This window comes from Pan troglodytes, chromosome 18, assembly GCF_028858775.2.
Source record: "Pan troglodytes isolate AG18354 chromosome 18, NHGRI_mPanTro3-v2.0_pri, whole genome shotgun sequence".
Classification (NCBI taxonomy): Eukaryota; Metazoa; Chordata; class Mammalia; order Primates; family Hominidae; genus Pan; species Pan troglodytes.
In genome coordinates this window covers 45,941,959-46,060,710 of record NC_072416.2, presented here as the reverse complement: position 1 = coordinate 46,060,710, position 118,752 = coordinate 45,941,959, and the positions used below count along the sequence as shown (strand labels likewise).

Below are 118,752 nucleotides of genomic sequence, written 5' to 3'. Positions count from 1 at the left end.
CTCACTATCTTGCTTAGGCTGGTCTCAAACTTTTGGCCTCAAGCAATCCTCCTGCCTTGGCCTCCCAAAACACTTGGATTACAAACATGAGTCACCATGCCCTGCCAATGTCAGCCATTCTGAACACACTCCCATTTTCTCTCTCATCTATTTCGTTCTCGTACCACTGTGGCTCTGAACTTATTTTTTCCCCCAACTACCTTGAAAAACTTCATTTTCCAAGCCATACTCCCCAGGCCTTTTGCACTTTCCTCCCTCCTCCTTTCTCCAGATTCTGAGTATAAGCAACTGGTCTGCCAAGCAGTGCCCTTCTCAGGGGGTAGAGGGCAGTCCCAGTCAGTTTGTTTATTCATGGGTAGATCAGGAAGGTCTTGGAACATTTATCTCTTAAACACTTTATCCCATCATGTATAGGACAGAATACCAAATGCCTAACATGTAGCCAATGCCCAGAGGAAACCCACACACCTGTGTGTGCAGGTGCAGACAGCATTCCCTGAGTCCTCTACGAACCCTCACAGAGATGTCCTGAGCCAGTGCTGGGGGGTGTTCCAGAAAGAACATTCCATGTCCTTCTAGAGGCAAGATAAAGTCTCCTGGTCCATGCGGAAATTTAGAAGACATCTCCCTGTGTCTCTGTGATGTTCCGGACTCCTAATGCAGGGTTGACCCGATGTTCCATGGTTGGTTTCCCTCCTTGCTGCTTCAACATCCTTAATCAACTTTATTAAATGCCGATGCTTTGATGATAGGGCACACCTTAGATTTTCCAGCTACCAAATGATCCTATTTTATATCACTGCAGGCACTGAGTCACTTGAATACTTCTCAGTCCTGGAATCAATCCTGTTCGAGCCAAGTTGTTGAGAAAAAGTCCCCAGCCATTTTCCATTCATTTCGAATGTTGAATTTCCTAACATAATCGCCCAATCCTGGGGTGTCTCTGTCTCTCAGTCTTGCAGCTTGAGGAAATTGGTACCATTTCCTTACAGGTAGAAGCGGAGCAGGTGGGTTAATTCTCGCACGGGCAGCTACAGTATTATTTTTTTGTGAAGCATGAATCCACTCAGAATTAGTCTAATCCACACACTGCACTTGAAGTGTGAGAACAAGAATTCAAATCCGTAGCAGCAGATGAATGTATTCAATGCCCACATCAGCCACTTCCTCTCAGACTGTCTCTGAGAGGACTCCGCCCCTGGGGAGTCTCAACTCCAGGTGTTTCTGGGTGGCTGGATATTCCCACTCAATATCTTTCTTGCTTCACACCCTGATCATCCATGCTACCATGCTGTCCTTGACTTCTTCCCTCAGGAACTCCATGACAGGTCTGCATCCTGCCCAGGGCCAGAATGGAGCTTCCCTAAGCGTGTCCTCCAGAACCCTAGTCCCTCCAGGTGAACTGTGAGAAAAGAGTTTCTCAGTCAAATAAGTTTTGGAAAGGGCTTGGACTATAGCCCTTGCTGGGAAATTTACAAGTTGACTGTGTCTTAGTTTGGGTTCCCCGTGAGCATTTACTGAGACAAAGATTCCTGTTTCCTGGAAGGCGTGGGAATGAGATCAGGAAGGAAAGCAGGGGATAAAGGATGTTTTGTGGAGCCAGTTCCCATGGTGAATAGAAGCTTCATGCTGCAGGGGAACTTTGGCAGCCCTCAGAACAAGGGCCTCAGTGTCATCCCACCCAAAGGGTGGTGTGGGAGAGCCGGGGTATTTACACAGTGTTATCAGTCTGTTTTCATGATGCTGATAAAGACATACCTGAGACTGGGTAATTTATAAAGAAAAAGAGGTTTAATGGACTTACAGTTCCATCTGGCTGGGGAGGCCTCACAATCTTGGCATAGGGGTGGCAAAAGGCGAAAGCCACATCTTACATGGCAGCAGGCAAGACAGAGAAGTTGTGCAGGGGAACTTACCTTTATAAAACCATCAGATCTCATGAGACTTATGCACAATCATGAGAACAGCATGGGAAAGACCCCCCCAATGATTGAATTACCTCCCACTGGGTCCCTCCCACAACACATGGGAATTATGGGAGCTACAATTCAAGATGAGATTTGGGTGGGGACACAGCCAAACCATATCACACACCAACTCCAGTCCGTCTCTGGTTGAGGGCTGCTCCTGGAGAGTTTTGATTCCTTCACACTTCTTGTTGCCTGGGCAGAAAAAGTGGTCTCCAAGGACCAGACAGGGCCCTCAGGTAAAGCAGTGCAGGTGATGACAGTGGCAGTGGGGCTGGTGGGTGCCAAAGTGGGAAGAGCCAGGGATGTAGGTGAACACTTAGTGTGACCACCAAAGCTTATTAACCGAGCATTTTCAAAGCTTATTTGACCATAAAACTTTCTTTGTTCTTTTTCAAAGAACATCAATTCATATACTGTGACAAATTTTGGATAAACCCGGTTCAGATACTTAGCAGGCCGACATATAAAACCCAAAACTGAATGTGGTGCTTATGTTATAAGCAGGATAGAAGATAAAGAAGACACTTGAAAGATTGAGGAAAGTCTACAGGGCTTTGCTAGGCAGGGGCGCAGACCAGGTCTCCTCTTCCTGGAAGCCAGTGGACAGATTTGGCTCAGTGAAAGGAAGAAAATCTGTAATGACTGGGGCAGCCACCGACGGGATGGAGGGTCCTGAGCTTTCCAGTGGTGGAAGTGTTCTAGCAGCATCCGGGATTCTCTGTGTGTGCTTGGGGAAGGATTGGGGAGGGGACGTTTGATAGAAACCTACACATTCTGGCTCTGAGATTGTGTGGCTTTAAGGTCTTTGTTTTGATTCTTCCTCCAGAGTTGAAGGGCAGGAGAGGGGGAAATCCAGGGTTATTTCTCTTGCAATCGCCAGGCTTACTTGGCGTTTCCAGAATTCGCTGTCTCTCAGTTCCCCCTGGAGAGCTTCTGCTGTAATTTAGTTTCTGCTTGAAGGCCCCAGCTTCTGAACTTCGGACAAAAGATAAAAGATTCCCTTCAGCTCACAGACTAAATATTTCATTTACCCACCAGCAGAACTGGGCCCCCCACTATGCATTTGCCCACTGGCTGAAGGGAAACCTCTTTTTTTCAGAACTGAGGTGCGAAGAGGGCAAGGGAGAGGAGAGGCCCTTGGTCCTGAAGTCTTTGCCTGATGTGGCAAAGGCCATCCTCTTCTTTCCTTCCTCTAACACAATATGAAAAGTCCCACAAGAAACACAGCCTGTTCTGAGATTCCCTGACTGTCTCAAGGCTCCAAATTGCCAAGGAGGCTTGCAATTCTTCTGGCTTTTAACTCAGAAAGTTGTGCTTTTCTGTTGATAAGAAATAATAGTTGTTCTTTGTTCAAAGAGTCAGAAAAATGAATTAGCCTCTGTGGTAGTGAAGATTTGGCTTAAATTAATCTTCCAAAGATGTGCAGAGAACATTAAAAAACTCCAGATTAATAATGAAAAGAACTGAAGCAGTTGTTAGGGAATAAAAATGAAAGAAAACAAGCCACTGCAATCCCCACAATCTCAGCATCATTCCCTTCCTGCTTTCTCTGTTATTCCAGACCCCGAAAGAACAGTCCTGCGTCTGCACCGTGGTTCCAGCACCCTTCTGCCTTTTGACACTTCCCAGGTAAGAAGTGCCTTTTTGAATTTTAGTTCAGCCAAAGAGACACAATTCTGTGCTGGCTTCAGGGGAGATTAGGAAGTGGGAAAAGAGCTGTGCTTGTCAGCTACCTGTCTTCCCTCAGATCTATTTCCTTCATTCAGTCTCTCTTTTTTAGAGTCAGGGTCTTGCTCTGTCACCCAGGCTGGAGTGCAGTGGCACAGACATAGCTTACTGTAGCCTCAAACTCCTGGGCTCAAGCAATCCTCACCCCAGCTTCCTGACTAGCTGGGACTACAGGTGCATGCTATCATGCATGGCTATTTTTTTTTTTTTTTTTTTGTAAAGACAGGACCTCACTGTGTTGCCCAATTTGTTTCAAACTCCTGACCTCAAGCAATCCTTCTGACTCAGCCTCCTAAAGTGCTGGGATTACAGGCATGAGCCACCTATCTGGCCTCATTCCCTGTATTCTCTATCTCACTTGGTGTCATAGGAAACCATATCTCCCAGACTTCCTTGCTCCTTGGGACCAAGTGGTGTCATGGAAAATCATACCTTCTTGGTGCTGACTGTTGTCTCTGGCAGTGACTGTGTCCCCTCCACAGCCTCTGCTTCCAAACAGCGGCAGTTTAATATGGGGAACTGGTGACACCGGTAGTGCAAGAGCCAAGAAGTCAAGCAGAGGATACTGAGGACAGCCAGTCCCTCCCTCCATTGCCCCAGGTTCTTTCCAGCAGCCCCTGACATGGTTTTAGCTCCCCACCGGAGGCCTGGCTCCTGGACTGTAATCCACTCCTTCCATTGTCCTTGCAGCTCATGGGTGATAGTGACTTCCTGCTCTTGCTAATTTCTGGCTCTCCTCACTATCCTCTTCTTGATGTCTTGGCTCTTGCATTACCAGTGTCACCAGTTCCCCATATTAAACTGCTGCTGTTTGGAAGTCCTGAAATGGTTTCTGCTTTTCTGACTAAAACCCAAGGAGTATAGCATTAGGATGTGGACAAAAAATCCCTATTACCCTCCATTGGCCAATGAAATGAAAAGCTGGTTCCCTTAAGTAAGTGTGCTAAACAGAAGCCAGGCTGTGGGGAACAAGGATGCGGGTCCACACTGTGACCTGCAATAGCCACAGGGATCTTTAATGCCATGGCTCCCACAAACCCAATCTCTCTCGTGCCTGATGAGATTGTTACTATTACTTGCTATTATTATCCAATTTTACAAGTATGGAAACTGAAGCCTCAAGAGGCAAGAGATCTTTTATTTCCAAAGATCAATGTGGGGTTTGGGAACAGGCAGTTCAACTCCAGAGCTTTGCTCCTGAATACTGCACTACTCTGCCTCCTTGATATATTCTGAATGTTGCCCAAAAAACAAGCACCACCCAAGGCCCTCTGTTTTTGATCTGCTTAGGCCTATCCTAGTTTTTTCAGGCTTTAAATAAAAGTTAAGCTAAAGACGAAGAAAAAACAGACTTAATTTTTCCATCCTAAATATCATTTGACTTCTGTATTAGTCCATTCTCACATTGCTATAAAGAACTACCTGAGACTGGGTAATTTATAAAGAAAGGAGGTTTAATTGACTCACAGTTCCACAGGCTGTACAGGAAGCATGGCTGGGGAGGTCTCAGGAAACTTACAATCATGGTGGAAGGGGAAGCAAGCACGTCTTCACATGGCAGCAGGAGAGAGAGAGAGAGAGTGAAGACGGAGGTGCTACACACTTTCAAACAACCAGATCTCGTGAGAACTCACTCACTCTCATGAGAACAGTAAAGGGGAAGTCTGTCCCTGTGATTCAATTACCTCCCAGCAGGCTCCTCCTCCAACATGTGGGGATTACAATTTGACATGAAATCTCAGTGGAGACACATAGCCAAACCGTATTACCTTCTAGCCAAGATAATTCTAAATCAGACCTGCTATAAAATGAAACAGTCCCAGTCCTAAATGCTTGGGCTATACCTATGGTGACCTTTTATGGATAAAGATGCTCTCTCCAATCCTCCCCCTCTTTCACCATCTATATGAATACTCCAGTGGCATTTGCAAGACTGAGTGAGGTTAGGGGTGAACACCACTCACAGAATGAAGCAAAACTCCATGCTAAATGAGGGGATGGAGCCATGACTCTTGCCTCATTAGCAAATGAGTAAATGTCTCTAAATGTCTCTAAACAACTGGCAACAACTATTGAAGGAAATTCTGTCCTTCCCAAAACCTTTTAGTCCATAGACTAAAAGGCTGTGTCCCTACTCATTCCCTGGGAGCAATGCCTCATTAAGAAAGGAACTTAGTTGTGTCCAAAAGTTTCTCACAATGACAAATTAACTAAGCTTTTTATAAACTGTGGCCTTGGGAATGAGGAGGAACTAGGTTATTCCCAGTGAGTCTGCTCCACTGATCCAGGAAGCCTGTTGTCTTGCAGAGTCCTATCTAGAGTGACTGGAAAGGCACAAGGCACCTCTTAGGGAAGAAAAGAATTTGCAAAAATCGAACCTGGGCCGATCTGATTTCTTTTTGGGGAACTGTTGTCCTGTGCTGAGACTAGAAATGCCAGAATTTGTTTCAGATTTTTATCATCATCACCATAATCACTGTCAACATCAAGATTACCATCTTCAGCCCCAAACAATATTTATTAAGTCTACCGGGTTAGCCACCTTTTTCTGGTAGCCAAATACATTTGGGTAGTTAATTAGGAAATTTGGGCCCACATCTGGACTCAGGTCAATCAATCAAACATCCATCAAGCATTTTCTGGGTATCTGTGATATGATAAATCACTGGCTCTAAGGCTGGCTGCACGTTAGAATCATCTGGAAAGATTTAAAATATACCAATGCCTGGCTTCATTTCAGAATGATTAAATCTAAATCTCTGGTTTTGGGACCAGGCATTTGTATTTTTTATAAAGCTCCACTGGAGACTCTAATGTGCAGCCAGTGTTAGGAAGAGCTATAATAAGAAGTGTGCTAGAAACTATGGCCGGATTAAGAAAAGAGTCCCATCACCTGACTTCTAGGCATTTACTGCCTAGCTAGGGAAATAAGATGCGGTTAAATAGCAATGCATTGTATGTGTTAAATAACGAAATATGACAACAATTCAAGACACCCACAGTTGAAATAAGACAACAATCTTTCAAAGTAGCAGATAACTGACAGAGAGAGAGAGAGAGAGAGAGATCACTGCATGAGTGGGAGAAACAAAAAAGTTCAGAAAGTGGGGAGATGAGAGTAGGTGAGAGTATTCAGGAGTGCTTTATGAAAGAATTGGAAATTGAGAATGGACCCAAAAGACAGTCAGAGAGTTGTTGGATCACTTCAAACAGAAACAGTTTCAATCGTTCTAAAAGAGCAAATTAAACTTGCTATTTTCTGGAAGCAGCAGATAGATCAAGAATGTATTAAATGGACCATTAGGAAGTGAGAAGATAAAAAAGATGGGTTGTGGATATGCTTATTTTCCTGACTGTAGTCAGCATTAAACTATGTATTTGTATATTAAAACACTACGTTGTATACCTTAAATATGGATAACTATGTTTAAAAAGGTAGGTTGTGGGCTGGGTTGAAAATGTCCCTCACTGCCAGCTAAGATGCTTGGCTTCTATCTTGCAGGAGGAGGTGTTGGTTTCTGAGCAGAGGAGGAAGAAGAGGCAGAAATTTTATTCCTTCACTGGGGGTTTATATTTACAGTCAGCCCTTGGTATATGTGAGGGAAGGGTTCCAGAATCCCCACATATTCCAAAATCCATACTTACTCAAGTCCCTGCAGTTGGCCCTATAAAACCTGAGTTTACAAAAAGTACCCCCGCCTCCACAGTGGGTTTTGCATCCTGTGAATACTGTGTTTTGGTTGAAAAAAAATCTGCTTATAAATGAACTGTGCAGTTCAATCCCATGTTGTTCAAGGGTCAACCATATAACATAATGAAATACAGAATGGACTGGAGTGGAAGGGAAGGGCCTGGGAAAATAGAAGTCATCTAGAAGACTATCTGTTACCTTAGGAATGAGAACCTTGAATAAACCAGTGGCTGTGTAGAAAGGGGAAGATACAAGAGATGTTCTAGAAGAAGAGCTCCTGGCCTTCTTCTTCAGACTGAGTGGCTGATGCTGCTATTAACTGAATAAGGAAGGGCAGCCAGCCTGGTATAGGGGAGGATCGAGGCTGGTGACAGCTGGCCTGAAGTTAAACCACGGCTTAGTCACCTGCTGATCCAATTAGCTTAGGCTCTCAGATTCAGTTTACTCATCTGTACAATGGGACTTATAATATCTGCCTTGCATGCTAATTAGGACATTTGAAATAATATGGTGCCTACCACAAGACCTTGCCCATAGTAATAATAGCTCAGTTGATATTATTATTAATTAATTTATTTATTCATTTATTTTTTAGACAGGTTTTCACTCTGTCACCCAGGCTGGAGGGCAGTGGTGTGATTTCAGCTCACTGCAGCCTCCATCTCTCTGACCCAGGTATTCCTCCCACCTCAGCCTACTGAGTAGCTAGGAATACAGGTGTGTACCACCACATCTGGCTAACTTTTGTATTTTTTTTTTTTTTTTGGTAGGGTAGGTTCTTGCTATGTTGCCCAGGCTGGTCTCGAACCGCTGGGCTCAAGAAATCCACCCGTTTCAGGCTCCCAAATTGCTGGGATTACAGGCATGAGTCACAGTGCCTCTTGGGTATTATTTTTAGTATTATTATGAAACACAGGAAAAGACATTTGAAGGGAAAGAGGTTAGGTAATAAGTTGAGTTTTAAAAGGTGAAAGATTTATACCATCTGAAGAGAAACCAGAGTATTGAGTTGAGTTTTAGACATGTTATACTTCCTGGATATCTTAGGCAAAATGTCTAGTAGGCCAGAGGAAATAGGGGCTCAGGATTAAAGTTAGAGCCTGAAATAAAGATGTCAGGACTGGGCACAGTGGCTCACATCTATAAAAGCCCAGCTACTCCGAAGGCTAAGGTGGGAGGATTGCTTGAGCCCAGGATTTTGAGACCAGCTTGGGCAACATAGTGAGACTCCAACTCTAAATTTAAAATAAAATAGAAGGCCGGGCATAGTGGCTCATGCCTGTAATCCCAGCATATTGGGAGGCTGAGGCAGGTGGATTGCTTGCACTCAGGAGTTGGAGACCAGCATTGGCAACATGGCGAAACCTCATTTCTACTAAAAATACAAAAAAAAAAAAAAAAAAATTAGCCGGGCATGGTTGCACAGGCCTGTGGTCCCAGCTACTCGGGAGGCTGAGGTGGGAGGATTACTTGAGCCTAAGAGGCAGAGGTTGCAGTGAGCCAAGATTGTACCACGGCACTCCAGCCTGGGTGACAGAGTGAGATTCTGTCTAAAAAAAAAAAAAAAAGGATTATAAAAATTCTACTCTAGGTGCAGCCTGGGTCGCCGATGGGGGAGGTGGAGCCGGGGCCCGCGGGCCCGCTGAAGCCCCCAGAGCCGCCCGAAGCGCCCGCAAGCCGCCGGCCGGGAAAGATCCGGGTCCTGAAAAGACGCGGTTTCACTATGTTGCCCAGGCTGGTCTTGAACCCCTGACCTCAAGTGATCCTCCCTCCTTGGCCTCCTGAAGTGCTGGGATTACAGGAGACTGGAACCTACTGAACGACCTCTTCAGATCATTTATGATTACTTATCCAGGCTGGGATTTGATGATCCTGTGCGCATACAGGAGGAGGCTACAAATCCTGACCTCGGCTGTATGATTCGATTTTATGGTGAAAAACCATGCCGCATGGATCATTTGGATCGAATCCTATTGTTTGGCATCTATAATGTACGCAAGGGAAAGACCCAGCTGCATAAGTGGGCTGAGCGCCTAGTTGTCCTCTGTGGTACCTGCCTTATCGTTTCCTCAGTGAAGGATTGTCAAACTGGAAAGATGCACATTTTGCCTCTGGTTGGTGGAAAGCCGCCTGCCTTGGCCTCCCAAAGTGCTAAGATTACAGCCTCTGTCTGGCCGCCACCCCACCTGGCAAGAGGGGAGCGTCTCTGCCTGGCCGCCCATCGTCTGGGATGTGAGGAGCACCTCTGCCCGGCCGCCCCGTCTGGGATGTGAGGAGCGCCTCTGCCCAGCCACCCTGTCTGGGAAGTGAGGGGCACCTCTGGCCGGCCGCCCCACCTAGGAAGTGAGGAAGCTTCTGCCTGGCCGCCCATCGTCTGGGATGTGAGGAGCGCCTCTGCCCGGCCGCCCCATCTGGGAAGTGAGTGCCTCTGCCTGGCCGCCCCGTCTGGGAGGTGAGGGGTGCCTCTGCCCGGCCGCCACCCCATCTGGGAGGTGAGGAGCGCCTCTGCCTGGCCGCCACCCCGTCTGGGAGGTGGGGAGCGCCTCTGCCTGTCTGCCCACTGTCTGGGAGGTGAGGAGCGCCTCTGCCCGGTCGCCCCGTCTGGGAGGTGAGGAGTGCCTCTGCCCAGCGGCCCATTGTCTGGGAGGTGAGGAGCCCCTCTGCCCGGCCGCCACCCCGTCTGGGAGGTGAGGAGCCCCTCTGCCTGGCCGCCACTCCATCTGGGAAGTGAGGAGCGCCTCTGCCAGGCTGCCCCGTCTGGGAAGTGTACACAACAGCTCCGAAGAGACAGTGACCATGGAGAACGGGCCATGATGACGATGGCGGTTTTGTCGAATAGAAAAGGGGGAAATGTGGGGAAAAGAAAGAGAGATCAGATTGTTACTGTGTCTGTGTAGAAAGAAGTAGACATAGGAGACTCCATTTTGTTCTGTACTAAGAAAAATTCTTCTGCCTTGGGATGCTGTTAATCTATAACTTTACCCCCAACCCCGTGCTCTCTGAAACATGTGCTGTGTCCACTCAGGGTTAAATGGATTAAGGGCAGTGCAAGATGTGCTTTGTTAAATAGATGCTTGAAGGCAGCATGCTCCTTAAGAGTCATCACCACTCCCTAATCTCAAGTACCCAGGGACACAAACACTGCGGAAGGCCGCAGGGACCTCTGCCTAGGAAAACCAGAGACCTTTGTTCATGTGTTTATCTGCTGACCTTCCCTCCACTATTATCCTATGACCCTGCCACATCCTCCTCTCTGAGAAACACCCAAGAATGATCAATAAATACAAAAAAAAAAAAAAAAAATTCTACTCTAAAGATCCTGTTTTATTATTTCAAAAATAAAACAAAAAATATGTCAGGGTTATCTACACAGAGGTGACAGCAGAAACTCAGGGAGGTGGATGATATTGCCCAGGGAAAACACATAGAGAAAGGAGAAAAGGAGTTCAAGAATGGGTTTGGGTTTGGTATCAGTCAGGACTCTGGTTATAAGTGACAGAACCCCAAATCAACCGGCTTAAGCCAAAAAAAAGGGGGGGGGGTGGGGAGGGAGAAATGTTTATTGATTCAAAATAATCAAAGGTACAGACGAAAGTATACATCGTTTCATATATGATTACCTGGTTGAATCTAGGGGGTCAAAAGATGTCATGAGGCCGGGCGCGGTGGATCACACCTGTAATCCCAGCACTTTGGGAGGTCGAGGCGGGCGGATCACGAGGTCAGGAGATCGAGACCACCCTGGCTAACACGGTGAAACGCTGTCTCCAGTGAAAATACAAAAAACTAGCCGGGAGGCTGAGGCAGGAGAATAGCCTGAACCCAGGAGGCGGAGCTTGTCGTGAGCCGAGATTGCGCCACTGCACTCTAGCCTGGGTGACAGAGCGAGACTCCGTCTCAAAAAAAAAAAAAAAAAAAAAAAAAAAGTCATGAATGCCATGAGGATTCTCCACTCTGCCTTCCCAGGATGGCTTAATTCTCAGGCACCTTCTCCCTGTGTCGCAGCAAAGATGGCCCCTGAGCTTCATTCTGTCAGTTTAGAAATCTCAGCAGAGGCCAAGCACGGGTGGCTTACGCCTATAATCCCAGCACTGTGGGAGTCCGAGGCAGGTGGATCAGTTGAGACCAGGAGTTTGAGACCAGCCCGGCCAAACATGGTGAAACCCCGTCTCTACTAAAAATACAAAAATTAGCTGGGCGTGGTGGCACACACCTGTAATCCCAGCTACTCAGGAGGCTGAGGCGGAAGAATCCCTTGAACCCGGGAGGCGGAGGCTGCAGTGAGCCAAGATCGTGCCACCGTACTGGAGTCTGGGCGACAGAGCAAGACTCAGTCTCAAAAAAAAAAAAAAAAAAAAAAAAAGAAGAAGAAGAAGAAGAAAAAGAAAAGAAACCTCAGCAGAAAGAGAACATGTCTTTCCCAGCATGCCAAAGCCCTCCGCCTTCCTACAACTTGTTGTTTTTTTTTTTAAATAAAGTTTTATTGGAACACAGCCATGCCCATTTGTTTATGTTTTGTCTATGGCTGCTTTACAGCTGCAGCCACAGAGCTGTAGTTACCATGGAGACCATATGGCCTGTAAGTCCGAAATATTTACTAGTTGGTCCTTCACAGAAAAGTGTTGCCAACCCTGGCACTAGAATCTAAGGCCATAAGAAAAGAGACTTTTGTCTGTTAAATTCACGGTTGTATCCCCAGTGCTGGAAGAATGCCTGGTAGATGGTAGGCACTCAGTAGATACTCGTAGGATGAATGAAGGGGAAGTGAACACTGGTTTGGTATAAGGAGTGGTCCTAAACCAGAAAGAGCATCAACACTTTCAGGGGATTGGCTGGAAGGGCTCGAGGAAGAGCCGAGGAGGAGAGGAGACTTGAGCAGAAGCCACGTCTCAGGAGCTCAGCAAGGACCGCAGCTCAGACAGGGTCCTGATCCCCACAGGACACCGGGAAAGAGGCTAGGGAATCTGGATGTGGAGAGGACTCCAGTGAGCTCCCCAAAAGCCGTTTCAGTGGACGCAGGCTGCTGAAAGGTGAGGGGGTGGAAACAGCTAACGTGTGCCTCATTTTGGGACTTGGGTGAAGAAAACATTCAGCCACCCGCATCAGATGGAAGGGGGACAGTCTTTTTTCACATTCAAGGTTTTAGAAGTAAGGGCAGGCCATGACTGGAGGAGGCTCTGCTCTTAAAATGCCTGGGTCCCTTGGGATCAGGGCTTGAGTTAACCCGTGAGTGCCTGGACTACTCCTCCTGACATCTGTCCCTCAAACAGCTGAGAGGCACACAGCACAGAGCCCAATATCACACATAAAAACACACACAATAACCAATAAATCATCTACGGTGTCTGCATTGACTAACTCACATTTCCCTTTAGGAGCCAGAGCTTTGGGCTTTTCCCAGTGGATTTAACATCTTCTGAGTCTTTGTAATAAGCCCTGGGGGAATTGCCCTGTATGCTCTATCATAATTTAAAACAGAAAGTATAAGGGCCGTATTTCCCACCCCCCTCCCTTTTTTCCTTGCACTTAACTCAAAGTCCCCTCTGCTAACTTCATCGGAGTATATTAATTGATGTCAAAATCACCCAACTCCGTTTCAGTTGTATTTGAATCCATTTAAACATTTGCAGAGTCAATTAAAGGCAGGATCAAGAGTTAAACAGTTCTATCCTTAAGAGTCAATTCCCTCCCAGAGGAATTCTTAACGTGATGTTTTTTTCTGTGTGAGTCTGAAGTGAGTTCAGGTTGGTGAAGGAAGCACCCAGCAGTCTCAGCACTCACTAGACATCTACAAATCCATTTTCCCCTCCCTTCCCAGCCCTTCCAAAATAGGCCTGGTGCTCCACTAGCCTTTGGTTCTGGGAAGTGAGATCGTGGAGGGACTAGATTCCCTGCGGGGGAAAGCAGTCTGGGCGTAAATCCATTACCCGGGCTTAGGTGTACAAGGACTCCCTCTGGATGTTGTTTCAAATAAGCTTTTTTTTTTGCATTTAGGTTTTTTTGAGAAAAGTTGTTTCAGCTGACATCCAAGCGTGGCATTTGAGGTTTTGTTAAGTCATTCCCTGGAAAGAGAGGATATTTAGCTGCTTCATAAAGGGCTCTCTCTCAAGGGTGCCATTATGATTTTCTCACCTTGGCTAGTGGCAGCTGCTTCTGGGGGTGTGATAGGAGCAGAGAGGTGAACCCCTGAGTGAGGCATCCCACCTCTCACTCTTTGATGGCTGATTCTTCTCGACAAAAATCGAGTCAGAGCTGGGCCCTGGTTTCACGGGCACCCTGGACCAGAGGACTTGGGGGTGTGCAGAGAGCTCCTCCAGCTCCTACCAGCCCTCCTGCATTCTCCCCACCCCAGGGGCCCGTTGACCGGCTTGTCTTGCCTCACCCCACACAGTGTCAGTATATGCATACGCTTGTGTGCATTCGTGTGTGCTGAAAAACCAAGAGGCTAACCTCAGCCCCTAAGAAATAAAAATCAGATCCATGAAGGTGAGCGGGGAGGGCGGAGGTGGGGGTTGCTTTAGGCTCCGGTGAAGGGCTGGAGACATTTTCGGAACAGTCTTGCGTGTTCCAGCTTGTTGCCACTAGGGGCTGCTGTGGTTAGGCAGGAGTACCAAGAGCAGAGCTGTTTACAAAGAGGGAAAACGGAAAGATACAAAGCAGTGATTATTTCAGTTCATGAATAATTTTGTTATTTCAGAGGATTTGGGGAGTGCGCTTGGCCACTACCCTCATTTTGCAAGTATGTGACTTCTTTCTTACACAGTGGCCCTGCCAGGATGGCTCCATCAGAAAGTCCCCTCCGTTTGATCCGTAGACCTTGCGTTGACAGGTGCAGGCTGCTAGGACGGGCACAGGCTGGGCTAGGCTCCCTGCTGCATCTCCTACACAGTTCCCAGGGAGAACGAGCGCTTGTCTCTGGAGAAGGCTTCCGAGGATGGATGGGTGTTGCATTCTCAGTTCCAAGTCTCCGGTAACAAAAGTGGAAGAGAACAAACTAGATTGAGGAGGCAAGGTATGATAGCACATTTCTCAGATTCTGTAATTCTCCATGAGACTAAGACCCAGATAAAGAACTGTCAGTGCTTCAATTTAATTCCTTTCAGCACTTATTGAGCACCTACTATATGCAGGATATCTTACTCTGCTTCCACAGTACCTATATATACTCTCTTTGGAAGAGCTGGGTTAGAAATGTGGAGGGAGTGGTAGGGATAGGGCAGAGAGGCTTTTAGAATCAGGGTCCACAGGAGCTGGGAACATAAGAAAGGCCTATAAATTGCATCTACTTAATTTACCAGGAAATAGAAAATGAATGGGGGAAACAGTGAATTAAAGGGTAGGATGCACGCTTTATTTCCTGTGGCTAAAAAAACAAGAAAACTAGAAAAATGAATCCCTGCTGAAGAGTGATTTCCTCCATCTTGCTAAAAGGTCATGGTGGCATTGTTACTCTCCTTATGATTTTTGTCATTCTTATCTTGAACGTTTTTTGCTAGTGTGAGCAATTGACCATGAAGGCCATGCATCATTGCTTATCAGTTTAGCGCTTTTCAATCTGAAAAAAAAAAAATACAAAACAAAAGCCCATTCCTCCTTGATTGGAAATAGGCCTGAAATCAGCAGCATTAATAATAGGGTCTTCATGCCACACCATTTTGGCCTGGACTCTGGTACCCATAGTTTGGCGCTTCAGGCTCCAGGAGAGGATGTGCACTTTTTGTGAGGGCAGAATCCAGGCAGGACTTCTGCATTGACTGTCTGCAGCCTTCCCCCGGGAGTAGGCAACGCTGGAAGAAAAACAAACAACTTGGAACTATCACCACTAGATTCTCCTCATGTGGCCAGGCAGCCCTGATCTGGGCAAGCTTTTGTGTCTTGCTCCCCAAAGATGGTAGAGGATTTCAGAACACAGAGTCAAAGTCAGGACCTGTCTGTCAAGCAATAGGAGAGTAGTCTGGGACATGCTTACTTGTCTCTGAAGTCCATGAATATGAGGAGACTTCTTTTTCTCTCTTTAACCTCCATAGTTCTCTAGTGATGGTGCAATAAGCATTAGAGGAAATGGGTGGAATGAGTCTGGTTTATTATCTGGCACACAATAGGTGCTCAACATATATGATTCCCTACTCCTCGCTTCCCTGTGGACTTGCATTTCCCTAACCAGAAGCTGTCGGTTCAGTGAGCTCAAGACTGTTGCCCCGTGGCTCTGGCTCTCTGGCAAGGCCAGTGTAGTCAGCTCAAGGGGCTGGAGGGTAAATTCCTTTGGCTCTCCAGGGCCAGATGGGGGAGCAGCCTCATGAGGAATGTGAAAATCTGGAAGAAAAGCTGATAACCAGAGAAATAAACTGAATGGAGAGGCTGTGGGAGTATGAAAGACTTCATTTTGCTGAGAGTAACAGCACGGGGCTTTAAGTGTCTTATGGATTCTGCATGAGTTATGTATTTTCTGCCTGTAAAGCATTTGACAGGTTTTAAATGCATCAAACTGAGCAGATTTGTTGTGAAATGCAGTAAACATATGCTGAGTATTTTAGTAGAATCATAGCCACCAGGAATGCTTTTTCTTCTTGTGTGAAAATACAAAGAGAAATACCTCCCCTTCTTTTGATCAGTTCCCAGCACAGAGATCTCTGGATTTGCATAAATATAAAGATGAATTTGTATGTCTGTGAAGGAGTTCAGGAAATGCCACCTCCAAATCTGATGCCTTGGTATTTCTGATTACTTTGAACTGTGAAGGCACTTGGGGAACAGAAGATCTGGGCTTTCTCTGAGCTCCCTTGATGCGCCTAAAGACTGATCCTCCAAAAGGAACTCAACTGTCATGAATCTTCTCCCTGGGAATCTTAGCAACCAGTGAAGATTATCTTGGACCACAGGAGATAAGATTGGAGTTTGGTGCCACACCCAGACTCTCACCTGCTCTTCTGAGGGCTACTCTGAGACAACTTTTACCATCTGAGAGATCGCTTAGCTGCACGAAAACACAAGCTTTATTCAACACACATTTCTTCCCTTCACCCTCCCATGGCTTTTCTCCACCAACCCTTAGAAACCCCAAACCCCTATTCCTTTCTATAGCTCAGGATATTATATAAGCTTCAATCATCTGGTCCTTCTTCAAGTCACATATGTCTGTGGGACTCTGTGCATCATATGTAATTGAATATAGTTTTTGTCTTGTTAATCTGTCTTATGTCAATTTAATTCGCAGCCCAGCCAAGGAACATAGAAGGGTGAAGGGAGCCATTTTCACTCTCCTAGATCTGGAAATCACACCCTACCAGATTTCTCAACCTTTTCTTTTTTATGGAAGGCTCAGCACTTAGGGACTCTTAGAAATGGAAGCAATCTGAAATGATTATTGACGTGACAGGGTGGTCCATGAACAGCAGCATCCACACTGCCTGCAAGCCCATTGGTAATGCAGAATCTCAGCTTCACTGCAGACCTACTGAATCAGAATCTGCCTTTCAACCAGATCTCCAGATAATTCAAGAGCATAATCAAGAATGAGAAGTGCTCTTGTCCTTCAGCTCTGACCGATCCCTTTCACTTCCCCTGAAAGACAGCCAACTCTCCGAAACTTTCCTTCTCATCAGCTGTCACAGAGCTTTCTGAAGCAGTGTGTATTGTCAGCCCTCTCTTCTCCAAGCAAAGCAATTAACACACTCAACAAATGTGTGTGGGGTGCTCACTGTGTGTTATGTGTCCATGGGGAGGAGAGATACATGTGTGAGGACCCCTGCACTGTGGCCCATTCTCTCCGTTCTCCTGACTTCAGGTGTCTCAGCCAGTTCTTGGAATGACATGGCTTCCAGACCCCTTTGTCATTGTCCTTCAGCTCATCCATGTTGTCAACAATAATTCTTTAATATTATTTCATTCAAAAACATATTTAACTGAATAATTTTGAATGGATATTTGAATAAGTCCCCCTTAAAGTCTGGCACTCAAACAGGACCCTATATTTCCAAAGTTGCCTGAAAAAATGAGTAATTGAGGGAACTTTTACTTTTGTGGTCTGGATAGAATCACCTGGGTGTCTCAAGTGTGAACGCCATCTCTATCTCCAACTATCTATGGTGAGTGGGGTGGGCATCTTCATCATGAAATGAGGCCCTTGGAGTGCATCACTAAGGTCCCTTGTGTTCCACATTTTATTCCTGATGCTGAAAGGAAGGAATAAGAAATGCTGCCACATTGCACTCCTCGGCCCCTCTGTCCTTCCTTTCCACCAGTTACCAAGCCCCCCATGTCAGGGACATCCCTCGGCCCTGGAGATTCAGCAGTGACATGAGCAAGGATGCAGATTCCATTCTAAAAAGAAAAGACTGAAAACAGAGGAACCCATAAGCGAGCATCTTGACCTGCAGCATTCTGGCCCACTCAGATGGAAACCACCTTTGCAAGAATTATAACAGTAAGAAAATTATGGCAGTAAAAGAGATATGATCTAACTCACCCTCCATCTTGCCTTTCCCTTAATTATTGCTGGGCTTTTGGGCTAGCTAACTTTGGAAGACATTTAGGTTATAGTTTAAATGATAATAGCCCTTCCCCCAAACTTGACTCCCTCTATAAAGCTAATGAAAGGCCATGGGGCTATGGGGGTGGAAAGGAGCCTGATTCTGCTAAGGTGCAGACATAGATTGCCAGCCATTCCTGCAGATAACACCACTATTGTAGATTGGCCTTTTGAGATAGCTTGTCAGATTTTTTGAATGTCTGACACCTATGGCTCCAAGCCGACCCACCGATCCCACTCCTGTGACCCCACCCAGAAGCAATTCAGCATGCAGGAGGACAGCTTCTATCCCCCCAATCCCATATGATTTCATCTCTGACCCAGCCAATCAGCAGCAAGCACTCATTTCCTGGCCGCCCTCACCTCTTCTCCCAAACTGCCTTTGAAAAACCCCTAACTATGGGCCTTCAGGGAGATTGATTTGAGTAATAACTCCATCTCCCACGTGGTATAACCGGCCTCCTGTCAATTAAACTCTTTCTTTACTGCAATGCCATGGTCTTTAATTGTGCAGTGAGCAGGAAGAAACTGTTGGGTGGTTACAAGATGGAGTGTTATTGGAAAGGGAATGAACCGGAGGAAAGTGACACCACCTTTGCAAAATTATGACTGAGACAGTGAAAGAGATCTAATTTAACTGAATCCATCTTGCTTCTAACTGTCCTTGTTCATTCCTGGGTGTAGGCTGAACTAGCTTTGGGAGAAACTTAGCTTAGTTTATAGTTTAAACAAAGATGGTAACAGCCCTTTCCCAAAGCAGACCTCCTTCTTGCCTGGGGACTAGAGTGCCTTTGTAGGACTAACATTAGCCACAAGATTAGAAATTATGGTTTAGAAGTCATGCTACTGGAGGCTACAAGATTCTGACCCTCCCTAAACTGCTCCTAAGATCAGTGCTTGAGATATTTTACAGACCCTGCGCTTGATGGATCAGCTGGCCCCACCCAGATCAATAAACGGGCTCATCTGATCTTGTGGCCTCCACCCAGGAACTGACTCAGCGTTAGAAGACAGCTTCAACTCCCTGTGATTTCATCTCTGACCAATCAGCCCTCCCGGTTCACTGGCTTTTACCCACCCACCAAGTTATCCTTAAAAACTCTGCTCCCCGAAAGGCTGGAGAGACTTATTTGAGTAATAATAAAACTCCGGTCTCCCACACAGCCGGCTCTGTGTGAATTACTCTCTCTGTATTGCACTTCCCCTGTCTTGATGAATTGGCTCTGTCTAGGCAGTGAGCAAAGTGAACCCCTTGGGCGGTTACAAAAGGGCAGGAGGTGAGACGGAAAAATAGGGTCTGGAGGCAGGGAGCATAAGGCCAACTCACACTTCAGCTATAACAGGAAATATCCTCTCCATAGAGCATACAGCAAGTGAATGACTTTGTAACTTTACTTCATCCTCTTCATTTACATAGGGCATACCCCAAGTCGAGGGTATCTAAACTCTCAAACATTCTGTAACAGAGCCTTTGAGCCCCTATGCTCAGACCCGCTCCCACACTGTGGAGTGTACTTTCATTGTCAATAAATCCCTTCATTCCTTCTTTGCTTTGTTTGTACGTTTTGTCCAATTCAGTATGCCAAGAACCTGGACACCCTCCACCAGTAACAGTGGGAAGGGTTTGCTTCTTCTCTTGCTGTGGCCCTACCCATTGTGCTTTCTCATCTCTGTTTTGCAAGCAGCCTTCTTAAGAAGGAGCGAATGAATAAAGTAAAATAAAAACTTTTTGGTTTCTACTAGACTCTTTCACTTACCACCAACTTCCACAATGAGCAACCATGTTCCGTTTCTTCTGCTGTAAGAGTATTAGCAGTAGTGAATACAGGTCTGCAGCAACTCGGTTCTTGTCTCCTCAGAGGAAAGAATTTGTCTGAGGGGCATAAGGCAGAGTGAGGGACTGAGGCAAGTTTTAGAGCAGACATGAAAGTTTATTTAAAAAGATTTAGAGCAGGAATTAAAGGAAGTAAAGTACACTTGGAAGAGGGCCAAGCGGGTGACTTGAGAGATCAAGTGTGTGGTTTGACCTTTGACTTGGGGTTTCATACACTGGCATGCTTTGGGGGCTTGCAGCTCTTGTCCTCTGATTCTTCCCTTGGAGCGGGCTGTCCACATGCACAGTGGCCTGCCAGCACTTGGGAGGGGCCACATGCACAGTATGTTTACTGAAGTGTACATGCTCACTTGAGGCATCCTTCCCTTACCAGATGAGTGTTCCTAGAGGAAGGTCATATACTGGGTAATCTCCACCATCTGCTTCTTAATGCGCATGCTTGAGTCCACTCGCCCAACTCCTAAGATCTTATCAGGAAGCTGCTGATCATCAGTTTCAGGTGATTTCTATCTATTGGGAGACTGCCTTTCCCTGATGCTGGCTGCGACTAATGATTATTTTAGAGAGACCATTTAATAAGTACCCAACCATCACCTGATGGTCAGCTGACATTCCTGGTGGAGGGGCTCCCTTCTGCCCTGCTTATGCCTTCCTAACTACCTATTCTAATAAAAAGAGTAAAAGGTGGAGAGAAGCAGCATCAGGGAGGCAGCCACCCTCCACCTCCAGAGGGAAAGTTTGAGTCAGCAGCAGGAAAGAGCCCCTTGGAAGTGGGCTCCAAGGTGGGGTTTACAGAGGCTTGCCTGCCGGGCTGCTCTGGTGAGCACTCTGGAAGCAAAGCTCTGCCATCAAGTGGAAGATGCACGCTGATGGGCAGCCCCAGGAGTGGACATTCTGCCCCCATACAGAGTCCAAGGGTGAAAGCTTCACACTTAACTCTCAGACATTTCCCAGGCAGGTGCTTCCAAGCATCTCTTTGCCGCAATAGCAGTGAGAATTGGAGGGTAGCCTTTCTACAGGGAGCCTGCCACTCTGCTGGTGCAGGGAAGTTTTTGCAGGAGGAAATGACATCTTCAATGAGCTTTGTGGTAGAGATGCATCTCCAGAATGTTCCTATACAAAGCCTGTGTCCCGAGGCAACCCCAGCTTAATGCAGCCTTTAGACCCAGGATCCTCCAGGCTTGGCCTTAGTCTGTTCCTGCTGCCATAGGAAAATACCACAGATGGAGTAATTCATAAATGATAAAAGTTTATTTCTTCATCCATCTCCAAAAGCTAGGAAGTCTGAAGCCAAGGTGCCGGCAGATTCAGTGCTCTCTCTGCTTCCTTGTTGCTGTGTTCTCCAGAGAGGATGAATGCTGTGTCCTCACTTGGCGGAAGGGACAGGATGACCAGCCAGCTCTCTGAAGCCTCTTTATAAAGGCATTAATCCCATTCACAAGGATGGAGCCCTCATGCCTAATCATCTCCCACCATCACTTTGGGATTTAAGTTCCAACGTGAATTTTGGATGGATGCATACATTAAAATCTTAGCAGCCACCAATCCACCATCCTGGAGGCTCCAAGAGCTTCTCATGTGATTCACTGATGACTGCTGTGCACCTGCCAAATTCAGGATCTGCTCATCTGTAGCTGCACAGCCCAGGGAGGAAGGGATGATCTATTCCTCTCTGCCCCCTTCCTAATTCCTTGGCTGTCCATTAGGGCCTTAATGACTAAGTATGGGGCTGGAGCTTTGGAAAGATTGAGTCTGCCAAACCCCTTTGCATCAGTTAGGCTTCTGGACTATGCGTGACAGAAAGCAACTTTAGTCTCTTTATATAAATGAAGATATAACAGGCAGGAGCTGTTCTACCACAAAACAGGATGCCATGGCCCCTACAACCTGCACCATTGCTATGATGAATGACCATTTGCATTTTTGCTTTTAGCATTTCCTCAGCATTCAAAGTCTGTGGGGAAGACACCTCTCCCAACTGTCCTGGGATGGGTTTGGCTCCCTTCATCTCTGCAGTAAAAGTGAACATCGAAAATTATTTTGCACTAAGATTACCCACAGTGGGGAGGGAAAGGAGGTAATTCCTCAGTGGGAAAGTGGCAGGCTATTAGGGAAAGGGATGGATGCCAGGTAACCAGAGATGATGGGGGGCCACTACCTAGCTGGCCCCAGCCTCCACCTTGCAAAAGGCAACCAAAAGAAGCACACAGTGAAAGGTGTCTAAACTCTCCAGTTTCATCTTGTTTGCCTTTTTTTCTTTTATTGTCTTTTGACTGTAATAGAGGCAGCATCACATCGAAAAATCCCCCTGGATTAGTAGGTACCACCAGCCCTGCATCTCCCAGCCTGGTGCCTTCTTCTGTGAAATGGGGTGAGTCCTGACAACTCCACAGAGTTGCTGAGAGGCTGAATGAGGAAACAGGTGTGGACATTCTTGAAGAGCAAAGCACGTCCTGCAATTGAGAGATATGAAGCTTGCTCTGAATGGGCCAGCTGTGCCTGTTCACCAGCTTTTCATTTCCTCCCACCCTCACCGCCTTTTCATTTGCTTTGACTCTGATTTATTTGTTAGTTTCACCCTGCTTTATTCCACAGAGGGTTTGGCTTTCAGGTGGCAGGATTTCCTCGTTAGTTCCCTGGCAGGACTGTTTGTGCTCACTTCCTGGCCTCTGGGATTTCATGGGGGCTTTTGTCCTTCTCCTTTGCATTCTATGTGCAGCTGCTCCAAGAGCTGGGACGAATGTGGGGGTGAACTTCTGGTGGGCAGCCTTTTTCTGGCACCCACAAAGGACCAGTCCAGGGGATCCTTTTCTCCTGCGGAGTCAGTGCCCACCCTAACACATGGTCCCACTCTCCCTCCTCTTTTCTCTCCTTCCCTTCGTCCTCCTTCCCCTTCCCTTCCTCCTGTTCCTTTCCCTTCTCCTCTTCTTCCTCCTCTTTCTCCCCTTCCTCTCCCTCCTCCTGCTTCTCCTCCTTCTTTCCCTCTCCCTCCTCCCTTTTCTCTCTTCCCCCTACTCCTCCTCCATTCCCTCTCTCTCCACTCCCTCCTCCTGCTTCCCCTCCTCTTCCCTCTCTCTCCCCCTCCTCCACCTCCTTCTCCTCCTCCTAAATGCAGCTACATTTGGACCCCTGCAACCCAGCAGGCTAAGATGCTGGCAGCACCTCTGTCCTCTGTGGTCACAGGGGCTGGATGTTACGCACCTTCCCAATCTATTGCCTTCCAATACCATGTCCTTCTGATGTCACAGTAGCAGAGATTCTCCACAGGAGAGAACCATGGAAAAGCAACACTCCTGAGTCCTTTTGAAAAAATCACCCAACAACAAAATTCAGCCACTTAAAAGAGGAGTCCAGATAAAGAACTAATGGTGGAGAAACCACAGGAAAGGGGCAGGTTCTGAGCATTGGAGCCGCACAAATATCAACCAGGACTAAGTAAGTTGGAAATTATAATCACAGACTAACCTGTGAATGTCGTAAATCTTGAAAACTTAAAAAAACTAACAAAAATACAGAGAGGTAGTGCTAATTTCCATATCTTCCATAGAATAAAGTGTATAAATATTATTTTAAATTGATATACATAGCTAAAAATGTGACTTCAACCTTTTCCAGTTTTCATTGTCATTATCGTATTATTTATTTTTATTTTTATTATTTTTTGAGAGGAGATTTTGCTCTGTTGCCCAGGCTGGAGTACAGTGGTGCCATCATGGCTCACTGCAGCCTTGACCTCCCAAGCTCAAGGGATCCTCCCATCTCAGCCTCCCGACTAGCTGGGACTACAGGCATGCACCACCCTGTCTGGCTAATTTTATTGTATTTTGTAGAGTCAGAGTTTCTCCATGTTGCTCAGGCTAGTCTCAAACTCCTGGGCTCAAGCAATCAATCCAAATCAGCCTCCCAAAGTGCTGGGATTACAGGTATGATCCACCATGCCCAGCTCATTAGCATTTTAAGCTAAGAGCAATCTTTTAGCAATTAATACCTCTGGTGGTTTAGAAAATTTTACTTGAAATTCATAAATATTTTCAGTTTAATAACTATTTTTTTCTAAATTCAAGTAAAATTAAATTAAATTTATTTTTTAAAATAGTATGCATCACCTACTTCAGAGAAATGTATTTTAGTTGATTCATCTGCCCTCCTATCTGTATATATGCAAGAGAGAAAGAGGTGTTTGGAGTGATATTCTTGCAACTTTTAAAGTGTCACATTATTTAATGATAACTATTTCTGGGGGCTAGATTCAGGGTAACTCTTTTACTTTCTTCCTCATAGATTTGGCATTGCTTAAAATCTTTATAATAAACACAAACTATGAAAAATATAATCATTACTCTCAAAAAAAGCATTCATCCAATAGAAGAGAACTCTGGGTTAATTGGAAAATCTGCTATATGAATGAATAATTTAACATGGATTCTTAGGTAACATGCATAATTATTCATGTTTACGTAGACTATTTGAATATATCTAGAAATCCTGCTGACTTAGAACTCAGACATATTTTTTAAGTTTAAAGATTTCCAATTTGGGAGTTCCTCCGTCTACTAATGGATGGTGGTGTCATTGTTACAGTATGACATTTGGGGTTCACTGATCTATGCTGGGGAGCAGAGCTGGGGATAAAGTTGGGGCAGAAGGGGTAAGAATGAAATCTCTGTGTTAAAAGCAAATGAATGTATTATGATCGGTGCTGCCAGAGTGCAGCATAAAGGAAATAGGCAATGAATTAATGATGCGGTGGAGCAGCTGCACAGAAAGTTTCCTGTTAGAGTGACAGCAAGCCTAACATTGTGACTTAAGGCCCTGTTTTTATGCCACGACCACCTCCAGTTTGGGCTTGATATAGTGACAGCCCCATGCTTTAAGACTCTTGCTTGTTCAAGATATTTTTCCCCAGGTGGCAATTTCTCTACTCTTAATTCAGTGAGAGTGAACAAAGAGCAAGTGGGTTTTGGGAAAAGGCTAGGTCTGTGAAAGTCAGAGTGGTAATACACTGCTTTTCCTAATTCCCAGCCCTTACTAAGAAAAAACACTGGAGAAAATTGATAATGTGGTACCCTCTATAAAAGCGGGCGGTTTTAAATTTTAATTGATCTGGAAAAAATACATTTCTAAAAATTTATGCCATCATTCTGCCCCAAGCCCAGACATTGCTGCCACCAAAGCACTGATGTTTAACCAGGGACTTTAGATTTAAGCTGTAAATCAGGGAACAAATGATCCACATTCTCTGTCCATTCCTACTAAAACCATGGGAAACTTCTGAAATTGCTTGCCAGAAAAATATCAGGGAATGCATGTATATATAATTACCCATGGAGAAATATGGGGCATTATTTTGTGTGTATTTTAATATAAATTACACTGTAAATAAGCATATAAATGCATATAAAAAGGTCTTTATATCCTGCCTCATAACAATGGTGGCCTTAGGCAAAAGGACGGGAACATGGTTAGGCCTAGGGAGAAAAAGGATCTTAGCAAAGAGACATTTGTGATGTTCTCACCTCTATCCTCTATCTCTCTCTCTTTTCCTTCCTTTTGTTCTTCTTTTTAAAAGACACATAGTCATACTTTACCTCCACAAGTAAAAATTACTTTTAAAGATTTCAGCATAATACTCTGCAGAAAAATCTAATTAAGCCCAGTTATACACTTAATGATTGCCTAGTCAAATTGCTTCTTTGGTTGTTTTAAAAACTGATTTCGGCAGAGTAGCTATGTTTTGTGATGCAGCTGATCCCATATTGTCACTGGGATGAATGTAAATGTCAAAGAGACGGTGTTTTGATCTGATATTTTTACCTGAATAAATATTACTTGCAGTTGAAAAAAGCAAAGATTCTGTTCATGAGTGGCACACAGCAGTCACTCAAAAAAATGCCGAATGCATGAAATGTATGGATGGATGGATGGATGATGTTTGGTTGTTGGATGGATGGATGGATGGATGGTAAATGGATGATAAATGATTGAATGGTGAATGAATGGATGGTGGATAAATGGATGTATGGTGGATCAATGGATGTTGGATGGATGGATGGTAAATGGATGATGAATGATTGAATGGTGAATGAATGGATGGTGGATAAATGGGTGTATGGTGGATCAATGGATGGATGATGGATGGTGAATGGATGGACATATATCAATGAATGGATGATGGGTGGGTGATGAATAGATGGATGGATGGTGAATGGATGGATGGATGGATGGATGATGAATGGATGGATGGATGATGAATGGATGGATGGATGATGGATGGTGAATGGATGGCTGGATGGATGGATGGTGAATGGGTGGATGGATGGATGGTGAATGGGTGGTTGGATGGATGGTGGATGGATGGATGGATGGGGGATCAATGGAAAGATGGTGGAATCAATGGATAGATGGATGGATGGGTGGTGAATGGATGGCTGGATGGTGGATCAATGGATGAATGGTGGATCAATGGATGGATGGTGGAATCAGTGGATAGAAGGATGGATGAATCGATGGATGGATGGTGAATGGATTGATGGTGAATAGGTGGATGGATGATGGATCAATGGATGAATGGATGGATGATGAATAGATAGATGGATGGTGGAATTAATGGATAGATGGATGGATGGATGGATGGATGGTGGGTCAATGGATGGATAGTGGATGAATGGATGAATTAATCTGGTGTGAGAGACAATTGCTGTTAGATTAAGGATTACCTTGAGCACAAGTTATATAAATTTTTTAAAAAAAAGAAAGTTGAAACTCATTCTCACTTACCTTTGGCCAATAGCTGGATTTGATATAGGCAATACTTTTTGCCTTTAGAAAATCAGCACAATGAGGAGTGGAGCAAGATGATCTTAGTCTAATACAAGCTGAAGCTAAGATTTTGTAGGGGTGCAACAAGGGAGCAACAAACTGTTTTCTTCTTTCTCAACAAAATGAGGGGAAAACATACAAATAAACACTGAAATCATTTAGAATTGTAGTGGGATGATTACACAAGGCATAGGGAGAACAATGATGCCCAGAAGGGCAGCAAAAATGGTCAGGAAAACTGAATTCACTGCATAAATATGGGTTGTTATTCTGAAAGGGACAGCTGAAGGAAACAGACAGTCACTGGCAGCCAAGTCTGCTCTCCACCTCAAATACGATAATGGAACCAATAATCCCATAAAAAGAGGCAAGAGACTCATCTTCTCATGGGCACTCAGTGAAATGGGAATGGAGAGAGCCATTTTTGCTTGACTGGCATGATGTCTTTTCCTCAGTGACCACCTCCTGCTTCCTCGCCTTCCACTTCCCAGCTCAGGGTCACTGCCCTCTCCTCTTTACAGTGGCTGTTTATATTTTGGCAGCTTCAGATGTGGAGAAAAATAAAGACTGACTGTGTAATTTAAAACTTTCATCCTGTGTTTGCACCACCAACCCTCCTGTCCCAACAGATGGTCCCCATCCCACCTACAGGGAGACCCAGTCCTCACCTAGCTGACTGTTCACCTGCAGGTCTGGTGTCACCAAATCTGTGCACCTATTCATTTGCCTCAGGAACAATCATTATCTTGCCCTTTATTTTTCTGAGTTTTCTATTTCTTCAGGGTTGCTATTCAGCTTGCAGTAATTACTCCAGTGGCAAAGCTGTGCCATCCCCTATCTTTTAGGAAATTGTTGGGTTTTTCTTATTTCATGACTTCATGATTTTCCAGAGGCTACTTTACAAACACAATCTTTTCTTTGAGTTCTAGAAAGCTTTCAGCAGGCCTCTTGCCAAAAATCATCTCCTGCCTTATGCAGGAAAGAATCTCTCAGGCCACAGTGGGAAAAGCTTGGAGTTTGTGGAGCCTGAGGCTTTCCAGGAGCCGCTGGGCACTAGCACAAAGGGAACGTCTGGAAATTAATGGGCACAGGAGAGAAATGGGTTTGCCTATTTCATACAACCATCTACAGAGGGCAGACTGAGGCTCTGGGTGGAAAGAAGGAAGGAAGAAGAAATGAAGCCCCTCTCGCTCCCTTCCCGATCTCTCCCCACATAAAGGCTGGCAGTGATTGACTTTTTACGTGTCATATACGCATCTCTGCTTAAAACACATGCTGTCAAATGTGTTTTTCTGCGCCTTGAAAAATTCTGTCAAATGCCATAAGCCATTCTGTCAAGAAAACTCTGTTTTTAATGACTGGATCCTTTGTCTTGGCTATTTTGTCTTCGAAGCATTCACTGGCTGTTGGCCAAATGTGAAGGAGGAAACGGATGCTCTAGTTGGTCTTCCCAATGATTGACTGTGCTATTTGGCAACACACTAAGCCATAGGTCTCAAACTCAGATGCCTGTGGGGGCCAGGCAGGTGACATAAATGAGCAAAGCAGGCCGGATGGGAACTTTGGCAAAGTGGACTGTCGCTGTCCCACCTGCAGGGGGATCCCAGTCCTCAGCACTGGCTGACAGTTGACCTGAAGGTCTGGTGTCGCCGAATCTGTGCACCTGTTCATTTGCTTCAGTAACAGTCATTATCTTGCCCTTTGTTTTTCTCTGAGTTTTCTATTTCTTCAGGGTGGCTGTTCAGCTTGCAGTAATTACTCCAGTGGCAAAGCTGTGCCATCCTCCATCTTTTAGGGAATTATTATTATTATTATTTAAATTTCATGACTTTAAAATGTGATTTGCTGGAGGCTACTTTATCTCCTCCACAATAACTTATTTAAGGACAGGCACTTAACCCAGGCTGAACCAATCCTAATACTTCATCCTCCTGGCCATAGTGGTTGATCCAGCCCCTGGGCATGCAACCTGTTCTTTCCTGTTTTTCTCTTTCTTTTTCTATTTCTTTGTTAATTGGAGCTTGGGAGCAAGAGCCTCATTTTCAATGTAAGGCTGGGAGGGTCAGCTAAAGAGTAATTGGTGACCCTGACTTCAGCCTTCAGGAAGAAGCCAGCCTCAGGGTTCTGGGGGACACAAAGAGATCACAGATAAAGTCCCGAGGTCACTCAAGTTTCCAGCTTCAATAGTTTCAGAGAGACTTCCCGTTCTTTTCAAGGTTTGGAAACAAATCCTCCTTTCTGCCTATTTTGAGTTGAGCTTCTGTTACTTGTGACTCAAAAAAGCTTGACAGATGTGGACTTTGGAGCCAAACTACAACTTGGGTTCAATCTGCATCTGACACTGGCTCACTGTGCAATCTTCAGAAGGTTCATTAGCCTCTCTGTCTCAGTGTCCTCATCTATAAAGTGGGAACAATAATAGAACCTATCTGATATAGTTCGGATATTTGTCTCCACCCAAATCGCATGTTGAAATGTAATCCTCAATATTGGAGGTGGAGCCTTGTGGGAGGTGTTTGGATTATGGGGCCAGAGTCCTCATGAAAGGCTTGGGCCATCCCTCAGTAGTAAGTGAGCTTTAGCTCTGAATTCACACGTGATCTGGTGGTTTGAAAGTGTGTGGCATGGCTGGATGTGGTGGCGCACACCTACAATCCCAGCTACTCGGGAGGCTGAGACAGTAGAATTGTTTGAATCCAGGAGGTGGAGTTTGCAGTGAGCAGAGATCACACCATTGGACTCCAGCCTGGGTGACAGTGTGAGACTCTGTCTAAAAAAAAAAAAAGGCCGGGCACGGTAGCTCACACCTGTAATCCCAGTACTTTGGGAGGCCGAGGCAGGTGGATCACCTGAGATCAGGAGTTTGAAGCCAGCCTGGCCAACATGGTGAAACCCCGTCTCTACTAAAAATATAAAAATTAGCTGGGCATGGTCGTGGGCGCCTGTAATCTCAGCTACGCGGGAGGCTGAGGCAGGAGGGAGGAGAATCATTTGAACCCAGGATGCAGAGGTTGCAGTGAGCCGGGATGGTGCCATCGCACTCTAGCCTGGGCAACAGACTGAGACTCCATCTAAAAAAAAAAAAGAAAAGAAAGTGTGTGGCACCTCTCCCCACTCTCTCTCTTGCTCCTGCTTGGCCATGTGACATGCCTGCTCCCCCTTCACCTTCTGCCATGATTGTAACTTTCCTGAAGCACCCCCAGAAGCTGAGCAGATGCCAGCACCATGCTTCTTGTAAAGCCGCGGAATCACGAGCCAATTAAACCTCTTTTCTTTACAAATTACTCAGGCTCAGGTATATCTTTATAGCAATGCAAGAACTGCCTAATACACTACCTTGTAAGGATGCTATGAGGATTAAAAGAATCAATACATATAAAGCACACAAAACTTGTATTTTCATCAAAGTGTGAGTGAGTGGCAAAAAATGATTACACACCCCAGAACAAGGGACCCAATCTGTCTGCGACTGAAGAGTCACTTCTGCTCAAAGACAATTTGAAACCTAAAAGGTAATTCCTCTTCTATCAGTTTTTCACCCTCAGAGAGGAATAGTAACTCCACATCAGAAAGATGTTTCCCTTTTCCTTTCCCAAAGAGAAAGAAAAAAGAACTTTATAAAATCAAATTCATGTTTCATCAAGAAATTAAAAGACAAAATTAGACAGGCAGTCCAGAATGAGGTAGAATTCATCAATATTCTGAGAGGGATAGAAAGTTGAAGAGATAGTAGAGTCATTATAATAGATTTAAACACCCACCACGAAGAGAAATTACTAATGGGTGAATGTAGGTATAATTTAATGCTTGCGTTTTTTAGAAAAATCCAAAAATGACAGGTCTGTAATTTTGACTTCAGTAGAGGAGGTAATGGAAATACCGTTCAGGCTTGGAGAAGCAGAGTGCTATGAAAGTTATTACTTAATTAGAGATTGTAAGCACAGATTCAAACGAGGGAAGAATTTTCATTGTGTTTGCAGTAGGTTTGTTGGCATTGCAAAGAAATGAAGAGGCAGCCGGGAAGTGAGCTAACAACTTCTCCGAGTGGGACTACCTGAAATCCAATTCAGGGTGAGAATCTAGGGCCCTGTGCCCAAGGAAACCTTCCCTGCAAGCTGCCTTTATCATCTAGCACCCTTGGTGCTGGTCTCAGCAGAAACAATGACATTTTCAAAAATAGGAAGGAAAAGGACAAAACTGAGCAGTGATTTTCATGTTTTAGGAAACGAACTCAAAAGGAAGAGATTAAATGAATGTCGAAGGGATTGTAGTTTTGATAGGACAATCAGGATCTATTATTAAAGCATCAGGTTGAGGCTTCGGAGCCAGGAAGTGATGTTGCCCTTCCTGGGGGTCTGTAGGAAGAGATGTCATGACAGTCCAGCAGACAATGCCAGAAATGTTGGGGAGATGGTACACTTAGGATGGAATTTATGGCTATTTTGCCCACTGTCTCCACAACACAACACATCACTGTGAGTTATATTGACATTAACAATATAACTCAAACATGGGTTTTGGTTGTCACAGAAGGTTTTGGCACTAAATCTCTTTAAAGAGAAATGAGGATTTCATGCAAAATTCATGATGTCTGGGAAGCCCTCTTCATTAAAATGGTGGGAAAAAGCATAGAAGGCTAGGAAGCGGCTGGTTGACATCACTATTTTTCCAAGAGTGGGCTTTTAAAAAGGGCTTTAAAAATGGTTATTTCCAGGCCAGACGTTTTCTCACATTTTCTCTCAGAGGATTAGAAAAAGGGTGGCTCACCAGCCCCAAATTTTATTTCATTCACTCTTAGTTGAAAAGGGAAAGTAAATCACACACTGTGTATTCCATGGATGTCTAATTGGCACCAGGACAACCTGGTCTGTCCACAAACCATGGGGTCCCATGCCCAGAAGTATTTTTAGGTTGAAGGACAGCAATCTTTTCCCTCTTTTATTATTATTTTTTAACTGATACATAATAATTGTATATATTTATGGGGTAGAGTATGACATTTCAATACATGTATACAATATGTAATGATCAAATCAAGGTAATTAGTATCTCTGTCACTTCAAACATTAATCTTTTTTGTGTTTGGAACATTCAGAATCTGCTCTTGTAGTTATTTGAAAGAAAACAATAAACTGTTGTTAACTATAGTCACACGAAAACGCTATAGAACACTAGAACTTTTTCTCCTATCTAGCTGTAATTTTGTATCTGTTAACCAATGTTTAGCTACACCTCTGCCACTTCCCAACCTCTGGTAACCAGTATTCTACTCTCTACTTTTACGAGATCAACTTTTTTGGCTTCCGCATAGGAGTGAGAATATGCAGCATTTGTCTTTCCTGGTTTGTTTCACTTAACATCGTGAATAAAGGTTCACCTGTCTTGCCATGAATGACAGGATTTCATTATTTTTATGGCTGAATAGTATTCCATTGTGTATATATACCACATTATTCATTCACCTGTTGATGGGCACTTAGGTCGATTCTATATCTTGGCCACTGTCAACAGTGCTGTAACAAACATGGGAGTGCAGAGAACTCTTTGACGTACTGATTTCCTTTCCTTTGGATATACACCTAGAAATAGGACTGCTGGATCATATAATAGTTCTATTTTTAGTGTGTGAGGACCCTGCATACCATTTTCCATAATAGCTGTGCTAACTAATTTACATTCCCACCAACACTGTGTAAGAGTTCCTTTTTGTCTGTATCCTCAGCAGCATTTGTTATTTGTTTGTGTTTTTGAGAATGGCCATTCTAATTGGGGTGAGATGATGTCTCATAGTGGTTTTGGTTTGCATTTACCTGACGATTAGTGATGTTGAGCATTTTTTAACACATTTGTTGGCCATTTGTATGTGTTCTATTGATAGAAGTCTATTCAGCTCATTTGCCCATTTTAAAATCAGATTATTTGTTTCTTCTATTGAGTTGTTTGAGTTCTGGATTTTAATCTCTTGTCAGATGAATCACTTGTGAATATCATCTCCCATTCTACTGTTGTCCCTTCACACTGTTGATTGTTTCCTTTGCTGTGAAGAAGCTTTTTTAGTTTAATGTAATCCCACTCATCTATTTTTTCTTTTGTTGCCTGTGCTTTTGAGGTCTTTTTCATAAGACCTTTGCCCAGACCAATGTCCTAGAACATTTTCTCTGTGTTTTCTTCTAGTTAGTTCATAGTTTCAAGTCTTACATTTAAGTTTAGTCCATTTTGATTTGCTTTTTGTATATAGTGAGAGAAAGGAGTCTAGTTTCATTATTCTGCATCTAGATGTCCAGTTTTCCTGGTATCATTTATTGAAAAGACTGCCCTTTCCCCAGTGGATGTTCTTAGCACCTTTGTTGAAAATCAATTGGCTGTAAATACATGGATTTATTTCTGGGTTCTCCATTGGTCTATGTGTCTGTTTTTATACCAATATCATACTGTTTTGGTTACCATAGCTTTGGGGTGAATTTTGAAGTCAGGTAATGTGATGCCTCCAGCTTTGTTCTTTTTGCTCAGGATTGCTTTGGCTATTTGGGGTCTTTTGTGTTTCCGTATGAATTTTAGAATAGTGTTTTCTATTTCTGTAAAGAATATAGTTAGTATTTTGATAGGGATTGCATTGAATCTGTAGATTGCGTTTGGTAGTATAATTATTTTCATAATATTTATTCTTGGAATTTATAAACATGGGATGTAATTTTTTTTTTCTTTTTGCCAAGGACACCAATCTTAATTCAGAGAATAGTTGTGTCTCTTTTTAGTGTCTGAATGGTCATACCTTTGCATAGTTGTCCATTTAACTTTCAGGTTATGCCCACAGGATGTGGCCTGGTGCAGAGAAGCAGAATTGTTTGAATCAGATGACACGGATTCTTGTTTCAACTCTGGCTCTGATTCTGGTGACCTTAGGCAAGTCATTTTACCTCTCTAAGCCAATTTCCTTTCCTGTAAACTTAAGGGAAATAAAGAGTGGTTGGCCTGTAATGTCTTTTTCAGCATTACAGTTCTATAAAGTAATTCCTTTCTATGGTAGAAAGAGAAGTTATATTGTGAATCATATGGAAGTGTGTTTGGGAGAAAGCACATTTAATAATGAATGAAAAGTGGACTAAGAAGGCCAGAGAGAGCCACACCAGCACCAGGACTGCTGAAGACCAGGCAGCAGGGGTAGAATGTGATTCTGGGGATCTTGGAGGCAGGGAAAGGAGTCTTGAAAAGAAAAGTGGCCAGAAAAAAAATCAAGAGAAAGAAGATTAGAGTCAATGCAGACAGTATGTGAGTTCTACACCAAGCTCAGCCCTGAGTTTTGTTTGTCAAAGCCAAGTTTTAGATTTACCTCCTTGAAGTTTTTCCAGACAAGTCCCATCTAACAATATTCTAGACAGGTCGGGCTTCTCTCAGAAACTATCAGTGGCTCCTCATGGCCTGGAGAAGACTCTAATATCCACATCTAGTTTCCAAAATTTGTTTACTACCTATCTTTCCAGACCCCTCTCTGACCTGCCTTTGTCAAGAGCTGAAGGCTTCATCCTTTCCAGACTGCTCCTGAACCTTCTCTCCTGTTTATTCTTTCTGTAAAGCCTTCAGCTTCCCCTCTGCTGGGGGAAACATTGTCATTTATCAAGACAATTAGGCCTCATAGGATTTTCAGGAGCCTGTGCCAATGTTTGGGACCTGCAGTGAAGGAGGTAGGAATAATCAACTCCAAAATATGAAAATTGCAGAATCCTTTTGCTGTGCAGAAGCTCTTTAGTTTAATTAGATCCCATTTGTCAATTTTGGCTTTTGTTGCCATTGCTTTTGGTGTTTTGGACATGAAGTCCTTGCCCACGCCTATGTCCTGAATGGTAATGCCTAGGTTTTCTTCTAGGGTTTTTATGGTTTTAGGTCTAACGTTTAAATCTTTAATCCATCTTGAATTGATTTTTGTATAAGGTGTAAGGAAGGGATCCAGTTTCAGCTTTCTACATATGGCTAGCCAGTTTTCCCAGCACCATTTATTAAATAGGGAATCCTTTCCCCATTGCTTGTTTTTCTCAGGTTTGTCAAAGATCAGATAGTTGTAGGTAAGTGGCGTTATTTCTGAGGGCTCTGTTCTGTTCCATTGATCTATATTTCTGTTTTGGTACCAGTACCATGCTGTTTTTGTTACTGTAGCCTTGTAGTATAGTTTGAAGTCAGGTAGTGTGATGCCTCCAGCTTTGTTCTTTTGGCTTAGGATTGACTTGGCGATGCGGGCTCTCTTTTGGTTCCATATGAACTTTGAAGTAGTTTTTTCCAATTCTGTGAAGAAAGTCATTGGTAGCTTGATGGGGATGGCATTGAATCTGTAAATTACCTTGGGCAGTATGGCCATTTTCACGATATTGATTCTTCCTACCCATGAGCAAGGAATGTTCTTCCATTTGTTTCTATCCTCTTTTATTTCCTTGAGCAGTGGTTTGTAGTTCTCCTTGAAGAGGTGCTTCACATCCCTTGTAAGTTGGATTCCTAGGTATTTTATTCTCTTTGAAGCAATTGTGAATGGGAGTTCACTCAAAAGAAACTACCATCAGAGTGAATAGGCAACCTACAACATGGGAGAAAATTTTTGCAACCTACTCATCTGACAAAGGGCTAATATCCAGAATCTACAGTGAACTCAAACAAATTTACAAGAAAAAAACAAACAACCCCATCAAAAAGTGGGCGAAGGACATGAACAGGCACTTCTCAAAAGAAGACATTTATGCAGCCAAAAAACACATGAAAAAATGCTCATCATCACTGGCCATCAGAGAAATGCAAATCAAAACCACTATGAGATATCATCTCACGCCAGTTAGAATGGCAATCATTAAAAAGTCAGGAAACAACAGGTGCCGGAGAAGATGTGGAGAAATAGGAACACTTTTACACTGTTGGTGGGACTGTAAACTAGTTCAACCATTGTGGATGTCAGTGTGGCGATTCCTCAGGGATCTAGAACTAGAAATACCATTTGACCCAGCCATCCCATTACTGGGTATATACCCAAATGACTATAAATCATGCTGCTATAAAGACACATGCACACGTATGTTTATTGCGGCATTATTCACAATAGCAAAGACTTGGAACCAACCCAAATGTCCAACAATGATAGACTGGATTAAGAAAATGTGGCACATATACACCATGGAATACTATGCAGCCATAAAAAATGATGAGTTCATATCCTTTTTAGGGACATGGATGAAATTGGAAACCATCATTCTCAGTAAACTATCGCAAGAACAAAAAACCAAACACCGCATATTCTCACTCATAGGTGGGAATTGAACAATGAGATCACATGGACACAGGAAGGGGAATATCATACTCTGGGGACTGGGGTGGGGAGGGGGGAGGGGGGAGGGATAGCATTGGGAGATATACCTAATGCTAGATGACGAGTTAGTGGGTGCAGCGCACCAGCATGGCACATGTATACATATGTAACTAACCTGCACAATGTGCACATGTACCCTAAAACTTAAAGTATAATAAAAAAAAAAAAAAAAGAAAATTGCAGAATCCAAATAACAATATTTAAAAAACAAAATCATAAAAATGTTTTTGAGAACAAAACATTTAGTTAATTTGGGCACTGGCTGTATTTTAATATGATTACTATGTCTTGGGGTGGGGTCTTCGAAGGAAATAGTGCACGGGGCCTAGAGGTGTCTCATGTGAGAAGGCCCTTGCTGAGACTTAGCATTGAAGTCTCTCTTTCCATATTGCTTCTTTGTTTTGGGGCTGTGTCTATCACAGCACTAATCTTACTCTGCCTTGTGTCAAAATGGCCAGTGTCCACTGTTGCCTTCTCTGCTAAACCAGAAGTGTCTTGAAGGCCAGGATCCTACTGTGTAGAGGTCTAAATTAGCAGCCCATAGGCCAATAGACAGGTGTTTCAAATAATAAGATTTCACCAAATGCCCAGGTTTCTGACTTCTTGTAAAAGTTCAGATGATCTGGCTTCATCAGTCATTCATGCTTTTGCACCAGGTAACAGGTGACTGGACTAGAGTAGGTGGGGCACGCAGCCTCCCATTTGCCCAGCTTTCCTGTACTCACCTTAGTCATTTGTGTCAACATGAGTCTGGATCCAAAAGTCTTACACTTTTGGTGTAGATCCTCCTCCTCTTCATACCTAGCACAGTGTCTTGCAGAGTGCTCGTGCTTAACATGTATTTGTTGAGTAAATAGGGTTTGGAGCTTGATGTCCCTGGAATACATTGTCAGAATCAGACTTCAAGTTGCACAAAGCAAACTTTTAGCTATTTACTGATAACATGACTCTATTTTCCCTTTTCAGCTGGCTGAGGGAGAGAACCTAATGACAGGCTATGTGGCATCTAATTGGATCATTTTACTGAAAATGATCACAAGAGTAGCAAATTATATCTGTATGATGGATCTTCAGCATTACCAAATTTTTTGTCAAATTTGCAGGCAAATTATTGTCTTAACTCCAAAATGATGTATCCGAAGATTTGTTAATGTGAGAGCGTCAGATGCGATGGAAATCCGTCATGAAACATAAACTGAAAGCAAGATGAATATGTATCATCGAGTGCCTCCATTTTTCTTTTATCAAACAAAATTAGCCTTCCCCCATAAACTGATTAAAAAATATCCTTTACGAGATGAGAAATTCAGCTGAAAGGAGTGCTAGAGCAGCCTACATATTGTTGATCAGAGATCTGAGAGCTATCATTTCAGAAAACTGACATTTCAAATTTGCCCCTGAGAACCAAGCTACAGAGGTCAGGTTTGAGAAACATGCTCAAAAACATGCTATGCCATAGTCTCAGCTGTGAAATTTAAGGTGATATTTTCAGTGAAATGGCTAGTCTATGTCAATGTGAGTGAGTATCTCAACTTTCCAACCAGACTGTAAGCAGCATTTGAATATAAGCTGTCTCTCACCCTTCAGTCTGTTTTCACTTTCCTGCCATAGTGCCTTGCGCATAACTGGTGCCTAAATACTTATAATTACTTTGTTGATAAACACACCCAACTAAATTGCCCTTAAATGCAACAAACCTTCTTGCAACCCTCTTAGGAAAGAGGGTTTGCTGCATTTAAGGGCAAATTAGAAAAGTAGCAAGCTCTGAAATTTGGGAAGGCCACAGAAAAGTGAGTTTTCTAGGAGACCCTTTGTCATTAATAATTCATGCAGGGAGAAAACTACAATTGGAAAAAACCTGCTCTCACTGCTATAGGTACATTTCTGTAGTCATGCAATGGAAATACTGCCAGCTTGGTAATGAGAAATGGGATTTATACATGGGCTGATTGCATCAGATCAAATGTAGTTATTCCATTTAGAGATAGAGTTTGACTTTTGGAATACTCAAATCAAGGAAATAATGAACTAGGATGTAATAGATATCTGCTATATCCTTACTTCAAAAATCAAGAACATACCCAGTATTGTCTTTTAAGCATGGTATGTGTTTCTACTCCTTGACCAAATAGTCATTGAAACCAACAGTCATTGAGGCCCAGATCAGTGAATGAACATGGCACATTAGATTATTCTTGAAAAATGTTTCCTCTCACCTACATTATTCAATCAATCTTTACGGGAGGAATAAACTTCCCCACTCCTTGACTTTGGGCTGGGCCATGTAACTTGCTTTGGCCAATGATAGTGGATTCTTGAGGTATGTTTGAGTGGTGGGTAATACCCACTTGCACTCTGGCCATAACATGAGAAGAATATGCCCTGGGTGGCCAATGACCCTTCAGTCTGGGGCCTGGGCTGAGACCAGTGAAGTGGGAGCACTCTAGCAATGTACACATACGTGAGTGGGCATATATTTAGGGGCAATTTGTTACACAGCTATAACTGACTGATACAGTGCCCTGCCCAAGGTCAAACAGCTAGTGGTGGAGTTGTTCTATGTGTACTGGGTGACATGAAGGTTCCCAGCATCTCAATTCTCCATCTTACAGAGGGAGGAGGCACACATGGAACTGGGAAATACTGTCCTCGGGGACTCAGCCAGTGATTGGATAGAGACAGAGGCAGCTATGGGTGTTGATTTTAGAATTCTATAACTGGACTTCCATCACACAACTATGCTCAGAAAGAGAGTCCACCTACACTGCTTTGAAAAATTCTATCATCAAAGATCTACACGAACAAACTAATTACAGACCCCAAAGCTCTCTTCCTTTCTCTCTCTGCCTAACCCTCCCTCTCCACCCATCTCCACCCTCTCCCTCTCTGCCTCCCTTTCCCCATCCTTCATTTTAGATATGCAGGCAGTGTGATACAATTAACTGAGCACTGGATAAAGTGTCAAGAACGTGGTTCTGGTGCTGACTCTGCTACCATCCCTCTGAAACTTCAGCAAAGTTACTTCACCTCTCTGAGCTTCCTTTTTCTCATCAGTAAAACAGAGTTGATGATAACCTACCCCACAGAGGCATAAAGCGATTTATGAAAGAACAGTCTTCAAGTGCTCATGACAGTGTCTGGCTCAAGCATTGTCTCTGGGGAGAGGCAGATATCTCTTCCTTTCACAGCCTCTTGTAGCAGAAAAGGTTACATATTCTCCCCCATGGCCAGGTAAAAATGTGCAGAGCCAGCAGATCCTAGCATCTTCCTGTCAAGAAAACTGGCATGTAGCAACCTTCTTAGCTGAGCAAAACAGGTTGCCAGGGTCCTGTGTTTCTTCTCTAAGAGTCCTGTCTTCTTCTAAAGACTCTTGAGCAGGTTATTTGTATTAGAAAAGTAGCACCATTTATTTTCCAATCTGGCACTTTGACTTCCCTACCTGTATCCCACATCAGGCCCTGCTAGGTTTTATTTCTGGAGCCTCAGTGAGGCTTCAACCTCCCAAATCACCTTCATTCAGCAAAAGTGTACCCTACACAACTTTCACTCTATGCTTAGCCTGTGGAAGAGACAGAAGGGTCTCTGTCTTGTTCTCCAAGAACTCACGATCTTCCTGGGGAAAAGACTCTCAGTAGGAAATGTTCCTTTATTCAACAGGTATTTATTGAGCATCTACTACATGCCAGGCTCAGTGCCAGTTCTGGGGCTTTTATAGCAAATGAAATGGATGGTTGTGGAGACATTCTGTCTGCAGCAGAGCTGTCCAATAGAAATATAATGTGAGTCACATATGTGATTTTAAGTTTTCGAGTAGCTATCTTTAAAAAGTAAAAACAAACAGGTGAAATTAATTTTAATGATATATTTTGTTTAACCCAATACATCCCAAATATTATCATTTTAATACTAAAATGATAATCAAGTGATCAAGATTTTTATATTCCTTTTTCCTACTAACTCTTTGAAATCAGGTGTGTACTTTGCACTCACAGCACATCTCAATTCGACTGGCCACAGTGCAAGTGCTTAGCAGCCACATTTAGCCAGTGGCTACTACGTTGGACAGTATAAGTCTAGAGAAATAGGTGAGCCCTTGGAGTCAAGGTGCACCTGCCTGCAGAGAGGAATGACAAGGGTAGGAAGGGTGGCTGACACCAGAGAGGCACCAGGGGCAGCAGGCGGGGCCAGATATTGAAGATGGGAGCTTGAGAAAGATGGCAGAAGCACCAACAGGTGAATCCCACTGCAGTTCCAGGAGTCAGCTCAGCCAGGCTGATGGGGAGTATGAGGAGGAGCGGTGCCAGGTGAACCAGAGGTGCTGGCAGGAGGCTGACATGAGAAATTCTCACTCTAGAATGGCACAAATTATCCCAGCCACAGAAGCATTCTGAAGGGAGAAAAAAACTGCTGTGGGTTTTGCGAACTCAACATGGGGTTTGGCCTCTAAATATTGATTGATTCATTTATTTATTCATGTATAAATATTTATTGAATAGCTACTATGTGTACTATGTGAACAGGGACTATGAATACAGTAGTGGATGGGATGGTCCAGGTCCCTTTGCCATGGAAATCCCATTATACTGGGGGAAGGTAAACAATAAACAAGCAATAAATAAACAAGACCGTATCTGATTATGGTAAATGTATGATGTGGCGGAGGAGAAATGGCAAAATGACAGGCTTGGGAGGGTAGTGCACACAGTTTAGGTTGGGCGGTAAGCCAGGCTATATCCATTTACCCCTGCGGACTGACTCGTTTTTTTTTTTCTGCCTTGCCCTGTGTCCTAAAAGGTTGGCCTATGTGAAGTGCACTTTAGAGATTAAGGAGCCACGAGGACTGCGTGCTACATGGTATCCTACACTGGATCCTGGAAGAGGAAAAGAAAATCCAAAAAAAAGTCTGTAATTTAGTTACTAATATTGCATCAATGTTGATTTCTTAGTTTTGATCTTTGTACTGTGGTTATGCAAGACGTTAATGTTAGGGGAGTTTGGATGAAGGGTAGGTAGAAACTCTGCTATCTTTGTAACTCATTAAGTCTGAAATTATTTCAAAATAAAAAGTTTTTAAAAGTGCATAAAATACATGTAAATTCATGTAACAGCAAGAAATTTGCATTTAAGCATATTCATAGGACAATATTACTAAATCACAGGAAAATTTTAATAGCATCGTTATTACACTACAGGATATGGTGTTTAGAATCCACCTGTCCCAGCAAGATTACTTTGGTGCAGAAATCAAACTAAGTACTTGCTCAGAGCTTCTCTTTCTACCAACACACCTTTCAACACAGAGGCAGAGGGATGAATCCACCCACATACACCTTCCCCACTATATTCGCAGTGAGTTTCAGGAGCTCAAGTTTGGCCTCCCTGGGCCTCAGTGGTTGCATCTGTAAAGTGGGAGATTGGACTGTGGGATCTTCAAGGCCCTCTGGATCTGAGATGCCCAATGCAGAGGGCAGATTTACTGGATGAGAATGATATCCCAAAGCCACTGGGGCCCAGTGGAAACAGCTAGAAACCTTGTTCTGTTTATGGCGTTGGAGGATAGTTCTGGTGGGAGGCAATACTAACAACAGCTCTGAGGATGCCAAACACTTCTTGAACTCTTGCTGTGTGCTGGGCACTCCTCTAAGGACTTGCCATGTTTTAACTCACTGAATCCTCACCACAGCTATCATCATCAGCCTCTTCATTTTATAGATGAGAATGCTGAGGCCCAGAGAGGTGAAGGGAGTTGCCTGGGGTTCCATGGCCCATGAGCTGTATTGCTAGCCCTTGACCTCTGTGTTTTGCAAGGGGCACAGGTTGTCCTGTGCCTGGAAGAAGCAGGGATGGGGCCAGGACAAGATGCTGGAGTCCAGGTGAGGGTTTCCCTCTCAGATTTGGGCAGAACCTACCTCCTATTGCAAAATGGGCACAGGGCATGAGAGCTGGTTTCTGCCTCCTCTGTATGCAGGGCCCCAGGGGCCTGAGTCCCAGCACTCAGAGGAAGGAGCACTTTAGCAACTTGCTCCCTCCAGGAGCAATTCCCTTCCAGCTGCTGGTCACAGGGAATCAGTCTCTCATGCGGATTCTCTCCTGCCCTCTCCTGGTCTTCTCCCAGCCTGGCTGTTTATGGATGGTGTGTGCTCACATGTGCACACAGTTCATTTATTTTGTTTCCTCTATTGGTTTTACAAAAATTACAAACTGATAAATGCACGTTGTAAAAATAATTCAAACAACATAGAAATGTATAATGGACGAAGTGAAAACGCCACCCTCCTCTTTCCCCCGTGCCTCTATGCCCTTCCTTGAATCTCATTCTGGGGTAGTCACTGCAAGCAGGCATTTTCTGAGAATGTGGCACCAGGAGTTTTTTACACCAAATATAGGCCCCTTGAGAACAAGGGCTGTGTCTGTGTCGTTCGCTGTTGCATTCTTGGGAGAGGGCCTGGCATTAGTAGATGGCCAATCATGTTTATTGATGTTGAATGAATAAATGAATGATTTCTTATGAAACCTACTTTTTCCATGAAACAAAATAAACATTGTATGGCCCTGCTCCATATCAGAGCTTAGACCTAAGCTTCATTCTTTTTTGGGGACTGCCAAGCATTTCATAATTCAGACGTACCTTAATATATTTAACACTCTCCTTCTTAATAAATGCTTAATGTATTTAACACTCTCCTTCATTATAAATGCTTAATAAATGCATTGTGTGGTGTTTTTATTACAAATGTGATACAATGAGCCCTCTTTTACATGTGTCTCAGAATGCATAAATGAATACTTTAGTAAGGGAGATTTTCTGAGTCAGAGGGTACATACAGTTTAAATTTTGTCCTGGATATGTTAAAGGACCTTGTAGGAGCTGGACAGAGGGCATGGGGAGTGGCAGGGTTTTCAAGGCCACAACCCACCCCCCACCCCGGCCCCAACAGAGTTAAATGAGCATCTTTCTGCTCAGTCTTGGGTTGGGGCTTATAAGGACAGCAAGTTTCTCCTTCAGCAAGTTTCTCCTTCAGGGCCATAGCCAACAAAACCCACCTTGGCAGCCTGCAGGGGGCTAAGGGTCAAGATGAGGGTCTTTCTGTCTGTACATTTGAAATTCCTTCTTGTAACTCTTACTCCAAGGACTTGTGATTTTCAAAATATCTTCACTTGCATTAGCTTCTCTGGATCTTATGATCCCATGAGGCATGCTGGAAAGATAAAGTCTTCCCCTTTTTAGAGAAGTTAATGACATCCCAAGGTCACACACTTGTCACACTCATCAGGAGGAGTAAAAACAACTATACTCAGTGAGTAGGGGGAAGACAATCAGTATTGAACCTAGAGAGACATTTTAAGTGTGAAAATATCCTTAGGGTATGTAATATGTGTCTTGTCTTAGAAGGAAAAGAGAGTAAAACTTACCTGGTGTCAAAACTGCAATGTTATTTTGGCCCCCAAATGAGGGTCTCCAAACACCTGAAGGTAGTGCATGACTGGAGAAGAGATATCAGGACAGAGAAACGAGGCAGCAGAGACACCAATAAGAAACAAATGTCCTTTGATTCTTAGCTTGGAGCTTAGGACAGTTCAAGTATTGTCTCACCTAAAAAGACCACTGATGGTTTGAAATTTATTCAATTTTGCTTGGGTTGGTTCTCAATTCAATTCAGTCTATTCATTTACTTGTACTGGTTGGAGGGTTTGATAACAAGATCAGCAGTCACAACAATAAAAATGCCTCCTGAAACGACACCATTTTTGACTGATGGCTCTTTGGAAAACCCTTCTCTCATTCCCCATCCAATAAGACTCATCAATCAACCCTAGGGTTTTACAGAAGTGGCCCACAAAGAGGCCCCCGCTCTTGTGCTGACCTGCTGGTTGGTAAGTCCAGAGCCACAACAGCCCTCTGGCCACCACGCACAGGAAAGCTCCCCGAGGATGAGGACGATGTGATGGAAAGTAGGTTGGGAGACGAAGAGAGCCTCTGAATCCAGCTGTTCCTGAAGCCAAACTATCCCTGGACTTTCCAGCTAAGAAAGTCAATGCATCCCTCTTTATGTTTAATCTAGCTTGGTGTCCACCACTGAAGGATTCCTCATTAAGAAATTGGATTTTCTTTAATAACAAAACAGATAAGAGGAGGATTTTTGAAACTAATTGAGGTTGCCTTTAAAAAGGAAAGACTGAGACAGGAGGATCAGTTGAAGCCAGGAGTTTGGGACCAGCCTGGACAGCATAGTGAGACCCTGTCTCTAAAAAAAAAAAATTTTTTTTTAATTAGCCAGGTGTGGTGGCATGCTCCTCTAGTCCTAGTTACTTGTGAGCAAAGAATGAATGAGCTCATTTATTCATGTATTAGATATGAGCCTTGGACTGATTTCTGCCTCAGTGAAATGTGGGGTTAGGAGATGCTCTCCAATTTTCTATCAGAAATAAAATATACACCTACTCTGGGGGAATTTAAGTGGAATTTGTATACATGTGTAGAGTAGGTTCCCACTAAATGCTAGACACTATTGGTCTTGTTGGAATCAGGCAGGTCTGTGCATAGACCCAGACTTGGTCTGTAACATACCTCTAGGTCACCTTACTCTTTGGATGTGTCTCTTATCTGTGCTTCCCTGTGCATGTGTGCGTGACATGCATTCACTTATCTCTTCACTTGTTCATGCTCATTCAACAACACATTTGTGAGTATGGGGCATGCTTCAGGTCTCCCTTTTAGGATCTGGAAGTCCAGTGTAGGAAGTCTGAGAATTCAAGTTGCACTCTGTTCTGGTTATGTGAGTGTGAGTTTGATTAGATAGGTGCCAGGGATGTGCCCAGGTGATCAGAAGAGGGCTGTGTTAGCCGCATGGGAAGCAAGGAAAACACTCTGTCCAGGCCATCACCATCTTTTCCCTGGACTGTTACATACCCCAGTCTTTCCCTTTCCAATCAATCCTCTGTGCTCCTACATTACTTTTCTGAGATGCAACTCTGAGCATTATTTATCCACATACCTTGTAAAGTGCCACATTGCCTCCAGGACAACACAGGCCTGCTAGCCTCTCCCTTCATGTTCCCTACTCTCTGAGCACACTGTGTACTATGGTTTGAATATGTCCCCTCCAAAATTCAGGTGTTGAAACTTAATTGCCAATGTAAAGATATTAAGAAGTAGAGCCCTTAAGAGGTGATTAGGTCATGATGATCTCCTCATGAATGAAATTAAGCCCCCTCTAAAAGAGGCTTCATGCAGGCCTGGCTCTCTTGCCTTCTGCCTTCTGCCATGTAAGGACATAGCACTCCTTCCCTCTGGAGTACACAGCAAGAAGGCCCTCACCAGATGCCAAATGCTGGTACCTTGATCTTGGACTTCTCAGCCTCTAGAACTGTGAGAAATAAATTTTTTTTTCCTGTTGTTTATTTAAAACAAAAAAAGGATGTTATACTGGGACACAAAATGTTAAGCATAAATAGAATAATAATTCTGTTTTTCTCTGATAATTTTTTATGGGAGTATAATTTATATATAGTAACATTTACAGATCTTAAGCATGCAGTTCAATGCATGCACATCTCTATCGAGACAGAACAGTACCATCACCCAAGGGAGATCCTTTGCACCCCTTCCTAGTCAACGCCTCCCCATCTCCCACCTCAGTGGTAACCACTGTTGTGATTTCTTTTACCATAGTCTAGTTTTGTCTCTTCTGTAATTTGAAACCAATGCCCTGCTTTGTGTCTGGCTTCTTTCACTCAGCATGATGTTCTGAATCTCATCCACATGCATGCAAATAACACCTAACATTTTTGAATACTCCTGGTGCACCAGGCACAATGTTCAAGTTACATATCTTTGTAATAATCCCATGGTGTGTTTTTAACATCTTCATTTTGTAGCTGAGGAAATGGAGACCTAGAGAAGCTAAGTCACTTGCTCAGAGTAGCATGGCTAGTAAGTTAATCATCATGATTTTAGCTCAAGTGTCTGTCTCCAGAGCCTGAGGCCTGAAGGAAACTTTTGCTTCTGTCTCCTGCACTGGGCAGGTCAAACACTGAGGCAGGTGAGACATCATTAAACACCTCTCCCAGGTCTGTCCTCAGCCTCCTTCTCATTCTGTTTTTGCTCTCCTTGTACCTGGGCTAAAATCTCATTTTCTATTCTCCTCTTGAAGGTGTCACCTTCACCCACCCTCCACTCCATGAGCTCTGGGGAGAAAAAATAGAGCCCACAAGGGTGCCATCCCTGCCCAGAGAGTTACTGCTCTGTCTCCACTCTCTGAATGATGACTGTGTGCAAAGCCTGACCCATAAATGTGGTTACATTTCTCGGCCTGTCTACAGAAAGAAAGATTATCTACAGCTATAAAAAAGGGTAGAGTGAAGTTAAAAAAAAAAATACAACTGCCACCCAGATAACCCAAATTAAACAAAAGCCTTTTCCATCTCAGGTGACACCTGATTCAAAATGGAATGCTTTGGAGGGTGTGAAGCTGTTAGTCACGTCTTACAGATGAGTCCCAGAGCTACGCCCAGCTACACATGTAGCTGAGCCTATCAGATCCGGTCGACATTGGCTTTGAGGTCACTGGGTGGCCGGCCATACACAGCGTGATGAGGAATGGGGACAACTGCATCTGTTTAGAGTCTTCTGGGCTTCCTTCTACACCCAGTCCAGACCAAACTCCTTGAGATCAAGGCCAGGAGAGAACCATGTGGTTTCTTCAGGAAGCAGGTAGGGGTAGGGAGAGAACAGGCAGTTGTGGACAAATGAGATGGGAGGGTAACAGGATAGGACAATAGCTCCTATTTTGGCTATGAAGGACATAGCGCATTTCCTGGCTGTGCCATCTCGAGAAAGTTGCTTAACCTCTCTGTGCCATCTTTTCCCCCTCTGTAAAATAGGGATCATAATAGGACATAACAGATTGTTGTGAGAAATAACTGAGCTAATACCACATACTTAGCACAGTTTCTTGTGGATGATACATACTTAATCCATGTTTATTATGTTGCTGGGAACATTCTAGACTGGGAGTCTGTCAACGTAGATTCTCATCTCGGCTTAGCCACTTACTTGCTGTGTGCCCCTGAGCAAGTGACTTTCCCTTCCTGGGTCTCAATTTCGTCCCTATCTGAGAAGCCAAAGAGCCATTCCAGCTCAGATATTGCCCTCTTTGTGCTTATTGGAAGGACAGCATTCAAGCAAGCTCTGCTAGCTCTCCTCCTTGCCTGCCCCACCACTGGAACCTGCCTGAAGGTGTCAGCAACATTTTTGCATCTCAGGATGGAACCTGGAACAGTTCTGAGCCCAGTTCAGAAAAACCACCTTCTCCCAGATGGAAAACGCATCTGTCGGCTGCCTCCCTGAAGACGATGCTTTCAGTCAAATTGTCCAAATCCTTGCTCGGCCACTGACCAGGCGCTTGACCTTGGGCTGGCTGCTTAACTTCTCTAAGCCCCAGATTCCTCTTCTGTAAAGTGGGTGTGATAGTAACAGCTGTCTCATACAGTTGTCGGGAAGAGTAAATGTGTTTTTTCAATTAAAGAGTTTAGCACAGTGCCTGGCACTCAACAAATGCTGGTCCTTTTTATATTACTATGATGACGATGATCATCGGGATTTTTGGTTCTTCCTTTCCAGTCCTGGGTCTCAGGTACAAGCAGCAACCACCTCACTCAGTGAAAAACAGCCTCCTCCTTCACTGCTCCTGGGAGCCATTTGTTTTTGCTGCTGTCCACGTGGGCATGTGAGAGCACATGTACACACATTCATTCACACATGCACACCCATGCATGCACACTCACACTGACAGCCTGGCTCCTAGGAGCACCTGGACTGTCTGTCCTGTGGGGTGAGGGCAGAGGCGAGGGCCTGGCATGCAGCTTCTGGCCTGAACGCAGTGATTTGCAGGTCGAACTGGCTATTTTTGCAGGTTCACCAACAATTTCGGCTGCTCAGTAAACACAGCCTGTGAGTCAGGAGTCAGGCAAGCTGTGCACCCAGAATTGTATTTAAGATAATCTTTGGACAGGAGTTGGCAGTCAGAAAATGAAGTGTATAATTTTCTATTAGTGCATTACAAGCTTCCAGGTTTGCCTGGGCCATAGCAGTCTCTTCGGGAATTTGTTTTGCAACTTGCTGCCATCTACAAACAAACAGGCCTGGGACTCCCGCAACAAAAGAAAAATATTTTGTATGTGAGGATTTCTGAAGCCAAATATTTCCCACACACCCACCTCTCTCTCTGCTCTCTCTCCTCTCTCTTTCTCTTTCTTTCACACACACACACACACACACACACACACACACACACACACACACAGACTTGTGGTGGGGATAACAACCCCTTCCGTTCATCCACCCTGGGGCTCCTCATCATGTCTCTCTTCATCTAGGATGCTTTCCTTGTTCTTGCTTTTTACTGGGACACATCTTCCTCTCTCTTTGGGCTGGGCTTTATTTCTACCTCTGCTTTATCCAGCCTTGAGTTCCCAAATGACCACAATTTGGTGCACGTGCCACCTTCTATATTCATTAAAGGCAACACAACCACAATAGCAACAGTAATAGTGATGACAATAACAATGCAGTGGCTGCTTTCTGTATGTCAAGCATGTGATGAGTGCCTCATAGGCATTATTTCACTGCACATTCAAAGCAGTCTTTGGGGCTGGGTCCTACACACATTATTCCCAACTGGCTAGTGAGGAACATCTGGATTAGAGAAGTGAAGAACTTGGCTGAAATCTCCACAGCAGTGACTGTTAATTTTGGAGCTTGGACCACAGAGTTCTGACCACAGAATCCAGATTCTTTCCTCCTGGGTCTCACTGTCTTACGGAGTAACTGGTATTCATTGACAGTGTGGTTTGAATCTAGACTTGTGACCCATGATGACTTGTGACCCATGAAATCGTTTTAGGGGATCATGAGCACCTTAAAAATAGTCTACCCTCAACTATCATAGAAAACATCGAAGCACATGGTTCACATGAAGGACAAGTATTATTTCAGAACACTTTTATTTAGTTTGACATATACACATGTGCACGTACCTGTTTACAATGTAAAATGTATCTCCAAGTTTAGTCACAACCAAAAACAGTTTGAAAGTCTCTAGTCTACCAGGTCCCTCTGGAGAAAAACCCCTAGCTGTTTTGAGCTGAGGTTCTGCTGTCCCTCTTCCCTGACTTTTCTAATTATAATAATATTGATGGCAATGATGTCTCATGGCTATGATGGATATAAAATGGCTTAGTATATTGTAAAATGTTGCCTGTAAGTAAGTTCCTGGTTGATTTTTACTTTTGCTGAATGGTTTTGTTCACATACATGGGGGTGGGGTGGCAGGAATTAGTCATTCTGCGACCATCATTGCAGCTCCAGTGGAGTTTCCCATCTTACGGCTGCAGCCTGCCAGCCCTCACGGTACCCCTTCCTCCAATTAGAAGCTCAGTGCCCAGAGGTTAGCAGCTAAGGCGATAGGGATGGAAAAGCTTTCAGTCCTTTGGGAAGTGTTTCCAGGAGGATTTAGCCCTGTCAGCCTCTCCCCAGACATCCGAGGGCTAACGAAGACCTAAACTCACCCGTGCCATTAGCTGGCTCTCAGCTCCTCACAGAGATCAGGGTAGGCATCTACAGGCTCTGTCCCCCAGGCCTGTGCTCCCCTGTCCTTTCACAGGCCAAAGAAAAGCTTGGGACTTGATTCCCAGGACAATCTGGGACTGCACCATTGGTGTCAAGAATAACAACCACCCTCTGGGTCTGCATGGAACCTTTCTTCTAAGTTCAAAGTAATTTCCTAGATGTTGGGCTCATTTCTTCCAAGGTCACCATGGGAAGGTTTGGTTCTCCCTGCCGGTTCTTGATCTTGGGGTGGGGTGAAAGGATGCGAGTTTAGAAGTTCTAGCCTTGATTACTTGCACGGAGTATGGGCTGGGGATGGATCTGCCTGCAATTTGGCTTCCCAAACCTTCCATCTAATTTCCGATTTCTCAACCCTGTTTTCATCATCACCTTTCTAAAGAGGCTTTGCAGACATTTTTCCCCTATTGCCTTCCACCTCCTCCTGCTCATGAAATGTTAATAGCGCAGCTCCACTGTACAGTCGTTTAGAGACTATATGTCTTTCTGTGCTTTATCCATAAAAAGGGTGATTTTCTTGCATTTACCACCGCCCCCAACCAGGAGCCAATTTTTGCTCCCTTGGGGGTGCTTTTAACCAGCTCCTCATCTGCACACTAGTACAGAACAACAACGGCACCTCCTCTTGGGGTTACTGCAAGAACTAAAGCCCACACTTCAAGTGAAGTGCTTAGCACAGTGCTTGGCATAAACTAGCACTCATTCGTTCTCACTATTGTTAGTGATCATCGTAACAGTTAACATCTACTAGGGGGTAACTGTAGGATGGGATTTAGAGCTTTTCATCAATTTGGTGACTTGGTTCTCACAATAACACTGTAAGGCAGGGACGATTATGATTATCATCATTTTACAGATAAGAAAATCGAGATTCTGGCTTATTTAGTGGAAGGTAGTGGCCTGTTTCCCACTTATAAGAATGGAGGATTCTCGGGGAGGAGCCAAGATGGCCGAATAGGAACAGCTCCGGTCTACAGCTCCCAGCGTGAGCGACGCAGAAGACGGGTGATTTCTGCATTTCCATCTGAGGTACCAGGTTCCTCTCACTAGGGAGTGCCAGACAGTGGGCGCAGGCCAGTGGGTGCGCGCACCGTGCGCGAGCCGAAGCAGGGCGAGGCATTGCCTTACCTGGGAAGCGCAAGGGGTCAGGGAGTTCCCTTTCCGAGTCAAAGAAAGGGGTGACGGACGCACCTGGAAAATCGGGTCACTCCCACCCGAATATTGCTCTTTTCAGACCGGCTTAAAAAACGGCGCACCACGAGACTATATCCCACACCTGGCTCAGAGGGTCCTACGCCCATGGAGTCTCGCTGATTGCTAGCACAGCAGTCTGAGATCAAACTGCAAGGCAGCAGCGAGGCTGGGGGAGGGGCGCCCGCCATTGCCCAGGCTTGCTTAGGTAAACAAAGCAGGCGGGAAGCTCGAACTGGGTGGAGCCCACCACAGCTCAAGGAGGCCTGCCTGCCTCTGTAGGCTCCACCTCTGGGGGCAGGGCACAGACAAACAAAAATACAGCAGTAACCTCTGCAGACTTAAATGTCCCTGCCTGACAGCTTTGAAGAGAGCAGTGGTTCTCCCAGCACGCAGCTGGAGATCTGAGAACCGGCAAACTGCCTCCTCAAGTGGGTCCCTGACCCCTGACCCCCGAGCAGCCTAACTGGGAGGCACCCCCCAGCAGGGGCACATTGACACCTCACATGGCAGGGTACTCCAACAGACCTGCAGCTGAGGGTCCTGTCTGTTAGAAGGAAAACTAACAAACAGAAAGGACGTCCACACCGAAAACCCATCTGTACATCACCATCATCAAAGACCAAAAGTAGATAAAACCACAAAGATGGGGGAAAAACAGAACAGAAAAACTGGAAACTCTAAAACGCAGAGCATCTCTCCTCCTCCAAAGGAACGCAGTTCCTCACCAGCAACGGAACAAAGCTGGATGGAGAATGACTTAGATGAGCTGAGAGAAGAAGGCTTCAGACGATCAAATTACTCTGAGCTACGGGAGGACATTCAAACCAAAGGCAAAGAAGTTGAAAACTTTGAAAAAAATTTAGAAGAATGTATAACTAGAATAACCAATACAGAGAAGTGCTTAAAGGAGCTGATGGAGCTGAAAACCAAGGCTCAAGAACTACGTGAAGAATGCAGAAGCCTCAGGAGCCAATGTGATCAACTGGAAGAAAGGGTATCAGCAATGGAAGATGAAATGAATGAAATGAAGCGAGAAGGGAAGTTTAGAGAAAAAAGAATAAAAAGAAATGAGCAAAGCCTCCAAGAAATATGGGACTATGTGAAAAGATCAAATCTACGTCTGATTGGTGTACCTGAAAGTGACAGGGAGAATGGAACCAAGTTGGAAAACACTCTGCAGGATATTATCCAGGAGAATTTCCCCAATCTAGCAAGGCAGGCCAACGTTCAGATTCAGGAAATACAGAGAACACCACAAAGATACTCCCCGAGAAGAGCAACTCCAAGACACATAATTGTCAGATTCACCAAAGATGAAATGAAGGAAAAAATGTTAAGGGCAGCCAGAGAGAAAGGTCGGGTTACCCTCAAAGGGAAGCCCATCAGACTAACAGCGGATCTCTCGGCAGAAACCCTACAAGCCAGAAGAGAGTGGGGGCCAATATTCAACATTCTTAAAGAAAAGAATTTTCAACCCAGAATTTCATATCCAGCCAAACTAAGCTTCATAAGTGAAGGAGAAATAAAATCCTTTACAGACAAGCAAATTCTGAGAGATTTTGTCACCACCAGGCCTGCCCTAAAAGAGCTCCTGAAGGAAGCGCTAAACATGGAAAGGAACAACTGGTACCAGCTGCTGCAAAATCATGCCAAAATGTAAAGACCATCGAGACTAGGAAGAAACTGCATCAACTAACGAGCAAAATAGCCAGCTAACATCATAATGACAGGATCAAATTCACACATAACCATATTAACTTTAAATGTAAATGGACTAAATTCTCCAATTAAAAGACACAGACTGGCAAGTTGGATAAAGAGTCAAGACCCATCAGTGTGCTGTATTCAGGAAACCCATCTCACATGCAGAGACACACGTAGGCTCAAAATAAAAGGATGGAGGAAGATCTACCAAGCAAATGGAAAACAAAAAAAGGCAGGGGTTGCAATCCTAGTCTCTGATAAAACAGACTTTAAACCAACAAAGATCAAAAGAGACAAAGAAAGCCATTACATAATGGTAAAGGGGTCAATCCAATAAGAAGAGCTAACTATCCTAAATATATATGCACCCAATACAGGAGCACCCAGATTCATAAAGCAAGTCCTGAGTGACCTACAAAGAGACTTAGACTCCCACACATTAATAATGGCAGACTTTAACACCCCACTGTCAACATTGGACAGATCAACGAGACAGAAAGTCAACAAGGATACCCAGGAATTGAACTCAGCTCTGCACCAAGCGGACCTAATAGACATCTGCAGAACTCTCCACCCCAAATCAACAGAATATACATTTTTTTCAGCACCACACCACACCACACCTATTCCAAAATTGACCACATAGTTGGAAGTAAAGCTCTCCTCAGCAAATGTAAAAGAACAGAAATTATAACAAACTATCTCTTAGACCACAGTGCAATCAAACTAGAACTCAGAATTAAGAATCTCACTCAAAGCTGCTCAACTACATGGAAACTGAACAACCTGCTCCTGAATGACTACTGGGTACATAACGAAATGAAGGCAGAAATAAAGATGTTCTTTGAAACCAACGAGAACAAAGACACAACATACCAGAATCTCTGGGACGCATTCAAAGCAGTGTGTAGAAGGAAATTTATAGCACTAAATGCCCACAAGAGAAAGCAGGAAAGATCCAAAATTGACACCCTAACATCACAATTAAAAGAACTAGAAAAGCAAGAGCAAACACATTCAAAAGCTAGCAGAAGGCAAGAAATAACTAAAATCAGAGCAGAACTGAAGGAAATAGAGACACAAAAAACCCTTCAAAAAATTAGTGAATCCAGGAGCTGGTTTTTTTGAAAGGATCAACAAAATTGATAGACTGCTAGCAAGACTAATAAAGAAAAAAAAGAGAGAAGAATCAAATAGCCACAATAAAAAATGATAAAGGGGGTATCACCACCAATCACACAGAAATACCAACTACCATCAGAGAATACTACAAACACCTCTACGCAAATAAACTAGAAAATCTAGAAGAAATGGATAAATTCCTCGACACATACACTCTCCCAAGACTAAACCAGGAAGAAGTTGAATCTCTGAATAGACCAATAACAGGAGCTGAAATTGTGGCAATAATCAATAGTTTACCAACCAAAAAGAGTCCAGGACCAGATGGATTCACAGCCGAATTCTACCAGAGGTACAAGGAGGAACTGGTACCATTCCTTCTGAAACTATTCCAATCAATAGAAAAAGAGGGAATCCTCCCTAACTCATTTTATGAGGCCAGCATCATTCTGATACCAAAGCCGGGCAGAGACACAACCAAAAAAGAGAATTTTAGACCAATATCCTTGATGAACACTGATGCAAAAATCCTCAATAAAATACTGGCAAACCGAATCCAGCAGCACGTCAAAAAGCTTATCCACCATGATCAAGTGGGCTTCATCCCTGGGATGCAAGGCTGGTTCAATATACGCAAATCAATAAATGTAATCCAGCATATAAACAGAGCCAAAGACAAAAACCACATGATTATCTCAATAGATGCAGAAAAAGCCTTTGATAAAATTCAACAACCTTCATGCTAAAAACTCTCAATAAATTAGGTATTGATGGGACGTATTTCAAAATAATAAGAGCTATCTATGACAAACCCACAGCCAATATCATACTGAATGGGCAAAAACTGGAAGCATTCCCTTTGAAAACTGGCACAAGACAGGGATGCCCTCTCTCACCACTCCTATTCAACATAGTGTTGGAAGTTCTGGCCAGGGCAATTAGGCAGGAGAAGGAAATAAAGGGTATTCAATTAGGAAAAGAGGAAGTCAAATTGTCCCTGTTTGCAGATGACATGATTGTATATCTAGAAAACCCCATTGTCTCAGCCCAAAATCTCCTTAAGCTGATAAGCAACTTCAGCAAAGTCTCAGGATACAAAATCAATGTACAAAAATCACAAGCATTCTTATACACCAACAACAGACAAACAGAGAGCCAAATCATGAGTGAACTCCCATTCACAATTGCTTCAAAGAGAATAAAATACCTAGGAATCCAACTTACAAGGGATGTAAAGGACCTCTTCAAGGAGATCTACAAACCACTGCTCAAGGAAATAAAAGAGGATACAAACAAATGGAAGAACATTCCATGCTCATGGGTGGGAAGAATCAATATCGTGAAAATGGCCATACTGCCCAAGGTAATTTACAGATTCAATGCCATCCCCATCAAGCTACCAATGACTTTCTTCACAGAATTGGAAAAAACTACTTTAAAGTTTATATGGAACCAAAAAAGAGCCTGCATTGCCAAGTCAATCCTAAGCCAAAAGAACAAAGCTGGAGGCATCACACTACCTGACTTCAAACTATACTACAAGGCTACAGTAACCAAAACAGCATGGTACTGGTACCAAAACAAAGATATAGATCAATGGAACAGAACAGAGCCCTCAGAAATAACGCCGCATACCTACAACTATCTGATCTTTGACAAATCTGAGAAAAACAAGCAATGGGGAAAGGATTCCCTATTTAATAAATGGTGCTGGGAAAACTGGCTAGCCATATGTAGAAAGCTGAAACTGGATCCCTTCCTTACACCTTATACAAAAATCAATTCAAGATGGATTAAAGATTTAAACGTTAGACCTAAAACCATAAAAACCCTAGAAGAAAACCTAGGCATTACCATTCAGGACATAGGCATGGGCAAGGACTTCATGTCCAAAACACCAAAAGCAATGGCAACAAAAGACAAAATTGACAAATGGGATCTAATTAAACTAAAGAGCTTCTGCACAGCAAAAGAAACTACCATCAGAGAGAACAGGCAACCTACAAAACGGGAGAAAATTTTCACAACCTACTCATCTGACAAAGGGCTAATATCCAGAATCTACAATGAACTCAAACAAATTTACAAGAAAAAACAAACAACCCCATCAAAAAGTGGGCGAAGGACATGAACAGACACTTCTCAAAAGAAGACATTTATGCAGCCAAAAAACACATGGAAAAATGCTCATCATCACTGGCCATCAGAGAAATGCAAATCAAAACCACTATGAGATACCATCTCACACCAGTTAGAATGGCAATCATTAAAAAGTCAGGAAACAACAGGTGCTGGAGAGGATGTGGAGAAATAGGAACACTTTTACACTGTTGGTGGGACTGTAAACTAGTTCAACCATTGTGGAAGTCAGTGTGGCGATTCCTCAGGGATCTAGAACTAGAAATACCATTTGACCCAGCCATCCCATTACTGGGTATATACCCAAATGACTATAAATCATGCTGCTATAAAGACACATGCACATGTATGTTTATTGCGGCATTATTCACAATAGCAAAGACTTGGAACCAACCCAAATGTCCATCGATGATAGACTGGATTAAGAAAATGTGGCACATATACACCATGGAATACTATGCAGCCATAAAAAATGGTGAGTTCTTGTCCTTTGTAGGGACATGGATGAAATTGGAAATCATCATTCTCAGTAAACTATCGCAAGAACAAAAAACCAAACACCACATATTCTCACTCATAGGTGGGAATTGAACAATGAGATCACATGGACACAGGAAGGGGAATATCACACTCTGGGGACTGTGGTGGGGTGGTGGGAGGGGGGAGGGATAGCACTGGGAGATATACCTAATGCTAGATGATGAGTTAGTGGGTGCAGCGCACCAGCATGGCACATGTATACATATGTAACTAACCTGCACAATGTGCACATGTACCCTAAAACTTAAAGTATAATAAAAAAAAAAAAAAGAAAGAAAATCGAGACACAAAGTTGACTTATCCAAGGTAACTGATGTGGTTTGGATCTGTGTCCCCGCCCAAATCTCATGTCAAATTGTAATCCCTAGTGTTGGAGGTTGGCCCTGATGGGAGGTGATTGGCTTATGGGGGTGGAGTTCTCATGAATAGGTTAGCACCATCCCCTCACTGCTGTTCTCAAGATAGTGAAAGAGTGAGTTATCACGACATCTGGTTGTTTTAAAAGTGTGTGTCACCCTCCCCCGGCCCCTTGCTCCTGCTCCACCATGTAAGACACCTGGCTCCCCGTTGCCTGCCGCCATGATTGTAAGTTTCCTGAGGGCTCCCCAGAAGAAGATGCTGCCGTGCTTCCTGCACAACCTGTGGAACTGTATGCCAACTTAGAAAGAAACCTCACTTCTTTGTAAATCACCCAGTCTCAGGTATGTCTTTATAGCAATGTGAGAATGGACTCATACAGTGACACAGCCAGTTAGTGGCAAAGCCAGAATTCCAATCCAGGGAGTCAGGTTCCTGGGCTTATGCTCTTAACTGCAATGCTGTATTAGTCATGTGAGAACAACATTAGCATAAACATCAGTATGAACACCTGAACCCTTTCAACAATGACAGGTGGCCTTGCTGGTCTTATGGCTTCCGATGCATTCTGGCCTATATGGTCATCTTAGCACTTTGAAAATGAACTTTCTGATTCTTCCATCCCAGGCAGAGCTGCCAGAATTACTGGCAAGGGTCAAGTTATTGAGCTCTCTCTTCCCAGACTGGGGAAAGTATTCGGGTATCCCCAACAACCATTCCTCCTCTTTGGAGACAAGATGGCACGGAGCGTGGGCTGCTGCTGTGGAGATGCGTGTTGCTATGACGGCGGCTCATGCCTCCTTCCTACCCTCTCCAAGGTGCTGACACAGGCAGTGGTTTCTATGGTAACAGGGCGAGTGGAGGGTCCATAAAGAAAGGACTCGTGTGTTCTGACATGAGGGGAATTGAAATGAATCCTGGGCATTTGGAGGGCTACCCTGACTTATGTCAAAGAGAAATGGTCTCATCACTGCAGGAATAGTCCCAGCAAGTAGACTGTTTGAGACAACAGAGTTTCTTAACTTATTCTCCCCCAAAAGTTTGCCTTTTGTCTTTTTTTTTTTTTGAAACAGGGCCTTGCTCTGTCACCCAAGTTGGAGTGCATTGGCGTGATCTTGGCTCACTGCAGCCTCGACCTCCTAGGCTCAGGTGATCCTTTCGCCTCAGCCTCCCAAGTAGCTGGGACTACAGGAGTACACCACCATGCCCAGCTAGTTATTTTCATATTTTTAGTAGAGATGGGGTTTCACCATGTTGCCCAAGCTGGTCTTGAATTCCTGGGCTCAAGCAATCTACTCGCCTTGGCCTCCCAAAGTGCTGGGATTACAGGCATGAGCCACCACGCCCAACCTGTCTTTTTTTTTTTTTTATAAGGACAATTTAAGATTTCAAAAATTAAGATAAAGAGGCGGAAAACCATAGTGAGACTGAATTCTCAGGGGTGCGTAAGTCAATTACTATGCAGCCAATAGACCCACAAATAACTTTTGAATATGGCTCCAGGCATCTCAGAGAAGTTTCAAAGAATAAAGGTACTTATGTTCTGTCCTCTTTGAAGCTGCTCAATGCCCAGCCTTGGAAAACTCTTCCCGTTGACTGACAGCCTCTGCCCTGCAGGCTGTGGTGCCCCTTCAGAGCCCACGCCTTTCCTGCTGCCAGAAAGGCAGGGCAGATCCCCCCCCACCTCCCTGGGGCCATGGCTGGCTGCACCCTGGGATCCTGGCCCACATATCAACACTTACTCACTTTGCCCTTTGCATGCTTTAAAAGTAACAGGAGGTGTGGGAGGAAAGCCAAGTTTGTGTCAACCCAGCATTCTAAGTGCAGGCTCAGCGGGGGAGACCATTTGGCGGTGGCAACTGTTTTGCATCTCCTCCTGGGTCGGCATGCAGGATAAGACATGGCACCAGCTAGCTAATGCTTATTTGAGTGCTTACTATGTGCTAGACACATTTCTAAGCAATTGACATCAATGGGCTCATTTAATTTCCCAGACAACCTGATGAGATAGTGCTGTCCCCATTTTACAGATGAGGAAACAGAGAGTTTGAGTAACTTACTCAAAGCCTTACATTTAGGAAATAGAAGAGCTAGGATTCAAACCACACATCAAGGTCCTGGATTTGGGCAGTGGCCACGGGAAGAAATCAAACTAGTATACTCAAAGAAACCTGGGCAGAGAGTGAGCTTGCCACCGGAAGAGGTGGAAACTGTATTAAGACGCTTTCAGTGACAGAAATCCAGCTCAGGCATTCTTGAGGAACAACAGGAATGTGGGGACCCATAATTCGGAGATGCCCAAGGATATGTCCAGCCTCAAGCGCAGCTGAATCCAGGCCCTCAACCCCGCCCCCTGCCCCCCCAGCTAAGCCCAGCCTAGGTTCCTCCTATTGTTGCATTCTCACACTCTCCCCACGCAGTAGGAGCTTCAGAATGACATCCTACTTAGCTTAGCCACAGGAGAAAAAGAGGACCTATCTTCCGTCATTCCAGCCAAGTCTTGGAGTTGATAATGTTGGCATGATTGGTCCAGTTTGGGTCCCATGTCAACTCCCAAGCCAATCACTTAGTTGATCCTGTATCTCATGGGCAAAACCTGGGTAATGTGCCCAGCTTTGGAGTAATGGTGGAAGGAAGCAAAGCATTGGTAAGCGGGGCTCCCAGATGGAAATCTGCTGTGAGCAGAGGAGGAAGAAATGGATCCTGGGCAGGCAAAATAAAGCAGCTCTCCTTAACCCTTGCTCTCCAGAATATACAGAGAAATGGTGAAGACCAGACAGTCATTAGCCAAATCCTGCACCTATCCCTTCTGCCCACTCAGAGGCCCGAGCCGTACAAGTCACAGAGATGAGCCAATCTCTCCTCTCTCCAAGGAGGGAGCAGCCAGCCAGTGGGAGCCCTGCATAGCTGGTCTCTGGCACGCACTTCCCCACCTTTGCACTTCACAGGACACCCTCCTCTTTTGATGCCTGCTCTCTTCCCCACCTCCACTGGCACTGCCTCATTACTTTTGCTTTCTGTGTCTCTCATCCACCTCTTTTCACATGCACCTCACTCAGGCTCTTTCATTAGAGATGCCTAAAATCTTTCATCTTTCTTTTTCTGCCCATCCTTCTCCTGGCGTTTTCCCACCGTCATTAAAAATCAAAGTCCTGATTTCTCGATTGCCTTCTGAGGGTTTTTTGTGGCCCCAGTCCAGGTACACAGGAGCCCAGTAGCTTTTCTTGATGGGTCTCTGAGCATTTTCAGGCATGTGCTTTAGGGAACTGAGATTCAGGGAGATTAAGCATGTCTCTTTTGTGGTTTTATTGCTGAGGAAGCACAGCAGCTGCGTGATCTGTAATACCAAGTTTGTCTCTCTCCGCTCATCCAACCAACACTTCCTCCAGGCTCGGGACAAGCCATCCCTCAGTGTGAATTTACTTCATCCCTCATTGATCCTTTGTTTCTTTGAACTTCCAGACAATTTTATAGTTACTTTGGCTCCTGGGACCTGTCTCCTGCTGTGGCTCCTAGGGTCCTAAAGTAATGGAAATTAAGGTACATTTATTTGGTTGGCAGAATCTTTGGAGATCTTATTGTCTACCGTTCCTCCACTGCAGGGTGATTAGAGTGTTCAGAAATAAAGCCGGCTCTGAAAGGCCACATGATAGGGGGGACTACTGGAGATTGAACATTCGTGCCTCACCCCTAAATTCATATGTTGGTGCAGAAACCCCAGGGTAATGGTGTTTGGAGGCAGGGCCTTTGGGAGGTTATTAGGTAATGATAAGTCCATGAGGGTGGTGCCCTCATGATGACATAAGTTTGTCTTATAAGAAAAGAAGACACAAGAGCTCTCCCTTCACAAGTACACAGCAAGAAGGCTGCCATCTACAAGCCAGGAAGCAGGCCCTTGCCAAGCATGGGATGTGCCAGAACCTTGATCTTGGACTTCCCAGCCTCCAGAACTATAAGAAATAAATTCCTGTCCTTCCAGCCACTCTGTCTATTCTATTCTATTTTGTTATGGAAGCTTGGTATGGTTTGGCTCTGTGTCCTCACCCAAACATCATGTTGAATTTTAATCCCCACCTGTTGGAGAAGTGGCCTGATGGGAGGTGATTGAGTTACGGAGGAGGATTTCCCCCTTGCTGTTCTCCTGATAGAGTTCTCATGAGATCTGGTTGTTGGATAAGTGTACAGTGCATCCCCCTTCTCTCTCTCCCTCTCTCCTACCAGCATGTAAGACATGCCTTGCTTCTCCTTTGCCTTCTGCCATGATTGGAAGTTTCCTGAGACCTCCCCAGCCATGCAGAACTGTGAGTCAATTAAATCTCTTTTACTTACAAGTTACCCAGTTGCAGGTAGTTCTTTATAGCAATGTGAAAACGAAAGAATACAAAGCCCCAACAGACTAAGACACATACATTATCAGCAAGAGCCAATTTTCTTCCTTTGTGCAGAGAGCTCAGGCTGTGACCAAACTTCCAAATCTGAAATTCTTGATTTCATGTACCAGCTAAGGGAGAAGCAAATTCTTCACCTTTCGCATATGAGCTAGTCATTAGCGCTGCTCACTAAAATTTTCCATTCTCCTGGTATGATGTAGGATTGTACTTCACTCCCCCCTTGCAGTTAGGGGTACACAGGTAGCACTCGTCAGCCAAGGGAATGTCTATGATCTCTTCTAGATGGAAGTTGTAAGAGCTGACACCAGCTGATGTGTGTGGCTGATCATGTTTTCTCTTTCTTTTATTCCCTCTGCCACAAGATCCAGCTGCTCCATCAGCCTGGGTTCTGGGGTAAGGACACCTGAAGCAAAGCCCACCCCCACACGCACCTCACCTCTGCTCTTCCAAGAGCCATGAATGCAATGCAACCCCCCCTCATTATAAACCACTGAGATTTGGAGTTGCTGTTATTGTGTCATAACCCAGCATGTCCAGACCAATGGTCAAATCCTTTTAACAAGCAGGCCCTAAGTGGATTGAGGCCTGGAGGAACATTTGTTCAATGGAAACTTCTCAACTCTATCAGCCTAGAAGATTCTCTTCTCCTCTACCCACCAACTCTTCATATGGCTCAGTCTTTATCTTTTAGGTCTCTGCTCAGAAATCACCTTTTCCAGGGGACTTCCCTGATCAGAATGTGTTAAGAAGCTCCTCCTAATCACTTTATGCCTTCATCAGGTGTAAATTTTAGGAATCTGGTGTAATCTTATTTATTTGCTTCCCTATCGTAATAAAAGCTCCTTGAGGCCAGATGCAGTTGCTCACCCCTGTAATCCTAACACTTTGGGAGGCCAAGGCAGGAGGATCACTTGAGTTTGAAACCAATCTGGGCAACACAATGAGACCCTGCCCCTGGTAAAAAAATAAAAATAAAAAATTAGCTGAGTGTGATGGCACATGCCCATAATCCCAGCTATTCAGGAGGTTGAGGTGGGAGGATGGCTTGAGCCCAGGAGTTCAAGCCTGCAGTGAGCTATGATTACACCACTGCACTCCAGCCTGGGTGACAGAACAACACCTTATCTCAAAAAATAAAATAAAATAAAATTTTAATTAATCCCCTTGAAAGCAGCGATGTCATCTTGTGCACCTCTATATCCTTAGTACTTAGAATGCTGCCTGGAAACTAGGACTTCAAAACAGTTTGTTGAATGAATGAGTAAGTGAATAGGAAAGAAGGCAACAAAGAAAATCCTTTATGTTGCTATGTTTCCATTCAGAGCCATTTTGGTTTGAGATGTAACATAGAAATGAATAGGGGTGGTAAATCTTCAAACTCCTCCCTTTTTCCAACTTGCTATTGATTCTATTTATTTTGATGTCAGACCTCAATATAATTAGACTGTTATGTGTCAATAGCAGTTAATTGCCCCAGTTCCTCCCATCATCCCTTCTGAAAGTCTACCCTGACCTCCAGTGGGCTCAGGATTGGCTTCACTGGGCAACTCCTAATCGCCATGGCCACAGCCTATGGCACTGTTTGGTGGTGAGTTATGTGTATATGGCTCTTAGACCTTGAGCCCTTTGAGGACAGGGACTGAATCTTTTAATCTACATTTTCAGGGGCTTCCTCAGCTTTGATCCTATAGAAGGAGTTTTGGAGATGCTTGAGAGGGAATGAGCTGTCTTCTATTGTTTGTACCTATCTCCCTCCAGTCAGGGTTACTTTGCTTTCTTCTTGTCTTCCTTATGTCAAGCATGTAATAAACACTCAGTGACTGTTGCCTGCTTCCTTTTTCTTTGTCAGAGCCCACCATATTTGCCTTTCTCACTGCATGGAGAGGACAGAGCTTACAGCTTGCTTGTCACTCCATGAGTGGAGTCCCAGGGCTTCTTAGAGAAAAAATTAAGCTGGGGACAAGGGTTACCACATATGGTTAATATAGTGACCTTATTTCCAAAATTTCTAAATCCCACATTACAACACATTGTCTGATTAAAGATTTTGGTGTCATGTTCAGGTGCATGAAATAATTTAGGAGTTGAAGTTCAGATGCCCAATAAACATTAGCCAGACGAGTAAATGGAGTATGGCAAGAACCAAGATGAGCTGCAAAATTAAAATTTTCTGTCTCATAAGCAAATGTCATCAAGAAAATCAATCATACCTGGAATGGAGTCTTTCATTTTCAAAAATAAAAATAAAAAAACTTCTGGAACATCAGAATATCCTTCAAATGAAATTGGAAGTAAACAGATTCTCTCCCTTATTTTGAGATTTTGCTGTGAAGCCCTCAGAAATTCTCCTAAGAAGGCCAGAAAGATCATGGTCACTTGTTATATTACAGTCAAATGCTCAATGCACACAAATGGCATTCCATAGATGGGTGCCTGGGGTGCAGTAGCCATCCTGCATTAATGTTTTCCCCACAGCTGAGTGCCTTCATGCCCCACACAGTGCAGGCTTGTGGCCGCAGGAAGCTCTCTTGTCTGGCATACTCCCTGCTCTCACTGACCCAGCAAAGGAGAGAAAACAATAAATAAATACTGGTTACGAAGGTTGACATTCTATCAGAGAAGGATACAAGGTACAGTGAACGCCAAAAAGGACATGGTTAACTGCCTGATACAGTCAGGGACAGCTTTGAAAGGGATGCCTGAGCTGAGCCTTGAATGATGAACAGGAGAGGACATTCCGGGTAGTCCAGACACACCAGAGGAGTGTGGAAGGGCATGGCGCCTTTTGGGGAATGGTATGTGAGTGACTCAGCATTGCCAGGGAACAGGACATCTCCATGTTGACATCAATCTGCTTTGCATCAGGTTTTTTTTTGTTGTTGTTGCTGGTTGTTATTATTATTTTTTGACAGGATCTTGCTCTGTTGCCCAAGCTGGAGTGCAGTGGCACAAATATGACTCATTACAGCCTTGACCTCTTGGGCTCAAGTGGTCCTTCTGCCTCAGCTTCATGTGTAGCTGAGACCACAGGCATGTGCCAGTATGACCAGCTAATTTTAGTTATTTGTAGAGATGGGGTCTCGCTTTGTTGCCAAGGCTGGTTTCAAACTTCTGGGCTCAAGCAATCCTCCCACCTGGGCCTCCCAAACTGCTGGGATTATAGGCGTGAGCCACCATGCCTGGCCTTGATCAGTTTCTATAGTCTTCCCAACATATAACCACATATATACACACACACAAGCATGCACACACAAACACACTTGATGGCATTTACCTAAAATGCACTTTATTTGCTTCTAGTAGCCCATGAAGTCTGTTTAGAAGGCTTAGGACTCATGTATAACGCACACACACAAGCCCGGCATGTGATGCCCCTCAGGGCCTAAGTTAGCACACGCATTCTGCCTGTTTAACCGAATGAAGTAGACCTGGATCTTGGTTCAGAGAAATACTGGGAAAGTATCTTATGTACAGCAGATATGTAATTCACTGAGTAACTTCTTTGGTTGTTTTTTTTATTTGTTAAATTTAACAATCTGCTCTTCTCCAAATCTTTTTGTTATACCAAATACTGTAGCAACAGCAGCTGCCAATCGCATCGATCCCATCAAGTGTGTCTGTGTGTCCATGCTTGTGTGTGTGCATATGTGGGTGAGTGTGTGTGCTTGGTGCAATCCTGGACCTTCCTACCTACCTGAAAACCAAACAAGAGCTGACTCCTTCTTGTGACTAGTGATTGAAAGAACCACCATCGCACATGCTTAACCTGACCAATGAATGAACGATCGGTGCTCATTCTGGATGACAGCTTTACAGTTTGTCATATAAAATCAAACTCCCTAAAAAGGTTAGAATTGTCAGGGCTTGTGATACAGATCTGTTTGTCTCTTTCACTTCAAAATGACAGGGCCAGAATGCCTTTTCCCCAGCCGCATTCGGTAGGCTGGCTCCACACACACCTGAGCCACACAGGTAACATTAGGAAATGTAAAGTGGGAAGAGGGCAGTGAGACCCCCACAAGCTGGGCACCATCTTGGTTGGTGGGCACACTAGTTTTGCTGCAGTACTGTCATTTTGGTTAAAGTTATTTGACATGGTTTGGAACTGTGTCCCCACCAAATCTCATGTCAATTTGTAATCTCCAATGTTTGGAGGTGGGGCCTAATGGGTAGTGATTGGGTCATGGGGGTGGATTTCTCATGAATGGTTTAGCACCATGTCTTTGATGTTGTTCTCATGATAGTGTGTGAGCTCTCCTGGGATCTGGTTGTTTAAAAGTGTGTGGCACCTCCTCCCTCTTTTTCTCTTGCTCCTGCTCCTGCCATGTAACTCATGCTTGCTCCCCTTTCGCCTTCCACAATGACTGTAAGCTTCCTGAGGCCTCCCCAAAAGCCAAGCAGATGCCAGCATCATGCTTCTTATACAGCCTGTGGAACTGTAAGCCATTAAACCTTTTTTGTATACATTACCCAGTCTCAGGTATTTCTTTATAGCAATGCAATAACAGACTAATATAGTAATAATGATTGCCTTATTTAAATATCAAGTGGTTACTTTTGTTTACAGCAAACCCATGAGCAAAAAAGTACACTGGTATATTCTGGAGAAAAAGAAGTTAGTCAAATACCAAGATTGAAACCCAGCAGCAGCCCACAGACAGAGATGGTGCCATGACACCCAACTGCCTCCAACTCCCTCTCTCACAGGATTCCTGCTGTGTTTTAAATACTTACCAATATGGCCAACTGGACTGCAAGAACTTTCAAAAAATGCATGTTCTAACTAAATTAGAGATTTCTTCCTTTGAAAGGCAACCAAGTGAGGTTCATTATCTGGTGATTAAACCATTATCACCTTTTATTCCCTAGAAAGGAGAGGGATCTGCAGAATGGAAAAGAGGTTTAGGAGGTCCATAGCTCACAGGGTGCCAGAGTGAGCTGCAGGAAAGTACACCAAGGTGATCATGGCAGGGTGACGCCAATGGGATTTGACCTTGTCTATTCCATAACTTTGTCCAAGTCCATTTCTAAAGAGTTTGTAAATATAGAATATATATTTCTGTCCATTTTTCTGAGCCTTAAACAACTTCTTTCAGGGCTATTGGCCATCTTGCAAAGGTGAATCACATTTTCTTGGAGGTAGTTACAGATAAACTCCAGTGCCTGTTGTGTCTTTTGAAATAGAAGAAAAAGATACGAAAAGCGAGAGTAGAGTAGGGGCTCATCTGGACCCAAGCAACACCAAGTGGCAAGCACAGTTGACACTCAGCAGACAGTTGGCTCCAGCAGAGAGAGCTGGTGGTTTTACCATAGCCCTCCAATCAAGATGTTCAGAAGGGAACTATTGTAATTTTTTTTTTTTTTTTGAGACAAAATTCTTCTCTGTTACTGAGGTTGGACTGCAGTGGCGCGATCTCAGCTCACCGCAACCTCTGCCTCCCTGGTTCAAGCAATTCTCCTGTCTCAGCCTCCTGAGTAGCTGGGATTACAGGCGCATGCTGCCATACCTGGCTCGTTTTTTGTATTTTAGTAGAGATGGGGTTGCACTGTGTTGCCCAGGCTGGTCTCAAACTCCTGAGCTCATGCAAACCACCTGCCTTGACCTCCCAAAGTACTAGGATTACAGGTGTGAGCCACCGTGCCCAGCCGGTAATTTTTTTTTCATGCTGCACAGTTTCATGAATCTTGCCTTCCTTCAAAGTCCAGCAGCCAGCATTCTTATGCTGGTGATTTATTTCAATTCTGTTTTTATTAGTAGCTTCTCGTATTGGGTAAAATCAAATCATTTTGCTGCTGCCCAGAATGCGAATGTGAGGCACAGGCAGAGGAGCTGGCTTGTCAGGGCATTCTCACAGATACCCACATGCATATATTTAAAGCCAAAGGACTTTTAAAAATTTACACTTTGCACTTTAAAACGCCTTCTGCATTTAGCTTAGAAAAAGAAATATGTTTCAGCAGGCTGGTCTCATGCCCTCCTCCCCATTGCTTTTCCATGTCTTTTAAAACTCAAACTCCCTTCCCCACAATATGTTATAAAAATCTCTTTCTATCCACCTCTTTTGGGGGATTTTCACCTCTACAAGTCAATTCCCTTTGAATGAATTTTGAAGATTTGTATATTTTTAATAGCATATTTGGAAAAGCAAAGGATTTGTCAGTTTGTGGATAAGAATATTATATACAAATTCAAAATATTTTGAGGTCTGGAGGACAAAGCTAGGCATTTGGTTTTGCAAGGTCTTTTCAACACAATTCAGCTCTTGAGTTTTCCTTATTGAAATCCTGCCTTTGTTCATTGCTTTGCCTCTGGCTCAGCTCTTGGTGAAAAGCTCCCCAAAGCAGGAAGATGTGCTGTCCTATCGCCCTCATCATCTTCATGCAGCCAACTTGCTGAGGAGTCTGCCTCTGGGGGAGAATGCATTGCATGGATCAGGACCAGATTGTGTTCATTAGAAGCCACTCCCCCCAATTTCAGCTACACAAAAGGATGTTAAAATTGAGCTGTGATTAAAGCATTTCTCTTGCTCTTAGTGGGACTCATATCCAGACCAAAGACTTCCCTCCCACACATGTGCATCTGCTCAGGCACCTGCTAGCTATCTGAGCTGGTTGGCAGTGGAGCTGAGGACCCCACATTATTTATACATGACTTTGGAGGGAACTGAATGAGTCTGGTTCTGATGGATCCAATTTATTTTCTGGGTTACTTGTTACCGCTTGGCCTAAGAGACTCCACGCTATTAAAATGAGGTCACACAAGGCAGGGACAACTAACAATGGAATCTACAAGGGCAGGGGAGAGTCAGATTGGAGTTAGACCCAAAGCTGATGTCAGGCTCAGACACAGAGCTGATGTCAAGAAAATAATTGGCAGTGAACTAGCAGCAAAGCTGACCCTTGATTCAGAGATCTGGGAGAGAGGTGCTTTTGTTTTGTTCTTCTCGGGAGCATTTTTAAAGTATTGGGGTAAAACACACATAACATAAAATGTACCTTCTTAACCATTTGTAAGTGTACAGTTCTGTGGTGTTAGGTGCATTCACACTGCTGTGCAACCAATCTCCAGAGCTCTTCTTGCAAAACTGAAATTCCGTCCCCATTAAACAGCAATTCCCCATTCCCCCATCTCTAACCCCTGGCATCCACCCTCTACTTTCTGTCTTAGGATCATCATGTTAATTGCCTGTGCTGTTAGGGCTCCTTGAGTCATAAGTAACAAGCACTGGAAACTGCGAAAGCAATAAAGGTTTAAGAGAATCCAAGGATTGGTTGAGCAGTCAGCCACAAGACAGGCAGTGACAGGCCTCAGGAACTAATGGAGCCCAGGCCTTAAATGCCATCAAACTCCTGCCTCATCCTGTGCCCCTGCTTCTTTCCACACATCAGCTCCACCTCCTTCCCTCTGCAGACAGGCTTTCTCTACAAGGCAGAGAATGTGCCTGCCAGCAGTTTCATATTAACTTCATCCACCAGAGAGACACTGGATTGCCAAATTCTTTGGTTCCAATATAAATTCCTAGGGAAGGGGCTTACTGAGTCAAGTGGATCAGAAATGCATGCCTGGACCAATCAGCCATGATCAGGATGGTAGGGATGCTATCATTTGCCCAGCTTAAGTCAGGTGCCCACCTCTGGCCAAACAACTATGGCTAGGGGAGGGGCATAGAAGATAATGACCGATCCCATGGGAACAATCTGGGTAAAGGGAGGAGCTGAAGAAGTTTCCAGCAGAAACATCAATGGTGCTAGGAGGATGTAACAGAAGGCATTCATTATCATGCTGCTGGGACTCAGAAAACAATATCCCAAAATGAAAGCCTCAGAAGCAAAAGTTTTTCTCATTCTCCTGCCTTCCTGTCTCTCAGTCCCATTTTCTCCCAAGGCTACCCATAGAAACTAGAATTCCTCTTCCCCAAGGCAAGTCATAGAAACCAGAACCTTTTTTCCCCAAAGCCAGCCAAAAAATATTAAAATAATATTAAACTATTACTCTAACTTTCCTTTGGCCTTTTCTGTGGAAAAAAAAAAAAGGCTGGCTGGCATGGTGGCTCACGCTTGTAATCCCAGCACTTTGGGAGGCCGAGGTGGGCAGATCACCTGAGGTCAGGAGTTCGAGACCAGCCTGGCCAACATGGAGAAACCCCATCTCTACAAAATACAAAAACTAGCTGGGTGTGGTGGTGCACGTCTGTAATCCCAACTGCTTAGGAGGCTGAGGCAGGAGAATCACTTGAACCTGGGAGGCGGAGGTTGCAGTGAGCCGAGATTGCGCCCCTGCACTCCAGCCTGGGCAACAGAGCAAGACTCTGTCTCAAAGGAAAAAAAAAAAAAGCTGGCCATAATGAAATGATTTGACCTACAGTCAGACAAAGTAGGTCCGTACCCAAAAGGATGGAATGCTGCTCAGAAAGGCAAGAAGAATACAAACAGACAAGCCTTGCTGGGCTTCCCTGCTCAGTCTACTGGTGTTAGATCAGGCCATCTTTGTCCAATTGTATTTTCACATGGTTGTTAGTACTTTGTAGGACCTAATCATAAAAATGAACAATTTCCCCTGTATCTTTGGGTCATCATTCTGAAGGCTCCTGTGTCACATGAAAGTATGATCAAGTACATTTGTATGCCTTTTCTCCTATTAACCTGCCTCTTATCAGTGATTTTTCAGCAAAACTTTAGAGGATGAAGTTTTTCCTTGGCCCCAACAGTTTCCTTCACTTCCTCTTCCTCCACCAGCTGTCCCTGTATTTCAAAGCCATTTATGCACTGATTAGCTCCCACTCCTTCATGGTGACAAGCCTTCTCCAGGAGGTACCGCCTTCTCCACATCTTCCTTACTAGCAACAGGAGATGATGAGGTCGTCATCTGCATAGTGCCAGGCACAGTACACACATTTTCTCTCTCTCTCTCTCTCCTTTTCCTTTTCCTTTCCTTCCTCTCTCTCTGTCTCTCTTTATTCCAACAAAAGATGACCTGCTAGGATCTTAAAATGTGCTTTTTTTCCCCAGTGGTATTCTTGTACTTTCCAAAAGAGACCAAAACCTTCTAAAGGGTGGTTACCCCAAATTCACCACTCACGGTGGGATCGGAGGCATCTGGTCCCTAATCCCCCTTCCTGAGCCTGCCCAGCAGCACTTCCCCGTTGGAACGGCCTCTGAGCTGCTGGCAAGAAGACAAAGGGAGATTTTCTCCTCGTTCTTGTTATTATCATAATTCCCTTGTTTTGTGACATTTAACAAGGCAGGCACCATCTGCGTTTTTATATTGGTCAGATTATCCTTGCCTTTAAAGAACTGTCTCGACATTTGGGCTGAGCAGATTTACAGGCAGGCAAACACTTCATCCCCACAGCATATTAGCTGAGGAGAACCACCAATTGCATCCTGGGAGGCCTCCATCCAAGGCCGGCCAAGGCCATAAATCTGCTGCAGCAGGGTCCCCGCAAACATTCCCAGAGACACTTAGCACTCACCAGACTCCAGAGGCAGGTCAGAGGTCTCCATGGTGTCCACGTGAGAGCACATTTAAAGTAATACCACTGGGCATGGATGGTCCCTCGTATGTTTTAAAGACCCTTATCCCCAACTGAGAGTTTCCAAAGACATTTTCGAGGTGTGCTGCTCCGTCTGAGGCTATTGAAATGCCATTTGCAACTTTGAGCAAAGTCAGAAAAGGGATGTTTAAAGTGTGTATGTTATATTTCTGGCCATAAGTATTGCTCCAGACTTTTCTGCCTAAAAAGTAAGATGGAATCATAGCATTTACAGTCAAGAAGTTTTCAATGTGAACTAGGCTTGGGACTAGCCAGGGTGAAGCAAAAGTCATTTACTGAGTGCTTACTGCAGGCTCACAGAGCCTAAGACTGCTCAGAAAAGCTGAAGATGTGGTCCCCAACCTCAGGAGGCTCACAGTCACCACAGTGGAGCCATTAGTAAATAACCACTGTTTGTGTCTGCCCAATGTCCATTTTCTTTGATGCTGCTCACAGATGCCTGATGTCCTTTGGAGAACAGTACCTGCTCCATTTTCAAATTATGCAGCTTATAATGAGCCCCTCTCCGAATTCCATAGATGGTCACATGACTCAGAGCTAACCAATCAGAGTGTCCCATCCTTCTGATTGGCTCATGAATGGGCACATGATCCATGGCTGGCCAATCAAACTAATTTCTGGGTCTTTCACTGGAACTATTGGGAAAGAGCCTTGGTCTTTCTGTTTTTTAGCTGGCAAGAGGGCAATCTGGTATAGCTGATGGTTATATGCTTCTCTGTTTTGCAGATGGGAGAACTAAAGCACAGAGAAGTTAAGTAACTCATCTAAGGTTACAAAGTCAGCTGGAGGAAGAGCTGGGATTCAAATCCAAACAGGCTAGTTCCAGAATCCATGCTTTAGTGGATTCCCAGTGTTCCCAGAAGAACCTTAAAAATTGACTTTCCAGCCATCATGGGACTGGAGGTCAGATGTGTCTTGTTATACCCCCTTTCTTTTGCAGATGGAACAACTAACCAGCACTAATGTTAACACAGAGATCATAATACTAGCAGAACAGACTATTTGTGGTAATGAGAACCTTTCATACAATCCATCCACCGTCATTGCCAGCCAACAGAGACCTCTTCACACTTCTTAAAGCTCTTTCTTCCAGGAAAAGGCCCCTTCCAGAACAGTCTCTAAGATCCACCAGAAATGATGATCTCTGGATTTGGTGCATACCATAGGTTAGTAGTGTTAATTAAAAGAAAGAAAGAAAAAAAGAAAAAACAAGCCTGTAATCCCAGCACTTTGGGAGGCTGAGGCAGGTGGATCACCTGAGGTCAGGAGTTGGCGACCAGACGGGCCAATATGGCGAAACCCTGTCTCTCCCAAAAACACAAAAAATTAGCCAGGCGTGGTGGCAGGCGCCCATAATCCCTGCTACTCGGGAGGCTGAGGCAGAAGAATAACTTGAACCCGGAAGGTGGAGGTTGCAGTGAGCCGAGATAGCACCATTGCACTCCAGCCTGGGCAACAAGAATGAAACTCCAGTAGAAAAGGAGAGAAATAGACTTTATTTCTTATAAAGGGTTACAGCCTGCAAGGTGGCCATCCCATAGGCTGGGAAGCGAGTCTTTGGCAAAGAGCCCACAGTCTGGCACTTCAAAGGAGGAGGGGTTGGGGTGGGATCTTTGTGCTGAAGAGGTTGGTTAAACATACATATTCAACAGATTATGGGAGGAGCTATGAGTATTCATGAATATTCATAGTCCTGACACTTGCATATTGAACAAGCATGCATGTAACATACAGCCCATGTTTGCTCTAGAGTGGAGACTTAACATTTAAATGTATTACAATTAGGCCTTGTATGTCAAAAGGTCTTTTCAGGACATGAAGGCACGCAAGTGCGCAATCTGTAAACCGACCAGAACCAGTCCATGGTCAGTGGTCTTCTCATCTGGAGAAAGTGATGGAAATCAGCCTCTTGTCCAATGAAAGCTACAGTTATGGCTGGTTGAACAGGGCCTGGGGGTCAATCAGCATCTGATGGAGCTGCGAATTGTTTTAATATGGCTTATCTCAGGGCCAGCACTTATTTAGCTTTTAGAGAAAAAGAAAAACCTTGTGTCAGTTAGAACATAGTTTATTCTTTAAGTGTAGGGGTGCAGGACTTAACCCTTGCCTGCCGGGGCCTTAGGTCACATTTGTAATTTGCTACATTACCACAGAGAGTCTGTTCTGTCAGTCTTATGATCTCTGCGTTAATAATAATGCTGGTCAGTTGTTCTGTCTGCAAAAGAGAGGGGGTATAACAAGACACATCTGACCTCCAGTCCCATTATGGCTAGAAAGTCAATTTTTAAGGTTCTTTTGGGGTCTCCTTGGCAAAAAGAGGGATTCGTTCAATCAATGGGGACTTAGGATTTTATTTTAGGTTTACAGAGCTTAAGGACCACAAAAAAAGCTAACAGCCCACCAGAATGTCTAGAAGAAAAAATCTTAACCTGCCTTGGGTTCCTGGCCCCTGTAAGAACTTGATGAAAGCTATGGACCCACTATCCCCAAAAGTTTGTATATACTTGCAGGGTTATACATGACAAGGTTCTTATGATTTCAAGTGACAGAAACCCAATTCAAATCATCTTGCTCAAAAAGGGGAAAGTATTGGTTCACATAACTGTGGTAAGAGCAGAGATGCAGCCAGGTCCTACCAACAACTGGAACCAGGGACAAGGCCTTTCGTTTTTGCTTTTTTCCTCTGCCTCTTTTAACATGTGAGTTTCATTCTCTCTGATCCACGGTAAACAACATGGGTGAAATTGAGTCTCATTGCACATTGAAAAACCACATCTTCACCCCAGCTCCAGCTCAAAAATATCTGAGGAAGGGACTGTAATTGGTGTGAGTGTGGGCTCACACATGTGGCCATAGGAGCAGAGAACTGAGACCACAAACAGTTATCACCCAAGACAGAAGGTGGGATCCTCAAAAGAAGACAGGGTGTGAGGCAGACAAAACAAAGATGATCTCAGTAAAGAAACCCAGGTAGGACCCCGGGTCTGGAAGCTAGAACTGCTTCTTACAAAATAAAGTGAAAAACTGAAGATATTATATGACTAATTCAGAAAGACACTGACCTCACACTAAATTATTGGAATAGTTTAAGGGAAATGTTTTGACCACGACTATCCAGAATATAGCCTCCAAACTTTTTTTTTCTTTGCTATGAATTAGTAGCACAGCCCATATTCCTGTTACTTATCAAAGAAAAATTACTTTAGAAAATAAAAAGAAGATATGGATTTATTTTTGGGAAACATAATGCTCTGTTAGCATGAAGTTTCTTCTGCTTCCAAATTTTAAAAGAGAAATAAAACACATTAGATCAGATTGATTTTGTTCAGGCTCTCTATATCCAATATTAATTGGGTACAATTGTTCGGAAGTGCTCAATTGTTAGGAAGTGCCTTTCTTAAGACATCCCCAACTCCAATTTTAGCCCCTTTCAACCTGTCCTCTGCATAGATGCCTGGCTAGTTAGCCTAAAACACCACTACTTCATTGTGATTCTCCATAAATTCGTGGTTTACAAAACCACACTCGATGCGGATTCACCTTCCTAAACCAATCTCATCTCCAACTATTCCATCTGGGATTGCTTCCTCAACTCTTAAAGCTTCATGCTCATCTTCATTTCCGGCAACCTCAACTCCTTTTAACTTACTCTAAACATCCTCCACTGTTGAAAGCTCCATTCCATTTTCACCTTTGTAGAGGACTACCAAGCATCACAGAACATGCCAGTCATTTACCTTTTGCTCTTGATTCATTGCCACCTTTCTTCTGTTCTGCTCCATATGCAGGGAGCTCGTCCCTGCAAACTCCATTCCCAGGCATTCTTGTTAACTGGCTTCCAGACAGGTTCATCCATTAAGAGGTGAGATCCAGAAGACATCTCTGAAGAGTGGCATCTCTGAGGAGTGACTTCCCTCCTTTGTGGCCAACTCTACCTTCTGTGCTCTGGTAATAGCCTTTGCTGTCACTGATCTCTAGGCTGCCTCACTAACCCTGTTTGGTTTCCCAGGACTTCCAACATGGCCATATCTTTGTAATGAGTCCCCCAAAATAAATTCTCTTTATTTGGCTACCTGGTATGGCTTCATTTTCCCTGGATGGACTCTGTTTGAAACTTCGGATCACCTCTCTAATCACTCTTTTCTCTGACCTCCCATAATAGATGTTGTATAGATTCACTTGTTTAAATAATATTTATTTACTTTTAAAAAGAGGTACAGTTTCTACTACTTCAAATAATATAAAATAATGAACAATGGAAACAGTTTTCTTCTCATTCTAAATACCCAGCCCTGTTTAGACTAAACTAGAGTTAATAATATCTTGTATGTCCTTCCAGTGATTTTTATATGCATGTCCATTGGTACATGTTTTTAACAATGGAAGCATACCATACACATAGTTCTGCAACTTTCTATTTTCATTTAATAATATATTTTGTGGAGCATTTCTTAACTGTAGATATAGATCTACTTCAGCCTTTTTAATGGCCACTTGGAATCTCCTTGTATTGGGTACCATAGTTTGTTTAACCAGTACTCTATGCATGTCATTATAAACCATCCCTGTACATGATTTTGTATACGCCAACAAGTTCAGTAAATTTCTAGAAGAATTGCTAAGAAAAAAAGATATGTACCTTTTTTTTGCCAGACATGGCCAAATTGTCTTTAAAATAAGTTGTACTTTTTACATTCCACGAAGATTATTTGTAAGCACTGTTTACCTACAACCTTTACAAAAATGGGTATTATCAAAAGGTTTTAATATTTGCCTATCTGGTAGGTGAAAAATTCTACCTCATCTCCAACCACTCAACTGGCGTTATCTGCTCAGTCTTCCAAAGCTTTATGCTTATTTTAATATGCATTTTCACTATCTACTATTGTGGTTATACAAGTTAACTTGTAGCTCTTATTAGTATAACCACAATAGTAGATACTGTATCAGAGCCTGTGCTAAGAGATGCTTTTCCTCCAACTTCAACAATCCTACAAGGAAGATATTTTCCTTGTTTTGTAGAGGAAGAAAATAGAGGCTTAGAAAGGCCAAACTCCAGAAATTTGTTCAAGGCCTCACAACTGGGAGGTGGAGGAGCTGGAATCTATCACAGAAGTTTATCCCCTGAGGTTATGATCTTTCCATCACACTACATAATCTATTGAATTACAGTTAGAATGGTAATCTTCTATTTTCAGTAAGGCTATTAGCTTCTTCAGCTTCTCAAAATAGGGATAATGTCTTATACTGTTTGGTAAATGAATAAAGTGCCAAATACTCAATTAGAATCTGTTAATTGAATAGAATACTTGTCCTAAGACACTACTTACCCACAACAGTGTTTTGTAAATGGTGAAATACTTTATAAATTACCACTATTCATCCTGGAAGTAAAGAGATGATACGATACTGTAAAATATGTGATATGAAAAATATGTGATTACAAATAATACTGTGAAAAAAATTACCACTATTCTTTCCATGCCAGCAACTAGCACAGCACCCAGTACAATGCAGGAACTTAAAAAGTATTTGCTGAATGAATGAGTGAGTGACTTTTGGCCTGTGTTTAGAGAAGCTTTCCTGTTCTAAAGATGACCCATGAACTAGAAGAAAATTGAAAGATGCTCAGACCCCATTAAGTTTCAAATAGTTTATCCTGGAATCCCCAAAGCCATCCTTTATGGAAGTTCTTTGATGTTTCCCAATAACCAGGCAGAATTCACATTTAGAGTACAGGCTCAGCTCCTGCTGGGTAGTGTGGACAGGTGAAGGGCTAAAGGACATAGCCATGTCACACAGATGGGAACCTCAGTCCCCCAGCCCAGAGGGGGATCCCTTCTGACGGGGCATCTATGGATAGGCTGGAGAAGCATGGCCTGTGCCATGACGGTAGGGGGAGCCTCACAATAACCCTAGAAGCCCATGTAAACAAACCAGAAGTGATCCATCCATAGATTTAACCCAAGTTAAAACAATATTTTCAGCCTCAGCCTCCACTCAAGATCAAGAATGTCATGAATTTCTACTATTCTACTGTATATTACTATACTACATGTACATTAATTGACTACTATAACACCTATGTATTAATTGACTACTGGTCTTATTGATTCTCTCCTCAAACATTTTTTTTTTTTGGTGGAGGGAGGGACTTACTTTGTTCTTCTTCCTCTGGTTTCTTAAGTTGAATACTGAGTAGTTTATTCTTAAAGTTTTCTAATTATAAAAACATTTAAAGTTTGAATTTTTCTATGAATTAACTTTATTTAGTCAGCCAATGCTTAATTATTGAGCATGTATTATTTACCTTTAAAATACAATTATGAAAAAGACAAGTTTTTTACCCTGAAAGAGCTTCCATTCCAGAGGAAATGAGAGGAAGACAATAAACAGGTATAATAAGTGCAATGAAAAAAACGAAATAGGTAATGGGATTGAGAGTGACTTGGGAAACTGCTTTAGGCAGGTGATTCAACAAAGCTTTTTAAAGTAGACAACATTTATGTTGAATTATAAATGAAAGGAAACAGCCAGGCAATGGTTTATAGCTGCACTATCCAAAGTGGTAGCAACTAGATAACCAAATTGAATTGATTAAATTTTATACATTCAAATTAAAATTAAACTTAAAACTCAATTCCTCAGTTGTAATAGTCACATTTCAGGTGCTCTGCAGCCTCATGTGGTGAGCGGCTGCTGTATGGGATGTGCCTGGCCTGGAATATTTCCATCCCCATAGGAAGTTCTGTTGGACAGCACTGGTCTGAAGCAGAGGAAAGGTTAAGACAGGAACTACCTTGGCACTCTGCTGGATGAAAAAAGGCGGTGTGGCTGAAGGGGAATGATAGAGGGGAGAGAGATAAGTGAGGAGGTTGGAGAGCTAGAGCTAGGTGGGAACAGGCCATAGCAGTCCTTGATCACTGTGGCTCTTTATGCTGATTGCTGTGGAAATCCACCAAGGTGTTTTACACAGGGAGGCAACGATTCTGATTCTACCTCCAAAAGATCATTCTGAAGGTGTTGAAACTAAGAGCTTATGTGTTATTAATCCCAAACAAGTTTTGATTTCAGTTACAATGTTCTCTTCGAACAAAAAAAGTTATTTTAAAGACAGTATTTTTTAAAAATTTCCAAGTGGGAATTTTTTGAGGGGGCAGCAGGGGAAGGTTATAATTTCATTAATTTATGTTTTTACTGCTTTCTGGTCTGAAAATCAAAACTTGATTTCAGTTACAATTTTCTCTTTGAGCAAAAAAAGTTATTTTAAAGATAGTATTTAAAAAAAAATTCCAAGTGGGAATTTTTTGGGGGGAGCAGCAGGGGAAGGTTGTAATTTCATTAATTTACGTTTTTACTGCATTGTGGTCTGAAAATGTGGCCTAAAAAGTTTATGGTTTGAATAATTAAGGCTTTTGTTTAATTTTTATTTGTTTGAGTAAAGGGCCAATTTTTATAAATGGTTTGTGGGTATAAGCAGAAAAGAAAAGCAAGAATGAGTATTCCCTATTTATAGGGTATCAGATATATTTCAAGGTTGTTAATTGTGTTACTCTTCTCATTTGTATCTTTTTAATGTTTTGTTTAATTGAGCTGTCAAATTTCAAAGGAGATGTATCAAAGTTTTCCAATACTAATATGGTTCTGTCAAATTCTTCAGATATTACTAAACATTTCTGCTGCATGTATCTTCTTCATTAGTTGTTTGTTGCATAAAGATTCATATCTATTATTTTCTTCTCTGCATATTATATTTTTTGCTAACAAAAATTCTTCTGTTTCTGAAAGAAAATTATTCTTCTAGTCACAACACTTTTGACACCAGAGTAGGCACCCACAACACTTCTAACAGCAAAGGGGTGGGTTTTCTCCACACCAAGCAACTCTTTAACTCTCTGCAGACACCAAGTGGGTGTCCTACAGTTTAATTCAATTCCAACAATAACCACCTGGAATTAGTGTAGACCCCAAAGGTTAAGGGCTCAGTCCCACCAAACTGCCCTCATTCAGATACCAATCGCAAGTCTGGGCCTCCTGTACTTCTGACCAACCAGTTATAAATCAGGAGGGCCCACAACCACTCCTCAGGTTTGATCATTTGCTAGAATGGCCCCCAGAACTCAGGAAGTCACTTTGCTTATGTTTTCCAGTTTATTATAAAGGATACAACTCAGGAACAGCCAAATGGAAGAAATGCATGGGCAAGGTGTTGGGGGAGGAGAACGTGGACACCTTCTAGCACCTCCATGTGTTCGCTAACATGGAAGCTCATCCAATTTAATTGTTCAATAACTTTTTTAAAGTTTACTCTCCTGCACCTCTGTCCCCTTCCTGGAGGTGGGGGGTGCCCACCTTGAGGCTATAAAGGGGCCCCATCCTAAGTCATCTCATTAGCATAAATTCTATGGAAATCAAAAGAGGTTCCTGCCAGGCACAGTGGCTCATGCCCGTAATCCCAGCACTTTGGGAAGTCAAGGCAGGTGGATAACCTGAGGTCAGGAGTTTGAGACCAGCCTGGCCAACATGGTGAAACTCTGCCTCTACTAAAAATATAAAAAATTAGCTGGATGTGGTGGCATGCACCTGTAATCCCAGTTACTTGGATGCTGAGGCAGGAGAATACCTTGCATCTTGGAGGAGGAGGTTGCAGTGAGCTGCGATTGTGCCACTGCACTACAGCATGGGCCAAAGAGTGAGACTCCATCTCAAAAAAAAAAAAAAAAAAGATGTTCCTTATGAATAACAAAAAGCACTGATATCACTCAGGAAATTCTAAGAGTTTTAGGAGTTCCATGCCAGGAACTGGGGACAAAGACCACATATATTTCTTATTATACCATTATATATGTTTAACCTTTCCTCTATAGGTAGATATTTGAATTGTTTTTAATTTTTGCTATCTTCAACAATGCTCTTTATCCTAAACCTCTTTAGGCATATTACTCTCAACTCTGTTGTGTTGATGAAAAAAAAAGAGAAAACATGAACCAATGTGTTTTGGGACACTATGAGATGTTTTTATTAGTCACGACCCTAAAGAATATGTGTGATGCTTTTTTAAGTTAAACTTTCTCCCTTGTTGACCCACCTTTATAGCTCTTGACACTTGGGAATCGATTTTACTACCATAATGTCAAAACTGGAGGTAACAAAATAAATTACGTTGAACAGCCTCCTTTAAGTTAGAAATTTAATACTAGTGATAAATGTACAGAATGATTCACTAGATCACTGAGTGCAAAGTAAGAGTATTCAGAATAGAAGAAATCTTGCAGATGGTACAAAGACAACTTTGACATTTAATCCAACAGCATAAAACTGAATGAGATTAGAGGGACTTTGAAACTACAGTTCCATATGGCTGCTGTTATAGAAAATCACCAGGGACTGTTATCGAGTTTGTTGAACACTACTTATAATAAAAAATTATTATCATCTAAGGAAGGAAGAAAAATCATTGATTGCAGAGGTAGACGCTCGATTGCTGTAATTCAAATGAAACCACTGGCACATTTGTCATGCCACAGAGAATACCATCTCCCACCTTTTCCCAATGAATTATTAATGAGGGGTTGGAGATTATTTGATAAAAGGCTGACAGGGAACTACTTTGAGCAAAACAAGTGTCGTTGACACTCAGAGAAGCAGGTGCTAATGAATAAACATTGTGGTGGTAGAGTACAATGAGGCGTGGAGATGATTTGGACATGCAGTGTGTGTGGACTAATTTGAGTGACACAGCCTATTCTGGGTGAAGAAAAATAAAACAATTAGAGCCTTCAAAGGGGAGATTTCCTGCCAGGGAATCTATAAATATGATTTGTTTTGTGGTGATTCTTCCATTGAGATGCAACTCAGGCCAACAAAAGATTCAAGGTGAGAACTGAACTGACTGTGAAGATATCTTCCAGCCTTACATTCTGGGATGAAATTCAATTAGACTCTCCCCTTGGATCAGAAATCTCCATGGGTCTCCATGCTGAAAGCCTAGCATGCCTGTAGCACACCTATCAGGTAGGGGGAACAGTCCCAAAGAACTAATAGACAAACATGCACTGAAATTTAAAACTACCTTTGCAAAAATTGAGACAGAAAAATCTGACAGGAAAATTGTGACAGTGAAAGAAATCTGACCTAACCAACTCCATCTTGCTTCTAACCTCTAAGCTGCCTTTGTTCATTCCTGAGTGTAGATTGAGCTAACTATGGGAGGAACTTAGTTTATAGTATAACTTTGAAACAAAGGTAATAACAACCTCTTCCCAAAACAAACCCTCTCCTTGCTTGGGGTTCAGCCCACCTTTCTAAAACCAACAAATTAGCTACAAGATTAGAAATTATGACTCAGGAGTCAGCCAGAGATCACAAGACTACTAACCTCCCCAGTTGCTCCTATAGAAAACACTACTATTGTAAAACCTGAGACTGGTGTTTGAGGTGTTTTTCACTCATTGCATATTGATGGACCAATTGGTGCCACCCAGGCTAGTAAACTGGCTTATCTGGTCCTGTGGTCTCCTCACCCAGGAACTGACTCAGCACAAGAAGATAAGCTTTGACTCCCTGTAACTTCATGCCCGACTCAATCACTCTCTATTCCCTAGCTCCCTGCCCACCAAACTATCTTAAAAAACCCTAGCCCCTGAATTTTCAAGGAGGCTAATTTGAATCACAATAAACTCCTGTCCTTCCACTTAGCTGGCTCTGTGTTTATTAAACTCTTTCTCTATTGCAAAAACCTGCTGTTCTCTGTGTATTGGCTTTTCCGGGCAGCAGGCAAGATGAACCCACCAGGCAATTACAAATTCACTGGCCAACAACTTGTTCAATGTCCAATGCCTTAGGTGAGAAGATTTCTCTGACTTAGTGATATCCATGTCATTTCCTCCTTAGCAGATGTAAATTACCTCTTTTTCTTGCAGAGCTGGGTTAGCAGTCACTTATTGGCAAGGCTTATGTGGTCACGACACACCTTTAAATTGTGAACTATCACAGTGCATGTACGACTCCAGCGCTAAGGCAGCCCCATCATCTTCCAGGGCTACAGCTCCCTATCTGTCAAGGATGGACAAGCTGGATGGACTGAAAGTTCTTGTAGCTTTTATACTCAACAATAATAAGAGACTTCACATTGTATAAATCCATTTCCTCCTGAACTCTGAACATATGATTAACAAGCTCTTTTTCCTCTATCTACTCTCAATGTTGAAAAAGCTTGAGTTGCTTTGGTCGAAAAGCCTTAGATTTTGTACCAAATGTACAGTTAACTAGTTCTTTTCAGCAATGTTAACATTGTTACATTTCTAAACAAATAACAAAAACAGCATCAAAATTAGCTGACCACCCACTTTCTCATATCTCATTTGATCCTTATCAAACCCCCTTTGCCCTCATTTAATAAAGAAACCTATGTTCTAAAATGTATGTAATTTGTCTAAGATCATACAACCAACAAGTGGAGAAGCCAGAGTTTGAATCTATCTTGGACTCCAAAGCCCAGTATTCCGATAATACCTTACTACTTATAAAGGGAGGTGGACTGTTGTAAAAATACTAATGGCTAATTTTTTTATTGACAAATTATAGTTGTATACATTTACGGGATATAATGTGATGTTTTGATATATGCACATAATGTGGTATGATTACTACATCAAGTAAATTAACATATCCATCACTTTACTTACCTGTCTTTTTTATGGTGAGACGTTCAAGATGTACTGTCTTAGTTATTTTGAAATACATAATACATTATTATTGACTATAGTTACCCTGGTGTGCAATAAATCTCAAAAGCTATTCCTCCTGTCTATCTGAAACATTGTATTCTTTTGATCAGCAAATCCCCAATCCCTCCCTCCCAATGCCCTCCCTTCAGCCTCTGGTAACCATCATTCTACTCTCCACTTCTATGAGTTCAACTTTATCAGCTTCCTCATACAAGTGAGATCACGCAGTATTGTCTTTCAGTGCCTTGCTTATTTCACTTAGCATAATGTCCTCCAGATTCATCCATGTTGTTGCAAATGACAAGATTTCCCCATTTTTAAAGGCTGAATGGTATTCTATATACCACATTTTATTTATACCACATTTTCTTTATCTATTTTATATATATACCACATTTTCTTTATCTATTTATCCATTTATAGGCACTTATATTGTTTCCATATCTTGGTTATTGTGTATAATGCTGCAATAAATATAGGAGTGCAGATAACTCATTGACATACTGACTCTTTTCATTTGGATATATACTTAGTAGTGGGATTAGTGAATTATATGGTAGTTTTGCCTTTGGGCTTTGAGGAACGTCCATACCATTTTCTATAACGCTTGACATTCCTACAAACAACACGTAAGAATTCCCTTTTCTCTACATCTTCTCCAACACTTATCTTTCATCTTTTTTATAAAAGTCATTCTAATAGGTATCAGATTATATCTCATTGTGGTTATAATTTGCATTTTTCTGATGATTAGTGTTGGTGAGCATTTTTTTTCAGGTACCTATTGGTCATTTGTATGCCTTCTTTTGAAAAATATCTGTTTAAGTCCTTTGCCTATTTTTTAATGTTTGTTTTCTTGCTATTGAGTTATCTGAGTTCCTTACATATTTTGCATATTAATCCCTTGTCAGATGTGTGGCTTTTTTCCATCTCTGTGAAAAATGGTGAGTTTTTTTCATCTGAGTTTTTTTCAGATGAGTTTTTTTCATTTCTGTGAAAAACTACGTTAGTATTTTTGTGGGAATTGCATTGAATCTATAGATCACTTTGGGTAGTTTGGACATTTTCACAATGTTACTTCTTCTAATCCATGAACACAGATATCTTTTCGTTTATTTGTGTCTTCTTCCATTTTTTTAAGCAGTGTTTTATAGTTTCAGTATGCAGATATTTTACCTCTTTGGTTGTATTTACACCTAAGTATTTAAATATTTTTGTTGTTATTGTAAAGGGAATTGTGTTCTTAATTTTCTTTTCTGATAGTTCATTAGTATATATAATAGGAACACTACTGATTTTTATATGTTGATTTTGCATCCTGCAACTCTGCTAGATTGATCAGTTTGAATAGCTTTTTTGGTGGAGTCTTTAGGGTTTTCTATGTATAAGATCATGTCATCAGCAAATATAGATAAGTTCCTCCTTTCCTATGCATATTCCTTTTGCTTCTTTCTCTTGTAATGGCTTTTATTAAGGAGTTTCTGTGTGCCAGAAACTATGCTGAATCATAATGCAACTATTCCTTACCAAAAACTTGTTAGAAAAGTAGTATTATTTTACAGAGGGAGAAGACACACTTGGAGAGCTAGAATCTCAGAGCTGAGGACGAAATGAGGTGCATCAGCTCCTAAAGTTCAATCACTGAGCCACTGAGCCATGCTGCCTCCCTCCCAAGGTGAAGAGAAAGGAGGTAGTGTTACCTACTCTCCAAAGCACCAGAAGGCATAGAGTTTTACATCAAATTATTCCCCAAAGAAAACTGGGTTTGCTCTCTCTCTGACAGCTCCCTAAAGCAATGCTGCTTTGGCACTGATGTTGAGAACAGAATGCTTCAGTCTGAGAATCCAAGGCTCAACACAAGCCTTGAGAACACAACGTTCCAGCTTCTCTGACCCTGAAAACACAAGGCTGAAATGCCCACTTTGGACCACAGCCCTGTGAATTTCTTTTGTATACAACACACAGCTGAGTTCACCATATGTCAAGGGAAAAACAGAAAACATGATGGAGTTTGAGAAGTTCTAGAGAACATTAGAAATGGAAATACAAATTATTAAAGCTTACTGAAGAAGTCTGATATGTAAGAGACCTATTCAGTCTGGAATAAGGAAGGCTGTGCGGATAAATGATTGAGCTGGATGGGAAAGTTGCCCTGCTGACCAAATCCTGCTATAAGATTTAGGGGATCCCCCAATGCCTTGAAAAGTAGTCTCCTACAGTCTTGCAACTTTGGAGGCATGTGTCCTGTGTCTGCAATGCCCTATACATCTCTTTCCCTATTTCTTAGTCATTTCCAGCCTCATTCATCAGTGACTCAGGTATTTGGCTCAGGTCAGCCGTCCTTTCCCAGGGCCAATCCTGTCAGATCAATGGCTCAAAGCACTCCCTATCTGCCCATGAATTTCTATCTTTTAAGCTAGTTTTACTCAACAACCCCTCAGCACACTACTCTCCAACCTCTTGGAGACCTCTGGCCATTGACCCCTTTTTTTTCCTCTGTCTCCAACATTCTACCCCCTTCTCATTTTTCTCCCTATTTTAGCTAGACCCAAAGGACCACAACTCGTGCCTATGTGTCCCTTCTCTTCTTCCCTTTCAAGCACCTACCCTGACTTCAACCCTGAATGACTCTGATTACTTGCCGCCTCCATGGCTGTATGTGGATTGCTAAGTACCACTGGAGAAAATTACACAAGTGGACTCATTGGTGCCACTAGAAATTCATGATCGCCAGCCTTGAATGTCCAGGAAGCCTACCATGTTTTCCCGGTCAATCCACATTTTTATTATTTTCCAATTTTTCTCATCTCCATAATCTTAGATTCCCTTACCTTCTCATTTATTATTTATCCTCGAGCCTAAATATGCAAATGTTCCTGAACTAACATTATAGCATCTGCTGCTTGGGCCCCACCCAGATCTTCTTTTCAGGTATGGTCACTCTTTCCCCAGCTGCTGCAGGAGTTGCCACCCTTCTCTGGAGGATTGTCCTTGGGTTATATAAGCTGCCTTACCCAGAGATTGCAGGGAGGCTATGCACCCCACTCCACTTCTAGAAGGGCAGTCAATGGCCAGTTACAGACTGATACAGGAATACAGAAATCTAGCCCGCTTGCTGCAAGGACAAACTCTGTGGAAGCAATTCACACTCCAGAACCCCTGAGGGATCAGGCTGAAGCTTGGTTTCTGAAGCTACACCTAGGTCTAACTTTTACCCTACTACATCCTGCTTCCCCACCCTTTCTTACACATTTTTCTTGAGAACCCTTCTCAACAAATCACTTGCACAAAAATCCCCATATCGGGCTCTGCTTAGGGAACTTAACCTCAGATAACCACCTTCTTCTTTGCTCCTCCTTTCCTCCTGTGTTGAAGCTGAGTGATCTTATTCAAGGCCAATGCCTCCTCCTGTGCTTTGGGCCCCATGCTGTTCTGTCTTCCCAGGAATCTTGCACAATCAATAATCCTTATGTGTTTCCCCCCTTGGCTCCATCCCATCAGGATTAAAATAAGCTCAAGCTTCTCTCATCTTAAAAATACAAATCTTCCCTTAATCCTCTCTCCTTTCCAGCTACTGCCCTCTCTCTCTTCTCTTCCACAGCCTAACTTCAGCATGAGGTTGTTGAAGCTTTAAAATAATTTCTTTTATGCTTACCTTTCCACTTCATATGCAGAACATAAAGAGTCCACACTGTGGAAGGATTAGAGATTTTGGAAGACCTCAAGATGTGGTGAGAAAGGAGCCCTTTGAGGACGTGCCTGCCATTCTTACTGTTATTTTGAGCATTTCTGGCACCTGTGCTGGTGAATGTTGCCCTACATGGAGCTGTTTACATGCACCTCCCCCATTTCCTCACCTCCTGCTCTTTCCTCAACTCACTCCGATCTGGTCTCCTCTTCTGCCACTTCACCTCTGACCTCCGTGTTGCTAAATCCACTGGACATCTTTCAGTGCATGCCCCACTTGATTTTTCTCCTCCACTCTTTGCTGTGTTCGCTCTTTTTGGCTTCTCTGTCTTTGCATCCCTCGTGCCTGCCTCGCTGCCCCTTTTTGGCTCCCCTTTCAGTTGCTCTACCTTTAACCACCCATTCAATGTTGCTATCTGTCATAGTTCTGTCTGGAAGCAGATTTTTTTTTCACTCTGCGCCTGCCCTAAGCAACCTTATGCATTTCTAAGGCTTTAATCACCACGTCGATGAAATGGATCCCTAAATATACAGCCCAAGTCTTTCTTCTGAACTCCAGACTCATGTATTCAACAGTCTTTGTCACATTTCCATGGGGATACTTCAAATATGCCTTAAACAAAATATGTCTAGAATTAAGTGCATATTTTTTCTACCAAAACTGCTTCAGCTTCAATCTTGATAGCCTTAAGAAGTTTTCATCACCACCCACATAATTTCTCAAGTCAATAATTTATGAGTCAGTTGTTATTTCTCTCCAACCTTGTATTCAATCAATCACTGAGTCCTAATAATTCAATGTCTTAAATATCTCTCAAATATATCTCCTTCCATTCATTACCCAATGACAGTATGCTAGTTTAAGCCATCATTATTTCTTGTCTCAAGTATTTTAAAAATTTCTGTGTCTATTGGGGGTTACTTGTAGGAAACGGAAATCACTTTACCTTTTAAGTCTAAAGGGATTTAATATGGGAAATAAGGAGCTTGCTTGCACAATCCTGGAAGGACTGGAAGGTTCTGGGCTAAGCTTCCTGGAATAACATCCAGAACAGCATCACAGAAAAGGCACAGCAGGGGAACTGCTACCCTAGCAGAACAAGGCTTTTAAAAGCACAAGACAGATTATGAAATCCTCCTGAAAAATCATTGGTGGTTTCCCATTGCTTGTTTTTTCTTTTCTTTTTTCCTTTCTTTGTTTGTTTGTTTTTTGTTTGAGATAACATCTTGCTCTGTTGCCCAGGCTGGTGTGCAGTGGCTTGATTATAACTCACTGTAGCCTCAAACTCCTGACCTCAAGCAATCCTCTGATCTTGGCCTCCCAAAGCACTGAGACTACAAGAGTGAGCCACTGCCCAATCTTCCCATTACATTTCAAATATAATCCAAATTCCTCATCACGGCCTATAGGTAGTGTTTATCATGTGCTTACGATGTACCTGGCACTGTGCTAAGTGATTTTTGTGGATTAACTCATTTGATCCTCTGAATAAACCTATGAGGCAGATAAATTATCCTGGTTTTTAGAGATGAGTCAACTATGATCTAGGAAGGTTAAGTAACATTCCCAAGGCCACCCACCCAGGAGGCAAGGCCATCAGACTTCCTGACTCATAACCCATGCACACTTAGCACACTTCTGTCCCACTGTCTCCATCAAGACAGACCCTGAGAATGTCTCCAGCCTCGCTTCTCATCGCTGCCTCCTTCACTCCCTATTCTCTGCCAATGCCGGCCACCCTCAGTCATAGATGTGCTCTGTCTTGCCTCCAAGCTTTTGCACTTGGCTTCTTCTTCTTCTTCTTCTTCTCTGGAACATTCTTCCTCCTCTTTTTTCACCAGCTCATGTCTGCTTATCCTTCAGGACAACTCAATCAAATTCCCCCTCCTCCAGGAAGCCTCTCTCCTGACCCCTTGGAAGTGGTAGAGTCTCCCAATTACCCCATCTAGGGGTAATTACCCCCACATCTACTCTCCTGCAGCACTTCGCACACATGGAATTATCCCCTAAATCATCTAGTAATTCTTTAATGTGTGCCCTCCCAATAAAGCTGCATGGTGGCAGCCACTGTGCCTGCTGGGTCCATCTCTCTCCTGGGGACCCGGAATTCTGCCTGCTACAAAATGGGCATCCAATAAATATTTGTCAAGCAACTCACTGGTAAGGGGAAAGAAATTTAAATAACTTAGTATCTAAAAGAAGGATAATAAAAATAAAAACATCTCAACAAAAAGTGTGGGCAAACTCCCTTTGAAGAAAGAAAGAGGAGTGATTAAGGGAAGGAAGGAAGGCCCGCAAGACCTCAACCTCCTGAGTTCATTAGGTGCAGAATGCAGCGGAAGACAGAAGTGGGACTTCAGTGTGACCAGCTCCCTGTGCGTAACTTTGTTCTCACCCCATGCCCACCCTGAAGCAGGACTCAAATGTTCCACACTCAAGAATTAGTCCGAAATCCACAATGGTGTGTTGTTAGATCCAAATATGCAGTGCTATATTTCCAGGAGGTTGGAAGTTTGTGTTTCACACCGTGTGGCCAAATTGTGCTAAATATATCTTTAAACATCACTGCTCTGTCCCCAAAGTCCTCTCTTGATGCCAGCTAACGGATCTCCTCTTTCTCCTTCGGAGTAGCCCTTCCACTCCGCAACCAAGACAGACTCAGCCTCCCTCCCACAGAGGCTGCCCATGTCTGTGTGTCCATCTTTCTCTCTTTGGATAAGGAGTATGTTTCACTCTTACCTTCTCCAGGGCACATCCTCACACTCAGTCCCTGCTCCATAACAAAGGCTCCTCTTTGGGAACCACATCCCCTTGTCATCCAAAAGACCAACAAGATGGCTGAACAGAAAGGAGTGCTTTATTGGCAATATCGATTTGCAAGCCCAGTGTGGACCAAAGGTGCTCTCTCTTTGAAGAGGGGAATGTTGGATTAGGTTTTATGCCTCACAGGGCTGGTATCATATATACTCAGCAAGTTTAAAGGAAAAGTTATGCATATTTATGAGGGGAGCTGAGCGCATGTGGATTGGGTAAACATGTATGTAACATACATCTCATGCTCACTTTGGAGAGCATCAAAAGGAGATGGAATTTGGCTCTTTACATCAATAGGGGAACTATAGGATGCAAAGACAGTTTGTGTGCAGTCTCTATAAGCTGCCAAAACTGGCCTAAAATCTGCAGTAGCTTCTCAGAAGAGAATGTTTGGAAGGCTGGTCCTCTGTCCAGAGTTGTAGTGGCCTGATAGCTCCTATTTTAGTGAGTTTTGTAAGGGTGTAGTAGTTCTTACAGTAGGAATTTAAAAATGTACCATGGCAGCTGGGCCCTGAACTCTCAACCCGTAGGTAACTTTGCTTCCTTAACCTTAGGGCCTATCTTAGTAGACAAAGGGGTGTCTATGCTGGTCTCTCAGATCACATCCAAGGAGGTAGGGTGGACTGTAAATATAGTAGAGATATTTGGGGCATATTAAATCTGTGTAAGTTTCAGTTTTAATAATATTTTGTTCCCAACCATTGTAGACTCCCACATCAAGAACCATGCCTGACAGACTCAGATCACAGTTTCCTCTAGGATGTAGACATAATATGCCCCCTTCTGCTCTTAATGCTGAGCTATAAATCTCAGTGCCCTGGGAAATAGACTAAGAGGCTTCCAGAGAAAAAGTATGAGATGAAACAGCCTTTCCACCATAGTGAAGCGTGGAAAGAAGTCAGGTGACAATGTCAGACACGCATCGCCACGTTCTCCCTCATCCGGTAGACACTTTCCTGGGATTGGCAGAAATATCCTGACAGGTAAAGGAGAGTCAAGATCATTGTGGAGCTGGGGGTTGGGCAGTAGCATGCTTCAGTGGGCATAGCCTGGGTAAAAACTACATTTACCTGGCCATATGCAAGGTGGCCCAGGGCAATGATGTGGCATCTCAGAGTGAAAAGTCAGACAGATAGGAGGCTCTGTGGCAGCGTTTCCGACTCCTTCAGGCCTGTATGTGGACTCCTGGGGGCCCAGAAGTTCCTACATGCTCCTGTGAAGATCACAAGTACAGAGAGGACCACTGGTGCAGTGGAGGCCTGGGTCAGGAGGAGGGGCCATCAGGGGTGGGACCTTGGCTGGGTGTGGTGGCTTATGCCTATAATCCCAAAACTTTGGGAGGCTGAAGTGGGTGAATCACCTGAGGTCAGGAGTTCGAGACCAGCCTGGCCAACATGGTGAAACCCCATCTCTACTAAAAATACAAAAATTATCTGGGCATGGTGGCGAGTGCCTGTAACCCCAGCCACTCAGGAGGCTGAGGCAAGAGAATCGCTTGAACCCGGGAGGCAGAGGTTGCAGTGAGCCGAGATCGTGCCACTGCACTCCAGCCTGGGCAACAGGAGCGAAACTCCATCTCAAAATAAAAGGTAGGCCCTTGATGACCAGAGGCCATGGCAGTGGTACCCAAGCAAATGGCAGTTCAGCCGTCGGACCAGCTGAGCCAGCCAACAGCAAAGATGGGAGGAGGAGGAGAGCATACAGACCAGGTGTTATGAGCCCCATGCCAGGAGGACTCAAAGCTTTCCCCATATCCAGAAGTAAGGCAGAAGGAGGAGGAAAGAATCAATGGCTTTGAACTGACCAAATATTTTCTCCATAGAGACTTGCTGTTTAAATGCTAGAGGTGGTGAAACCATGATTTGGCAAGTTTAACGTGCATTGCCTGCCCCCTATCTCTTGCTCAGCAGAGATGGCTGAAGGTCTGTGAGGCTCTGGCAGCCCTGGAGCAACTGGAGATGCTCAGAGAGACCCAGCCCTTCAGGAGCAAGGCACAAGTCATGGGTCTAAATCCCAGTATCTACATAGCCTCAACCAGGATTCCAAGGGAGGCCGTGATGGAGCACAGCTCCTACCTTGACCTGAATGATCTGGTTGTTAATGAAATGTCATGCCCCTTCAGATCTCCCAAGATTGTGGCTCCCTGTAGCTAGAAGGCTATTAAAAAGAAAAATCCCAACTCTATTTTGAAATCCTTATGATTATTTCTAGCCGTGAGCCACCCATCCGAGGGGATCATGAGGAGGAAGGAGTCAGCTGCTATTTTCATGGAGAATAAAGCCCGCCAAAGACACCCGGTGGGCTGGGAGAAGAAGTATTTCACAAGGTCATCAGGCTACAGCCTGTCTGCACACAAATTAGAAGTGGCATTGAGTGAAGACAAAGAAAGACAGGGTGAAGACCCCAGTTATAGGCTTCGTTTCAACGTGATTGCTGTGGTTTCTGGTTGTGGTCTTCAAAAGATTGTGGGTGGTGGTAGGCAAGACAGAGAAAGAGAGGAGCAGAGTTAGGAAGGGCTGAGCTGTTTAAATGCTATGGTTGGTCTTACAAAGTGATTGTTATCTCGAGGCCTAAATTCTGCTGATTCAATTGCTCTTATTTGGATTTTCAAATTACTCCTGACAAGATAATAAGTCTCTTTCAAAACATTAAATCGGATAAATCTCCCGGCTGGAGGTCTCTCGTTCGATTTAATTTTCTGCAGATATTCTACGAATCTAATGAGAAATCAAAATGAAAGGGCTTAATTGGAATTCCTCTAATTCCCCAACACGAGGTCTCGTGTTAATGTGGAAGTAGACATGCAGTAAGATGTTTTCTTCTCTCTCTCTCTCTCTTTCTTTTTCTCTCTCTGGGTTTAGCTGAGTCCCCTCCTGACCTTTAGATGATCCTGTTAAACTTCCCAGTCTATAGAAGGCTGAACATTAATTATAGAGCTTGATTTCTGCTTGTTTCTGTGGCCAATTTTAATACACTCCTCAGTTTTCTTTAGGTCTATTTAAGGCTGCATGTTGTGTCTTCAGCTAAGCTGTGTGGACACAGCAAATCAGATATCAGTTTTCAGAGCTGCTGTTCTGCAGAATGTGGAAGGCTGAGAACCAAGCTTGTAAAGTCCTGTGGGAATTGGTTTGCCAAAATTGACTGCTTCTATTCTTAGGAGCTTTCCCAGATTAGTGCCTTGGGCATCGTTTCCATCCATGTTAGGTAATAACCACTACCCTTTGCTGAGCACTTACTATGTGCCAGGCACTTTGCCAAGCCTTTTACATGCCTGCTTTATTTAATCCATCTCCATGCAGCATCCCTGTGAGCCAGATGCTGTGATTATTCCCATTGTATAGGAGAGCAAGTCGGCTCACAGAGTACATGTCATTTATTCTAGGCTGCACCCTTAGTAAACAGTTTATGTACTGAGTAATAAGAACTCTCATTCTCATTACTCTAAGAAGAAAACATGTAAGTTAACATGAAAATCACTTTTAATGAGGTCCCAGGAATGATATGCCTTTAGTTAACAGAGCACAATCCTTGTCATACATCCACCAACACATCCATCCATAGGAACGAACTCTTAATTGCTTTTCAGGACTTTGTAAAAGAGGCAGGAGGAGGGAGGGGTGCTCTTGTTTCCTCACCAAAGAAGCTGCTGTCAACCAGATTGGGAGAGAAATTGACGTGACAGTAAGCAGCTTCATGTTCCCAGTATTGCAAGAGAAGGCAGAAGCATCACATTCGCTGTTCTTGGCAAAGATCCCACCTCATTAAAGAGGATATTGGTCACTTTAATGGTTTTGAGACAAATATGGAGAGAGTGCCTCACTAGAGAACCAAGTCAACCGACAAAAGAACACCTACCCCAGGCTTTACTTTCTCTCCTGCTTGCTACCTAGGCTGACAGCTCCACCTCCCAGAAGACAGATGCTCCTGTCGCCTGCTATTAATGGTCATTCCAGATTAATGGAACCAAGAGGGTAAAGACCAGCCAGCAACTGCTTTGAATGGGGATTTGAAGTGTGGAGTTTGCTCTTGCCCCGTCACTTCTTGACTTTTATTACCGGCCATGATGACACTGCAAAAAAAAAAAAGGAAAAAGAAAAAATTCTGGCCAGGAGCCTCTCTTAGACTGGGTTTGCTCACAAAACTTTACCATAAATATAAGAAGGTCTATGCCCTTGCTTCTAAATTCACAAGGAAGAAGTGCAGTGAAGAAGGGTAGAGGAAGTTTACTTTGGCTTAATCAGCACAAAAACTTTCCAAATGAGAAAAACAGTCATTATTCTAGGAGGCAGTGTCCTCCTTATAAATGGGTAACTATGACCTGACAGGGCTCAGCCTCGGCATCTGGAGCTGTAAGAACAGAGCTCTCTCCAACACCTGTCTTCTATCTGCAGCTCTTTTCCTCTCCCGGGCTGTCCCACACCCTCATTTTTGTCCTCCACTGGCATGGAAGGCATTTGTGCAGATGAGTTAAGGGAAATCCCCTTTGAAAAGCTTGACTGCAGGGACTAGAATTTGAGCCCTTCAGTGGAGAGAATAGTTTCTCCCAGTTTCCTATGTTATCCAAGAAGCAAATAGAGAACAAATAATTCAAATAGCAACATTACAGCAAGCAAGGATGGCGCTCAGAGGGAAGGTGCTGACACTCATGCCTGTGCTGTGATGCTGTGGGTTGGGGCTTGCTATCTCTGAGATCCAGACCATGGCTGAGTCAAACTCATTATGAACCATTTATTATTTATACTTCTGACTGATTTCCAAAAGACTTGAGGTGGCTTACACCAAAAACCAAGCCTACACTAAGCCTATAAAAACAAGATTCAAATGAAAAGAAATAGGCATTGAAAAAAAGCAAAATTGAAAATATTATTGCAGAAACCTGGACTACAATAAGTAATAATTTTACTTTGAGCTTCCTGACATGCAAGGCAAAAAGGAACCATGACAAAGTACCTGCTTTCAACATCTGATTTTAAAAACATACCAAATTTATCAGGATGTAGGGACTACTTTGCTTTTCACTCTGTTCCACAGCTGCACACTATACCCCATGCAAAGGTCAGACAAAATGAGACCTTCCGGGATTTGTTAAGTAAACTCTTCAAAGCTCAAGGGAATCACAAATTCTTTCTCAAACAATGACATTCTTTGATCATTTCTCTTATGGGGGAAGATAGAGTATTTGTTCATTTCTTGACAAACTCACAGTAGGACTCTGAATGGAAGTTCATTTCATCAAAATGCCCCCTGCAGGAGCAGACAAACAGTTTTCTGGTAGCAAAAGCTGAAGTTCACTTCTTCTGAGCCCCATGAAAAGAGATTAATTACTGTTTCCAAAGGACTGGTTACAGTGGGACACAATGGTATTCCAGAGAGCATTGAGCTGGGAGCCAGAATCACTGGGTTCTTGTTCCAACTGAACAGCTAACATAACTGTATGATATTTGGCAAGTCCCTTCTCCTCTCTGAGCTGCACTTTCCTATTTGTATCATGACAGGGTTGAAATAGTTCAGTGGTTCTCAACTCTGGCAGCATTTTAGAATCAGTTGGGGGAGGTTTTATCTTTTTTTTGAAGACAGGTCACCTAGGCTGGAGTGCAGTGATGAAATCACAGCTCACTGCAGCCTCAGCCTCCTGGCCTCAAGCCATCCTTCTGCTTCAGTCTCCCAAGTAGCTAGAGCTACAGGCACACGCCACCTTGCCTGGCTAATTCATATATTTTTAGTAGAGACAGAGTCTTGCCATGTTCCCCAGGCTGATCTCGATCTCCTGGACTCAAGTGATCCTCCCTTCTCAGCCTCCCAAAGTGCTGGGATTACAGGCATGAGACACTGTGCCCAGCCTAGGGGGAGCTTTTAAACATACACATGCCTGGTCTCTTCTACAGAGAAATAACATGTAATTTCCTACGGGTGGAGCCCAGGCATCAGTATTGTTAAAAACACCTTAAGAAATTGTCAAGTGCAGCCAGCACTGAGACCACCAGATGCAATGATCTCTCAGACACCTCTCCAGATGCCTGCGTCCACAGAGACATCCTTATTGTGAGGGACACCTGGGTTATGATTCCCATGGGCATGGGGCTCTTTCCCACAGAGTCAGCTAGGTTAAAAAGAGCAAAGCAGAAAGGTCCTATAAATCATGCAAAATGAGCTGTCTGCTTATGCAGCTGCACGGCAAAAATGCCTCAGTGTACAGCATGTATTTTCCCTTCTTGATGAGAAGCAGCAGCCTCAAACGCAGAGCATGAGCTCCATCGTCGGTGACCTCAGCCCACCTCTCCGGCTGCCTCCTCTCCCCACGCGGGCACTCTTACCTCACTTCACACGCCAGGTCCTCCCCACGGACATGCTGACGAGAAGCTGATACAGTTTGAGCTAAACCTCAAGGGCTGGCTGGCGAAATGTTACTAAAACACCAAATGGCTACTTCTGCCTTCATTTCAAGTATACATAATTCAGCACCTATGTGGCAGAGGCTGGATTAGTCTTGCTGCCTCATTTTTAAATATTTTACTGCATTTGTGAAACAGATGGACGATCTCCCTTCCCCACTGACCACGACCCTGAAAAGAATAGCAGCATCATGCAAGGAAGAGGTTTAGACGTAAACTTGATCCAGTGCTGCAGGGGCCCCTGTGGCTGTCCTTGAAGGATGGCCAAGGGACTCGGTGGAGCAGGTTGAGGACAGAGTCTACAAGGCAGTCCTCTCCAGGGAATGTGGTGGCAATGGCTTATCCTAGGACCTGGGGCCCAACTTGCATGGTTGAGCAGTAGGCCCATGCTCCAGCCCTTTACCATATCCCTCAAGTAATTTGATTGGACCCCATCTTAACATCTCGGTTAGGATGTCTTGGCCCTAGGCTTTTTTTCCTTTTTTTCTTTTTTCTTTTCTTTTAAAGACACGGTCTCACTCTGTCACTCTGGCTGGAGTGCAGTGACACAATCACAACTCACTGCAGCCTCAAACTCCTGGGCTCAAGTGATCCTCCTGCCTCAGCATCCCAAGTAGCTGGGACTGCAGGCATGTGCCACCATGCCTGGCTAATTATAATTTTATTTTTTGTAGAGATGCATTCTCACTACGTTGCCAGGCTGGTCTCAAACTCCTGGCCTCAAGCAACCCTCCTGCCTTAGCTTCCCAAAGTGCTGGGATTACAGGCATGAGCCATGGTGCCCGGCCAAGAATTCTACATTAATTTTTAATTCTCTGGACCGTTTGAAAAGAACATAATTGGTGTCTATATCATGATACTCTCACCTACTATACCTACCGTCTTCCTGCAAAAAACCAACTTTCTAGAAAACAGAACAAGTGCTATACCCAAAATATCTGACAAGAGTTCACCAACATAGAATAAACACTAAATTATTGAGAGGTTTGTGGTTCCACTGTGGAATATAAAGACATAACACCTTGACAAACTGAAAATAATATAACCAACAAAAAATCAGGAGGCAAGAGGAGGGACACAAAAACGTAAGCAGGATAAGGGACTCATCCACCATAGTTAGAGTCAAAATCCACTTCAGAAATTGAAATAGAGTTAACAACAGAAACAGAAAATAGACTTAACAACAGCTTTAGAGTTAACAATTCAAAAGCTTTCCCAATATATTTTCTTGACCATAGAGAAATCCTTTTGGGATTTAATAATACTCGTGTTTTTTGTTTTTTGTTTTTTTTTTCTGAGATGGAGTCTCACTCTGTCACCCAGGCTAGAGTGCAGTGGTGCGATCTTGGTTCACTTGCACCCTCCATCTCCCAGGTTTGAGCAATTCTCCTGACTCAGCCTCCCGAGTAGCTGGGACTACAGGCTGTGCCACCACACCCAGCTAATTTTTGCATTTTTAGTAGAGATGGGGTTTTACCATGTTGGCCAGGCTGGGCTTGAACTCCTGACCTCAGGTGATCCGCCTGCCTTTGCCTCACAAAGTGCTGGGATTACAGGCGTGAGCCACAGCGCCGGGCCAGAATCTAATAATACTTGTAATAAGAAGTGTTTGATAGGAAATTTCTTCAGTTTCTCATCAGCTCTTTCCCATCTGTTGAATTCATACAGTTAAATTTAAATATTTTTATTTTTTTTAAAGTATATATAGGGCAAATCTTTTGTTTGTTTGTTTGTTTGTTTTGTTTGTTTGAGACAGGTTCTCATTCTGTCACCCAGACTGGAGTGCAGTGGCACAATCACAGCTCACTGCAGCCTTGACCGCTCTGGCTCAGGCAATCCTCACACCTCAGGCTCCCAAGTAGATGGGACTACAGTCATGCACCACCACACCTGGCTACTGTTTTTATATTTTTTGGAGAGATGGGGCCTTGCTATGTTGTCCAGGCTGGTCTCAAACTCCTGGACTCAAGCAATCCTCCTGCCTCGGCCTTCCAAAGTGCTGGGATTACAGGTGTGAGCCACCCGCGCCTGTCCTAATTCAATTCTTAAAAGAGTATTTCTGTCTTTTGCTCCATGTATGCATTCATTCCAGATGTCTGGAAACATGTTTACAAACTGTTAATACTAGACAGTGGAAGTTTAACTCGTTGTTTCAAAATTTGTGTTTTTCTGCCTTGTTTGCATTTTACCATGAGCATGTACTGTATTTATATAAAAAAATGAAACCATGACTCAAAACAAGTCCATGACTAGGGGTCCATGGATAGCTTCAAGATGAACTCTAAAATGATGTGCAATATTTTATATATTCATATGTGCACATTTTTTTCTGGAAAATGTGTTATATTTTCATCAGGTTATTAAAACCGTTCATGACTCCTGAGTGTAGTTCTCTGTCTTCTACATTTCTTTGCTTCTTTTTTTTTTTTTTTTTTTTTTTGAGATGCAGTTTTGCTCTGGCACCCAGGCTGGAGTGCAATGGCATCATCTTGGCTCACTGTAACCTCTGCCTCCCGGGTTCAAGCGATTCTCCTGCCCCAGCTTCCCAAGTAGCTGGGACTACAGGCATGTGCCACCACGCCCGGCTAATTTTATTTTGTATTTTTAGCAGAGATGGGGTTTCACTGTGTTAGCCAGGATGGTCTCGATCTCCTGATCTCGTGATCTGCCCACCTCAGCCTCCCAAAGTGCTGGGATTATAGGCATGAGCCACTGCGCTCGGCCTCTACATTCCTTATACCTTCGGTTTTTAGGCTTCTAGCCAATAATACAGCAGCTCTTGACTATCATCTCAGTGCCTCGCACTGTACCAGGAACTTTACATGTATTGTCTTTGGGTCCTCAAGCAACCTTATAAGGTAGATATGATCATTCCCATGTTACGCAGAAATAAGGGTCACGAATTCTCAGTCACCTGCCCGAGGTCACACAGCAATCCGAGGTAGGGCTTGTGATCTAAACCCAGCTCTGCTTGTGTCTGAAGTGCACACTTGCCTTCCTACATTCTGCTTCCTCATCAGACAAGTCACTGGAAGTCATTCATCTGTCATTATTTGAGGACCTGCAGTGTGCTGGCAGGGTCCCAAGAGCTGGGAACACATCTGTGAACATCAGACAACAATCGTGCTCTTCTGGAGCTGATATTTGATCATTATAATTCTCTGAGGCAGGCAGGTATCAGTACCCCTACTTATTAGACCATCCACCTAAACTTTAGAGAAGTTAAAGATTTACCCAAGTTATGCAGCTATTGGGTTATGGAGTCAGAATATCAAAGCTGATAAGACTCATCCTTAAGTTTAAAATATGTGCTTATTTTAAAATCATGTTATACCTTAATAAAAATGGTGGAAGTGATAGAATATAAAGTTAAAGATAAGTTCCATCCTTCATTGTCTCTAGCCTCACCTGATGAAGGCTGTTGGACATCCTGAAACAGGCTATGTTTTTCCTCACCTCTCTCACATTTTTCTTTTTGGGCCCTTCTCTCCATTCAAATTGCCCTATTTTGTCACCCAGGATCCTCAACTTGCTCCCAATTGCTTAAACACAGCTGTCTGTCCTGCTCCCTCTTCTCCTACTCCCCAAAATACTACTTGGCACACTCTTTCTATGCACTCGTTGATCACTGAATACCTAGAGGATGCTGGGCATGGTGGCAAGTGTGGGGAGGCATATTCAGAAAGAATAAGACACAGGCTGTCTCCCTCCAGGGGCCTGTATTTGCACTTTAAATTGGGATTTTTCAACCCAAAAAAGGCTCTAAGATCTAAAAATGCAGCTCAAATGGTAGATTTTTCAGGTACTTTAAAAGATATTCCATTAGACCATTTGTTAATTATCCAGGAGCTTGCCAAAAATGCATATTCCCAGTCTCCCTCCTCAGATATTCTATACTCTATAATTCTGGGGTGGGGGGCAGGAATCTGCACATTCAGCAAGTTTCCCAGGGTCCACGTACAACATTTTTTGAAAAGCACTGGTGTACTGGGGGAGATTGTATTGTGCACCCCCTTTAGGAATCCCACTGTGATGGCCACACCCATGATACTTCTGTTGAGGAACTTACCACACTGGATTGCAGCTGTCTGTCTGTGTCTACCACCAGACAGTGGAACCCATTCCTATTCATCTTTGTAGCTCATGTCTCTGGCACATAGTGCCATACCAGAGACATGAGGTAAACATTTATCAGATGTATAAAGATGTGCACAACTCCACATTAGTCACACACACACACATCATTGTCATCATCACCATCATCATCGTCGTCGTCGTCATTGTCATCTACTGTATTCACATGCAAAAAGCTGGTCCTAGCTCTGCCCCACTACATGGTGCCTGGCATGAATACCTGCTTTTGCAACATGCTAAGAAGGAAGGCTTCATAAAGCCATAGTCGACTTGGCAGCTGGAGAAAAGTACAAAGGCATATTGCAAGAAGAGAGTTAAACTCTTGATTTATTCCCATTTCCATCTAGCATGAAACCTACAATAATAAAATTGAGTGTTTTGGTGAAGATCACAGAGCAAGTTGTTCAGATCTAGGGATAGAATTACACATTTTTTTTTTTTTACTTTCTATGAAGTTCTTATTGCTCTGATCAAATCTAAGAAATCCAAACCCAAACATCTGTGATCTCATGCCACTATCTTATAGCACTTGTGGCACTAGTAAAAATATAATTATATATTTGTAAAATCTTATTTTTCATATTGTAGATACAATAAATATAACTAGAATATCTAATTCTTGACAGCAATGGATCATCTTGCAATCACTCCACTTTGGGAAGCCCTACATTATATCAGGGGTTCATAAATGCTCTTCTAGTTTGGGAGCCACAGGGAAGGAAGCCCAGCATCATATGCAGAAATAAAAATGGAAAGATTTAAAAGACAGAGAGAGATGAGGGAGAAAAGCAAGAAGGAAGGGAGGGAGAGAGTGGAAGAAGGGAAAGAAGGAGCAAGAAGAAAAGAAAGGAAGAAAGGGAGAAGAAAAGAAGCAAAGAAGGAAGAGAGGTCTGAAGCCACAGATTTTTATTTGAAGCTAACTGCATTATATGCACAGGGGATCATTTCACAATAGTAACTCACAAACAATAAGCTTGGATTAGTCGAAGGCACACTAAGATCAGATTTGCTGTTTCCCACACTTTCCTCATTGCAATGTATAATTAAGTGAATTTGGTAGGACACAAAGTAAAAATGCCCCTCCTTCATGGCATCCCTAATGCTTCTTGAGAGCCCACGAATGCATTTATGGCCAGTATCTCTGTAATCCTGGCAGCACTGTTTTTCACGTTCAGCTTCCAGGCACTTGATTGAGACTCCAGCACAATGCATCCCTGATAATAAAACAGATAAGGTAGTTACTATGTTTAAATGGAGACAGCCCATTTGTGAATATGCCAGAATTTGCTGTAATAGAATTAAATAAGGAAAATACTATTGTGAACCCAGAAAATCTCTACAAGTGCTGAACTGTTTATAACACATTGCTCTGTACTTCACATATTTTGAAAAAACTTTAAAGGTCACCTGGTTCAATCTCCAAGCTATAAATTAAATATTGAAAAACAAAGTCACATTATTTTTTGAGAGGCCTCAGTTTCTTCATCTGTAAAATGAGAGGACTGAACAAGGTTTATTCCAGTTTCAACATCTCATAAGTCAGCAAGAATACCTAGGAGCAGTAATTAGTCATGGTCCCTTTGGTGCATGGTCAAGCATATTGAGTAAGGAATGAAAACTGTATCTCTCTTATTTGCTTCAAATATTAACTTACAAATGCTAACTTTAACTTGAACTGTGTAATGGCAATCTGATTTAGTCTGGAAATTATACCTAGATACATCTAGAAATAGAAACACTTCCACTTCTTTCAGGGATAACCTTTCATTTCTATGATTTTACCTGACCCCTTACCAAATGTGAAACCTCAGTAGAAGTGTCAAAAGGGTAGCAAAGTTTCTAAAGAAAAAAAAAGCAGGTTTTCTCAGACTTCCACAAATGCTAATTACTCATAATGACAAGTCATTACCCAAATCAATTTCTGGAAAGTCACAAGGACTTGACAGGTCAAAGCTGAAATGTCATCTCAGCCTCCAGTAAGAGACTCTGCCAAATTAACCTTCAGCATACACACACATCCTTTTTCCAAAGAGAGGAAGCACAAATAGAAAGGAAGGTTCAGCACCTTGGAGAGAGGAAACCGACTCAAGGTATACACATGGGAAGATGAGAGAGGCCACTGAGCTCCAGGAGCTAAGGGCTGGTATAAGGGCGTCCTCCAGCACAACTTAAGCTACATGACATAATTATGGCCTTTTGTGGGGACAGGACTCATGCAACAGACACAAATGCAGCTCTCTGAAATTCAGAAGTGGGGACATGGGAACATCTGAGCCCTTTGGGATAGGAAGAGGCTGAGACACTTGGCTGCCGATAGCACTGGATCTCATTAAAACAAATGCTAGTTCTAGACAGATTTCTATTAACAGATTTATTCATTATTTAATTTATGCATTTGAGCATGTATTTAGTCAACAAATGTTTTCTGAGTATCTACTTTTTGCCAACTACTATTCTAAGTTCTAGGGGTACAGTGGTGAATGACTTGGGTAGTGCTTGACCTCATCAGATTTCCAAAAGGAAAACAAACAGTAACTAAATAATCATTCAAATAAGAAAATATAATTAAGTTCCACACTTTATTGAATACACTAAAGAGAATGAATAGGGGAGAATGAGAGATTTGAACAGACTACTTGACTTAGTCAAGAGAGAGGACATAGATAAGAAGGCAGGATCTCCTAGTAGAGGGGCAGTAAAAGGACTAAGAGAAAGGGATAGCAGCATTCCAGGTGGAAGGTACATTTTGTGCAAAGCTCTGAGGTGGGAATATAAGAGGAACAAGAAAGTGAGGGCAGTGTGGTCGGAACAGAAAGCCAGTGTAAGGAGTAAGGAGTGCAGAGCCTGGAGTGGCAGGCAGAAGCCTCTGAATTACCAAGGCCAGGTAGGAACAGGAGAGAGGCAGAGGAAGAGGGTGGGAGGGAGCATGCTCTGAAACTCACAGGCCAAGTCTGGCACAGAGAACCAGATCCCTCGAATAAAGGAGGCTGCTTGAGGGCTGTAAGTACCTGAATAAATCATGGAGAGCATTGTAAGTGGAGGTAAAGAGTTTGGAATTTACCCCACATGCAACGGAAGGCCACCAAAGTATTTCAGTTGGAGGGCAATATGATCTGATTATTTTTTAAACATCACACTGGATATACATGGTAGAAATGAAAGGACAAAACCACACAACATGGAGCATCTCAGAAAGATGATGAATTTGAAAAGCAACCCCACAAGTCTACGTACTGTGAGATACCATCTTTATACAGCTCAAAACCAAGAAAACTAAGCAATACATTATTTGAGATAATAATGTATTTCATCCGATAGATGGGATGAAAGAGTATTTGTAAAAGGGAACTATAAAGATGACATTCAGGATAGTGATTACCTCTGGGAAAAGAAAAGAGGGTGGGGTAGGGGACACAGAGATACTTAAGGTAGTCACTAGGTGCATGTTCTAGACCTTAAGTTGGATGATGGGTTTTGGAGCATTTATTATATAAATTCATTAGGAGGCAACTGAAGTATTTCACTTGAAGACCAATATGATCTGATTATTTCTAAAAGATCACACTGGGTATAGATGCCAGAAATTTAAAAAAAACAAGAAATATACAACAGTTCTATGTATCAATTATTATATTTAAGAAAAAATTACTCATTCTGCCTACTACGTGGAGAATGCATGAGTGGAATCAGTGAGACTAGTTAGGGGGCTGTTTCAGTTTCCTAGATGGAAGCTTCCATTTTACAGACTCCAGAAGGTCTGAGATCAGGCCCATAGCCCACCATTATAGTGGCACCATTCCATGTAAAATAATGGGATCAGTACATTTTTATTTAATAAGATCATGAATTTTCAAGTAGAAAGAGTGGCTAGATATATTGAAACTGAAGACATAGGCTCATAATGGTTATTGAACTGCCAACTCTATAGCAACTGCATGTTTAAAAATCACCTTCACATTCATTATCTGTTTTTCTCCAACTATACGACATTCATTCATCATGCAGGAGGGAAAGTGTCTACTCCAAGTTCACACAGCAAGGTGAGGATTGAGCTGCAGCTGGAACGCTCCAAGTTGGTGTACTCTTTCCAGGATATTTTGATGCCTATCAAGCACCAAACATAAATGATTACCTTTAGTACTACCTCACCTCACCTCCCAAACCACTCTGCTTCAGCTCTCATATTTTGGCAATTATCTTTCAAACTCTGTTGTCTGTATAGTTTGTTACACATGCACACACACATACAGAAATACACACATATATACATATATACGTATATATATATATTTAGCATACCTATTCTCTATAAAATTTTCTAATTCTATATGCCCAGCCTCAACAATTTCATTTGTTCATTGAGGGTGATATTTAAGCTTTTTCTCTTTTTTTTGCAACCCATAGTGTTGCAAACATAGTGGGCATGTTGAGGTACTGCCACCTATCACCCCAGGGAATCCCCAAAATTGATTCAGTTACTCTAGTGACTAGGTGGGTTCTCCTTTTCCTCATTGCTCCAGGCTGCATGCTCTGTTACAGAAAAAGGCTTTCTTATACATGAGGGGACTGTTATTCAACAAAACTATTCAAAACAAACTTACCCTCCTGCTAGAACTTTCTAAAATATAATCCCTACACCAGACACAGTATAGTTCATGAGCAAATCATCCTCTGCATTCTGGGGCAGCAGTTTCCAATTCGCCGGATGCTAAGACATCTGATTTCTTTTTACAAAGGCCCTAGGTTCCTTCCCTACTCTTTTTAATTATAATCCTGGATCCACCATCTCACCCAAGTCCACCATCAAGAATATAAGAAATCTATTCCTGAGCAAGGGAGTAACTAAGATCAGGGTTTATCCTAGGTCTAGAAGCAGAGCCATAGAAATCAAGATGTAGGATGCTGAGTAGGTAGATGCAAGGATGAAGCAAGGTAAAAAACTGGAAACATCAGGGCCTCAATGACCAAATCCAGGTAGGAGCTTAAGAGAGCAGTAGCAGGAAGTGTTAGGAAATCCTGTATTCCAAAGTTCACAAACTGAAACAGGAAAAAATGCACAGAAGGCCAGTCTCTAGGAGAGATGAATCTTTCTGAGGACCTTAAACATCTAGTGGATTTGTTTTTCTAAGAACAAAAATGTTAATATCTATTAAGCATTACATTCCAGGTACCACTATAATCTATTTCATGCATAGTCTCATTTAATCTGCACAAAAATATGACTTTCCTTTTCTTCCATTTTGCAGAAGAGGAAGCTGAGACTTAAGAGAATGAAATGACTTACCCCAGATTACACAGCTACTGGGAAAGAGAAGAAACAGAGACAGAGAGAAGTTGGGCTGGATTTGAATCTAGACAGTCTCACATGCAAGCTATCATTTAGCCAACAGTTGATATTCCTGTCAGGTATTCTGTGGCCTTCAACTCCCTCCAAGATTTCCTGACAACATACATCTGTATTATAAACATTTTAAACCAATATATATTGATTTGGCATTGACAATTGCACATGTTTATTCTCGGAGATGACTAGAACGAGCTCAGGATTGAGAACCACTGCTTTGGGCTTGAAAAGACCCTGCAGATAAAGACATCAAGATGCTTTACCCTCGAGACCCCTTTGGAGGAGTCACTGTCTCCGTCGTAACTCTGCACAGTCCCTCCAGCAGCTGTTGGATGACTTCCATGCCCTGGAGTGTTAAAGGAGGAGAATGGGGGCAGAATTAGAAGATACAGAAGGACAAGTCGAAGCATCATAATTCTGATTTTAAAAAATCAGGACACCATAGAAATTCTATTTCTGAAGATTTATACTCCACTTAATGCCATGAGGACTTTAGGTGGCTAAAAAAAATCTGGTAAACTAAACAGGGTTATTGGATTGTGAAATTGAAAGCCATAAAATTTAAAACAATTTCATATGAAACTTCAACTTTTTTTTGAATTTCAAAGTAAAAGAGGCAGTATCAAGAAAATTTGAATCTCAAACGAAGAGGAGAGGAGCCAAATTTCCCCTTTGCTGACAACTGAAAACCCATCATCAGTCCAGGGTGACTCAGGTTAAACACCTGCTCTGGGGCTGATGCCTGAACTTGCCCCTGATTCTTGCTGTATCAGGTTTGAGACTAAATCAGGCAACTCCTGTCTCCTAGATTCCTCTCAGTGTCTGCAGGAGCCCTCTTTCTTTTTCTCCTATGGAAAGGCCGTTATAATGTCTCGCCCACTTTCGCCTCTTTGTGAACATGGCACCAGAACTTTGCACTTCACATGGTCTATAAGATGTCATCTTCTAATTTTTCCCCTTTTGTGTTAAATGTCTTTTTCCAGTTGAAAAGTAAGCTCTTTTAGTGTAAGGGCACTCTCTGATGCCACCCTTGCTTGTTCCATTCTCAAGTGAGCAGTAGCTTAGTGCAGTGACTATGATTTGAGTTTGAATTCTGAACCTCTGTGACATTGAACAGATTCCTTATCCATTTCTTCTGTAAAATAGGATTAAATAGGCAAAAAGTACTTAACCCAGTATCCAGCATATATTCATTCCTCAATAAACCTTACTTAGCATTACCTTTTATTGACTGGAAGAAATGGCTTTAGGACTTCATACACAGCTGAGGCACTCTAATGGATGATTTCCTCATTTTTGCCTCTCCAAGCTCCCAGTCCTCCCTTTTCAAGATTAGAAGCTGAATGCTTCTTCTATCCCCTCCCACCCCCATCACTACAGCTCCTCTCCAGCTGATTCAAGTATCTATTACCATCTCATTGAGATGCCACTTAGACAAGGCCTTCAAATGTGGAGCTGCAGAAGGGGCTGGGTGTAGTCTGGGGGAAAGGACTGCCCATTAACATTCAATCCATAATAGAGACCATTATCTTGGCAGCAAAATACCCCAGCAGTAGTGATGTGAGGAAAGGGGGGTGGGTTACCAAAGCAACAGGGAGACTGGAGCTGCACTGTTTCTATGGCAACAGAGAGCAAGCACGAGCATTCTTCTAGTTGGAATGATGATTATTTAGGCTCTCACCAACAGTATCAGTGACTCATCAGGTGGATTGTGTTGCAAAGTGTGGATTAGTAAAGGGTTTCTCTTCAAATCCTGGCAAGAAGGAAGCCCACAATAGAGATCCTGACTCTTCAAGCTGGAGCCTGGACTCCTTTATTAGGAATGAAGGGTCTCTCTTTGGCTACTGGCCAATTAATTACCTCCCTAATATCAGCAATTCTTATTTATGATCTGCAATCTCCACGAGTAGCCTGCTTGGACAAAACCCATTTATGGAAATCCAATTCATAAGGTACATAAATTAAGTAGTAGAGAAGTGCCTACGCAATTTTCCCTTTTCCCTCAATTTTAATTTTATCAAAGAAACACACTCACATCATTAAAAAGTCAATTAGTGCTTAAAAGCTTATAACAAGAAACATCAATCCCCACACATATAACACCCCTCCCTCTCCCTGGTTCCTAGAGGCAACCACTTTCAGGAACTTTCGTTTTATATCTTCTATTTACCTCCATATTTTCAAATATCTCCACATTGCCTACAATTTCCTATTAAAGTGGGTAGATAAAGCTCTTCACACCTTGCCTCTCTTAAACTCAACCTCCTAATATGATTATGCACCATTTAGTCATGCACCACTAAATGACAGGGATACATTCTGAGAAATGAGTTGTTAGGTGATTTTGTCCCTGTGCAAACATCACAGAGGGCACTTACATAAACCCCTATAGTAGAACCTACCACACACCTAGGCTGTATGGTGTGGCCTATGGCTCTGAGGCTACAAACATGTATAGTATGCGACTATACTGAATACTGTGTATAGGCAATTGTAACACAATGGTGTTTGTGTATCTAAACATAACCAACCATAGAAAAGCTACAGTAAAAATATTGTATAAAAGATTAAAAATGGTATAGCTTGGTAGAATATGTAGTATGAATGGAGCTTACAGGACTGGAAGTTGCTCTGGATGAGTCCGGGAGCTAGTAGTGAGTGAATGGGAAGGTCTAGAACATTACTGTACAATACTGTAGACTTCATAAACACTGTACACTTGGACTACACTAAATTTATAAAAACTATTTCTCTTTCTTCAACAACAAATTAACCTTGACTTGACTATAACTTTTACACTTTATAAACTTTTAAACCATTTAAAACTTTTTGAGTCTTGCAATAACACTTAGCTCAAGACATAAACACATCGTACAGCTGTACAAAAAATTTTTTTTCTTTATTTCCTTATTCTATAATGTTTTTCCTATTTAAATATTTTTTAACTTTTTGTTAAAAACTAAGACACAGACACACATGCTAGCCTAGGCCTTCACAGGGTCAGAATCATCAAGACGTCACTAGGTTATAGGAATTTTTCAGCTCCAATATAACCTTATGGGACCACTGTCATGTATGCATGTGGCCCATTGTTGAGCAAGATGTCATTATGTGACACTTGACTGTGTATCGTAACTTTTGAATAAATCCTATTTATGGATTATGATGTTTTCATCATTAAGGACATGGAAATATTGGCTCACTGCTGAACCAATTAGGGAAACTCAGTAACATGATTTTACACAGGCTGGGGCTAGAGGCTTCCCCATTCAAGATGCAGACCTGCACCCAGTCCTCTGGGTCTGGTTTGGTACATGGCCCTCCTCTGCACTTGGCGTCCGCATATCCGGAGGCTCTCTGTTCAGTTTCTCTGAATAATTCCCTCCCGCTTCTTGACAATTAGATCGGAAGACTCTGGCCCTTACCCAGACCCACGTCCCTCCCTTGCTTGCAGCCTGCATTTCTGGCTCACCCTCAGCCATTGCTGGGGCCATGGGTTCCTGAGCCTTTAATTGGGCAGTTGGTTTGACCTTTCCTGCCACTGCCCTCTTGTACAAGCGGGTTCTGAGTTACAGATATCTTCTGGTGTTGTCCAAAATGGACTTGTGGTTCTCGTTCTCATGCTCTTGTTGTTTGGGGGTGACTTCCATAGAAGACGGCAGAAACTTCTTTGCCTTCATAAACCTGGAAAGTTTTCTTGAAGAAGTTGGCTGCCTGGAAGGTAATTTCCACTGGAGTGATTTTTGCAATGGAACTAAATTATATAAAAATACCTTCATAATTTTTAAATTACAGTACCTTACTTTAAATGTGTGACTATATAAACCTGTCCAGAGAATGATTTGGTTTGGAAAAAATTGGATGAAATGTGGGTTTTTTTTTTAAAAAAAACTTTTTGTTCTAGTATGTTATAAATCAAAGCTAGGCAATTTCACCTTTTGACTGAGGAAGATCACTTTTGAGACTCTATTCTAAGAAAAATAATTCAAGACAAGCACTAAATGAAATTGATCATTGCTCTGTTAAATATGATTGTGAAAATGGAAATGATCTAAATATCTAATGAGAAGAAAACTGATACGTGAATACAATGGAATGGTCTATTCAACATGGAAAATATGTCATTGTACTAAGTGAAAGAAGCTGAATGCAAAGTGGACTTTATGCTCTGGTTACAAGTGTGTAAAACAGCCATTTAATATTTGTGTTGCAAATTCTCCATCTGTAAAATGGGATAGTAAATTAATTACCTTATAGAGTTATCATGAGAATTAAAGGAAAGAATGCCCCTAAAGTTTTCAGCTTGTGCCTGACACACAGTAAACGTACAATAAATGCTAGCTACTATTACTACTGCGATTACACAGTGCAATGGTACGTCTGTAAAGGTTGTGGGCTTATGTGTGTTCCAGTCTCATTTTTCTTGCTCTAGTATTACTTGCTCAGTAAATAAAAATCAAGACACACACAAAAAACCTCCATAATAATAAAGAAACATATATATTATAATGGCATGTTTGCAAGCATTTACATTCCCTGGCTCACTTGTTGGTTTAGAGCAATGGCTCTCAACATGGAGCCCCAGGACCAGCAGCAACAGTGTCACCTTCAAAGTGGTTAGAAATGCAGATTCTCAGGCCCTACCCAAACCTCTGGATCAGAGACTCTGGGGTGGGATCCAGCAATCTGTATTTTAACAAGCCCTCCAGGGAATTCTGTTTCGCCTGGGCTGCACTTTGGAATCATTTTAGGAGCTTAAAAAATAATAATGCCTGGCCCCACTCAGATCAATTAAATCAGACTCATCATGCATAGGGCTCAGGCATTGGTTTTTGTTTTTATTTTATTTTATTTTATTTTATTTTTATTTTATTTTATTTTTCTTGAGATGGGGGTCTTGTTCTGTCACCCAGGCTGCAGTGCAGTGATGCAATCTCAGCTCACTGTGGCCTCGACCTCCTGAGCACAAGGGATCCTCCCACCTCAGCCTCCTGAGTAGCTGGGACTATAGATATGTTCCACTATATCTGCTAATTTTCATATTTTTTTGCAGAGACGGGGTTTCACCATGGTGCCCAGGCTGGTCTCAAACCCCTGGGCTCAAGTGATCCACCACCTTAGCCTCCAAAAGTACTGGGATTACAAGTGTGAGCCACCATGCCAGGCCCAGGCATTGGTAATTTAAAAAAGCTACCAGGTGATTCTAATGCACAGCCAAAACTGAGAACCATTGATATAGACAGAGATCACTATACAGAGAGGCCAAGTCAGATGGGAGGGGCAGATAGCCTTACACACAACCTTTTAACCCTGTTCCACCATCCTTGGCTTCTGCAGGACTCTCTTGTTCCTATTCTTAATTGATACCAAGTCCAGAAGAGAAGAAGGGTAAGTAAGGCTCTTCCAAGCCTCCCAGACATGTGTTGATAGATCTTAAAGATCAAGTAGAAATAAAAATGAGGGAGGTCTGATGTGGTAATATGAGCCTGTAGAACACGGTTCTCTCTACATTTGAGAAAACTACTTTTTTCTCAAAAAAGGTCTTGGTGCATTGGTCTGGGTGCAAAGCTCTGGGTGCATTGGCCCCAAGGAAAACATGGTATTTTCTCAGCAGCCAGACCAGAGACAATCCCCAATTCCCTCCATTTTCTGCTCATGACTCCCTCTCCCTTTGAGATTTGAGCTGTGTCCCATCAAAGAGTTTAAGGAATACCCTACAGGAGTAAGTTTCAGTTCTTGGCAAATTTTGTGCTTTCATCTTGGAGATTTGCCGACAAATTTCTATCAAGAAATGACAAAGAAATAAACACCCCTGGTTTTATTTTCCCTTCACTCCAATTTTCTCACTTGTTTGCTTTTATCCTGTTGAATCTTACATATTTGTATAATCCTCCTCAAATCCTGTTTTAGAATTCAGTGGGGTAAAATAAATAAGAAGCTATAAAAGCCAATCAGTCATATTCTACATTTGCTTTTTTTACAGAATCCTTCATTTATTCAATCAGTAAGCATTTATTCAGTTCATTTTAAGACATTTCTATTGAGAACTTCTAGGTGCACTGGGAAAGCTACAAAAGAAATCAAGCTATAATGCCTTTCCTTTCTTTAAGCAATTTATTTACCATTGTTGGTAGATGAGAGAGAAACACCTGAAACAAACAAACAACAGTATATGATAAATTACTGAGCTAAATACTATCAACTGTGACAGGAAACTGAGGTCTATAGAGTGCTTACTACAAATCAGGCAGTGGGCTAGATGTTTTCCATACATGGTCCCTCATGTTTTGGGTACGACCCTATAAGGTGGTAATTAGGGCAAGCCAGCTTCACGGGCCAGAGCCTGAGAGCTTTGGATTGTGCCTGGGCAATTTACTTAACCTCTCTGTGTCTCAAGAGTAAAATGAGGACAATAACTTCCTATCTCAATGAGCAGCCCTGAGTCGCAAGTTCACGTAAAGCACATAGCACAGTGTTCAGTTTGTCTCAATTACTTAACATGCTTTGGTGCCTGGCACATACAGGCTATTCATCATTGTCAGATGGCATTTTAATTCCACTTTAAAGATGAGAAAACTGAGGTTGAAAGTGAATGTTATGCTTTCACGGAACAGCTACACTCCAAAACCTGTGTGTCTTCTCTTCTTTGTTTCTAAAATCAAGTGCCGAAATATTCAGCAGAGGTCCCAAGTGATTCACTATTTTGTTTGCATTATACAAACACTTTACAAACCCAAGGTTGAGCTCCACAAGGTCAGTTTGATTTGTCTCTTGATGTTTAATAAAGAGATATGTCGTAAGAAATAAGTTCCTCCCAGGCTAACAACCCTACCCAAGGCTCACACATGGCATGAAATCTAAGCCTCTGCAGGTCTCTTCACTGGGCCTTTGATGTTTTTCTCCTCTGGCTCAAGGCAAGCTCTCTTCCTGCCTTTGTGCCTTTTTCTCACTGAAACCTACCTGCCTCTCTCCTCTTCCTTCCATTCCTCCTCTTCCCCATCCCATACCCTCCCACATTCCAAGGCCCAATCCAAGCTCTCCTGTGGCTCCATCTCCTCCCTCCTTTCTCCTTTCTGCCTTCTCAGAGCCCATATAGCCATGCTCAGTGCTTTGAACAAGAACCAGCCTTTGCTCACTGTGCACAGCACCCACTGGTATTATCTATTGAATCCTCAAAACCACCTTGATAATTGTGGTTTTAGCATCCTTACTTTACAGCTGAAGAAACTTAGGCTCAAAGGGGTTAAGAAATGTGTTAGAGGTCCCTCATCTTTTATAGAAACTGGAAGAGCTGACTATAAACCTAGTTCTCTAGCCTCATGCTGCAATCCATGCTGTTCATGCCTGGTAATCTTGGCCCTCCTACTAGACTACAAGTTCCTTGAATTCGGTGAGCACAGGAATGGGACTGTGTATAGAACTAAGCATTTAACAACTAACAGAGCAATCCTCAGGCAGAACTCTATGCCCTGGTAGAACTTTCCTTCCTATCACAGACCCAGATTGTGCAATTGAAGGAACCCCATTGGGCAGTAGACTGACACAGTAGGTGTTGCAAAGACATTCATGATAAAGAGCACAGACCTCAGTAGACCTCAGTGCCCCTCTTCAAATCAGACTTTCTGAGTAACTTGTCCCCTTTTCATTTGTTTCTATGCAAAATCCGAGGTCTTGTGGAGGCTTATCTTGTTCAATACTTGAATGGCATGACTTCTGGACTTCTGGACTTCCATCTATTATTTATGCATTTAAAAATACCTATTGAGCACCTACTATGTGTATGGTCACTGTGCTAGGTGCTGCAACGTGAGGAAAAAAAGAGATGCAGTCCCCACTGTCATGAAATACAGCCATGTAATCAAAGAATCCCACAATTCTACCACGAGAAGTACTGTGATCGAGAGGTACATAATGCCGAGAGCATTTACGAGAGGATGTGGCCTGTCCAGGAGGTAAGAGAAAGCCTGCCTTGAGGAAGTGATCATTGAGCAGAGACCTGAATGAAAGTAAACACTATCTTAGAAAAGGAAATGGTGGGCTGCACACCACAGCTCACACCTGTAATCTCAACACTTCAGGAGGCTGAGGTGGGAGGATTGTTTGAGCCTAGGGGCTTGAGACTAGCTTGGGCAACACGGGGAGGCTCTGTCTCTACAAAAAATAAGAATAATTAACCAGGCACGATGGCACACGCCTGTGGTTCCGGCTACTTGAGAGGCTGAAGTAGGAGGGTTGCATGGGCTCAGGAGGTGGAGGCTGCAGTGAGCTGTGATTGAGCCATTGCACTCCAGCCTGGGTGACAGAGTGAGGTCCTGTCTAAAAAAAAAAAAGGAAGTTGTGGAGAGAGCAGAGCAAAAGCCTTTTCGTGAGGCCACAGAAACAGACACAGGCGAAGGGAAAGTGATGGGAGGTGCAGCCAGAGAGGCAGGAGGGGTCATACTGTGAATGGCCTTTTGGACATGTGAAAGATTTGGGTTCTTATTTTAAAATCAATTGGAAAACCCTCAAGGATTTTAGGCAGAGGGTAACATCATAAGATATAAGTTTCAGAAAGCTTACATCATGGGAAACAGATGGGAGCCATGAACAAAGTAGACCAGGAGACTCAGCCAGAAAGGTGATGTGGGCCAGGGTGCTGATGGGAAGGCTCAAACAAGTGGGCCAATGAGAGACATTCAAGAGATACAGTTGCCGCGATTTGTGATGGACTGGATGGAAGAGGATGGGAGAAAGACATGTCAGGGGAGATACCTCAGTGTGTCATTTGCAGCTTGGTGGATGAGGCTTCCATTCACAGAGATGGGAATATCCTGAAAGATGATGGCTTCTGAGGGAAACTCTTAAGTTCAGCTTTTATCAGGCTGAGTTTGAGGAAAATTTGATATATCCTTAAAGAATGTCAGGAAGGCAGCTAGGTGTATGGGCTTGGGGTTTAAAAGACACTTAGGCTTTTCTAACTTGAGGCTTATGAGGCATCTGCCTTTAGGGGGTAATTAAAGGAATGCTAATAGGAACTAGGACTAAGACTTGAGCTTCCTCAATTTTTTTTTTTTTTTTTTTTTGAGATGGAGTTTCGCTCTTGTTACTCAGGCCGGAGTGCAATGGCACAATCTCTGGCTCACCGCAACCTCCGTCTCCCGGGTTCAAGCGATTCTCCTGCCTCAGCCTCCCTAGTAGCTGGGATTACAGGCATGTGCCACCACACCTGGCTAATTCTGCATTTTTAGTAGAGACGGGGTTTCTCCATGTTGGTCAGGGTGGTCTCGAATTCCCACCCTCAGGTGATCCGCCCGCCTCATCCTCCCAAAGTGCTGGGATTACAGGCATGAGCCACTGTGCCTGGCCAGAGCTTCCTCAATATTTAATGGCAAAGATGAACCTGTAAAAAGACAGACATTATGGTCAGAGTGGTAAGAGGAAAGTCAGGACAGGACAGGGAGTGCTTTAAGCAGGATTTACAACATGGGGGTCATCTGGGCCCTAAGCTGAGCTTTGCAAGATAGTAATGCTAATAAAGTAATAGAAACATAATCTGTTGTCATCAGTGAATTTTATGATGCCAAAAACCTCACGTTGCAGCCCCCACCAAACACTCAAAACCTTGGTCTTGTTATTTGAGTTCAAGTCAAGCTGTTTGAAAAAAAAAAGCTGGTCACTCATCCAACCTATTCTAGCATTCCAATTCGGCAGAAGAAAAAAGACAAAGGAATCTGAATTTGTTGATAATCTTTGATCTACGGGTCAAGATAAGAAAGAGAAATTATCTGCAGCTAAAATCAAATCTCTCTCTCATCCAAAGGTAGTGAATCCCCAGGTGGGTGCAATGTGCACCTAATGAAGAGTCCATCTGTTACAAGAATTGTGGCAAAGCTCTGAGAGCATCACAGCAGCCTATGACAAGACCACTTTGTCCTTTCAAGCATGTTATAAAGACTTGGGAAAGGCTTCGTTTTGCCCCTGACATTAAAGCACCATTAAAGGATTTTGAATACACACTCAAAGCCAGGCAATTCTGAGGATGGCAGGAGTCATGAACTCATCCTATTACTCTTAGTGAGACAGAAAACATTTAAAAAAAAAAAGAAGAACAAAGGTCCGTTTCAAGAACAGAAAAGCCCAGGAATGAAAGAGGAGGATTGTTACTGCATGTGGAATCTCAGCTTAAAATAGCACACAGTGTGCCTGACGTCCTGTGAAGTAGCAATAGCTATGAGAGCATCTGTGCTCAAACACATTGTCACATGGATGTGAGGCTTGAGCTCTTTCTTCCAAAACTCTGGGTGCAGGCAATTACCACCATGCTGGGGTGGGCAGGGGCCTCTCTGTCAGCCACGTTTCCTCTCTGGTATGTGCTGGGGATCTGTAATTCACACCAAATTCACACAATGATTGGACCTAAGCATGCCTCTCACCTTTGGATAGCTAGTAGGTTCAACACCCATTGGAGAGGAAGAAGACAGAGGTTCTATGGTGGTGGTAGGGAGGGATAGGGAGGGACAGGTCTGTTGTTTCTCCATCATGAAGAATGATGCAATGGCAGCCACTTACTAAAGGTCTACTGTGGGCCATAGACTGTACAAAACTCTTTATATAGGTAATCTCAAATCCTCACAAGAACTCTGAAAATTAGGTATTATTACCTCCAATTTACAGATAAGGAAACTGAGTCTGGGAGAGATTGTGAGTGCCCACGGTCATCCAACCGATAGCTAACCCAGCCAGGTGTGTCTGGCCCCGAAGTCCATCCTTCTTGGACCTTACCTGGGGTTCATACTTGGTTGTGGATGAAGAGTGTGAGATAGGTAGGAGGTGTTAGAAACTCAGTGGAAGAGGCCCGACACGGTGGCTCACACCTGTAATCCCAGCACTTTGGGAGGCTGAGGTGGGTGGATCACGAGATCAAGAGATCGAGACCATCCTGGCCAACATGGTAAAGCCCCATCTCTACTAAAAATACAAAAATTAGGCCGGACGTTGTGGCTCATGCCTGTAATTCCAGCACTTTGGGAGGCCAAGGTGGGTGGATCATCTGGGGTCAGGAGTTCAAGACCATCCCTGGCCAACATGGTGAAACCCCGTCTCTACTAAAAATACAAAAATTAGCTGGGTGTGGTGGCACGTGCCTGTAATCCCAGCTACTCAGGAGGCTGAGGCAGGAGAATCGCTGGAACCCGGAAGGCGGAGGTTGTAGTGAGCCGAGATCATGCCACTGCACTCCAGCTTGGTGACAGAGCGAGACTCTGTCTCCAAAAAAAAACAAAAACAAAAACAAAAAAACTCAGTGGAGGGGACATGCAGCATCCATTGTCCCTTTCAGGAGACTGCCCCTCCCCCACGGGGTTAAATCATGCTGGGATGGAAATCTGGGCACCTGCTCTCCCGCTGGGGAAGCTATCAGAGTCCCCAGAAGCTCCTTCTGCCAGATCTTTCCTCTGCTCCCCGCAGACAGGAGTTTGGCTCCTGACCTAAGCTCAGCCAGCCAGGGTCTCTCTCCTGGGATACTGACCCCTGAGCAGAGAAACAAGGACAAAATAAATCATTGAGCTCATTCATTCCCACAGCAGAACCCACAAGAGAGTGCTGAGCACTTCTGCATTTTCCAGGCTCCATTCTTCAACCACTCCCCATCCAGTGAATTCTCTACTGCTTGTGACCAGTTTCTCTTGCTTACAGTTGAAGAACCCTAACTAAAATAACCCAGTATATAAAAGAGTTCTGATACTTAATAAAACAAGGAGAAGGAACTTGGGAAAACATTTCAAAGACCATTATAATGGGAGTAGGGGCCTAGAGGCCTTGGTGGAATCCACTGATGGCTGTGACCAACAGAACAGGGCAGACGGGACAATCGACTGGTTCTGGGAATTGCCCTTAGCTGACCTGGAATCTTCCAGTTTTTCCTTTTTGGAACACTTTTTGAGGAGATACCGCACTTAGGAACCCAACCACCAAGCTATGAAAACTCTAAGTCCCATGAAGAGGCCATGGAAGGGTGGCCCAGCTGGGCCCCACTGAGCCCAGCTGCCAGCCAGCACCCACTGCCAGACTCGGAAGTGAGCCACCTTGGATGGCCGGCCCAGCCGAGCCTTCATCTGGCTGTGACCACGTGAGACCCTAAGCAAGAATCTCCAGGTCTACATGCAGAAGTGTGAGCCATAATAAATTGTTATTTTAAGATACTAAGTTTTGAAGTGGTTTGTTACACAGTCATAGATAACCAGAACAGACGGCCTCGAATGAGGATTGCTGGATAGAAGGAAAGGTGCTCTTACAATTTGATAGATATTGTCAAATTCTCCCCCTTGAAGGCTATACCAATTCACATATCCACCAAGGGTAGATGACAGTAAAGATGGGATTTTTTAAAGCCAAGCTCCTTATATTTTTCATAGCTATAAGAAATCAAGGGCACTCATATATCACCTACTTGCACTCATGATTTCAAAACTCTTGTCAAAGAAAAAGAATAGAAAAAAAGGTATTTGAAAAGAAGGGCAGGCTATTCAGAATTCTTTTTAACACCTTACAATATACCTTGGCCTGTCACTCAATTTACTGGGCATCCTGGTGATAAATCATGCTAACATTTGTGATAAAGGTAACTAAGCAGTGGCTTCTAATTAAATTTCATTTGTACAGCAAATATTTTCTGAGACACAACTCTATGCAAAGCACGGAGGGACCATGGAGAAGACTGTGGCACGAATGGAGCAGAGTTTACAGTGTCTCATAAATAAGTCAAGCCTGCTCCCTGTTTTCTGCAAAATGGGAGCAGCCAGCATTGCCTCCGCACCTTGATCCTGACACTGGGCCAGCACCTTGATCCTTGCTCTTACTGCATGTGGGTTTCTATATTCACCAGCCTTTGTCTGTCTGAGAGGACTGACTGCCTCCAGTCCTGCTCGCTTTGGTTCCTAGCTCCCTAATAACATGACTTTACATAAAGTAGGTATTTTTGCATTATTTGTTTTGGTTTTCCTTTTTTAGGGACAAGGTCTTACTCTGTCACCTAGGCTGGAGTGCAATGGCACAATCACGGCTCAATTCAGCCTTGAATTCCTGGACTCAAGCGATCCCCCCACCTCAACCTCCTGAGTAGTTGGGACTACAGGTATATACCATCACACCTGGCTAGTTTTTTTTTGTTTGTTTGTTTTTTTAGAAATGGGATCACACTATGTTCCTTACCATTTTAACAAGCTGGTCTTGAACTCCTGGCTTCAAGCAAGCCTCCCACCTCAACCTTCAAAGCGCTGTGATTACAGATGTGAGCCACTGCGCCCAACTGGGAAGTGGGGTTTTTACCCCTTCCTTCTTTACATCTGAAGAGACTTCCAGTATGGTCTCATTATCATTTTGTGTGTGTGTGCGTGCGCGCGTGTGTGTATGTGTGTTTGTGTGTGTGTGTGTGTGTTTGTGTGTGTGATTTCCAGATGCTGAGACTTCTAGATCTCTGGAAATTAAAGTAGTTGGGAAAAGAAAGAGGGTGAAGTCAGGGAGAGAAGAAGGTGAGTGAGTAAAAGAGAGATGCCTCCTGTATCAGAGAGTGGACAGTTCTTTCACTCCAGGCCAGGGACAGTGAAGGAGAGAAGTCCTTTTTGCACATAATAGTAAGAATCTGGACTACAACAAAGATTCTCTCCTTGAACAAACACTGATCAGGCTTCTCTGAGCTCTCTTTTCAACCAGCCCTCAACCCCAAGGTCTTGTCTTGTACCTGCCCCACCCATTCTTAGCAAAGAGTCCTGCTAAGTCGTCCCCCTACTGATCACGCTTGACATCTGATCAAGTTCTTCATCCCTCACCCTTGGTGTCTAAATCCTTGGCCTGCCTTTAGCAAGAATCCTATCAGGCCAGTGTTAGAGATCAAATGCTTTGTGTCCTCTTGCCCCAAGTTATATGTGTCAGCCCTCACCCCCAGTGTGATGATATTTGGAGAAGGGCCTTTTGGGAGGTAATTAAGGTTAGATTAGGTCGTGAGGATATAGCCCTCGTGATGTAATTAACGGCCTTAAAAAAGAAAAAGAACTGACAAGATCTCTCTCTCTCTCACTCTCTCTCTCTCTTCATATGGACAAGAAAGGCCATATGAGGACACAGCAAGACAGCC

At 43.2% G+C, this 118,752-nt stretch overlaps 2 long non-coding RNA genes across 3 annotated transcripts; one reads left to right on the top strand and one right to left on the bottom strand.

The window, feature by feature from the left end:
- The first annotated feature begins 19,837 nt into the window (after positions 1-19,837).
- Positions 19,838-108,999, top strand: LOC134808811 (uncharacterized). 2 transcript variants are annotated; one of them, XR_010152598.1, is made up of 3 exons: positions 19,838-23,186; positions 40,708-40,814; positions 104,545-108,999. It is a non-coding gene; the product is annotated as an uncharacterized LOC134808811 (long non-coding RNA). The 2 variants fall into 2 exon arrangements; XR_010152597.1 differs by lacking the exon at positions 104,545-108,999 and having other exon boundaries at positions 40,708-40,863.
- LOC107968731 (uncharacterized) lies at positions 103,286-106,250 on the bottom strand. Its single transcript, XR_001710123.2, has 3 exons — positions 105,864-106,250; positions 104,906-104,988; positions 103,286-103,402 (listed from the first exon to the last, which is right to left on the bottom strand). It is a non-coding gene; the product is annotated as an uncharacterized LOC107968731 (long non-coding RNA).
- Positions 109,000-118,752: the final 9,753 nt, after the last annotated feature.